General features: G+C 44.4%; 2 protein-coding genes across 2 annotated transcripts in view; both read left to right on the top strand.

Moving 5' to 3' along the window:
- TNFAIP6 (TNF alpha induced protein 6) overlaps nucleotides 1-29,251 on the top strand; it is a 66,480-nt gene extending 37,229 nt beyond the window's left edge. The window contains exons 3-6 of the mRNA XM_082262237.1: nucleotides 6,408-6,569; nucleotides 9,564-9,792; nucleotides 24,842-24,882; nucleotides 28,607-29,251. Of these exons, the coding sequence (XP_082118363.1) occupies nucleotides 6,408-6,569; nucleotides 9,564-9,792; nucleotides 24,842-24,882; nucleotides 28,607-28,752 (578 nt within the window). The 3' untranslated portion in view covers nucleotides 28,753-29,251. The remainder of the gene's footprint in view (nucleotides 1-6,407; nucleotides 6,570-9,563; nucleotides 9,793-24,841; nucleotides 24,883-28,606) is intronic.
- Nucleotides 29,252-60,736: 31,485 nt separating this feature from the next.
- On the top strand, nucleotides 60,737-129,484 carry RIF1 (replication timing regulatory factor 1). The gene is made up of 36 exons (XM_082262409.1): nucleotides 60,737-60,831; nucleotides 65,141-65,259; nucleotides 71,422-71,500; nucleotides 73,805-73,901; nucleotides 75,511-75,641; nucleotides 81,606-81,697; nucleotides 82,909-83,098; nucleotides 85,309-85,401; nucleotides 85,501-85,639; nucleotides 86,022-86,173; nucleotides 86,883-86,988; nucleotides 89,711-89,893; nucleotides 89,979-90,089; nucleotides 90,220-90,282; nucleotides 91,026-91,126; nucleotides 91,215-91,301; nucleotides 99,069-99,142; nucleotides 99,276-99,456; nucleotides 102,646-102,753; nucleotides 102,849-102,995; nucleotides 103,152-103,251; nucleotides 103,335-103,611; nucleotides 104,255-104,294; nucleotides 104,401-104,603; nucleotides 106,128-106,227; nucleotides 106,375-106,506; nucleotides 107,736-107,875; nucleotides 116,914-117,003; nucleotides 117,108-117,159; nucleotides 120,142-123,261; nucleotides 124,974-125,117; nucleotides 125,201-125,278; nucleotides 125,418-125,533; nucleotides 125,614-125,767; nucleotides 125,851-125,956; nucleotides 129,060-129,484. Exons 2-36 carry the CDS (start codon nucleotides 65,153-65,155, stop codon nucleotides 129,281-129,283), a joined length of 7,317 nt encoding a protein of 2,438 aa, XP_082118535.1. The 5' UTR covers nucleotides 60,737-60,831; nucleotides 65,141-65,152; the 3' UTR covers nucleotides 129,284-129,484.
- The last annotated feature ends 14,695 nt before the right edge of the window (nucleotides 129,485-144,179 follow it).

The following is a 144,179-nucleotide window of genomic DNA, read 5'->3' as shown; positions in this document are numbered from 1 at the left end:
TATATATATATATATATATATATATATATATATATATATATGTATATATAGTCTTGCAGATACAACTAGTCCTTTTGGGTCAACCATATTGCTGATGCGGCCCTTGATTAAATGAAGTTCGACACCCCTGATATAGACAGAAGGAGAGTAAATACTTCAAAATGTAGTTTGCTTTTAACGTTCAATTTTGTAATGATTCCAATTTCCTGAGACCCGGTTCACACTGATGCGAGTGCCGGGTTCGCATGTAATGTCGGAGCGCACTGCTCCGACATTACATGCGATCAGCTGTACGGTGCGAGTTTAGCCATACAGTTTGTATGGCTAAATTCGCATCGCACCCGGTGCAAACACGCACAGGAGGCATTTTTGCAGCCGCATCAGGATCGGATCGCACAGCGGTTCACACTTGTGCGATCCCATCCTGTGCGAACTGCACGATCGCACTGCGATATGCGATCAAACTGGGGGTGTCGTTAAGATTACATTGACACCCCCAGCGGATCGCATATGGCAGTGTGAACTGCCGGGGGTGCGTGTGCGATGCGGGAACAGGCTGCGAATTCGCAGCCTTCCCGCATCGCAATAGTGTGACCCGAGCCTGAATGAAAATCACATTCACTGTTAGCAAATCATTGCTTTGAGAAGAATTGTCCATCCTACCCCTTCAAATTTTCTCATCACTGTGGCCGAAAAATGAACATCTAGTAGTAGTAGAAAATTGATCGGATGTTCTTAAAATGCAAAATGTTGAACAAAGTTCTACTAGTGTATAGACATCTTTAAACAGTGGACATAATTCCCGCTTGGTTTTCTACTAGTGGCAGAACTCCCTGGTTTACACTGGTCAATAACTCTGTCATTGGTGATATCGTGTCAGGGGCAAGATTACTAAACAACTTACATTATCCTATAGAGTCACTCACTGACTGCCTAAACCAGCAATATGTTCAATTTCTCCCTCAGAAAGGATCGAATTCAATAGTGCTTTGCGCAGAGCTGGAGCAATTACAACTATGATCACAGCGGCAAGAGTTCATTTGACATGGCTCTTGGCCAATTATACAGAGGCTGCCAAAAAGCCTTCAGGCAGTACCATGATTTCCAATTGCTTTACAATCTAAGCATTAAGAGCCGGTTCACACTACTCCGACTTGTCAGGCGACTTGTTCACCTGACAAGTAGCGCTCCATGCTGTGCAATGGAACCTTTCTAATCAGAACGTCTCAAGTCGCTCCGACTTAGAAAAAGGTTCCTGCGCTACTTTTGGGCGAAGTCGGAGCGACTTGCATTGACTTCTATTATGAGAAGTCGTTTGCAAGCTGTGCTGCATGGGCGACTTCAAAGTCGGGGCGACTTTGAGTTGCCGCAGTGTGAACCGACTCTAAGGGTGTACTGTTTGTAAACATTTTACAGAAAATAATGATTTCACACATGTATTTAAATATACTGTGTGTGTGTGTGTGTGTGTATATATATATATATATATATATATATATATATATAACATCAACTTACAAAAAAAATAAGTACATTTTTATGTGTCCATTAAGCCTCAACTAGCACAAAGAGGTAAAGAAGGGTTGCCATCTGTGTCCTTTCACTTTAGGTGAAGTGGTCCTTTAGGTAACCAGACCCCCTTTTGTTTGGGGAAATTACATTAATTATTACACCTAAAAACGGAAATATTTTAAATTGCAGATTACCAATTCTTAGATGTGATGGCTGCATTTGTTTCCCTTTTTTTGAACTTTTTTCCTTTAATTTCACCTGGTAATCTGGTCAGTAACTCTGTGATTTTCCACCTTCCTATAACAGAACAAGCTGTCCAGCAAAAGTGGCATTTATAGAGATGAGACAAACCATTTACCACTGACAGCGGTGCTTACTATGATCCGCTTGTATTTATTTATGTAAAAACTGTTGCTGTAACTGATTTTAAAGTGCTAGCCGGAGTTCTGGTTTAATTTGTTAGTTAAGTACATCTAAAGGCCCGTACACACGTACCGATCGTCGGCATACAAACGTCGGTGGACGAAGGATCTGCCGATTGTACGCGTGTTAGTATGGTGCCTCCGACAGATGTCTGCGCACAATCCGCGGACAAAAGTCTTTCGTGCAAACATGAAAATATTTGTATGCCGACACCAGAACGGACGATTGTTCGCCTGTCAGTACACAATTCGGCCGACAGACCGCAGATTTGCAAGACTGGGCATGCTCAGAAAATAGAAAACACAGGGAAAGTTAACCATTACATGACATCACTTCTGCAGTCGGCGGACAAAATTCTTGTGCTGTCCTTGTGCTGTCTTTGCACTTTTCAGCAGACACCGACATCCCGGGGAGAAAAGAGGAACATTTGTAAGCCGACCATCGGTACGTGTGTACGGGGCTTAAATCTGCAAGTCTATCTTACACTACACTCTCCCCAGACTGACAATGCTGTCGTTTAAAGGCTTCACTACTTCATCAGAATGTAGACACCCTAATGCCTCGTACACACGCAACGATTGTTGGCCGTGAATTTTCGGCCAACGCCCGATTGTCCGATTGTCGGCTCGTTAGTATGATGCTTCCGACAACCGACTCCGACTTTTCGTCCGAACAAAATCTGGTGTGCATGCTATAAAAAATGTTTTGGCCGTCAACAGAACTGCCGATTTTTCGTCAGTCAGTACAGATTTCGGCAGACAAAAATCTGATGAGTAAGACTGGGCATGCTCAGAGAAGAAAAAACACACGGAAAGTTAACCATTACATGACATCACTTCTGAAGTTGGTTTTTGTTGGCCGAAAAAATTCTTGTGCAGTCTAGAGCACATTTCAACCAACACAACAACACTGGACAAAAGACGGCCGATCGGTCGGCCGATAATCGTTGCGTGTGTACGAGGCATAAGACAGGAGGTGTGATACTGGCAGGATCACCAGGTGATATAAAGGTAAAAAAGCCTAGAAAAAAAGAAACCAATGCAGCCACCACATCTAATGCCTAGTAAGCTGCAATGTATTACATTATTGTTTTTGAGTTCTATACCACTTTAAAAAATATTAAGTAATCACAGCAAAAGCTTTTTTTTCTTTTGGAATAAAAGTTTACACCATTTAAATAAAAGTTGTCAATTTTAAGCAACCCCTGCAGCATTGTATGGTTTGTCCCAAACTGTGTAATTGCCAATCTTTCCTCGGCAGTTTGGCCTGCATTTAAGTATGGAGAAAAATATAAAGAACGTCATCCAAAATAAAAAATAAAAAAACTCACGCAGAATACTATTGTTACATGTACTATCTAAACAATACAGTTACCAGAATATAATACCTTTAATTATAGTGGTCTCTTAAATTCATGCTGCCATATCCAAGTAATTAGCAATTGTTTCTAAATATCCAAATCGAAGAAACCCTAATTGTAAAAAAAAAGATATGTTCATAATTTCCCATCACTATATCATCTACTAGCAACAGGTTCTCTTTAAGCTACTGACTTGTAATTTTGTCCTGTAACAGAAGAAACTACTTATTTATACCATAAGACTTCCTGCTATTAATTTCATGCTGTTTGAGAATAAAAGACCTTCTGATTTCTGTTTTATTTAGATAACAGTCATTGGGCTAAATGAAGCGAATACTAGCACCAGGCATGTTGTTTGATCCTAGAAATATTATGCAACATCACAGCTAATTGCAAACTATTAAGGATAAAGAAGGTCATTATTTCTTCTTTCCAATCCCCATGAACAAAGCATAAAGGCATAGTGGGCCTCATGTATAAAATAGTGCTGATGCTGGTTTAAATTTTGAACTAGACTAGTAAACTGGTTGGTTGCTAGGGGTAACATATACAGTGTACTCTTTTTCTTCATTTCCTGTCCCTGTGACACCATTGACATTCATGTCGCTTCCCGTCCTTGTCACCCTATTGACATTCATTGTAGAGATTGACCGATTATCGGCAAGGTCAATATATCGAGGGCCGATATTGACTTTTGCCGATATATCTGTATTGGCCCCGGAACTGACCGATATTGTCGATATTCCAAATATTGCTCATGTAAGGGTAAAATGATGTCACATAGCATAATTCCGTTTACAAATGTTATTGAATATGCCACTCACATATGTACAAATGAAAGATATAAGCAATTCCACATTTGCAGATCTGCTGGCAGATGGGTATCTCTCATCCACTTGCCGTAAGTGACACCCGAGTGACACCGCTCCATCCGGCATACAATCTCAGGGGTCACGTAATCACGCCGGGTGTGACCACGTGCGTGATCTCCGAGATCGTATGCCGGATGGAGCAGTATCACTCGGGTGTCACTTATGGCAAGTGGGTGAGAGACGGATCAGTATCTGGTGGGTCGGAGATGGAGTGGGTGAGAGACAGAGCAGTATTGAGTGGATGCCGAATGGAGCGGTATCACCCGGCTATCACTTACGGCAAGTGGGTGAGATATACCGATCTGTTAATGTGGAATTGCTTATGTCTTTAATTTGTACCTATGTGAGTGGCATATTCAATAACATTTGTAAACTGAATAATGCTATGTGACATCATTTCACTCTTACATGAGCATCACCACCTAATGGTTGGAGGAGAAGACTAGTCTCGGACCCTGACATATGATGTACAAAATATTGGCCCATAACGGCCGATACCGATATGCAATGGCCAAAATATCGGTATCGGCAAGGAAAAAAATGATATTGGTTGATCCCTAATTCATTGTCTAAAATGCAAGGCATTCTCGTGCCCGATGGCATGAGCCCCATGTAGTTACTATGCAGTAGGGCAGCTGCACGGCACCAGGTCCGGCTACTACAGGGATTTTCTACTTCCGCCAGAATCAGTCAGGTATAGAATATGGTTTGTGCACTAAGCTGGACCAATGTAACTTTGCAATTCAGTTTTAACTCCCTGGTTCTGTGGTTCTTAGACAACAATAAAGCAGTTTGAATAAAGAGACCATGTCCTTGCTTTTTTCTAGTGTTTTCATTGGTAATATGTCATAATAATGCAGTACCTTAACTGCTTGCCGACTGTGCACAGTATATTTACTGCGGCAGTCAGCCCCGGCCAGGCAGAGTGACGTAGATCTACGTCGCTAGCCTGTCACCGGGTTTTGAGCCAATAGCGGGCGAGCTGAGGCGCGCGCCCGCTGAGGCTCGTTCACAGAGGAGTCCGGGCGTGTGACCGGCGGACCCGATGTCCGCCGGTCACACTACGATCGTCGGTAGAGCGGGAGAAAGGCGGGCGGCTTATGTAAACAAGCCGCCTGTCATTCTCCCCTGTGTAAAAATGGAGATCAGACGGTTCTACTATGTAGAACCGTTGATCTCTGTTTTTACAATAGGAGACCTGTCCCACTACAGTTAGAAACACGCCCCTAGGACACACTTAACCCCTCCCTCTCCAATACAGTTAACCCCTTCCCTGCCAGTGTCATTTTTACAGTAACAGTGCATATGTATAGCACTGATTACTGCAGTAATGTCACTGGTACCCCCAAAAGTGTCAAAAATGTCAGTTAAGGGTCCAATCTGTCCGCCGCAATGTCGCAGTACCGCAGAAAAAAATCGCAGATCGCCGCCATTAGTCGTTAAAAAAAAAACACCAAAAATGACAAAAATCTTTCCCTTTGTTAGTAAACGCGATAACTTTTGCGCAAACGAATCAAAATACGCTTTTTGCAATTTTGATTTTTACATTTTTTTTGGGGGGGAATTTCATATAAAAAATTGTGAAAAATATTGTTATTTTTGCAAAATTTACGCTTTTTTTTTTTTGTTTATAGCGCATGATCAAAAAATCGCACAGGTGATCAAATACCACCAAAAGAAAGCTCTGTTTGTGGGGAAAAAAGGACATGAAATTCGTTTAGGTACAGCATCGCACAACCTTGCAATTGTCCGTTAAATTCACGCAGTAAAAAAATCGCAAAAAAAACTCTGGTCAGGAAGGGGGTAAAATCTTCCGGGGCTTAAGTGGTTAATAGGAACATGGCTTTTGCCCCCAAAGATCTTCATGCTCAAAAGTGGACAGTGACCTTTGACTCTTCTGATGCAGTTTTAGAATCCCACACACGTGCTCCTGTAGGGTGTCCCAGACCTACCAACTAAGAGGCCACGCCGGGGGCCATCACAGAAGATGGCAGTGAGGTTGTGGGAACTAGGGCTAAGGAAGGGAAGAGCTAGGGAATTAACAAAAAGGAAAGTTTAATGAATAAAAGGGAGTCTGTGAATGTTTAAACGAATGTAATACCTTGAACTCAAAACTTTCTACTTTTTGACAGAGTCTCTTTAAACGCCAGTTTTACACATTTACTACCTTTACTTTTAAAAAGTAGCTTTTACTTACTCAAACCTTTTTTCTGATTTTTCTCATTGTTCATGGTCTACAGGGTTCCATGTATGTGCTGCTGGGTGGCTTCACAAAGGAAGAGTTGGTTATCCGATAGTTAAACCTACTTTTAACTGTGGATTTGGAAAGAAAGGCATTATAGATTATGGTTTCCGGTTAAATAAAAGTGAAAGATGGGATGCCTACTGCTACAATCCACATGGTAAGTATATATCTTACAGAACATCTGTTCAGGCTGTCTGCGTAACAACTGATGTTTGTAGGGCTTGTTAGAAGGAGGAACATTATGACTGATAGCTATAGGCAGTACAGTTTGTATTTCAAATACTTACACATAGGATTCCCATTCGCCAAAAAGGGATAAAATTATTTTCTCTGACTCTGAGCCTTGGCTGACTGTACATTTTAGTGTCCTTTCAATATCATTTGCCTTCCTTCTAATCTCCCTCATAGCCCGCTCCTACCCCACCTCTGCCTAACATTAAGTAAAGTAAAAATAAATAGCAAATAATAAAAAAATATTATAGCATATACAATTACGACATAAGTAATATTGTAACTGAATATTATTAAAAATGACCTTTTCTTTTCAATCTGCAGTGCATGTAATTTTCTGTAAAATGCAATGTAGAAGTCTGGAAACGTTCTGTACAGAGAAATGTAATTTCCTGCTTGTGTGATTGGCTTACTGATTTTCCCAGAAGTCTGCACTAAGATACAAGTCAGATTTTGGACTTCCCCTGCAGTAAAAATTTAATTTTTGGTGAGATACTCCCAAAGGGAAATCACATCTAAAGGGATGCAGATCTTGCCACTTTCCTTATTACAACACTGAAAGTGCAGCAGTTGATTGACAATTAAAAATCACTCCTCTTCGCATCCATTTTGTACATGGACACAGACACACAAACATCTATTTCTTCATAATAACAAAAGGTAGGAATCTCTATGTATATTGTTGGAGATAAATGAAAGGATATTCTTTTAAAAATGAATACACATCTTATATAACTCAATTTCTTAATGTTATTCTTTTATAATATACACTGCTTAAAAAAATTAAAGCAACACTTTGAAAACACAGCAGATCTCACTGGGAAAAAATATCATGCTGGAGATCTATACTGATATGGAGTAGGTAATGTGATATGTTAGGAATGAAAGGATGCCACATCACTGGATGGAAATGAAAATTATTAACCTACAGAGGGCCGAATTCAAAGATCCCCAAAAATCAAAGTGAAAAAATGATGCAGCAGGCTAGTCCATTTTGCTGAAATTTCATTGCAGCAACTCAAAATATATGGCCCCCACATGCTTGTATGCATACCTGACAATGTTGGGGCATGCTGCTAATGAGACAACGGATGGTGTCCTGGGGTATTTTCTCCCAGATCTGGACCAGGGCATCACTGAGCTCCTGTACAGACTGAGGAGCAACCTGGCAGCGTCGGATGGACCGAAACATAATGTTCTTTTGGATTTAGGTCAGGGGAGCGTTCGGGCCATTCAATGGCATTAATTGTTTCATCCTCAAGGAACTGGCTGCATACTCTCGCCACATGAGGCTGGGCTTTGTCGTGCACCAGGAGGAACCCAGGACCCACTGCAGCAGAGTAGGGTCTGACAATGGGTACCAGGAGTACATCCTGATACCTAAAGGCAGTCAGGGTGCCATTGTCTAGCCTGTAGAGGTCTGTGCGTCCCTCCATGGATATGCCTCCCCAGACCATCACTGACCCACCACCAAACAGGCAGCATAACATTCTCAATGGCTTCTCCAGACCCTTCTGCCATGTGCTCAGGGTGAACCTGCTCTCATCTGTGAAAAGCACAAAGTGCCAGTGGCTGACCTACCAGTTCTGGTGTTCAATGGCAAATGCCAAAATGACAATCAAGCTCCACAGTACTAAGCAGTGAGCACAGGGCAACCCCCATAAAGTCTGTGTTTGATTGCTTGGTCAGAGTCATTCACACCAGTGGCCTGCTGGACGTCATTTTGTAGGGCAGTGCTCTTCCTGTTCCTCCTTGAACAAAGGAGCAGATACTGCTCCTACTGATGGGTTAAGGACCTTCTACATCCCTGTCCAGTTCTCCTAGAGTAACTGCCTGTCTCCTGGAATCTCCTCCATGCTCTTGAAACTGTGGTGGGAGACCCAGCAAACCTTCCGGTAATGGCACGTATTGATGTGCCATTTTGGAGGGGGTGGACTGCCTGTGCACCCTCTATAGGGTCCAGGTATTGCCTTATGCTACCAGTAGTGACACTAACCCTAGCCAAATGCAAAACTAGTGAAAAACAGTCAGAAAAGATGGGTAGAGAAAAAATGTCAGTGGCCTCCACCTGTAAAACAATTCCTGTTTTTGAGGTTGTCTCATTGCTTCCCATCTAGTGCACCTGTTGTTAATTTAATTAACACCAAAGCAGCTGAAACTGATTAACAACCCCCTCTGCTATTTAACTGACCAGATCAATATCCCAGGAGTTTAAATGACTTGATGCTATACTCTGATTAGAAAGTGTTCCTTTCATTTTTTTGAGCAGTGTATTTTGAATGGAATCTTTCTTGAGGGGCATACCTGTGCTTCTGTTCCCATCTTTATTCTGAAATCACTGGCTGTCATCCTGCTTTCTTGACACCAGTTTTACTCATGGACCTGAAACATGCTATGCATTAAGATCAAAAGTCTTCTGTGTGTAGCAGCCTCCCCAGCACCCCTAATACTTACCTGAGCCCCCTCTCTATCCAGCGATGTCCACAAGTCGCTCGGCCATCCGGGACTCTCCCTCTTGATTGGCTGAGACATACCTGTGGTACCATTGGCTCCCGCAGCTGTCAACCAAAGTTAGTCAGCCAATCAGGAGAGAGAAGGGGCAGGACCGAATGGCAGCTCTGTTTCTGAATGGACACACGGAGATGCAGTTCAGCTCGGGTACCCCCATAGCAAGCTGCTTGTTGTGGGGGCACTCGACAGGAGGGAGGGGCCAGGAGCAGCAACGAGGGACCCATGAAGAGGAGGATCTGGGCTGCTCTGTGCAAAACCAACTGCATAGAGGAGGGAAGTATAACATGTTTGTTATTTAGAAAAGAAAAATGAGACTTTACAATCACTTTAAGAATCAGATTGGAAATAGTAGTACAGGTTTCTTGTGAAGACCGGTTCCTTCTGCTATAATGGTTTTCCTACATTTCAGCAAAGGAGTGTGGAGGAATATTTACTGAGCCAGAGAGGATATTTAAGTCTCCAGGATATCCGAATAATTATGAGAATGAACAAATCTGCTACTGGCATATCCGTCTTCAGGTTGGTCAGCGGATTTATCTACAGTTTTTAGAAATGGACATTGAGGAGGACATGGACTGCGTGTCTGACTACTTAGAGGTCTACGACAGCTATGACGATGTTCACGGTTTAGCGGGACGGTGAGTTACAACTAATCTATGTTGGGTCAGTTTGGTTCCATGTCAGTTTTAAATATAACAGATACTTAAGACAACCATACACTAGTAGAATACCATTAGAAAGCTTTCATTTTCGGAGAGTTTGTTGGAGTTTCTAAGGGTTAGTCCGGTCAAATCAAAATAAAACTCTATCTGGGAATGTGTTTTTTGCTCAAGAAAAACATCCACAATTTTATTCTAAGTAGCCGGTAGAAGATCTGGAATAGGGTTGCCACCTCATCCCTTTAAACCAGGACACACAATAATTACACAGGTTCTGTGGCTGATTAAGGTGGTAATTAAACTCACTTGGTGCCTTATGTGCATTACCGTATATACTCGAGTATAAGCCGACCCGAGTATAAGCCGAGACCCCTACTTTTACCACAAAAAGATGGGAAAAATCATTGACTCGAGTATAAGCCTAGGGTGAGAATTCAGGGCGGCGGGCATGGTACAGGAGAATGCAGGGTACTGGCATGGTGCAGGAGAATGCAGGGCGGCGGGCATGGTACAGGAGAATGCAGGGTGACTGGCATGGTACAGGAGAATGCAGGGTACTGGCATGGTGCAGGAGAATGCAGGGTACTGGCATGGTACAGGAGAATGCAGGGTGACTGGCATGGTGCAGGAGAATGCAGGGTGACTGGCATGGTACAGGAGAATGCAGGGTACTGGCATGGTACAGGAGAATGCAGGGTACTGGCATGGTGCAGGAGAATGCAGGGTACTGGCATGGTACAGGAGAATGCAGGGTACTGGCATGGTACAGGAGAATGCAGGGTACTGGCATGGTGCAGGAGAATGCAGGGTACTGGCATGGTGCAGGAGAATGCAGGGTACTGGCATGGTGCAGGAGATTGCAGGGTACTGGCATGGTGCAGGAGAATGCAGGGTACTGGCATGGTGCAGGAGAATGCAGGGTACTGGCATGGTGCAGGAGATTGCAGGGTACTGGCATGGTACAGGAGAATGCAGGGTGACTGGTATGGTACAGGAGAATGCAGGGTGACTGGCATGGTACAGGAGATTGCAGGGTACTGGCATGGTACAAGAGGATCCGGGGTTGTGGGCATACTACAGGAGATGCAGTGCTGTGGGCATGGTACATGTGGACCATGCCCGCAGCACTGCATCCCTCGTAGTGTGCCCGCAGCCCATGGCAGGTAGTGAAGCTGTTTCACTTACCTGTTCCAGAGGCGCCTTCATTTTAAAAATGGCGCCGCCCGGCGCCGAAGCGTCATTGTGCACGCGCCGCCGCTCGTATACTTTCGGCTATTCCCGGCCTCTCCTGAGCGGCGCCGGGAATAGCCGAAATTACACGAGCGGCGGCGGCGCGTGCGCGGTGACATGTATGCAACGGGCGGCGCCATTTTTAAACCTTAAACCCGTCGGAGCGGACAGAAATTTTTTTTTTTTTTCCTTGACTCGAGTATAAGCCGAGGGGGACGTTTTCAGCACAAAAAAATGTGCTGAAAAACTCGGCTTATACTCGAGTATATACGGTGTATTAGCCTTAGAACCTGTGTAATTAATATATGTCCTGGTTTAAAGGGATGAGATGGCAACCCTAGTCTGGAACATTTCATATAAAATTAGTTGACTCGATGGCAAAAAAATAATGTTCTGAAGAAGAATTTTTAAGAATTTCCATACTAACATTCTAACAAAATTAAAATTGTGTATGGCCAGCATTTCCTAGGACATGCTCAGTGGTCAGACCATGTTGATAATGTTATGTTCTATATCTACTGTATATAGCGTGTATATAGCTCGTCAGAGGGGAAGCCGATGCACAGGTCAGGTGGCTCCGATTGCCGCCAGACACCCGCGATCGTTCCCCGCTGAGAGAGAAGGTCGGTCAGCTGACCGTTCTTCTCCCTGCAATGATCATAGAGCCCATGTGATCCTTCTATATAGGATCACATGTCTCTATGGTCATTTCAGAAGAAACCCCCCCCCCCGCCTCCACAGTTAGAATCACTCCCCTAGGCTCACATTTAACCCCTTGATCACCCATAATTTGTAACCCCTTCCCTGCCAGTGTCATTATTACAGTAACAGTGCATATATTTAGCATTGATTACTGTAGTAATGTCACTGCTCCCCCCAAAAGTGTCAAAAATGTCAGTCAGGGGTCCGAACTGTCTGCCGCAATGTCGCAGTCCCGCAAAAAAATCGCAGATTGCCCCCATTACTAGTAAAAAAAAAAAAAAACAATAAAAATGACAAATCTTTCCCATAGTTAGTAGACGCGATAACTTTTGCGCAAACCAATCAAAATACGCTTATTGCGATTTTTGTTTACCAAAAATATGTAGCAGAAAACAAATTGGCCTAAAATGTTACATTTTGATTTTCATTTTTTTTTTGGAGAATGTCATATAGCAGAATGTGAAAAATATGCTTTTTTTTTTTTTTCAAAATTGTCACTCTTTTTTTGTTTATAGCGCAAAAAATAAAAATCGCACAGGTGATCAAATACTACCAAAAGAAAGCCCTATTTGTGTGGGTACAGAGTCGCACGACCGTGCAATTGTCCGTTAAAGTAACGCAGTGCCAAATCGCAAAATAGGGCCGGGTCAGGAAAGGGGCAAATCCTTCCGGTCTTAAAGTGGTTAACTTTGCAAAGGAATGAATGCAGTGGTTTTTAAATGGCTCCTGAGGGTTGGGGAAGATCCAACTACCCTCAATCAGTTTTATGCCCCTATGCCCCTCTTTAGTTAGGAACATGATGTCAGATATTGAGAAGCAGGGAAACCCCAACCTTTCATACAAATAGAAAAAATGTAAAAAATATATATTCATTTAAATTCTTATTTTTATGGATTGCTGTCTGTTAGAGAAAACAAACCCTTTCTACACCTAGAAATAAAATATAGTGTTATCAATCAGTGACAGGACTTTGTTTATGAACAAGTCGTACTATGGGATACATTGTGCCACATTTGTACAGAGTGTACTTAAACTGTAATATAAGCGGTCAGGTCATGGTAAAATAAATGTTTAATGTTTTTTTTCTAAAATAATTGAATTATATAATGTTTATGGCCAGCAGTCTGGGCATCATTATTATGAGTATGTTGAATGTAGCAGAATTGTATTATGATCAAGTTCAGTGATCGGGTCAAATCTGTTCTATAATTATGCACATTAGTCAGGTCATTTTGGGAACTGCAGTGTGCAATGTCCACATAGTAATAGTGTTGAGCGAACACGGACTGTATTATTCGTGTTCGTACCGAATAATTGGATTTTTTGTACCCGAACACGGACACGGACACTTTACTGTATGTTCGGGTAAAAATCCGTGTTCGGTCGTTTTATTTCCGGGTTTTGCATGCTTTGGCGCTCTTTTCATGGCGGGCTTTCAACAGCCAATCAACAATCGTTTAACTGGTGTGCCTTAAGCCATCCCAGCCATGCCTGCAAATGTCTCAGTAGCTGTGATTGGCCGTCTGAAGCATGTGACCAAGTCTTTATAAGTTCGAGGCAGCCGCAGCGGCGTCATTATGCTGCTTAGATTCAGGGACAGAGCACACATCAACGTGCTGGCTGCTGATTAGGGAAAGATAGGCAGGAAAAAACCATTTGTGTCCGGATAGAATTGAGGGACAGGTCGGAGTGTTTAGGCAGGGCGAGTTGTAGGCATTTTAGGGATAGAGTCTGCTGAATTATATAGGGTCAGTGTCTTCTACAAACTACAATCGATATTGCTGTGTGGGGGGTGGGGTCTGCACTCAATCCTGATCTACGATCTCTTCTCAATCCTGTTAGGGACAGAGTCTGCTGAATTTTAGGGAAACTGTGTTCTACAAACTACAATCGATATTGCTGTGTGGTGTGGGATTGGAGATAGGCAGGTGTCAGTGATCCACATCCATTTTTCTGTGTGTGAGCTGCAGTGAACACAATCTTTTTGGGCTGCAGTGAACACAATCTTTTTGGGCTGCAGTGAACACAATCTTTTTGGGCTGCAGTGAACACAATCTTTTTGGGCTGCAGTGAACACAATCTTTTTGGGGTGCAGTGAACAAAATCTTTTTGGGGTGCAGTGAACACAATCCTTTTTGGTGTGCAGTGAACACAATCTTTGTGGGGTGCAGTGAACAAAATCCTTTGTGGGGTGCAGTGAACACAATCTTTTTGGGGTGCAGTGAACAAAATCCTTTTTGGGGTGCAGTGAACAACATCCTTTTTGGGGTGCAGTGAACACAATCTTTTTGGGGTGCAGTGAACAAAATCCTTTGTGGGGTGCAGTGAACACAATCTTTTTGGGGTGCAGTGAACACAATCTTTTTGGGGTGGAGTGAACAACATCCTTTTTGGGGTGCAGTGAACAAAATCCTTTTTGGGGTGCAGTGAACAAAATCATTTTTGGGGTGCAGTGAACACAATCTTTTTGGGGTGCAGTGAACACAATCTTTGTGGGGTGCAGTGAACACAATCTTTTTGGGGTGGAGTGAACAACATCCTTTTTGGGGTGCAGTGAACAACATCCTTTTTGGGGTGCAGTGAACACAATCTTTTTGGGGTGCAGTGAACACAATCTTTGTGGGGTACAGTGAACAGAATCTTTGTGGGGTGCAGTGAACACAATCTTTGGGGGGTACAGTGAACACAATCTTTGTGAGGTGCAGTGAACACAATCTTTGTGGGGTGCAGTGAACACAATCATTGTGGGGTGCAGTGAACTCAATCTTTGTGGGGTACAGTGAACACAATCTCATACTGAAGGTTTGAGGGTGCTGCCTGTTCCATACTCCCCCTACTCCTCATCTAGCCTTTTAGGGGTACAAACAATAGTAATTGGGGCCTAGTGTGGTTGTGTACGTGTGATATACATACACTTTTTTGGGATCATATTTTCTATTCCGCTATTTAATCAAAAACCTTTGGGGATCAGTTAAATTGGGGGATAGTCTGTGTTGGTACGTGTGAGAGAGATCCACCTTTCCAAGTTGTTGGGGTTCATCTCATACTTCTGAAGGTTTGAGGGTGCTGCCTGTTCCATACTCCCCCTACTCCTAGCCTTTTAGGGGTACAAACAATAGTAATTGGGGCCTAGTGTGGTTGTGTACGTGTGATATACATACACTTTTTTGGGATCATATTTTCTATTCCGCTATTTAATCAAAAACCTTTGGGGATCAGTTAAATTGGGGGATAGTCTGTGTTGGTACGTGTGAGAGAGATCCACCTTTCCAAGTTGTTGGGGTTCATCTCATACTTCTGAAGGTTTGAGGGTGCTGCCTGTTCCATACTCCCCCTACTCCTAGCCTTTTAGGGGTACAAACAATAGTAATTGGGGCCTAGTGTGGTTGTGTACGTGTGATATACATACACTTTTTTGGGATCATATTTTCTATTCCGCTATTTAATCAAAAACCTTTGGGGATCAGTTAAATTGGGGGATAGTCTGTGTTGGTACGTGTGAGAGAGATCCACCTTTCCAAGTTGTTGGGGTTCATCTCATACTTCTGAAGGTTTGAGGGTGCTGCCTGTTCCATACTCCCCCTACTCCTAGCCTTTTAGGGGTACAAACAATAGTAATTGGGGCCTAGTGTGGTTGTGTACGTGTGATATACATACACTTTTTTGGGATCATATTTTCTATTCCGCTATTTAATCAAAAACCTTTGGGGATCAGTTAAATTGGGGGATAGTCTGTGTTGGTACGTGTGAGAGAGATCCACCTTTCCAAGTTGTTGGGGTTCATCTCATACTTCTGAAGGTTTGAGGGTGCTGCCTGTTCCATACCCCCCCTACTCCTCATCTAGCCTTTTAGGGGTACAAACAATAGTAATTGGGGCCTAGTGTGGTTGTGTACGTGCGAGATACATACACTTTTTTTGATCATATTTCCTATTCCGCTATTCAATAAAAACCTTTGAGGATCAATTGAATTGCGGGATAGTCTGTGTCGGTACGTGTGAGAGAGATCCACCTTTCCAAGTTGTTGGGGTTCATCTCATACTTCTGAAGGTTTGAGGGTGCTGCCTGTTCCATACCCCCCCTACTCCTCATCTAGCCTTTTAGGGGTACAAACAATAGTAATTGGGGCCTAGTGTGGTTGTGTACGTGTGATATACATACACTTTTTTGGGATCATATTTTCTATTCCGCTATTTAATCAAAAACCTTTGGGGATCAGTTACATTGGGGGATAGTCTGTGTTGGTACGTGTGAGAGAGATCCACCTTTCCAAGTTGTTGGGGTTCATCTCATACTTCTGAAGGTTTGAGGGTGCTGCCTGTTCCATACTCCCCCTACTCCTAGCCTTTTAGGGGTACAAACAATAGTAATTGGGGCCTAGTGTGGTTGTGTACGTGTGATATACATACACTTTTTTGGGATCATATTTTCTATTCCGCTATTTAATCAAAAACCTTTGGGGATCAGTTAAATTGGGGGATAGTCTGTGTTGGTACGTGTGAGAGAGATCCACCTTTCCAAGTTGTTGAGGTTCATCTCATACTTCTGAAGGTTTGAGGGTGCTGCCTGTTCCATACTCCCCCTACTCCTAGCCTTTTAGGGGTACAAACAATAGTAATTGGGGCCTAGTGTGGTTGTGTACGTGTGATATACATACACTTTTTTGGGATCATATTTTCTATTCCGCTATTTAATCAAAAACCTTTGGGGATCAGTTAAATTGGGGGATAGTCTGTGTTGGTACGTGTGAGAGAGATCCACCTTTCCAAGTTGTTGGGGTTCATCTCATACTTCTGAAGGTTTGAGGGTGCTGCCTGTTCCATACTCCCCCTACTCCTAGCCTTTTAGGGGTACAAACAATAGTAATTGGGGCCTAGTGTGGTTGTGTACGTGTGATATACATACACTTTTTTGGGATCATATTTTCTATTCCGCTATTTAATCAAAAACCTTTGGGGATCAGTTAAATTGGGGGATAGTCTGTGTTGGTACGTGTGAGAGAGATCCACCTTTCCAAGTTGTTGGGGTTCATCTCATACTTCTGAAGGTTTGAGGGTGCTGCCTGTTCCATACTCCCCCTACTCCTAGCCTTTTAGGGGTACAAACAATAGTAATTGGGGCCTAGTGTGGTTGTGTACGTGTGATATACATACACTTTTTTGGGATCATATTTTCTATTCCGCTATTTAATCAAAAACCTTTGGGGATCAGTTAAATTGGGGGATAGTCTGTGTTGGTACGTGTGAGAGAGATCCACCTTTCCAAGTTGTTGGGGTTCATCTCATACTTCTGAAGGTTTGAGGGTGCTGCCTGTTCCATACCCCCCCTACTCCTCATCTAGCCTTTTAGGGGTACAAACAATAGTAATTGGGGCCTAGTGTGGTTGTGTACGTGCGAGATACATACACTTTTTTTGATCATATTTCCTATTCCGCTATTCAATAAAAACCTTTGAGGATCAATTGAATTGCGGGATAGTCTGTGTCGGTACGTGTGAGAGAGATCCACCTTTCCAAGTTGTTGGGGTTCATCTCATACTTCTGAAGGTTTGAGGGTGCTGCCTGTTCCATACCCCCCCTACTCCTCATCTAGCCTTTTAGGGGTACAAACAATAGTAATTGGGGCCTAGTGTGGTTGTGTACGTGTGATATACATACACTTTTTTGGGATCATATTTTCTATTCCGCTATTTAATCAAAAACCTTTGGGGATCAGTTACATTGGGGGATAGTCTGTGTTGGTACGTGTGAGAGAGATCCACCTTTCCAAGTTGTTGGGGTTCATCTCATACTTCTGAAGGTTTGAGGGTGCTGCCTGTTCCATACTCCCCCTACTCCTAGCCTTTTAGGGGTACAAACAATAGTAATTGGGGCCTAGTGTGGTTGTGTACGTGTGATATACATACACTTTTTTTGGATCATATTTTCTATTCCGCTATTTAATCAAAAACCTTTGGGGATCAGTTAAATTGGGGGATAGTCTGTGTTGGTACGTGTGAGAGAGATCCACCTTTCCAAGTTGTTGGGGTTCATCTCATACTTCTGAAGGTTTGAGGGTGCTGCCTGTTCCATACTCCCCCTACTCCTAGCCTTTTAGGGGTACAAACAATAGTAATTGGGGCCTAGTGTGGTTGTGTACGTGTGATATACATACACTTTTTTGGGATCATATTTTCTATTCCGCTATTTAATCAAAAACCTTTGGGGATCAGTTAAATTGGGGGATAGTCTGTGTTGGTACGTGTGAGAGAGATCCACCTTTCCAAGTTGTTGAGGTTCATCTCATACTTCTGAAGGTTTGAGGGTGCTGCCTGTTCCATACTCCCCCTACTCCTAGCCTTTTAGGGGTACAAACAATAGTAATTGGGGCCTAGTGTGGTTGTGTACGTGTGATATACATACACTTTTTTGGGATCATATTTTCTATTCCGCTATTTAATCAAAAACCTTTGGGGATCAGTTAAATTGGGGGATAGTCTGTGTTGGTACGTGTGAGAGAGATCCACCTTTCCAAGTTGTTGGGGTTCATCTCATACTTCTGAAGGTTTGAGGGTGCTGCCTGTTCCATACTCCCCCTACTCCTAGCCTTTTAGGGGTACAAACAATAGTAATTGGGGCCTAGTGTGGTTGTGTACGTGTGATATACATACACTTTTTTGGGATCATATTTTCTATTCCGCTATTTAATCAAAAACCTTTGGGGATCAGTTAAATTGGGGGATAGTCTGTGTTGGTACGTGTGAGAGAGATCCACCTTTCCAAGTTGTTGGGGTTCATCTCATACTTCTGAAGGTTTGAGGGTGCTGCCTGTTCCATACCCCCCCTACTCCTCATCTAGCCTTTTAGGGGTACAAACAATAGTAATTGGGGCCTAGTGTGGTTGTGTACGTGCGAGATACATACACTTTTTTTGATCATATTTCCTATTCCGCTATTCAATAAAAACCTTTGAGGATCAATTGAATTGCGGGATAGTCTGTGTCGGTACGTGTGAGAGAGATCCACCTTTCCAAGTTGTTGGGGTTCATCTCATACTTCTGAAGGTTTGAGGGTGCTGCCTGTTCCATACCCCCCCTACTCCTCATCTAGCCTTTTAGGGGTACAAACAATAGTAATTGGGGCCTAGTGTGGTTGTGTACGTGCGAGATACATACACTTTTTTTTATCATATTTCCTATTCCGCTATTCAATAAAAACCTTTGAGGATCAATTGAATTGCGGGATAGTCTGTGTCGGTACGTGTGAGAGAGATCCACCTTTCCAAGTTGTTGGGGTTCATCTCATACTTCTGAAGGTTTGAGGGTGCTGCCTGTTCCATACCCCCCCTACTCCTCATCTAGCCTTTTAGGGGTACAAACAATAGTAATTGGGGCCTAGTGTGGTTGTGTACGTGCGAGATACATACACTTTTTTTGATCATATTTCCTATTCCGCTATTCAATAAAAACCTTTGAGGATCAATTGAATTGCGGGATAGTCTGTGTCGGTACGTGTGAGAGAGATCCACCTTTCCAAGTTGTTGGGGTTCATCTCATACTTCTGAAGGTTTGAGGGTGCTGCCTGTTCCATACCCCCCCTACTCCTCATCTAGCCTTTTAGGGGTACAAACAATAGTAATTGGGGCCTAGTGTGGTTGTGTACGTGCGAGATACATACACTTTTTTTGATCATATTTCCTATTCCGCTATTCAATAAAAACCTTTGAGGATCAATTGAATTGCGGGATAGTCTGTGTCGGTACGTGTGAGAGAGATCCACCTTTCCAAGTTGTTGGGGTTCATCTCATACTTCTGAAGGTTTGAGGGTGCTGCCTGTTCCATACCCCCCCTACTCCTCATCTAGCCTTTTAGGGGTACAAACAATAGTAATTGGGGCCTAGTGTGGTTGTGTACGTGCGAGATACATACACTTTTTTTGATCATATTTCCTATTCCGCTATTCAATAAAAACCTTTGAGGATCAATTGAATTGCGGGATAGTCTGTGTCGGTACGTGTGAGAGAGATCCACCTTTCCAAGTTGTTGGGGTTCATCTCATACTTCTGAAGGTTTGAGGGTGCTGCCTGTTCCATACTCCCCCTACTCCTCATCTAGCCTTTTAGGGGTACAAACAATAGTAATTGGGGCCTAGTGTGGTTGTGTACGTGTGATATACATACACTTTTTTTGGATCATATTTTCTATTCCGCTATTCAATAAAAACCTTTCTAGGGCAAGATCTTAAATTACAGAAATATGAGGAGACCGTCAAATAAGGGCCGTGGCCTGGGTCGTGGTGCTGCTGGTAGAGCTCCTGTTGCAAGGAGAGGACATGGTCGATCTGTGCCAGCTACACGCACAAGTGAAACACCTTCCTCAAGTGTGAGTAGGCGACAGAACCTGCATCAGTATTTGGTAGGGCATCAAACGCCCCTAGAAGTGATGAGGCCAGAACAAGTTGAGGCGATAGTAGATTGGTTTGCTGCTGACAGTGCCTCCAGTTCCTTCACATTGTCTCCCACCCAGTCTACTGCAGAAAGGTCAGAGTTGGCACCTGCAGCCAATGTCCAACCGTCTTTCACCTCACCCCCTTGCAAATCAGGCCAGCAGTCTGAGCCCCAAGCCATACAGCAGTCTCTTATTCTTTTTGAGGACTCTGTCAGCAGGGTTTCCCAGGGCCATCCACCTAGCCCTGCCCCAGAAGTGGAAGAGATTGAGTGCAGCGATGCCCAACCACTTATTTCTCAAGATGAGTACATGCAAGGATCATCGCAGCACGTCTCCGATGATGACGAAACGCAGGTGCCAACTGCTGCGGCGTTCAGCATTGTGGAGACCGACAAGGAGGGCAGGGGTGAAGACTGGGTGGAAGATGATGTGGAGGACGATGAGGTCCTCGACCCCACATGGAATGAACGTCATGCAGGTGAACTGAGTAGTTTGGAGGAAGAGGCGGTGGTCGCACAGAGCCACCAGCACAGCAGAAGAGGGAGCAGGGTGCAGAAGCGGAGCGGCCGTGCCCTAGACACTACGCCCGCTACTGCCCAACGCAGCAAGGGAACGAGCGCACCAAAGTCAGCTCAAAGGAGTTCTCTAGCGTGGAAGTTCTTTAGAAAATGTGCTGATGACAGGACACGAGTGGTTTGCACCCTGTGCAATCAGAGCTTGAAGCGAGGCATGAACCTTCTCAACCTGAGCACAACCTGCATGATCAGGCATCTAAGTGCAAAGCACGAGCTGCAGTGGAGTACACACCTTCAAAACCAAGAAACGTCTCTGGCTCATCCTGCTTCCTCTTCTGCTGCAGTCTCGGCCGCTCCAGCCACATCTGTAGTGATACCGGCACCTGCCACCCCGCAAACAGACGATCTGTCAGCAACACCACCACCTGGGTCACCAACAACCATCTCCACAATGTCCCGTGGAAGCGTTCAGCTTTCCATCTCCCAAACACTTGAGAGGAAGAGGAAGTACCCCCCTACCCACCCGCGATCCCTGGCCCTGAATGCCAGCATTTCAAAATTATTGGCCTTTGAAATGCTGTCATTCCGTCTGGTGGAGACGCACAGTTTTAAAAACCTTATGTCGGTGGCTGTCCCACAGTACGTCGTGCCCAGCCGCCACTACTTTTCCAGGCAAGCCATCCCTTCCCTGCACAACCAAGTGGGGGAAAAAATCAGGTGTGCACTGCGCAACGCCATCTGTGCCAAGGTCCACCTAACTACGGATACGTGGACCAGTAAGCACGGTCAGGGGCGTTATATCTCCCTAACGGCACACTGGGTAAATGCAGTGGCGGATGGGCCTGAGGCGGATAGCAATTTGGCGCATGTCCTTCCACCACCGAGGATTGCAGGGCGCTTCAGTTTGCCTCCTGTTCCTAACTCCTCCTACTCCGCTTCCTCATCCTCTACCGCCTCCTCATCCGGACAGCGTAACACCTTCACCACCAACTTCAGCACGGCCAGGGGTAAACGACAGCAGGCAGTTTTACAACTTGCCTGTTTGGGGGACAAACCACACACCGCGCAGGAGTTGTGGAGGAGCATGGAACAGCAGACAAATGAGTGGTTGCTGCCAGCGAGCCTCAAGCCCGGCCTGGTGGTGTGCGATAACGGGCGAAATCTCATAGCAGCTCTGGGCCTAGCCGGTTTGACGCACATCCCTTGCCTGGCGCATGTGCTGAATTTGGTGGTGCAGAGGTTCCTTAAAAACTACCCCGATATGTCAGAGCTGCTGCAGAAAGTGCGGGCCGTTTGTGCGCACTTTCGGCGTTCTCACCCTGCTGCTGCTCGCCTGGCAGCGCTGCAGCGTAACTTCGGCCTTCCCGCTCACCGCCTCATATGTGACGTGCCCACAAGGTGGAACTCCACCTTGCACATGCTGGAAAGACTGTGCGAGCAGCAGCAGGCCATAGTGGAGTTTCAGCTGCAGCACGCACGCGTGAGTCGCTCTGCGGAACAGCACCACTTCACCACCAATAACTGGGCCTCCATGCGAGACCTGTGTGCCTTGTTGCGCTGTTTTGAGTACTCCACCAACATGGCCAGTGGCAATGACGCCGTTCTCAGCTTAACTATCCCACTTCTATGCCTCCTTGAAAAAACAATTCGGGCGATGATGGAAGAGGATGTGGCACAGGATGAGGAGGAGGAGGAGGATGAAGAGGTAACATTTCCAAGGCTTTCAGGGCAGTCATTCGCAAGGGGCTCCGAGGGTGGGTTCCTGCACACGCAAACGCCAGGGACGCAATTGTCCAGCAGGGGCACAGTTCTGGAGGATGAGGAGGATGAGGAGGAGGAGGAGCTGGAGGAGGAGATGGAACCATGTTCACAGCAGGGTGGCACCCAGGCCAGCTCATGGCCATCACTGGTGCGTGGCTGGGGGGATACAGAGGACACGGACCATACACCTCCCACAGAGGACAGCCTTTCGTTGCCTCTGGGCAGCCTGGCACACATGAGCGATTACATGCTGCAGTGTCTCCACAACGACCGCCGAGTTGCCCACATTCTAACTTGTGCTGATTACTGGGTGGCCACGCTGCTGGATCCCCGTTACAAGGACAACGTACCGTCCTTAATTCACTCACTGGAGCGCGATCGCAAGATGCGCGAGTACAAGCGCACGCTGGTAGACGCCATGCTGCTGGCATTCCCATCTGACAGCGGGGCCACAGTGGAAGCACAAGGCAGAGGAGGAGGAGGAGGAGGTCGCCAACGCAACCAGGGCACCGCCAGCACCTCAGAAGGCAGGGTTAGCATGGCCGAAATGTGGAAAAGCTTTGTCAGCACGCCACAACAAACAGCAGCACCAGCAGCTCAGATGGAACGTCTTAGCAGGAGGCAGCATTTTACCAACATGGTGGAGCAGTATGTGTGCACACGCCTACATGTAGTGAATGACGGGTCTGCCCCCTTCAACTTCTGGGTCTCCAAATTGGGCACATGGCCTGAGCTTGCCCTTTACGCCTTGGAGGTGCTGGCGTGCCCTGCAGCCAGTGTATTATCTGAACGGGTATTTAGCACGACTGGGGGCGTTATAACAGACAAGCGCAGCCGCCTGTCCAGAGACAATGTGGACAAGCTCACGTTCATTAAAATGAACCAGGCATGGATCCCACGGGACTTTTCCGTACCTTATGCAGAATAGCAATGGATACCGACCTTACCCACCCATTGTTCCATTTTTGCTCTTTCTCACTCTTTTGGGGTGTACCCTCATTTAAAATTTGTGAAAAGAAGCAGTGTTGGCTACCTCGTCCTCCTCCTCAGGGCCAGATTAATGTAGGGGCTATTGGAGCTGCAGCTCCAGGCCCCTACCTTTTATATAGGCCCCGGGTTGGCCATATTCACTGTTACCGCTCTTCTGTCACTTGTAAACACAGAAGTCTGGCTTCTATGCTCGCTTCCCCAGGCAGCACCCTCAGAACCTCCCCACACAGCGTGAAGGCCGGACAAGGAGGGACAGTTGGCGATGCATGGATGTGTTTATGGGCTTCAGAGACAGCATCCCATGTTGAATTAGGCATGCATGGCTGCACCCTTCCTCCTCTGGGTGCATGGCAAGGCACGGCCCTAAGGCCCTTCAAAATCCTCAGCACCAAGCCCATGATGCTGTTAATCCGGCCCTGGTCCTCCTCCACCGCCGCTTCCACCTACACCGCCCATAGGTGTGCGCAGCCTATTGCATTAAGGTGTGCACCCCAAAGTTGAAATACACATGCATGTGTTTGCCAGCAGGGAGAGTAATGTATCGGGGCCATGTACCTGTAGGCAAGGAGAAATAGAGCAGAGCAGGTCCCAGGGAGATCTTTCCCATCTCCTCACTGGCAATGCTATGTGCCCTAGGTGATTAGGGTGTGCCCAGGCACACCCAGCACACCCTGTGCGCACGCCTATGTCACCGCCACATCCACCACCACCTCAACCTCCCTCCTACTCCATATGGGCCTCGTCCTTCAGAGATGAAGAAGAACATTGTTTTATTTTTCTGTTTTTTTTTGTTGTTTTAAGTTATTTCCCTATCCACATTTGTTTGCAGAGCACTTGCCATGCTCTTAATTACGTTTTGCTGCCATTTGCAGCACTCTAGCCCTTTCCTTTGGTGTTTTAGAGCCATTTTAGTGCCTTAAAGTTCGGGTCCCCATTGACTTCAATGGGGTTCGGCGTCCGGGAAAAGTTCGGTAAAAGTCCGGGACACGGACCCGGACTTTTTTTTAAAGTTCGGCCGAACCCGTCGAACACGGACATCTAGGTGTTCGCTCAACCCTACATAGTAATATAAAGAAAGTATGTTACATGTTACACCCTTAATATGGGTATAACGTGGAACATGCTCCAAAAGGTGAACCTATCCTTTGGGTTAGGAAAATAAAACTTTCAATTGCTTCACAATGCCTACAATTTTGGTGGGTTCAGTTTTATTTATTCATTGTACTTTTCTCTGACTGGCTCTAGGTCAGATATTTAGGAATGCTTTACATTCCATTCCATAAATAGTAGAAAATATTACAACTATCATGACTACAAATATATTGAACTAGCTTTGTTTTTTCTTCCATTTGTGTATTTAACTGTAAATTTCATATATGAAAGCAAAGCATTCTTGTTTTCCCAGGTTTTGTGGTGACATGCTTCCAGATGACATCATCAGTACAGGTATGTATTGGAATATTTGGAATATCACATTTATTGGTTATTAAAAATGGTAAGGGCTACATAATACAACACATAATCTGCAGGGTTTATATATGACACATTTACCACCCTGAATTACAAAAAAATATTTATGTAATTAGGTAACATATTTTAGATTAAGATTTTGTTTTTTACTCTGCTCAAACCTAATGTCCTTTCATGTGTAGCCCACTGAATCCTTTTTTCAGCCAGATCCTTCATCTCTACTGCAGCAGCTGCACCGCATAGTGAAAGCACATCCCAGTCTGCTGATTGGACAGTAATTGAGCAGCAGCAGATTGATAAGGTTGTCCCTATTCTCACACTGCTCTCTCCTTTAGTCAGCATCTTCTCCTTCAGCACATGTGTATGCAGCAGAGTTTGGCTTGCCCATAGTGTTACCCCTTCATCTCCAGCCAGATTGCTACTGTGTAGGGAATTATTGAAGGTTAATACCAAGACAAATTCAAGTACTTGCATTACTTACATTTAGTACATTTATTTTATTAACTGAATTCTGTATATACTGTGTTTTATTTTTCTGCCTGGAGTTCCCCTTTAATGGCCCAGACCTCCCAAAATTGGTATTTTAGTTTTAAGCATGGTGTTTTTTTTTTTTTTATATTAATGCCTGAGATTCTGCTTTGGACCACCCAAAAATGTAAATAATTGTTTTTTTAGTATGTGCTAGAGCAGGGGTTTTCAAACTATAGCCCTCCAGTTGTTCAGGAACTACAACTCCCATCATGTCTAGATATGTCTGTGAATGTTAGAGTTTTACAATGCCTCGTGGGACGTGTAGTTCGGCAACAGCTGGAGGGCCGTAGTTTGGAGATCCCTGTGCTAGAGCGTTAATCCACCCAACAGTTGTTTATAGCTCTGAGACTCTAGATTTGAAATCTTTGGGCTTGAGTTTCCAGCTCGGTCTACATGTGGCAGCAGTTTTGACAAAGTCCTAACCTCTTTGTTGGATTCTTCATTTAGTCCATACTGTGTGGAAAACCCCTTTTACAGTAGTGTACCCGAAATCTAATTTTCAGTTTATACTAAAAAGAAGGAAAATTTTATCTGATCTGAAAACTTTAGAAGAAAATGGCAGCTATGTGAGGAGGAAGCAGGGAGATTTTATCCGCTACTTCTGGCTGCCACTGTATAAGGTAGAGCATATATATATATATATATATATATATATATATATATATATATATATATATATATATATATATATATATATAATACACACTGCTCAAAAAAATTAAAGGAACACTTTTTAATCTGAGTATAGCATCAGGTCAATTTAACTCCTGGGATATTGATCTGCTCAGTTAAGTAGCGGAGGGGGTTGTTAATCAGTTTCAGCAGCTTTGGTGTTAATGAAATTAACAACAGGGGCACTAGATGGGCAACAATGAGATGACCTCCAAAACAGGAATTGTTTTACAGGTGGAGGCCACTGAAATTTTTTTCCCTACTTATCTTTTTCAAATGTTTTTCACTGGTTTTGCATTTGGCTAGGGTCAGTGTCACTACTGGTAGCATGAGGCGATACCTGGACCCTATAGAGGTTACACAGGCATTCCAACTCCTCCAGGATAGCACATCACTACGTGCCATTGCCAAAAGGTTTGATATGTCTCCCACCACAGTCTCAAGAGCATGAAGGAGATTCCAGGAGACAGGCAGTTACTCTAGGAGAGCTTGGCAGGGCAATAGAAAGTCCTTAACTCATCAGCAGGATCAGTATCTGCTCCTTTGTGCAAGGAGGAGCAGGATGAGCACTGCCAGAGCCCTAGAAAATGACCTCCAGCAGGCCACGGGTGTGAATGTCTGTGACCAAACAATCAAAAACAGAATTCATGATGGTGGCCTGAGGGCCCAACGTCCTCTAGTGAGCCCTGTGCCCACTGACCGGCACCGTGGAGCTCAATTAGCATTTGCCATTAAACACCAGAATAGGCAGGTCCCCCACTGGTGCCCTGTGCTTTTTATAGATGAGAGCAGGTTCATCCTGAGCACATGTGGCAGACGTGAAAGGGTCTGAAGAAGCCATGGAGAACATCATGCTGCCTGTAACATTGTTCAGCATGACCGGTTTGGTGGTGGGTAAGTAATGGTCTGGGGAGGCAAATCCATGGAGGAACACACAGACCTCTACAGGCTAGACAATGGCACCCTGACTGCCATTAGGTATTGAGATGAAATCCTTGGAACCATTGTCAGACCCTATGCTGGTGCAGTTGGTCCTGGGTTCCTCCTGCTGCACACAATGCCTGGCCTCATATGGCGAGAATTTGCAGCCAGTTCCTGGAGGATGAAGGAATTGATACCATTAAATGGCCCCGATGCTCGTCTGACCTAAATCCAATAGAACACCTCTGAGACATTATTTTGGTCCATCTGACGCTACCAGGTTGCACCTCAGTCTGTTCAGGAGCTCAGTGATGCCCTGTTCATGATCTGGGAGCAAATACCCTAGGACACCATCCGTTGTCTTGAAAGAAGCATTCCCCGATGTTGTAAGGCATGCACAGAAGCAAGTGGGGGCCATACAAACTACTGAGTATCATTTTGAGTTGCTGCAATGAAATTTCAGCAAAATGGACTAGCCTGCTGCATCATTCATTTTATCACTTTGATTTTCAAGGTGTCTTTAAATTCAGCCCTTTATGGGTTGATCATTTTCATTTCCATTAAACGACGTGGCATTCCTAATGATATTGGCTGTATATTTGGGGTCTTTGTCCTGTTACAGAGTAAATTTTGGGCCAATCACATGCCTCCCTGATGGATTGGCATGATGGATAAGTATCTGCCTGTATTTCTCAGCATTGAGGACACCACTGATCCTGAATAAATCTCCAACTTGATTTGCAGAAGTGCAGCCCCAAACTTGCAAGGAACCTGTACCATGCTTCACTGTTGCCTGCAGACACTCATTATTGTACCGCTCTCCAGCCCTTCACCAACAAACTGCCTCTTGCTACAGCCAAATATTTCACATTTTGACTTATCAGTCCAGTGCAGCTTATTGCACAAAAAGACATGACCTTTTTTTTAAGCAGTGCACCAGAAAGCATGGCATGTGGGTATGTTTGCTGCTAAAACATTGTAATGTGTAGCATTCAGGTTTAATGGTATTGCACCATGGTAAGTTTGTTGTGGGAACATGTGTTACCATAATGCATCTGGGTACATGGGTTATTAGACATTATCAACCACCAGTGCAATTCTCTCTTCTTCTGAGTCTTTATAGGCTCTGGCAAAGGGAAGGGTGTCTATAATGTCAAGTATACAGATTTGAGGTATCCTATCCAATCACAAGCCAATCCACCTCTGATCCATACACCTAATTTTACAGGCACCCGCCTTTTGTTGGAGGGGATGGATTGCAGCGGCATAAAAAGCATTCTGTGAGATGAGCAGTGTCATGCTGATCTGGCATTGTTAAAGAAGACAAAGACCTTTAAAAATTGACTTTTCCTTTCCAAATAAAAAATCATAATCAGTTTATTTTTCCTAACATTAAGTAACAATTTTCCCTTTACACAGTCTGGAATTTCACATCAGTTGTGGCGGATTCCTAGAAAAAATGAGAGATAACATCTTGACTTGTTATTTTAGAAAGAGTTCAACCCAAACAGAATTGTAAAAATATTACAAGCTCTTAGTCACACGTCTCCTAAACCTGTGTTTTTCTTGGTTTCAGGGAATGTTATGACGTTAAAATTCTTGACAGACAGCTCCATCGTCGGAGGGGGATTTAAAATCAAGTACTCGGTTATGGATCCGCCTTCCGAATTAAAAATTGGACGGAGTCTCAATGCGACGTTGGAGGCTATCCCTTACATTTAAGCGTTGAATAAAAACATTAGCACATAAGTTGTTGTGAATGCAGAAATCAAGCTGAATGGTTCAGGCGGTGACTCATCCATCTTCACTCTGGTGAACGTAGACTGCACTGGGCAGAACGCCAACCCACTTGAATGGAAGATGACTGAAACACTTAATGTCCAAATGACTTTGATAAATGACTTCTTTCCATGTAATACAGTTATGATGTTGATTAATTACTGAAAAGCTGGTGCCTCCACACCATCATTACATATGCTGCTGTGTTAAAGGAAACCTGTCCTGAAAGAAACGTCTGGGTAGCCATTGGTGGCCTACGTCTGAAATGGTGGTTGGCTGGTTGTTATGATGATTCTTTGACTCCAATGATTCTGTAAACATAAGAAAAAGAACAAGCATGGCGCTAGATTTGGATTTTCTAAGGTTTGCCAGCACTCCAAAAGACAGGGGATCACCCTCAACAAAAAGGGAAGGGACCCACAGTTGAGAATCAACATACATACAAGCCGTTCTATGAGAGCGCCAAACAAATATCCAAGGTAGTTTTATAATAAAGATGTTTCATAGCCAAATAAAGGCTTCATTTTTCAATCAATTTTATCATTTATTTACCTTGGACATTTGTTTGGCACTGTCGTTATTCTGCATCATCGACTCAAAGCAAGTATACAACCAATAAGGACAGAACTGCTGACCTGTATTGATTATGTTCCAGTAATTTAAACTATTGAAGTCAGAGGATATGCATTACAGCCAGGCAACTAGCTGTTTGAGAAGGGAGTCAACTATGGCGGGCAACACATGTTCTTACTGATGGGTTTCCTTTTTAAAAGAACTTAGCTAAGCAATGTTTGTATCTGAAATTTTCATTTAACATAACCAGAGTATTGCTTAACAAAAACTACAACCTTTTTTAGTAGGAATAACACTCATCATACTCCCCATTCACCACACCATACGCACACATTTGCATCGTTGTTCATGTGTGTGGCCATTCTTCCTCCTCAGCATGCCAGATTTAGGTAAGTTCTTTCAAAGAGGCTTTGAGCCTTAGCACTTCACATAAGGAGTATTTGAAAAACTGTATCTCAAATTTTCATACTGTTAGGCCTCATACACATGGCTAATTAGAGCCATGGTGTGGCAAGTAACTGCGAAAATCAAAAACTGTCTGCATCTAGAACTGCTCATCCATCTATACTATACTATTTAACTGCACATTGAGTGAACAGCCATGCACGGATCTAAAATCTATCATTTTAGATCTTTATCCTGAGAAAATCATGGGAAGTGTGGTTGAGTGAGACCTTCTATGTGACTACTATGGACTCCCTTTGAGTAGGATTGTGTTGTTAAAGTGGAACAGAACATAAACAGAAGTAAAAGCTGGTACCTACATCCCTGTTACATTGATTAAACATCAAAAACTGATGAATCTTGCCAACCAATGGCGGTGTGAGGGCTAGGGAGAAGGGGACTTTAATGGTACCCAATAACAGGTTTAGAGCACAAACCAAAAAAAACCTACGTATAAACTTTATTTCATATTATTACATCAAACAGTTATACATAAAGCAAAAGACATGTACAAACATTGAAAGGCTAGGCTTATAAAAACAGTATTGGTTTCTCAATATAACCTCAGATGATCAGCCAATACGGCTAGTATCCACAGATAGTGCCAGACATGTTTCGCTGTCGCTTCCTCAGGGGCAAGTAACTGTAATAGGATGATCTTTAAGATTCTATATTAAAATATAGACACAATGCTACTATTTATAATACAACATTCCGCTGAGTGACTCACCAACACCACGCCGTGCATGCTCACCAAATGACCCCCACCTCCAGTGAATCGATGGAACAGACATAGACTAGAGGGCATGCAAGGAAAAGTCTCCCCGGGGACGAGTGTCGGTACTGATATGTAGTTATACATCACATAAGATATAATTCATATTCTAGAGTGCAAAAAGTTATAACCATATAAAGAAAACAGTAATCCTAATTCCCACACCACAGTGTGGTATAGTAAGAGAATATTATTGCTAAAGGGGGTTAGCGTCATACCTATTGTTTCAAAACCTATACTTGAGAACTTGTTCAAATGGGCCACAGGAAAGACAGGGTATGCGGTTGTAGCAAAAGATATGTCAATTCCACAAATCACCACTGGAATGGACTAAGGGAATATGGGAAACAAAAAATATATAACATAAATGTACGCCTTTATATAAGAACATAATAGACTTATTTGTCCTGATCAATAAGGACAAAGAGTCTGTGTACATGTTCTGGAGCCTTAATGGGATCCAATAAACTTATCATTCAAAAAGGGTTTGCATAGTATATAGTCCTACCTAATTGTCATATGATTGTTGGTTTTAGGGTTCACCTCCCCAACTGTTGCCTATATGGCAACATGTGGCATAAAGATGGAAGTTTGAGCTGACTCTCTGATTAGACAGTGGTAAGTAGTACTATGGACTCTTAGTACAGTTAACACCTACAGCGTGAACAACTGCTGATGTAACAGGATAAGCCACCTAAAGATTGTACTATAATGATAGATTTGCACTGAAAGCAGTGAAACACAATCCCTGTGCTACCCCCACTAAGCAGGAGACACAAAAATAATATACTGTATGGAGGACACATGTACATATGTAATATTACAAACTATACATACAGATAAATTCTAAAACATTAACACACATTGATAAGATATACAACATGCTGACCACATTCCCATAAACATTTAAACATACAAAAAAGTACCAAATATAAATTTCCTATAAGATTAGTACAAAATATTTCAGCTAGATCTTTATCATATGGATGTTCAGAACAGTACCCATCCTCTGGATCATGAGACAAACAAAGGATGATGTTGATGACCAGGATGACCACATAAGTAGGGTGGAGTCTTTTGCTCATCTGAATAGATAGTGTTAGGGGTTCTGTGGTTCATCATGGCCAAATAATCTGTAGATTAGATCTAAAACAACCTAACCAGCCTACGTATATGTAGGTAGCTTAAAGGAGACCCATGAAAAGAGATAATTAGGAAATACCATAAACAGTAACTCACGCTAGCTCCACCGCACTGTGGGAAGATAAAGAGCTAAGTGTCGGTGCTCAGGCTGAACGTCCAAACCAAATGTTATATGAATAAAGCCGGAACACGAAAAGTCTTCTTCCAAGTAAAATGCTTTATTCCAACATGGATAGCGGTGACAACATGACAAATGCTGACGCGTTTCGGCTTTACGCCTTCCTCATAGCATGAGGAAGGCGTAAAGCCGAAACGCGTCAGAATTTTGTCATGTTGTCACCGCTATCCATGTTGGAATAAAGCATTTTACTTGGAAGAAGACTTTTCGTGTGCCGGCTTTATTCATATAAAATTAGGAAATACCACTGTAAGCTTGCCTTTAAAGGGTAAGAAGACTTTTAAATTAAGTTTACTCCCCCTACCCACATTAGCATATCCCCTAGTTATTACATTGAAGGGCCACTGCAGTTATCTTTATCCTGATGTGCAAATGTGTGCAGCAGAACCCCTATAGATGTCAATGGACTTTATCGCAATACCAAAGACTTAAAAGGAGGGGGTTAGTGAAGGCTGCGGGGAGGGTAAGTACACCCTTGTTTTAAAATGTACTCTCCTTTTAATGCTGCAGTATCCTGGGCTGGTATTCTGATCCTCATTTTACCCCCAAGTGAGACACTGACCTTGTTTAGATATGCAGAATGTGAGTTCATTCTTCAGTCTTCCATGGCTAGCTACGTCTTCCAAGTCAAATCCTCACCAAGCTGTAAAGACAGGATCAGGTTGACAAACTCATAATTTTCCTCTTTAATTGAGTCAACAAAAGCAGCTCCTATATTTCTTCTTAAGCCTTCCATATATAATTTTTAAAGGAGATATTTGCAACATCTATATTAATGAGAGGCCCAATTTGCTTTTCTGGTTTGTCATGGTCTCTGCCCACCAGCAAAGTTATTTCTAGATTACAATGAAATGTCTCTGCACTGGCACCTTCTAAATCACATCAAGAACATAAGTAAACTATTCTGTACGCACCTCGCTATCATGTCTGTATTATCTCCAGAAGTCAGTGTTAGAAAAGGTAATTTATGTTATGAAGTTGTATAATATTTAATAAAACTATTTCAAACATTTGAATATTTTGTTAATTGGTTTTATATAACAATATTTATTAACATGGAAGAAAGCAATGAGGTGTCAATGTCAATGAGGTGTTTTTATTTGCCATGTAGTAATGACATCAGAAGTTCCCAATGATGATTTAATGCAAAAGTTCAGTCAAACATAAAAGTAAAAATGAATAGCCCATTAAAAAAGAAGTTCGGGATTTAGCAAAAAAAAATGATATTCACCTAGGTGGATACATATATCCAGTGAAGTCACCAGCATTAGGTGATACACAGAGATTAAACAAATCTTCCAACATAAGTTGTGTATCTTTAGTCATTTATTCTGTAAATCGATCTGAAAACTCAAACAGCAAAGGATTTCCTCTTTGATCTAGGAGCAAGGGGTGGGGATCTGAAGTTTTCAGATAGTCGGCAGCTCCTGGTCCTAAATGGAGGACACATAGAACACAGAGAACAGGCACGGCTGTGAATATGATTCACGGGTGGAGTGCTGCAGATCCCTCCCCCGTCACCTTTTTAACTCTTGGTGTTGGGAAAAGCTGCCAGAAGTGACTCATGCTGAGAACAAGGCAGCAGAGAGAAATGACAGCTATGGAGAGAGACAGATACACAGCATAGAGAGATGTTGCAACAGATAAACGGGGTCCAGGTGTGCGAGTGAAATGTATAGGGTAAGGGGATAAAGAAATGGGAAGGAAAGGTGATCAAGCACACCTGGGCAGCAGGGGATTTAATTGTGCCATATATTCACTCAAACGAAAAATTATTTTTTTTTTACTTAAAAGATCACAGTATTTTATTATTGCATAGAAATTCACATATAAATCTTTAAAAAAAGGAGGTACTCAGAAAATGGTACAAGATATACACATGCATTTACGCGGTATACAGTCAGGTTTACTGGTGGATCAACGCGTTTCACAGAAACAGCTCCTTCAGGACCCAACAGTAGTATCTCAAAGCAGTTGTGTACAGTATCACATTCTCTGTTGTTTAAAAGCAAACTCGAGTAAATAAAGACAATACATCATCCATCAAGTGTCGTGGCCAAGGCTATGTTACCATATATCCCGATAACACCTGAGATATAAAAAAAAGGGATGGGCCGCTAATCCAGCATGTTAATGTCTATGCCAAGTCTATCCAGGATAGCCCATAGGTGACCCCATAGGTAGACAAAAAGTCCCCCCAAAACAGGGGCAGGAAGTGAGGCAGTCAGGGAAGTAGATATCCAATATAGAACAGAGACCTCCTTCCAAACAGGAAACAGATAATAATTTCCATCCACAACTTAGCCAATGGCCACAATCACAAACTGCCTCCTATGCATGCTCCCCCAGGGTGCATATAGGAGGCAGTCTGTGATCGTGGCCATTGGCTAAGTTCTGGCAAATATGTGCTGTGATCTGTGATGAGGCCAGTATCTAGCTGGTAGTCACTGCAGCACCTGCCACTGATGAGCCTTGTTTCCAGGAAAGTGTGTGATGGGAATATAGACAAAACATAAGGAGTACTTGTCTCTACCTCATCACTATAACAGTCATCCAATAAATGTCATCCAGTAATGAAATTGAATAAAACATTTTTTTTTTTTAAATGTACCACCACACATTCGCATATCTCTCTTAATCCTCCGAAAACATGACAGGGTAATAGCTTTACCAGATATGGCCAGACATGCTTCAATACTTCAAAATTTTACATCTATCACAGATGATCAGTTGGTTTACCCAAGCCAATGTTAGCTTTGGGCTTGGTTGGAGAAGAAGTGTGCCTTGATCCCCTTATCCTGCCTTCCCTGGCTCCCTTCATGCCATTTGAACTTTCTCAAAATTTCTCAAAATATACCCGACGATCGGAGACACACTCTGGATTATTTAATTGGCTTTCCTATTACCAGGAATATCTCTGTGAACCTCAACTATGACCTTAGTACTGGGAGACCCAAAAGTCACTGCAAGCACCACCAACAAACGTCTTAGTTGCCTTAAAAAATTGGGAAAGTTTTGCTATCCTCATTTCCTAAACTCATTGAGGTGCCTGTCCCAAGTGGTAATACAAAATGTCCTTGACCCACCCATTGTTATGTGGTCTACTTACCAATTGTGTACATTTTTGAGGGATACCCTGGACCAGGTTGGACATCCCAGGCTCACCACTTCAAGGACCTGTTTAGGGTGGAATCATACACCCCTCACCTACTGTCTCAGATACATAAGCTCCTAATAGCACCTCCAACAGTTTATGTTCTTATATTAATAAATGGAAGAATGAGATAAAAAGTCATTCACCCCCAACACAAATGGAGAGGGATGCCTTGTTCACCCAGTTGTCCATAGACAACAAATTCCAAAAACAAGGCTTTAAGATTATTTTTAAATGGCAAAGGGTAAGAGTGCTTCTCCAGAAGATATACTCAAAGTCATCTAACCTTTACTGGAGATGCTTTTCTTATCTAGATGCTCTTGTATAAGTCTTTTGAATTGCTGGAAGATTCATACATTCTTTTTTTATGTACAAAAGCTGGTGTTTCAACTTACTGAGGTGGACCTAGGCCTCCACCCCATGAGTCACTTGCTTCGCATTAATCATATCCCATTAACTTGGTACAAATTATCCTCAACCGTTCTCCCCCTTAACGCACCACAGGCTTGCATACCTGCATTGTGGAAACAGATCGAGATACTCCCAGCATCACTATCGTTTGCAAAAATTAATGAAATGGAATGAATAAAGGACCTGGCAGACTCACTATATCATAGGGAGGAAAAGTTCTAGGGCACCTAGTACCTTTGGACAGTTTTTTTCTACTCCACAGCTTATCAAGATATGCAAAATCCATCCAGACCTGACAAAGAAAGGACCAATGACTTAACTTTGTAAGAGGTGCCAATGGGCCTACCTCAGTATGGCAGTAAAGGTAAGAATTCAAAATCACCAATATTACCTCTCTTCAAATAGGAGATAACTTATGGGACCAGACCTTTCCCCAATGCTTTAACAAAGTGATAACTGCGCTAAAAATGATAAAAGAAACAAAACACAGCATATGTTTATACAAAGCAGCAACTCTACTGTGTGGATATCACCACAGAGTACAAACATAAAAAAAGAAGAACAGAGTTGCGCAAAAAGTGTTGATTATACATGCCAAAATATTAAAATAAAAGCAAACAGGGTTAACATATAAACTGCAAAGGTTGCAGTATAAAGTTCTAAAAAGATTTTGAGCTCGAAGATGCTAGGTCATAACTGATTCACCATCAAAGTTTCACACATCCCATCTCCAGCACCGTGTACAGCAGACCACCAAAGATACTGCCACCTTATGTGTAAACAAATGCCTACTTACCAGCAATACTGTGACCTCTTGTCACAGGAGGCCAGTAGCACCTTTTGGCTCATTACCCCGCCAGGGCCTTGGGATGATATTCCTGCAGACTTTTTGTTAAATTGTAAAGGTCAGGTATCCAGCGCAAGTACTGTATCTGTGTATTCAAGCTCGAAAACAAAAGGATGCTCCACATAGTGTAAAATCAGGATACCATTTCTTAGATTGTAAGCTCTAACGAGCAGGGCCCTCTGATTCCTACTGTATTAAAGTGTATTGTATTTGTACTGTCTACCCTCAAGTTGTAAAGTGCTGCGTAAACTGTCGTCGCTATATAAATCCTATATAATAATAATAATTTGAAATAACGAAATTGCACTCACGTAAAAGGAGATCAAAAGCGCATTAAATCCCATGCCGGCCGGCACATAAGCAACCACCCGCACTTCCAGGACTCGTGGTCAGCGATGACGTCAGCGCGTCGTCCACTCTTTCCCCCGATGCATCCGTGTTCCCCACCTCTCTTACCCCATCTATATGCTCCCTACTGCCGTCTTCCTCCTATAGTTCATCGATCTAACCTCCGAACTCCAACTTCTTTAACCTTCACACACCCAAATCCAAAGTCACAGTGTATTTATGCCATGTGAAGATCTGATAAGATGTAAATTTGCATTTGTCATATCTCTTGTATGGCTACCATATGTATGTTGTAGTTTATTCCCAGCTGCCCCTGACAGACTGTTGCATGTAATCTTATCCTTGTACTTTTAAATTTGTCCTAAAAAAAGAATAAGCAAAATGCATAAAAATATGCACACAATTAAAATATATGAAAAATGCAGTTAGGATACATGTATGGGTTAAACTGAGAAAACGTAATGGAGCACCACAGGCTCCACCCTGCGGCCCACATTTTATGAATGGGCAACAAAAAATGGGCTACAGTATGCGTAACCTAGCAGAAAATAAGGGAGAGCAGATAGCTGTTTCCATTCTTTGTTATAAATCCCCCACAATAGTATAATGTCTACTCTACCTGTAATAGGAGAGGTCATCAAGCTTTAGTGTATTAAAAAAAAGTGAAAACAGTTCTGAATCTTCCAACAAACCCAAGAGAAAACAGTTGACTGCAGGACAGCAAAGTGGTCAGTGTCACCCTCCAAGTTAAGAGGTTTTTCATATTAGAGTGAAGACCTTTTTAAAGCAAAGCTAAAGGTAAAGTGTTACTAAACCCACAACAGTAAAATCAGTGTGTACATGCAGTAAAGCATGCTTGTTATACTCTCTGTGGAACCTAAAAGGTTAATCTTCTGCATTGTGTAAAAAGGCTGTTTGATCATGTTTTCTCTGATCCTCCCCTTCTTCCACTGTCCCCAAACCATCTCCAGGTAGTACAGCTGCTAGGGGACAAGCTGCACACGTTCAGTTTGGCGTGTATTGCCAGAGAGTTTTTGGGGTTTTTTTTCTTAGGAGAGTGCATGTGATCAGCACAGGACCAATCAGCACTATCCAGACAGAGGGTCAGGGGTCCTGCATCCTCTTAGGACAATTATGGGAGAATAAAAACTCCTCCTACAAGCTTTACCAGACACTGAAAGAAGTCACAAGACTGTTATATACTGCTGATGAGAAAAGGTATTTAGCAGTTTATATTTACTAAAATATTTACATTTCCATATTCTGTGTACGGTAAGAGACCAGATATAGTGAATGCAGGATCCTGAGTTTAGTAACACTTCAATTTTTACTACACATTTTTCTATTTATATCTGCCTTGCTGCCCACACCTAATATACAGTATATGTTATCAAAGAATAACTCCAAAATAAAAAATAATATAGAGTATACAATTGAAACACATGTCATATTGTAATTAAATGTTATTGAAAATGACATCTTTTTCAATTGGCAGCGCTGTAATTTTCTTCAAAATGCAATGCAATATGGTAACCTAGAGGTGTTCTGTACACAGATGGTGTACAGAATGCCCCACAGAAATGTAATTTCCTGCTTGTGTGATTGGTGTACTGATTTTCCCACAAATCTGTATTAAGATACAAGTAAGATTTTGGCATCCCCTGCAACAAAAATGTCATTTTTGGCAAGATACTCCCAAAGGGAAATCACATAGGGATGCAGATCCTGCCACTTTAAACCCTGCAAGTGCAACAGCTGATTGATAATTATAAAATAACTCCCATTAGATTAACTGAGCACATGGACACAAACAAACTAACAGCTATTTCTTTAGAATAACAAAAGGTAAGAATCTGCAAAAAAGTTTGTTAAAATCCCTGCAATGTACAGAGATAACCGAGAGGGGAATGTTTTTGTTTTTGTTTTTCAACAAAAGTGGAGTTACTCTTTAAGTTTTTGTATACACACATACCCTGAACTTGGCAAAGCTGATCTATCACTTGGCTCTTGTCAAAATAACAGAAAATTTCCTATCAAATACTTACCGTAATTTTCCTTTCCTGATGGACTCCATGGCAGAATACGTATGGGTTAACCCCGCCTCCACTCCTCCCCTATAGGACCCCACTCCCATAAATCTTTGCTCTAAGCCAAACCCCGCGTTCCATAGCTAGCCTACTACTGACTCTTGAAGGGAACTCTTGCTGCTATTGAGTCCATGAGGAAAGGAAAATTTTGGTAAGTATTTGATAGGAATTTTTCAGTTTTCCTGACAGACTCCATGGCAGCATACGTATGGGGAAAAACTAGCCATATACAACCGGGTGGGCAATTGCAGAACAAAAGAAAAGGATTTCGTTGAAACAGTCAGCCGACAGGATTTGCAAACCAAAATTAACAGAAGATAAAGAGGCCGGCTCTACACAATAATGAGCTATAAATGTATTGATTGGGGACTACAAGGCCATCCTACCAATTATACCGAACCACATGCCGCAAGGCCGCCCAGGATGTAGACACACTCCTGGTCGAGTGAGCGGTAACCATCCCCCAAGGAGCAAAGCCCTCGGCTCTGTGAGCCTGTCGAATGGCCCAGACAATCCATGCCCCAATTGTCCTAGATGAGGAACTTTTCCCTTGTCCTTTCCGGCAAAAAGAATGAACAGGCGTTCTGAGCCTGAAGGAAGCTGTAGCTGTAGAACCAAAAGGAAGGGACTGCTGAGAGTCAAACTCAGGATTTCCTGTTTACTAGACATGCGCTTTAACCAACTAAGCCACAGCGTGACCTCTCCCACGTCTATGGGATGCAAGTTAGTACTCCAAGGGTTGGCAGAACAATTTCTTGATTCCCATGAAAGACTGATGTACCCTTGGGAATTGAGTCAAGCATAGGTAAAAGCACCGCTCGAACTGGTAGAAAGTTAAGAAAAGTTCTCCATCACCGGTGAATCAATCTCTGAGTTTTTTAATGCCAATGTGATAGCCAGGAGAAAGGTAAACATGACAGAGATGCCTTTAATGTAGACAGCCCTAGAACACTCCGCTCCAATTTCCAAAAGGAAGTTGGGAACAAGAGGGAGACTCCATTTGGAAAACCTCCACTTACCCTGAGGTCTAAACCGAATTGCTGCCTTGAAGAATTGTTGGACAGGAAAAGATGCCTAGACCTGGAAACACCTGTGAAGGCCAAAAAAGCTGACACTTGTGCTCTGAGGAAGCTGACCGACAGAGCCAGATCAAAATCCAACTGGAGGAAGCCCAGAATTTTAGAACTTGTAGATCACTACATGATCCGTCAGCAGCAGACATGCATTGCACCCAATGATGGCTAAATCTGGAAGAAGAATGTTGATGTAGTGAACTAATGAAGGTCTTTATCATCTCATGCTGTGTATTGTCAATCTGACCTAGAAGGACTAAAAAACCTAAAAAAGAAAACAAAATAGGATAGAAAGAAAAGGGTTAATACGCCAAAAGGGGTGCCCAGGCAAGCGAGGAAAGGAAAGGAAAGGGGGTAAACCCACCCTCTCATACCTACACACCCTCTACACAAGGGCTGGCCACAATGAGGGGGGTAGTGATACATCCATAGTGTGAAAACTTCACAGACAGCCAACCTGCACAGGTGAGAACCAATGCAGGGTCACACACACAGGCAGCATACAAGGGTGTTAATGTAGAGCATATACCTGTGATGATTGCACACAGAATTTAGGGAAAATTGCTGCAAGCTGACAACAGAGAAATCCCAGTATCAATGGTGCTTACTGCTGATTGAATTTCTCCACTGTAATGACACCACCGCCACCCACAGCGCGCATGCGCTGAGTCCCTGGGCAGGAGTGACCCAGGAATGCCAGGCTGGAAGAAAGAGCAGCGGCTTGGAACACAGATGCGATCCAGCGGCCATAGGCTGGAAGACACTAGGGCCAGGGAAGAAAAACAGACAAACACACAACTACTGCCATGGAATATGCAATATAAAAGTATACATCACCGCACACAGCATCCCCCACAACCACGCCTAGATCCAGAAGACGCTGCTGTACGGACCCAGGGGGTTTATGGCCACCTGCTAATAGCTAGGCTCTTAGGTCATACTTTGCTTGCCAATGGCCAAACTTAATCTCTTAATGGCACCGCATCCATCGCCCTTCTCCAACCCGCTAATAGCTTGGAACTGCTGGGGAATCCACAGGGCACTGAATCCATCACTCTTCTCCACCTCACTAATAGCTGGGGACTGCTGGAGACTCCATATGGCACCGGATCCATCTCCCTTCTCAACCCCGGGGACTTCTTGAGACTCCAGACGTCTTCTGGGGCACAGCTACCCGAACAACCAGGCCTCAACTGTGGAAACTTTATCCAAGGTAAGACTTCAACCATTCTGGTCCTTAGGAGGAGGACAAAAAAGGAACACGGTCCCTGGCTCACAACAAAGATTTATGGGAGTGGGGTCCTATAGGGAAGGAGTGGAGGTGGGGTTAATCCATACGTATGCTGCCATGGAGTCTGTCAGGAAAATTACTTTTAGCACACTTCCTGCCTGGTGAACAGGGTCACCGACCCTCCAGCAGCTGTTCCGTTCTTTTATCAGACTTGGAGTGGTGTTGCATACTTATTAGGCCTCATTCACACGGTTGTAAAAAACAACATTTACAACTATTTTTGCTTTATAGATCAGAATGCAGGTGCATTGTTTTCAATAGAGACATTCACACAGCTGAGTAAAAATGCACTGCCTTTATATCCACGACGCAAAATACAAAAATCTGCATCTGAAGGCATGCACATGCAGATATACCTTTGAAAAAAAAAAAAAAAAAAAAACAGGACAGTTTTTACACATTATAAAAATGGATCTATATACTTTTGTTCCTTGCTTTAATGATCAGTAAAAATTGTATGGCTGTATTATGGCCATGTGAATGAGGCCTTACAGGTTATAGTAATGTAGAAAGGTAAAGTGAAAATGACTTGGGATCTGCTATAATATTTAGAAATACTTTTTAGAGATGCTTTGATGGTAAATTACCCCATCTAGTGGTCAAAACAAGTAGTACATCAGTATTAAATGTGCCAGTGAGTGTGTATGATCAGAAGTCTGTGAAGAAGTCAAGGAGCTCTTGTATCTGTTATGAAGCCCTTATGTACTTTGTGCTTGGAGACCAAATAAAAACACAAATCATTTGGATTATATCCCTGCTTGGTGCCAGGAGGACTGACACTGCTGCGCTTGGATTTTCTGTGTGACTCTCCTCAAGGCTCTTTGAAAGCGGTACTAACCCAAAATATAATATAATACAGCTTGCCTATTCTTAGATGTGATGACTTAATTCGTTTTCTCTTTTTAGGCTTTTTTCCCCTCTGTTTTCACCTTGTGGTCAATCCAGTAATACACCTCCTTTATTAGAGTTCCGCCACTCTGGATGGAGGAGCACAGGGGCACCTTTGGACGGCAGCATTGTTAATCTGGGGGGAGAGGGGTGTTAGATGGACTAGCAGAAATAAATACACTAACAAATTAAAGACAAATTCCAGATTTTTGGGCAGATACAGCAAACTGTTTTTTTTTTTTCCATTAGGGATAAAAGTTTTACTTAAATGAATAAAGGTGATCATTGTAAGCATTGCTGTCAGTGGTAAATTAATTATCTCATTCTTCTAACTGTTAAATCTGTAGGACAGCTTGTTCTGTTGAAAAACAACACAGACTTACTGGCAGGATCCCCAGATGAAAATAAAGGAAAGAAAGCCTAAAAAAGAAAACAAATGCACCCATCATATCTAAGAATTGGTAAGCTGCAATATAATAAATGCTTGCTTTTGGATTTAATACCACTGAAATTTTGAATGGCACCCCAAAACACACTGCAGTGCACCACATCGCACTATGTGTGCCCTTGTTTCCTAGGCAATACTTTACTGTTTGGAATAACAGATGTAGCACCCTCCTAGGTAGGTGCTAGTGAGAGAGTATAGTTTTTGGCTCTATTTGCTTACCAGAGGGGCGGCAGGCAAATCTATATTGCTCTTTGCTTACCAGAGAGCAGGATCTGTTAGTGAGGTCTGCTCATTGGGCTCAGTATGCAATTCATTGTGTTTAGAGAGTGTTTCTACTGGTCCAATAAGGAGGCATGTTGGAAAGTGGGAGGAAACCTGACGAATGAATGCATAGGCTTTGATACAGTCCTGGTGATTGGCAGTGGCAGGGAAAACTGTATAAAGCCAGGAACACATGTGCTGCAGGGTCTTTGGCTGGAGAGCAGAGTCCTGGAGGGAGGGGGGCGGCTGTGTCCTCCTCTGTAGCAGTGGCACGTGGTCGCAGGAGGTCTTCCTGAGGGCCGGAGGAATGGATGAGAAGAGCTGAACCCAGAGGTCCAGGAAAGCTGACTAAAGGGGAGACCCTGGAAAACAGTATCGTGAGTACAGGGACTCGTGTCAAGGGGCCTGACCTGAGGGGGGCCACCCAACATGTAGGATAGTCAGAGGACGGGTGTCAGCAGTAAAGAGAGAGAGAGGATGCTGAGGAGAGTGTCCTGAAGACAATCAATAGTTCACCAAGTTGTCTTAGGAAAGAGACTTACCCTTTAGTGGCAGGGTGAATCAACAGCCTGGCTGTAGATGAAGATAGCAGTCCTCCAACATTGTGCATTGTTAATTCAGAGTATCCCACTATTCCCTTCTCCAATCCCTAATTTATAATAAAATACAAAACAACCAAATACCCCTGGACTGGTTATTGGAGCGAGCCAAGGAGCAAAAGTGAGAAATAGAGATGGCCTTGCGGTTCGCCTGGCGGTCGGTTCGCGGCGAATTTTGCTTGTTCGCAAATTAGCGTAAAGTCAGACTTTTGCCGATGTTCGCGAAGATGTCTGCGCCGCCATTTTCTTTTTCATTCAGAAGAACTTTGACCCATGACACAGCCGTCAGGTGGAACGGGACAGCCAATTGAAACATTTCAGCACATGGACATGCCCCCTACCCTATAAATAGACCTGAGCTGTCGGCCATTTCACATTCTGCTTTTTGTCAGCGAAGGGAGAGGTTGGCTGTGCTCATGAGGGAGAGATTGCCAGACACAAATAGCTCTGTTAAGATCCACAAAAGTCCTTTTCAGGGCTGGTATTTCGGTATAGGTCTACTACAGTATCTTTTCAGGTTAGGGACAGGTATCCAGTCGGTGCTTTAGGGGCAGTTAGAGATCGGCAGAAGTGACACAAATCACTCTGTTAATGTCCACAAAAGTCCTTTTCAGGGCTGGTATTTCGGTATAGGTTCAGTCTCTTTTGAGGTTAGGGACAGGTATCCAGTCTGCGCTTTAGGGGCAGTTAGAGATCGGCAGCAGTGACAACAATCGCTCTGTTAATGTCCACAAAAGTAATTTAAAGGGCTGAAATTTGTTTGGTATTGCTGTGCAGTGCACTATATAGGGGGAGGGGGGGGGGTAATCCACGGTACAATATACTTTGTAGAAAGCATATTATAGTGGATTAGTAGTATTATTGTGCACTGTGCAGCATTGTGACAGGTGTGGTAACTGAGCGTTGCTGCAGCAATACTACAAACAGTGCCAAACTCCCTGGCCAATTTTTTGAACAACTGGTGTGATAGACCAGTGGCCCCCCAATACCACATATTGAAGTGGGGTGTTATTCTTAATGTGTACTTTTAAAAGTGTGTATTTTAGTCCTGCAAAAATTTGGCCTCTCTTGCTGTGTTAACTGTGCTAAACACACAGTGACAACAGTTACTGGCCAATTATTTGTAGAACTGGTGTAATAAACCTGTGGCCCCCCAATACCACATATTGAAGTGGGGTGTTATCTGAGTATACTTTCATAAGTGTATTTGTGTCCTGCAACAATATTGCCTCTTTTTCTGTGTTAAGTTTGATAAACACAGTGCCAAACTCACTGGCCAATTTTTTGAACAACTGGTGTGATAAACCAGTGGCCCCCCAATACCACATATTGAAGTGGGGTGTTATCTGAGTATACTTTCATAAGTGTATTTGTGTCCTGCAACAATATTGCCTCTTTTTCTGTGTTAACTTTGATAAACACAGTGCCAAACTCACTGGCAAATTTGTTGAACAACTGGTGTGATAAACCAGTGGCCCCCCAATACCACATATTGAAGTGGGGTGTTATAGGAGTATACTTTCATAGGTGTATTTGTGTCCTGCAACAATATTGCCTCTTTTGCTGTGTTAACTCTGATACACACAGTGCCAAACTCACTGGCCAATTTTTTGAACAACTGGTGTGATAAACCAGTGGCCTTCCAATACCACATATTGAAGTGGGGTGTTATCTGAGTATACTTTCATAAGTGTATTTGTGTCCTGCAACAATATTGCCTCTTTTTCTGTGTTAACTCTGATACACACAGTGCCAAACTCACTGGCCAATTTTTTGAACAACTGGTGTGATAGATAAGTGGCCCCCCAATACCACATATTGAAGTGGGGTGTTATTTAACAGTATACTTTTATAAGAGTGTATTTTAGTCCTGCAAAAATGTGGCCTCTTTTGCTGTGTTAACTGTGCTACACACAGTGACAACAGTTACTGGCCAATTATTTGTAGAACTGGTGTAATAAAACTGTGGCCCCCCAATACCACAGATTGAAGTAAGGTGTTATTTAACAGTATACTTTTCTAAGATTGTATTTTAGTCCTGCAAAAATTTGGCCTCTTTTGCTGTGTTAACTGTGCTACACACTGTCAAGTACCTGATCCGAAGCCGGAGTGTAGAGAGGGCTCCCCTTGCGGCTAGGTGCAGAGCACCCCTGTAAGTGGGATAGGGAGTGCTGTGCCCGAAGTAGCAAGGGTTGCCGGCTGGGATGGCCAGATGGAGGCAGGAACCGGTTGGTGGTAAAGTCCAAGGCAGATCTGGAACACTTGGCAAGCGAGGCAGACGTGCTGCAGGAACAGAAGTAGGCCGGGTAATGTACGGGAACACTGGGAATGCAAAGTCAGGAGCCAAGCCGGGTCAGACACTGGAGAAGGCAGGAGAGAGTCCAGGAACACGCCAAAAAGTCAGGAGCCAGGTGTTCAAGAGAGTCAAGGTCAAGCAATCCGGGTCGGCAACAGGAAGTCAAAGATCAGTAAGCAAACAAGGCACAGGGAACACAGGAGGCTAACGATCATCCAGCAGCTAGTAACTGTAGCTGCTGGCTTTAAATAGGCCGTTTGGCGCCAAGCGCCATTACGCACGGCGCACAGGGGTGCGCATTGGCACCCGCACATTCCGGACTGTGTTTGCCCTGAATTGGCCACGCATGCGCATTCGCGTCAATGCGCAAATCCGCTGATTGGCCAAACTGTTGGTAGTTCCCTGACACACACAGTGACAACAGTTACTGGCCAATTATTTGTAGAACGGGTGTGATAAACCTGTGGCCCCCCAATACCACAGATTGAAGCGGGGTGTTATATACCTTTTTCCAGATATACTGCGATTCTCTAGAGACTTTTGTCACAGGGTTATTAAAAAACATGACAGGCAGAGGAAGAGGCAGACACTTACGCAGGGGTGGTAGGGGTAGGGCAGGAGCTGTAGGTCGGAGCCAAAGTGTGAAGTTTCAAAAGCCGCATGCAATTACGTCAAAGGACGCACCAGACTTGGTTGAGTGGCTCACTCAGCCTTCCTCTTCTGCACCCTCCTCATCCTCTCTATCTGCACCCTCTTCGCTCTCTGCTGTGTGCACCCCCAAAGACACCACCACAAACACCACCACCACCACATACCCTCCGCTTGAGTCACTGGAATTATTTTCCGATCCATCACAAGACATTTACGATGCGCAGCCATTGTTGGCATCGGATCAGGAAGAGGAGGTAGCAACAGCCACCACTCAGCAGTCTGACGACAGTACCCAGATCAGCCCAAGGAGGTTGGTCCCCGCTGTTGCTGCCTACTCCGAGATCTCGAATGTTAGTGGTGGGGAAGGTGACGTGGATGATGACGTGTCTGTGGACATCACGTAGGTGGCCACAAGAGAGGAAGAGGAGGGGAGTTCAGAGGGAGAGACGGACCGGCAGATAGGGAGGAGAGGCAGGCAGAATTTGCATTGCACAAGAGATACAAAGCAGACTGCAAATGTATCAGGAGCGAGCCATCAACCATGTACAGTCACATCTGGCGCTCCCAGGACGCCGGCACATGGCTCCGCAGTGTGGGCATTTTTTAATGTGTCCGTTGCTGACAACAGTGTTGCCATCTGCAGCCTTTGCAGTCAACGCATAAGTCGCGGTAAGACCAACACTCACCTAGGGACAACCGCCTTAAGAAGGCACCTGAACTCCCATCACCGAGCCCAGTGGGAGCAACACCGTCAGAACCCATAAAGCCACACTCCAGGCTCTCACCGTCCAGCCTCTTCTCCTTCTCCTCTCTCCTCACATTTGTCCTCCACTCCACCTTCCATGATGCCGTCGTCACGTTGTTCTGGAAAAAGGCAGGCTACTGTGGCCCAAATGTTGGAGCGTAAAAAAATGAGGACGCTGGATAACCCTGTTGCCCAACGTTTGACTGCTGGCTTGTCGGAACTGATAGCCCGCCAACTACTGCCATATCAACTGGTGGACTCGGAGGCCTTTCGTAAATTTTTGGCCATTGGAACACCACAATGGAAGGTCCCAGACAGGAAATATTTCTCGCAGAAGGGCATTCCAGAGCTGTATGGCCATGTTCAGCGGCAAGTGAATATACTGTATCTCTGCCACACAGCATTGGTGCCAAGATACATCTGATCACAGACACATGGTTTAGCAAACACGGGCAGGGAAGGTATATCACTTTTACTGCCCACTGGGTGAACCTTCTGACGGCCGTCAAGCATGTAACCCATGGCACCCGTGTAGATTTAGTTGTACCGCCAAGGATTGCATGCAGGCCTGCCTTTTCTTCTCCTCCTCCTCCTCCATCCTCCCTCTCCTCCACGGCTGACTCCTACTTTTCCGCTGCTACCGTCTCTTCTGCTGCGCCGCCCAAGATCCCCAGAACCTATTCCACATTCCAGGTGAGATGTTGTCATGCTGTGCTGCGTCTGTTGTGCCTGGAAGCCAAGAGCCACACTGGTCCTGCACTCCTTTCCGCTTTGCGTTCACAGACAGATCAGTGGCTGACACCGCTGAATTTGACAGTTGGTAAAGTGGCGTGCGACAACGGTGCCAATCTGCTGAGCGTGCTGAAACAGGGCAAAATAACACACATGCCATGCATGGCACACGTCCTGAACTTGGTGGTGCAGCGATTCATTGCCAAATACCCTGGGGTCCAGAATGGTTCTGATCTGGCTCTTACTAACTGTATTTTGGGGGGTATGTAGGTCTCTAGGGGAGAGGCCATTCTGGCCCCTCCAAGACCAGCATTTAACCTCCCTTTTTTTCTGTACAAATACCGACAGTGTATTTCTTTACTTTGTTTTAAGGCACCGCAGTGTACAGGGTAATTTCAACTCTACACCCCATGGCCCTACTGGGACAAAGGGCCCTTTCATCGTATCCCTTGGGGGATTGGCACTTCCCATTTTCTCCCCATACTTTTCCTGATATGGCTATGAGATTCACAAATACTTTCTTGGAAGGAAACATGGATGAATTATTTTATCTATTTTAATGGTCAAGACAAAGAATGTGGTGGGTAATCATTTATGTGCTCTTTCATGGAGGATTCTCGTTTTTCTTTTTTTTTTTTTTTTTTCTTTCTCTTTTTTTGTTTCTTTCTTTTTTATTATAGAAAGGGGATTACAATATACACATATCCCTGAAGAAGATTTGAACTGAAAGTTCTCAAGTTATTCGAAACGCGTCAGATTTTTGATCCTCCCCCCCCAGAGGTCTCTTCCCCATGGAGGGAGTTTTGTATTCCCTTTCTCTTCTTTTGTCACTATCTGGTTTTTGATCAAGTATTCTCATTATGTTTTATTCAATTATATGATTACAAATGTTTCAACCATTGCTCTATAATATGATCAATATGGTTGATGTGGTTATATGATTTATGCACTAATATCTGCTTTTTAACTATTTTTCAATAAATATTTAAAAATTTTTATTCTAGATTTTTTTTTGTCTCTTTTTCAACTGATTGCCTTAAAAATCCCTAATAGGAGAAAAACAATGTTGATTTTAAAAGGCATTTCATGTCCATTGAATTGCAAATTTTTGGGGCCTTTCAGGGCCGACAATTATTATTTCTGTGAAAGCCTAATGTACCTCCAGCCACCAAATACTACGTTCTTAGCTGTCAGGTAAACCCATGTGGGCTAATTTTTGGGGCGTATACAGGCCGACACTTACTTCTGTATCCTGTGAATGCCTAATGTACCGCCAGCCACCAAATACTACGTTCTTAGCTGTCAGTTAAACCCATGTGGGCTCATTTTTGGGGCCTATACAGGCCGACACTTACTTCTGTATCATGTGAATGCCTAATGTACCTTCAGCCACAGAGTACTACGTTCTTAGCTGTCAGGTAAATGCATGTGGGCTAATTTTTGGGGCCTGGAATGGCCGACACTTACTTCTTTATCCTGTGAATGCCTAATTTTTCAGACTGGAATTGAAAATCAATGGATCTGTAAAGGTTCTGCCAAATTGTGGAATGGATTCTGACCCATTTTACAGATGTGTGAATGGATCCTATATGTATTAGACATGTATTTACCGGCTGCTGTCAGTTCTGACTGATTTATGAAAAAAAAAAAAAAATTTAGGACAGCTTTTCCAATTGCAATACTTCTCTTATGACATTGTCCATGTGCTGGGACAATTTGTGCACAGCTAGTACGTCTTTTGTGGCTGCAAATATGACCTAAAGGTTTTTAAAGTTCGCCTCCCATTAAAGTCAATGGGGCCCGCCGCGAACTTGCGGTTCGCGGACTTTTGAGAAAATTTGCGGCTGACGTTCGCGAACCGCCCCGGCCAATGTTCGTCCATCCCTGGTGAGAAACTGTTCATAGAGATGGCCTTGCGGTTCGCCCGGCGGTCGGTTCGCTGCGAACTTTGCTCGTTCGCTGTCCGCCGATCATGCGAACATATGGCGATGTTCGCGGCGGCCATATTCTTTTACATTGTTAAGAACTTTGACCCATGACACATCCATCAGGTGGTGCAGGACAGCCAATTGAGACATTTCAGCACATGGACATACCCCCTACCTTATAAATAGACCTGATCTGGCTGCCATTTTACATTCTGCTTTTTGTCAGTGTAGGGAGAGGTTTGCTGTGTGGAGCAGGGACAGATTGTCAGTGACATAGATCACTCGGTTATAGGTCCACAAAAGTCCTTTTAAGGACTGGTATTTGGTATAGGTGTACTATCTATATTCTGTCTTTTGTCAGTGTAGGGAGAGGTTTCTGTGGGGAGCAGGGACAGACTGTCAGTGCTAGTTCACACTGATGTGATCACAGAGATCGCATGTAAATTGGAGCGCACTGCTCCTAAAATTACATGCAATATCAGATTGTATGGCTGAATTGGCACCGCAATCGCAGTGAACACGCACAGGACCCTTCGGCGGGAGAGGTGAGAAGGGGAGCTAGCAGAGCTGCAGGGGGGGGCACCTAGGCAGCAAAAATAGAAAAGAGGAGGGGCGGACAAGGCAGCATTTACTATAACTGACTACCATTGGCTGTATTTTTCTCCTGTAGCTACTGAATCTGACTTTCAAGAGCGGCAGGAGGAAAATACAGCCGATCGGTTCTAGCAAATTCTGCTCCTACCGTCCCTCCTGTTCAGGGCTGACTTCAAAGCAGCAAGGTAGCAAGCTGAATCCCTGGGGTCCAGTTCCTGGCTCCCCAGCCTGACTAAATCTTCCAATACTCCAGCTAGTGTCAGCACTGCAAACAATTTGGTGCCCCCTCAAGTTGGCACCTGGGGCATGTGTCCTACCTGCCCCTCCCCCCCAGATTTGGCCCTGCAGTCAGGCACCTAGCACTCTCAGAACATGGCTACGGATACTGCCCCAAATGTCTGTTACGTTGGTGTTCTGTAAGCAAAAACAAAACGGATGGGCTTTCTAGTTAACATTTCCAAAGCTGCCCACTAGGGTCATTAGGAATATTAAACTGAAATGCCATTTATTGTTTTATTATTATTATATTTTTATAACACATGCTGATTTTGAGAAGGCTAAGGTGTGCTTAACCTTTAAAAGTATATAGTACCCTTACCCATTCACCAAAAAAAGTGTCCGAAAACAATAAAAACAGGAATTGAAATGTGTCAAACAGTAAATTGATAGTCCATAAAGTCCGTAAAACAAGATATTGTGAACGTGACTAGGGGATATCCGTATAGATGGAAGGCTTACCAGAATTCGGTAAAAAACGTGCCAAATGAAAACAACGATTCCAAAGATTCAGCAAGGGCTACACACGATCGATCTCACAATCCAAAACGATCCCCTCAATGGTATGGTTATATGTGAAATAAAAATAGAAAGGCCATAGCGTAAAACCAAAAAACAAATAGGAAACAAAATAGAGGAAAAATAGCACTTTATAGGGATGTGAATCACCAAAGAATCCAGTGAAAATAAAGTGTATATAAAAAATATGTGATGTGAAAGAAGTGAAACATCCACCACCAACCAGACCAATAAGGTACTCCTTACCAGATGCAAAAGAGGACAGGCTAAATAATAATAGTATATCCAGAAAAATCCACAAAGGATCCCAAACATGCTAGAGCTGTATCATCACCAATCCTAAATGACCTTACCAGATGATGGTATAAGGTAGCCAGATAACGATGGCTGGCGTGTGCAGAGGATTGAAGACCAGATCTCATATGGCAGCAAATGGAGGCTCAGTATGATGTGGACAAAATCCAGCCATAGAATAAAAGAGGGGCGCCAATAGCATAAAATCGCACAAATTTATTAAAATAAAAAGAATCACACTTACAATAAGAAGATGAACAATCGGCAAGGGAGAGGAGTAACAGCCGCCGGCCAGACGGCTTCGCTCGCCCGTACTTCCTGGAGGCTAGTGAGGGTGACGTCAGCACGCCGTGACCCGACGCGTTTCGTCAGAGATGACGTTATCAAAGGTACGGGCGGCGTGCTGACGCCACCTATTTATAACAAAAAAAGGCGCTAAATCGATAACCGGAAGCTCCCAGTCAGCCATTTCTGAAGTGGTAATAGGGACAGGAAACAGTATGGCGTAGACCAGAATTGCCCGATCTGTCATATATACCAGGGCTTGACAAATTTTCCTGAAATCTAGGAGCCAGCTAAAAAAGTTAGGAGCCAGTTTTTTTTTTTTTTTTAAACTAACAACCAAGCTTTATTTAATAAAACGGATACTAAATTTACACATAAATACAACTAGAACCCCACTCTCCTCTATAGCGCAATTGGATGGAAACAGACTGTCTGTCTCTTTCCATCCGATGCCATCTGATTCGATCCACGGGATGGATAGAAAATAGAACCACCATCCGTCTGTTTTTGGCGGACAGGATCAGATGGCGGCAGATTACTGCTCCATAGAGGAGAATGAAGGGTCCGATCAGGTCTGCCTGAAAAACTTAGAGGCGGACCTGATCAGACAGCCCGTGTGAAAGGGGCCTTCGGCTGTGGCATGGCGATGAGGGGAAAAAAAAAAAGATATATATATATATATATATATATATATATATATATATATATATATATATATATATTTTTTAATAATAATAATTGGGAAAAAAAAAGAAAAATAATTTTTTTTATTTTTTTTAATAATTAAAAAAAAAGAAAAAAATATTATTTATTTTTTTTACATTTAAAAAATAAATTAAATTAATAATAATAAACACACTCCCTGTCAAAGGTAACTAACTGGACAGGGAGATGGGAATGCATTGAGAACAAACAGGCAGTGGAAACAGTCATTACAACAGTAATTACTCCCGGCCACCACAAGAGGGCGCCAGTTCCCCATTGGAAGCCTCATCTCAAGAAGGCCGAAAAGCCGGGTCCTCAATTTTCAGAAAAAGTCCGTGCAAAAATGACAGGACACCTTCTGCAGGGCACCCCAGGCGCCAGGTCGCTAATTCTAGTCGCAAATGCGACCTGGCGCACGGGGTTTGTCGAGTCCTGATATATACTAATATAAACAAAAAAGAATCAATGGTATGTCATAGACCGGAATTGCTAAATCGGCCATCATATAATTGGAAAAGAATACATTAACTCATACGGTTCTCCCAAAAGAGAAAAACCAATGGGTCAATATAAAACCGTAATATATAATAATTAGTTAAATGTATTCAGTAAAACCAAGTACCCTTAAAAATTAAATGAATGGCTGGATATCGATAGTGGAATAGGTTGTGGATATTCTGGTGATGGATTTAAAGCCAAATAAGGATAACCACAAAACATGAATATTCATATATAATGGTGATAAATATAAATTAATTCCCAAAAGTGGCAAAATAACCATATTAATAATCTAAATATCAATATGGGACAATAAATACAATAACCCGTAAAACCTATACTAATATAGATATATCTAATTATATCCCAATATGATAGTGATAATACATAAAATTTGAATGTTGAATTAAAAACAATAGAAGGTATACCACATAAAATTATTATATAAAAATTACATGTAATAATGAATAAAATGACATATGAATAAATACATAAAAGCTAAGCATTGTCAATAAAAGCGTTTACCTCTGTATCTACATTTAACCCAAAAGGCGTATAAGTCTTCAATCTGTAGATCCAGGACATCTCTAGTCAGGAAAGACCTCTAATGAGAGGTTCACCCCTCCAATGGGGAGTAAACTTGTCTATTCCCAAGAAGAGAGTGTTCCTAGGATCCCTATTGTGAACTAAATGCATAATGCTTTGAAACAGAGTGTTTGGGGTATCCCTTTCTGATATTGGCTACGTGTTCCTTAGGTCTAACGTTCAAAGGATGTTTAGTCTTACCAATGTACTGGTAGCCACAGGAACATTGGAGTTAATAAACCACCCCCATAGTGGTACATGAGATAAAGGGTTTAATATCATGGGATTTCCCTGTGCTGTGGGAAACAAAAGCTCTGGTGTTGCGTTGTTTAGTGGAATTCAGAGAACAGATCTGACACCTACTACATTTGTAAAAGCCAGTCAATTGATTCAAAAAAGTGGGTTTGGGCTTTGGTGGTTCTAGAACATTAGGGGCCAGGCAATTCCTCAAAGACGAGGCTCCTTTAAAAACAACCCTAGGCTTATCAGGCAACGATTTACCTAGGATTGGATCGTTATTGAGAATATGCCAATGACGGCGAATCAAATTTTTAATGTTCATATGCTGACTAAAAAAGATCTTTGCCTGAGTCAAAAAATCCTGATCACTAGAGCAGTTTCTCCTAATACGGAGATATTGCCCCTTTGGTACTGCCTGTAGCCAGGGGGCATGGTGACAACTGTCAATGGGGATATAGGAATTCCTATCAGTTGATTTGAAATAGGTGGAAGTTATAAACTGGTTGTCCTTGATGGTTATGACAATATCCAGGAAATTAATAACGGACTGACTGCAGTCCCCTTGAGTTGGAATTGAGTGCTTCCATGAAAGACAGTAAATCCTGATGTTGACCATCCCAGAGGAGGAGGACATCATCTATATACCTAGCCCACAGCAACACCTGGGGTCTATGATGGGCATAGATGACGTCCTCCTCCCACTGGGCCATAAACAGGTTGGCCAGGGATGGGGCATATTTAGCCCCCAAGGGCTACACCTGTAACCTGGCAGAAAAACCTCCCATCGAACCAAAAATAGTTGTGATGGGTGGCGAATTCTAGCAGTTCCATGATAAAGGAGATCTGTCGATTTGGAATATGTGAGTCTCTATTAGGATACATCCTAACTGCATCTAAACCAATATTGTGTGGTATGATAGTGTACAACGAAGATACGTCTGGCGTTACCATCTAAAGGTTAGCGGTAGGAGTGAGATCAGATAATAAATTGAGAATGTGACTCGTGTCTTTCACACCCGCATAATGCCTCTTCCACGCTTTGAAAGTTCTTATATAGGTAAGGGTGGGGCCACCTGGCAACATCACCTTTTGGCCCCGCCCCTTGTGATGTCTCCGGTCCAGCATGCACACTTTTTTGGTGAATGGGTAGGGGTACTATGGGGTACCCCATATCCATTCACATAGGGGGGGGCTGGGATCTAGGATTCCAATAAGCCCCCTGCCCGCAGACCCCGACAACCACTGCCCAGGGTTTTCGGGCAGAGCCCCCCTGCCCCAAAGCACCCCCCTATGTTCCCATGTTGAGGCCCCCCCCCTTTCCTGACCTGTCAGGCTGCATGCCTGGAAAAGGGTCTGGCATGGATTTTGGGGAGGGGGGGGCCCATGTTATTTTTTATTTAGGCGTTGGGTTCCCTGATATTTTGGCCTGGGGTTTGGGTCTGATTTACAATGGGGGGGCACCTTGTTTAAAAAAAAAAAAAAAAAAGATTCAGCTGTCAGCAGAGAACCTATTGACACCTGATGACTCATCAGTTGTTAAGGACATCACGGCCAGGTTCCAGGCCCTGCTCCTTAACAACCAGCTTACACTGCGCCCAGGGTACAAGCCTCACACCTGCATCCGTCTGGTATTCTTGGTCCTCTGCCAACTGGTCTGAGCATCCTAACTCTGGCCAAAGAAACAATAGGAATAATGCGCCATGTCAATGCACCCGCTCCACGTGGTTTCTTTTCCACATTGACCTTTATTCTCCCTTTCCAGGACTCTTTGGCATCAACTTCTCTCTCTATTGGCAGATTCGGACTTCATGGGAAATGAACTCCTTACAGTCCACTAGAAAATGCACACCGCACTGGCTTCTATTTTCTCAGGCAAAGCTTCACGTTCACAGCAACGTATAACCACAACCCTCTCCTGCATGTGCAGACACTGGACAGTCCACCGAACACACCAGATCCATGGTCTGCTTGTCAGTCTATTTTGTGTCAACAGCATATACTGTAAGGCAATCACGGACCGAGTCTCCACATGTAGCGCTACCCCCATGGGCTGCTAGTATTAACTGCCCATCCCCACAAGAACCAGTTCATTCACACCACCTCTGGTTAACAGTCTAGGGCAGAGGTCTCCAAACTGCAGCCCATAGGCGGGATGTGGCCTTTTGCTTGCCTTTATCTGGCCCTTGGGGCACGATTCCTTCCACTGATATGAGGCACTATTCCTCCACTGACACCAACAATGTGGTATTTATCCAACCACTTACACCAGAGATGGGGAACTAATTCCCCCAATGACACCAACGATGGGGCACTTTTCCTCCTTCTGACATCAATGATGTAATTTTTTTTATTCCCATTCACCACCAAGCCTATGACATTGTTTACCCCCACCGATCCCAGGGCATTTTCTACTCTCACTGGCTACAGTCTGGTCCCCCTAAATTTCATAGGGCAGTAAACTGGCCCTTTGGTTCGAAAGTTTGGAGACTCATGGCAACCTGCAAGAGAAAGACATAATGAGCTAGTATGCATTGCATACTAGCTCATTATGAAATACTTACCTTAGAACGAGCCCCCGCCGTGCTATCCGCTTACCTGCATGACAGCGACATGTCCAGTCGCCCGTTTTCCGGGATCGCGGCATCCGGCCATCTGATTGGCCGGAGCCGCGGTGATGTCACCCCCGCGCGCGGGAGCCGACGGTCATGGCACGGAGCTCTGAAGGAACGGCACGAGCGGCCGTTCCTTCAGAGTGCATGCGCCAGTGACGTCACTGGCTGCATGTAAGGTAAATATCTCCTAAACATGTTTAGGAGATATTTACAGTACCTATAGGTAAGCCTTATCATAGGCTTACCTATAGGTACAAGTTACAGAGGAGGGTTTACTTCCTCTTTAATAATTAGAGGACAATCTTCTCTATAGGTAGTAGCAAGTATTGAACAGTCTAAGGCCCCACAGCTGAAGACCATGGGGCGAGTCTTTCGGCATCTCCCAGTGCAGTGAAGCTTCCAGTTCACTTCCCAATCATATGGATCAGCTTAAAGTGGAACTTCACTCTCTCAATCAACATTGACTATTTTTAATCTCAATGCTGCTGGCATTAGTAAATAGATAGGAAAGTAGATCATATTTACTTGTTTTAAACTGTTTTTCACATTTATTTAGTTACTGCCTAGTTTCCAGGCCTAAGCAAATTATGTCATACATCCCAGGAATCTTCAGGTGGGGAGGGGGGGGGTTTACTCAGCTAAGCACACCCTCCTGCCTGCATGCCTAAGCTAAGGGCAGATGGTTTCAATGGAGTAAATGCTACATGAATCATCTGCTTTTACTCAAGATGGTCATGGCCAGAAATACTAGGGGAGAGTTTTTCTAAGTGATTTCTCAGCAAAATAAAGCATGGACATATGGATGGATGGGTGATTTTGCTTTGAATTTTAAAAATTAATTACATAGCACTTTTGGTTTTGTGCTCAGATGCAACGTTGTTCCGCTTAAGACCCCTTTCACACTTGTGTGACTTGTCCTGCGACTTGGGACTGCAAAGTCACATGACAAGTCGTACTCCATGATTTCCACTAAGTACCCCTCATATCTGTGTGACTTCAAGTCGCAACGACTTCAAAGTAGTCCCTGCACTACTTTGGTCTGACTTTGATGCGTTTTGAGGTCCATAGACCTCAAGATTACACAGGCATTGCTTCAAGTGCAGTCAAAATTGCGGCAAAAAACAAATCGTGTAACTTTTAGGTTGCACAAATGTGGGCCTGATGGTCACTACTCACAAGTCCCCAGGAGTCCCCAAGTCCTGCCCCTTTCCAGCTTCCTCCAGACATGGTCCAGTGAGTGAAGTGGCACCTCTCAGAACCTGATCCCTTGTAGTGTAATTTTGCAATCAGCACCAAGCAAGGTCCTTCCAGACTCTCCCCCCACCCAGCACTGGCACTGCTGAGGTCCTTGGAACAGCTGTACATTCCATAGGCTGCCTGGAAGCTGCAGGAGAATAAACCCTGCCCTCCAGTGTCTCAGGCTATTTATCTCCATTCCAGTCCCCTACCTGACACTCCCCTCCAGGGACTGGCTAGAACCCGATAAATATTTAGGCTGACTGTTTTGGATCTTAGACCCTAAGTTCTGGAAAAAAGCTGCACATCAGTGCAATTTGCACTGCCAATTTCATTGCTGCTGGCAACTTAATTTATCCAGTTCCTGACCGTCCACTGCAGATATACTGTGACAGGATGGCTGCTCTGCGCCGGATCACCTAACTAGTATGAGATCTGAGGGTGCGCATGCGCGCTGCCGGCGACCTGCTCCCACTGTGATTAGACACAGCAGAAGCAGTTCTACAGTGGACTCGATGTCCGCCGGCACCTGCCGATCATTAGGCTGACAGCCAGAACGGCGGTCTGCCTATGTAAACAAGGCAGATCACCGTTCTGTCAGTAGGGGCATTTGCAGGGACATGGATCAATGCCTTTCCCTAGTAAAAACACCTCTCACACAGTGTGAAAATACTGGTTAGGCATACAGTTAACCCTTTGATCGCCCCTGATGTTTAACCCCTTCCCAGACAGTGTCATTAGTACAGTGACAGTGCATATTTTTAGCACTGATCACTGTATTACAGTCATTGGTCCCCAAAAAGTGTCCCAACTGTATTTCACAATATCGCAGTTCCGCTATAAGTCGGGTTTGCCGCCATTACTGATAAAAATAAATAAATAAAAATATCCCATTAGTAGAAACTATAACTTTTGCGCAAACCAATCAATATATGCTTATTGGGATTTTTCCCCAAAAATATGTAGCAGAACGATGAAGAAATTAGATTTTTATAAAAAAAAAAAAAAAAAAAATTTATTGGCTATGTTTTCATAGCAGAAAGTAAAATTTTTATTTTTTTTTTCTAAATTTGCTTATAGTGCAAAAAAAATAAAAACTGCAGAGTTGATCAAATGTCACCAAAAGAAAGCTCTAGTTGTGGGAAAAAAGGACATCAGTTTTTTTCGTGTAGTGTCACATGATCGCGCAATTGTCAGTTAAATTAACGCAGTGCCGAATCACAAAAAATGGCCTGGTCATGAAGGGGGGGGGGGGGAATCTTCCGGTGGGCAAGTAGTTAACCACTTTAGCACTGCTCACTGTGCTGCTACTGCGGCACAGTGGCTCGTTATCGTCTGGCGACGTAGACCTACGTCACCAGACATTCCCCTCTCTCGGCGGCACGCGCGCGCCGCCGGAGGCTCGCTACCGCTGTTTTCAGTCACAGCGGGAGTCGGGCCAGGGGAAGAGAGGCGGTGATCACCGCCGCTCTTCCCCGATCGTCGGGGATCGAGTGTGGAGATCCGCCCGCTGGTGTAAACAAAGTGGGCGGATCTCCTAAGTGACAGGCAGGGTCAGATTGCAGGATTCAGCATAGCTCAACCTGCGATCTGTGCCTGTGTCACATAGTCCCCTCCCCCCACACACGTCAGTAAGCACCAGGCATACATTAACCCCTTGATCACCAATAAAAGTTAACCCCCTTCCCTGCCAGTGTCATTTTTACAGTAACAGTGCATATTTATAGCACTGATTACTGTAGTAATGTCACTGGTACCCCCAAAAGTGTCAAAAATGTCAGTCAAGGGTCCGATCTGTCCACCGCAATGTCACAGTCCCGCAAAAAAAAAAAAAAAAAATCGCAGATCGCCGCCATTACTAGTTAAAAAAAAAAAACAATAAAAATTACATAAATTTCCCGTAGTTAGTAGCTGCGATATAACTTTTGCGCAAACCAATCAAAATACGCTTATTGCGATTTTTTTTACCATACATATGTAGCAGAAAACAAATTGGCCTAAAATGTTAAAAAATTTTGATTTTTACATTTTTTTTTGGGGGGGGGGGATTTCATATAAAAAAAATGTGAAAAATATTGTTATTTTTTCAAAATTGTCGCTCTTTTTTTGTTTATAGCGCAAAAAGTAAAAATCGCACAGGTGATCAAATACCACCAAAAGAAAGCTCTGTTTGTGGGGAAAAAAGGACGTCAATTTAATTTAGGTACAGCTTTGCACGACCGCGCAACTGTCCGTTAAAATAATGCAGTGCCGAATCGCAAAATATGGCCTGGTCAGGAATGGGGTAAAATCTTCCGGTTAAAAATACGCTCATTGAGAATTTTTTGTCAAAGACATGTAGCTAAATACATTTTGGCCTAAATATATGACAACAATTGAATATATTGGATATTTTTTAACTGTCAAAGTAGAAAAATATTGTTATTTTTCAAAATTGTCAAATTTTTTTATTAATATCGCAAAAAATAAAAATCGCAGAGATGATCAAATACCACCAAAAGAAAGCTCTGTTTGTGGGGAAAAAAAGGACGTAAATTTCGTTTGGGTACGGCGTTGCATGACCGCGCAATTTTCAGTTAAATTCGCACAGTGCCGAATCGCAAAAAGTGGCCTGGACGTAAGACAGCAAAATCCTCCGGTGGTAAAGTGGTTAACAAAGGTTTTTTTTAAGTTGCAAGGAAATTGGTAAAAAGTAGTGCAGCAACCTTTTCTATAATCGCTGTGATATGAACGGCTCCATTGCCGAGAATAGGGTATAATTTGTCACACGATATGGATCTGTCAAATTGCTTGACAAGTCGCACCGGTGTGAACAGACAAGGCAGCACAGTCATGTTACAATTCAGCACGGAATGACACAACACGCGTGTTTTCCAGCGCTCAGCGCACACATTGTAGTGTGAATGGAACCTTAACAAAGATTCACCTAATATTCTCTAATTGAATCTTATGTTAAAAAAGTGTGAGTGTTGCTATGTCTCTGGTTGCTAACTAGACACAGCTTCTTCCTCTGTGCACAGCCTGTGTATATAGCAGACAAGTCACTCTCATCGATCAGCTCGGCACTCGGCTGACGGCTTGTCACTGACCTCTCATCCATGCTTCCAATACGGGGACTATTTCCCTTGCCGTACATCGATGAGCTCGGCGCTCTATTCACCAGGCGCCCTGCTCTCGTCCAATCCGGTGCCTTTTGAGTCGGCGGTAGTGGGAAGAGGCGGGGTCGGCAGAGCGCGGGGAAATCAGGAGGTGGCGGGAGAAGGATAGCGGAGGTCCTGTGCCCGGGACGGCGGAGTGTGAGCGAAGGTGAGAGAGAGGTGTCACCGGGGCCTGCGGGCGGTGTGTGTGTGAGGGACACCCCCCCCACCTTCCATACCACTGACCCTCCCATAGTGTGCGGGCTGTGTATCCGCTGAGAGGCCTCTGACAGGAATACCAATACAGGACTACAGGCCTCAGTCCTGTCAGAGCTATCCTAAGTGACACCGCACAGGGGACACCTCAAGTACCGGGACAGGGGGGGCACTTCCAATACCAGAGGGATAGAGGGGGGGACACCTCCAATACCAGAGGGATAGAGGGGGGGACACCTCCAATACCAGAGGGATAGAGGGGGGGGGGACACCTCCCAATACCAGAGGGATAGAGGGGGGGACACCTCCAATACCAGAGGGATAGGGGGGGGACACCTCCAATACCAGAGGGATAGGGGGGGGACACCTCCAATACCAGAGGGATAGGGGGGGGACACCTCCAATACCAGAGGGATAGGGGGGGGACACCTCCAATACCAGAGGGATAGGGGGGGGACACCTCCAATACCAGAGGGATAGGGGGGGGACACCTCCAATACCAGAGGGATAGGGGGGGGACACCTCCAATACCAGAGGGATAGGGGGGGGGACACCTCCAATACCAGAGGGATAGAGGGGGGGGGGACACCTCCCAATACCAGAGGGATAGAGGGGGGGGGACACCTCCCAATACCAGAGGGATAGAGGGGGGGGGACACCTCCCAATACCAGAGGGATAGAGGGGGGGGGGGACACCTCCCAATACCAGAGGGATAGAGGGGGGGGGGGACACCTCCCAATACCAGAGGGATAGAGGGGGGGGGACACCTCCCAATACCAGAGGGATAGAGGGGGGGGGACACCTCCCAATACCAGAGGGATAGAGGGGGGGGGACACCTCCCAATACCAGAGGGATAGAGGGGGGGGGGACACCTCCCAATACCAGAGGGATAGAGGGGGGGGGGACACCTCCCAATACCAGAGGGATAGAGGGGGGGGGACACCTCCCAATACCAGAGGGATAGAGGGGGGGGGGACACCTCCCAATACCAGAATACCAGAGGGATAGAGGGGGGGGACGGAGGCATGGGGGGGTGGACACCTCTAATACCAGAGGGATGGGGGAGGGGTGGACACCTCCAATAGTGGGACGGGGGGTGGGGGACAGAAGCCTCCACTACCGGGACGGGGGGGGAAGAGAAGCCTCCACTACCGGGAGGGGGGGGAGAGACTCCTCCAATACCGGGACGGAGAGGGGGGGCAGAGACGCCTTCAATACCGGGACAGAGGAGGGGGGAGAGACACCTCCAATACTGGGATGGGGGACCAACCTAATACCAGGACAGGGGGGACACCTTACTATAGCTGCTGACTTTTAACTGACACTTTCCAGTCCAGGAGTTCAGTGCTGTCTTCACTGGTGCTGATCCCCAGTGCTGCCATCTTGGATGTAGGAGCTGACTTTGACCTTATATCTCACAGCCAGCTGCTGTTAGACTTGACTTTTAAACTGAGCCCCCCCAGCAACTGAGCTGATCCTGGGCTGCCATCTTCACTCAGTCTCTCTTCTGAGTTTCTGCTTTTTTACTGTTTGAATGGCGAGGCTGTGATGACGTCACTCCTGCATGTGCACAGGAGGCACCATCATGGTGCAATGCTCTCTGCATTCACTCTCTCACTGTGCTGTGAAAGCGGGGAGTACTGCTCATGGACCAGTGATGTCATTGGCTGGGGCCAATGTGCATATCTGCTAAACGGTGCAATTTTAGGCTGTTTCCTAGAGGCCAGCAGGTTGTTTGGCTGTAAGCCAAAGTGTAAGTAAAGGCCTTTTATTTATATATATATATATATATTTTATATTGGATAGAGCAGTGATAGGTTCTCTCTGTGGGTTGAACTGGATGGACTTGTCTTTTATTTTTCAACCAGGCTAACAATGATGTACGGTTTTTATTGCTGTATGTGTTCCTGTTATGGAGATTCACTCTAATTCTTCTGATTATCAATGTCATTGGGAAACAAGTGGGTATATTTTTTCCAGAAAAGGAATAAAGGGTAAATTTTCCAATGGGGACACTTGTTCCAGTGACATCTGTCTGGGGGAATTTCTTCACATTGGAAAGATTTCACTTCTTGTTGAGTCTGCTAGACAGAAAGTGAGGGGAAATCTCCCTAATGGGACACACATGGCAAAAAAACTGTTTGAACCCTCCCCAGTTTGAATCTAAAATACAAAATAAAAGGTTTGGCTTTAGACATAGGGTAAAGTGGAACTTAACCACTCCTAAAGTACCACTCATAATTGTCACTGTACCATGTGATTGCTGTGACCAATCACAGCAATCACATTTGTAAACAATGCAGCCTTTTAAACTTTTCATCTGACGGCAATTGGTTGTGAGAGAAAAGAGTGGTTAGTGTAAGGGAACAAAAAATGAAAGTCACTAAGGTGAGATTGCACTTCTGTGGTTAGTGATCAGTGGCCAGTTCATCAGCCAATATCTCTGATCATAAGCCACAGCAGTACAATCTCACTGTAGTAACACTGCCCTGCTCTGGTGACAGTCATTAGTAGTTCAGGGGTATTATTCCTGCCGCGGCATGTTTACATTCCTGACTACTGCCTTTCCAGCTAAAGGGGGAGAGGGTGAAGGGCTTTAAAAATGTGGCTGAAAATGCGGGGGGGTTACCTCTCTCCCACCACAAGTGTAAATGACTCCCTATGCACTGTCATGGCAGCAGTGCAGCCAGTCAGTGTCCCTGAACGTCACAGCAACAGTCCCAGTTTCACCATAAGGCCTTGTCTACACTGTTCTGTGCATCCCCATGCAGGCTGTCCCATTGATTATTTGCATGCAGCAGCTACACGGATGCAACTGCAGGTCCCAGTCTGATATCAGTGCAGGTGCGTGTCCCCAAACCCACACTGTCTGCATTTGGGGCCGTACAGCTGCATGGATGTCAACCTGGGAGCAGTGTCTGTGTAGCTGCTGCATCCCAATAGCCATGGATGGAACTGCCTACACAGGGATGCATGGAAAACCTGTGCATCCCCATGCAGCTAAACACAGTTCTCACAGAGGTATGCATTGAGTTCCACTCAAAAGTGGAAATTCCGCTTATGTCGTCGTAGCCCCCCCCCCCACCTCGCGACGGAAGTGGGGTAAGGGTACCAGTCAAAAACAGGTACCTGCACCCCCTCCCCTCCGAAAGGTGCCAAATGTGGCACCGGGGAGGGGGTGCAGGTACCTGTTTTTGACTGGTACCCTTACCCCACTTCCGTCGCGAGGTACATCAGAAATTTGGCCCCCTCTTCTGCTTCCAGGCCAGTAACCGAGCGCAGCACACTTCACACATGTGAAGTAGGGACCCTGCCATTTCACGGGCTGGTTCCCTTTATAACAATGGCAGTGGCGGCGGCATCTGACACCGATGGAAACATCGGGTGGGGTGCTGACATCGCTGGATTTCAGGACAGGTAGGTGTCCTAATGTTAAAAGTTAGCAGCTGCAGTATGTGTAGCTGCTGGCTTTCAATTTTTGAAGAGGGAGGCCGGAACACCGCTTTAACTTCTCAAAAATTCTCGGACAAAGGCAAACTTTTTTTTGTGTACCATTTATGTTTGTTGCCACCCTCTTCCATGTCATTATTTGCTTCTTATCATGTGTGTGTTTTTCTTTTTTGGTTATTTCTGTACGATTACTGTACACATCGAGAGAAAATTGGACGTTGTGTTCACAAAAGATAAATATTTCGCACCACCTAGCACTATACTAACAAACCGATCGTTCCTAAGGCTACGTTCACATGTGGGCGTAGCGGATCGCGGGCAGAATCACCACGATTCTTCCCGCGATCCGGAAATCATTGCAAATTGCGGGATGCCTGTGCGTTGCCTGTGATTTGCAATGGCACCCCCAAACGCTGTGATGTTGCCGCAATTTCCGCCTGCCGAATCGCGGTAACATCACGCAAAGTCGCGGGACGCATGACGCCCCAAAGAAGCTCTTGTATCTTTTTTGGGTGTCATGCGTCCCGCAATTTTGTTTGTGCAATGTTATGCGATTTGGCAGGCGGAAATCGCTACAACATCACAGCGTTTGGGATGCCATTGCAAATCACGGGTGATTTCCTCGATCTGCTACGCCCACATGTGAATGTAGCCTTATACAGAATGTTTCTTCTGATTTTCGTGTGTACCCAGCCTAACTTTTTTTTTTTTTTTGTTTTTGCATCGATCTTCATTACATCAAGCAAAAAATTAACTACTGTAGCATATCACTAGGCTAATTTTTTTGAATGACTTCTCATTTCTTTACAGTTTTTTGGGAATATGGCTGAAAATCCAGAAAACGCTCAACTTTTGCCTTTACTAGAAACCTTGGAGGATACATCTACCTCACATACAGAACAGACAGATGCTTATCTCTCGATTGCTAAGTGAGTCAAATTTAATTTTGGAACTAGAAACTTTCCAGATTTCTGCGGTGCAAATTATTGCATCGGATGCAGGGCTTGATATACTAAGGAATTGAGACTGTTGAGCTAACCAAATATATGTTAGTGCACAAGGAGAGCCGTTTTCACTATGAATACCCACTTAGCTAGATGGACAGCCTCTTAACCGCTTGCTGACCAGGGACGTACCCCGTGTCGCTGGAGTTCAAGCAGTTTTATTGGGATTTTGCATTCATTGCAAAATTTGCAGGCATCACCCTAGTACATTTTTTATTTATTTTTTTTATTTGCGGCCAGTGGTCTGCTTTTTTAAAAGCAATAGGTGGCTAACTAGATGTTTGATTGCTTTTACAAGCTGCCTTCCGCTGCTTGCTTGGGCTCTCCTGTCCCACCAGGAGACCCGAGCGACCAGCTGACTGAACAAAGCCAGGATCGGCTTTGATCGGCTTTCCGCTAAGGTAACCCGGAAGCGATGACCTGCAATTACTTCTGGTTTACCCAGAACCAAATCTCTTCATTCCGAGTACCAGTCACCTGCCTGTCACAAGGGTGTTTACTTTCCTTGTGACAGCATTTTCTTTTTGATGAAGACCCAGAGGCACTTTGGAAAAAAGTACCTAAGCTCGATGCAGCTTTTTCCCAAGTTTCCAGATCAACTGACCTGGCATTTGAGGACATGGAAATACTGAAAGATCCCATAGACCAAAGCATGGATCAACAACTTAAAAAACCTTGGCAATCCATCACGGGCAACCTTAAACCAGCTATGGTGACTACTTGCATATCTTGAAATCTGGAGTACTGGATAAATTGACTCAAGGCCCATATTATCGCAGATTCACCCAAGCAAGAGATCCTTGATTCTTTTTCGACTGTCAACTGCTATAGCTTACATTGCGGATGCATCAGCAGAATCCGTAAGCATGACCGCAAGATTTGCAGCCCTGGCTAACTCGACTAGAAGAGCTCTGTGGTTAGACCTGCCAAGGGATGCGCCGTCCAAAAACAAGCTTTCCATTTGAGGGGGATCTACTATTCGGTCCTGATTTAGAATAGGTTCTAGACAGAACAGCAGACAGAGATAATTTCCTGTTAAGAAAAAACAACCAGCTAGATGGCTTTTTCCACCTCGGAGGGCCCAGGAACAAGATAGCAAGCCCCAGCGGAAAAGAAGGAATTAGTCAGCGCAGAGGGCTAAAGGCAGAGGAAGCATCTTTTTCCATCCTCCTGTGTCAGCCAACAAAACGCAATGATGACTCCTTACCAGTGAGAGGAAGACTTCAAAAATTCCTCCCCCGCTGGGCAAGTGTGATAGAAAATCAATATATTCTAGCCATGCTGTCCCATTGGTCCCAAAACAGAATTTTCGAAAGAATTTCCAGAAAGAGATATTTTGTCGCAAACCTTCCAAAAGACACAACAAAAGCCCTGGCTATGAAGGACCTGTTAAAGGACCTGATGCGACGAGGTTGAGTTGGGTATTGCCACAGGAACTTCATCAGGGATTCTATTCCCATATCTTTTCGTAGTTTCATCTCATCCTCAACTTAAAGCCGCTGAACAGGCCATTCCTGTACAGAAGATTTCGTATTGACTCTTATCTTCACTGTCAGGAATCTGTTGACCAAACGATGCTTAATGGCATTGATCAACTTAAGAGATGCTTACCTACATATTCCTATAGCCCCTCAGTCCCAAAAATTCCTGAGGTTGGCGGTGGATGTGGGGAAGGAAGTCCTGCATCTACGAATTCAAAGCCCTCCCTTTAGGCATTTCGTCCGCCCCACAGATTTTTACAAAGGTAATGCCAAAAGCCCTTGCTCCTCTCCACCTTCAAGGAGTCTCAGTAATCCTGTATCTGGGTGACCTCCTCTTCTTTACACCTTCTGGGGAAAGATTGCTGGAGGATCTGGGCAAGGCCTGCAGTCTCTTGGAAACCATGAGTTGGATTGTGAACCTTTAAAAGTCAAAATTCAGTACAGTTTCTGGGTTACCAGATAAATTCAGTAGAGCAAAGACACTTCCTTCCAGGAGAGAAGAAAAACAAAGTCTAGAATATAGCTATGCTACAAACAAATCAGGAGATGTCGGTCAGAAAGGTTGTCAGCCCTGGGGACCTTAACTTCAACTACGCCAGCCATGCAATGGGCAAGGCTTTGTTTTAGGCCACTCTAGAGTTTCCTACTGAGGTATGGGATCACGATCCAGAAACCAAAGAAGCAAGTCAAGAGGACCCTTTGGTGGTAGAGGAATCACTTGATCTTGTCAAAAGGCTTACTATGGTCCTTACTGATCAAAAGGAGAGTGACAACAGATGCCAGCGTGTAGGGATGGGAGGGGCACACTGGGATCAAAATCTGGCACAAGGAGTTTGGTCCAGAGCTGAGGAAATGAAGTCTTCAAACTGGAGAGAGTAAAGGGGATCACCTTGGCACTGGCTGCCTTCTTTCCAAACCTCCAGGTGCATATTTGCAGATTTTATCAGACAGCACCACGGCTTTGGCTTGCTTGAACAAACTGGGGCACGAAAAGCAAGACCCTTCAGTTGCTGTCAAAAATCCTGGGCAGAAAGTCACTTACTTTCCTTATCAGTGGCCCTTCTCAAAGGCACGTTAAACGGTGTGGCAAATTTAGGAAGCAGAGTGAAGCTTGAATCCAGAAATCTGCATTGATCACCGATAATTGGGGGCATCCACAGGTGGACCTGTTTGCATCAAGAGAACACACAGCTCCCTCAATTATTTTCTCTTCACTGAAACGACAGTTCTCCTGAGGATAGATGCTTTAGCGCATCCTTGGAACTTTCACCTGGGATATGCTTTTCCCCCTTTTTCAGCTAATTCTGTTTGGTATTGAGGAAGATACAAAAAGTTTCAGTAATTCTGATTACTCCATTCTGGCCAAAGAGCCTGGTTCTCCACAATTCTACAAATGGCAGTCAAACTATACTGGCGGCTTCCTCTCGAACAGGATTTACTACTTTAAGGCCCAATATGTCACCCAGATGTAGCCAGGCTAAGCCTCCCTGCCTGGTATCTGAGGAGCAGCTATTAAAGAGGAAGTAAACCCTCCTCTGCAAGTTGTACCTATAGGTAAGCCTATGATGAGGCTTACCTCTAGGTACTGTAAATATCTCCTAAACATGTACCGTTTAGGAGATATTTACCTTACATGCAGCCAGTGACTTCTCTGGCGCATGCGCTCTGAAGGAACGACCGCTGTTCCTTCAGAGCCCCATGCCGTGACCGTCGGCTCCCGCGCGCGTGCATGGGAGTGATGTCTCCGTGGCTCCGGCCAATCAGATGGCCGGATGCCGCAAGAAGGGCGACTGGACATGTCGCCCATCATAGAGGTAAGCGGGTGGCACGGCGGGGGCTCGTTCTAAGGTAAGTATTTAATAATGAGCTAGTATGCGATGCATACTAGCTCATTATGTCTTTCTCTTTCAGGGTGAAAAAAAAATAAAAAAATTTTGGGTTTACGGCCTCTTTAAAGAGTACGGGATTGTCAGAACCTCTAGTAACCACTTCTAATAGGAAGAAAGTAAAGCCCCGTACACACGTACTGATCGTCGGCCGAACGATCGGCCGTCTTTTGTCCAGGGCTGTCGTGTCTGTTGAAAACTGCAAAAGACTGCACACGAATTTTGTCGGCCAACAGCCGACTGCAGAAGTGATGTCATGTGATGGTTAACTTTCCTTGTCATTTTTCTTTTCTGAGCATGCCCAGTCTTGCTAATCTGCTGTCTGTCGGCCGAAATCTGTACTGACTGGCGAACAATCGGCCGTTCTGGTGACGGACAACAAAAATTTGAAAGTCTGCACAACAGATTCTGTTCGGCCGAAAATGCGCTGTCGGCTGTCGGAAGCATCATACTAACAAGCCTACAATCGGTCGTCGGCCGAATATTTACGGCCGACAATCGGTATGTGTGTACGGGGCTTTACTGAAGCTATGTAGGCTAAGATTTGTTAAGTCTACAATGCCTGGTGTCATTTGACAGATGGAACCTTGGAAGATATTGTGTTAGTGTTGGAACCCTTACAGAATGGTACAGACAAAGGTCTGGCAGTTGGTGCAAGTGGCTGCCTTAGGAGTATTACTGGAGAGACCAATTTATTCAGAAGCCTTGGTTGCAAGATTTCCAGTCCAGCTCCTGCTAAACATTTTCCTAAGTGTTCTACAAGCCTTCACAAAGGAGACTTCACCTTTTTAGAGTCAGTTTCTTTGAGGAATCCTACCCTCAAGACGGTATTTAGTTGCGATTTACATCCGCCAGAAGAATCGGTAAACTGCATGCGCAATCAGTTAAGAAAACTTTCTTGTCCATTTACCCAGATAGGATTCTACTTAAAACGGATCCAAGGTTTTTGCCAAAGGTAGTGTCAGTTCAAATTGGGTCTCAGGATAATATACTGCCAACTTTTTGTTCTTACCCCTCAGGCAATCAGACTGTTTCACTATCTAGATGTAAGAAGAATTCTATTACGTTACCTGGAGGTAATAAGGGACTTTAGGTCTTCGGACTCTGTTTTTTTTTTTTTTTTTTTTGAGCAACAAAAAGGGCCACAAGGCATCTAGAGGGTCAATTGCTGGGGGCTTAAATCGGCTATTTAGGTGTCTTCCCCCGCTGGGTATCCGAGCATACTCTACTAGAGCTCTTGCCACAACATGGGCAAAAAAGCTGGTGCCACCCCAAATCAAATTTTTTAAGGAGGCTACGTGGTCAAGTTATTTAACGTTTGTCCGTCATTACAGACTAGTCCTTCTGTTGGGATCAGGCATTCGGTAGAAAGGTCCTTCAGGCTGTTGTCCCTCCCATGTTGGTAAGTCTCATTTATCCTCCTCTTAGGTGCTGTCCTGAAAGACGTTAGGGGAAAATCCAAGTTGGACTTACTGGTAACTTGTTTTCCAGGAGTCTTTCAGGACAGCGGCAACCCACCCTTGTGTTTGTTGTTTTTTGCTGTTATGAACCAAAAAAATGTTTGTATTCAGCCTGGGCTGGAGGTATTCTACTACAACTGATGAGCTGTGGGGAGAAGCCTCCTTTTTAAAGTTTGGTGGAAGTGGTGTTTCTTGTTGGCAAGTGGGAGGAGCCACTCTCAGGTGCTGTCCTGAAAGACTCCTGGAAAACAAGTTTACCGGTAAGTCATTTGTTTTTTTTGCCTGGTATTTTTGCAATTGTTTGGGAAAAAATATACTTGTATTAAAAAAAAAAAAAAATAATAATTGCATTTAAAAACCGCTGCAAAATACCATGTGAGACACAAAAAAAAATTGCAAAAACCCACCATTTTATTCTCTAGGGCCTCTGATTTAAAAAAGTTTGGGGGGGGGGGTTCTAACAAATTTTCTTGAAAAGAGAAAAAAAGATTTTTTAAATGTAAAAGTGATTAAGACCCCTTTCACATTTGTGTGAAAGACGCACGACTTGAAGCAAGGCCTGTGTAATCTTGAGGTATATGGACCTTTAAGTCAGACCAGAGTCATGTAGGGATTACTTTGAAGGTGCTGCGACTTGAAGTTGCACATATATGAACGGTATTCATTGGAAATCATGGGTTACGACTTGTCATGTGACTTAACATTCGCAGGGCAAGTGTGAAAGGTGCCTAAAGTGTTCCTAGGGTCTAAAAAATGTAATATAATGCAGCCTTCAAGTCCTATGGTGACTGCATTCGTTTTTTTTAACCTGTTCCCCAGTAAGTCAACTCCTGTGCCAGGATGACAATGTGCAGGTTTCCTTTTGTATCAGCAGAAACCAGACATTGCTGAACTGTCCTTTTATAGTCCATACCAGAGGAGTGGTCCTGTAATCCTTAGAGATAGCTGAGAACAAAGCAAATAACAGTCAGCAGTGTGCACAGGAAATTATCATTTAACAAAATCAACAGGTATTTTTTGCACTTATCAAGCAGAACTTTCAATGGTAATTTTAAAGACCATAGGTGCTCAAATAGAAGTTGGTAGGTTGCATGCACTTCAAGTAAATCAACCCCATGGTGTTTTAATCTTCCATATTGATCTCTAAACCTTTTTAATGGTAATGTTGCACCAAATAGAACATCATATTCCACAATAAAATATTTAGGGTGATGTATACCAGTTTTGTGTATGATAATTTGACATTTGTCCTCTTTGTAGCCGCCTTAGTGGAGAAGATGGGAAAGTTTTCAATGTCTTGGTTGGAAAGCAGTTCTCCCGCCTCTTTAAAGTTTTTAAGGTAAGAAGAAAAAAGTCTTACCCGTGTGTATGATTTAACTTGACATAAGAAAAGTTTGATTATTGGGGATGAGTGATTAAAACTGAACTCCCAATTTTGGGTACACTTTACATAGTTTGTTTGGGCCAAGATAGTTTTTGTTCTATGTCCCTCACTAACATGTGAGGCCACTGGAAATGCTGTATGAACTGTATATACCTGAGGCTGCATACAGCATATTGCACTCTGTTCTGGGTTCGAACCGAGACTTCCTGTCTCATACCCAGAACACCTTAGTCTATCTGATCGGCAATGAATACAAAGCTTCCTCTGGTTTGGCTGTGTCAGAGATGGGCTCATGTTCCAACCTTTGACTCAGCCAATCCGAGGTTGGCCCAAACAAACTATGTAAAGTGTATTTAAAGCCAATCTCCGAGTTTTAGTAAACTTTAAATAGTTAATTTGGACCAAACTATGAACAGATGCAGTGTGTGTGTAGCATTAGCTTCACGTCCCACTCCCAAAACCAAATTGAGTCCTGCTCAGCCATTCACAGGGAGCTTTGTATTCTATGATTGAATGTAGCTGAGGCTACATACAGTTTATGCAGCTCTGACAGCGGCTTCATCTGTTCGTGAATAAAACAGTTTGTTTGGACCACCCTGGTCCATATGACTTATTTAAAGTTCACTGAAACCTACAGCTTGCTTTAAATTTGCCTACAGTTGACACCCATGCATTTTGCAGAAAATGTCTCATGCAAAAACAAGGATCATGTCTGGGATTGGTAGTCATAGGTTTAATTTTTGGCTATTCATTTAAAGTACATATAAAGCAGAACTTCTGTCTCTAAAACAACATTGACTGTTTTTAATCTTCATGTACATTTTATAGAAAAGTATATCATTTACTTCTCAAGCACTTTGTTTCTTTGGTTACCTTCTGGTTTCCGGCCTAAGCAAGTAAAGTAATTTATCCCAGGAGTCTTCAGGAGGGGAGGAGGGCCTTTCTTAGCCAATTACATCCTCCTGTATATCTGAGCTAAGGGCAGGCGGATTCCAGAAAGTTAATGCTATGTGAATCATCTGTCCTTTCTCAAGATGGCCACGGCCAGAAATGCTAGGGGGTGTTTTTCAAAGTGCTTTCTCAGCAAAATAAAGCAAGGAGACATGGATGGTTGGGGAAGTTTTGCTTTGAATATTAAAAATGAATTGGTGTTTTTAACTTTTTGGTGCTCAGATGCAGTGTAGTTCCATTTTAGGTCTAGCAGTCTCAATGTAAAGCCTATTCAGCAGCAAAAACAATCATTGCAAAAAAGACTTCTACATTTCTGAACAGTTTTCTACTGCCTGAACTGAATCTAGTTCTTCAACTTACGTTATGAAAGCCCTGTAATTAAAGTGGGAAACTGTTTCCCAACACACAATGCAACATTTCTACATAGTAGACATTTCTCATGGGAGTGTCCGTGTTCATGTAAACAAACACTGTCTGAGTGTGATCTGCTCTGATGGGAAGGGAATGGAGTGCAGAGAGAGCTTAGCCGTGCAAAGAGCCTGTTGTCGGGGTGACATACATCACTGAATTCTGTTGTCAGATTTATTTATTTATTTTTTTTATTTAACTGCAGTGACTAAACTTCTGCCTCCCAAAAATAGTTTTTATTGGTAGTGACTCTTTACTGTACTTTGTCATGTAAACAGATGCTGCTATAGGCATGTAGCGTCACTGCTGCATTACAGTTTAACTTTAAAAGGTAACTCAAGTTTAAATTCAATATGGCAACCTGGAAGCATTCCCTACACGGTGTATGGCATGACCCCAGAAATGTAATTTCCATTGTGATTGGCTGACTTATTTTCCAAGAAATCTGCACTATATACAAGTCAGATTTTAGGCACCCCTGCAACAAAAAATGTAAATCTTTTTTTCTTAGCGAGATGCTCCTAAGGGGTTAATTTTAAAGGAATGCAGACCTCCCCACTTTTCTCAATGGAGCCATACAAGTGCATCAGCTTGTCAATAATGAAAAAGTCCCTCCCATTCCTTATCAAAAACACGACACAACAGCTTTTTCTTCAGAGCAGAATCGGGTAGGAATCTACAACAAAGTTGGATAAATTGTTGAATGTACATAGATCACCCAGAGGGGATTGTTTCTTTTCTCAACAAAAGTGGAGTTGCCCTTTAAATTGGAGGAGCTTCACTCCTATCGATATTGCATTTTGATATTGAATGCAGTGAATACATAACTTTTTTAGTTTTCCAGGATTCTATTCTGTTTTATTTTCACATGCCTTTTTAACATGACATTTTATTTTTCAGACGCACATTTCTCACCAGAATTCAGACCTCAGTAATGCAGCACTTCAAGCAATGGGATTTTGTGTATTTTACAGTAACATAACATCCAGCTTATCAGGTATTAGTTACTGGTAATGATCGTTTTTTCCTCTGAGGGAAGGTTTAGGAAGATTTTGTGTGTGTGTGTGTGTGTGTTGTTGTGGTTTTTTTTTTTTTTTTTTACCAAAATAAGGAAGGCTTCTCAACTCTTTGGGGTTATTACTGTCTTATGCTGGCCATACACCTGCCGAAAAATCGCTTGAAAATCTGTCATTTGGTGCGATCGACCGTTTTTCGTCCAGTTAATGGGTACAAATAGAAAATCGTGTTCAACTTTTCAGAGCCGAAAAATCGAAGGAACAGTTTTGAAAATCTGCCGGCCGAACGATAAATTGAAAGGTTAATGTGTTTCTCGGCCGACCTGTTTGCACTAGGTATATGTGACAAACTGAGTTAATTTATGTCCATTGAACGATTTATCTTTCAAAATTCGGTCATTACATGATGGCACGATCGTCTGCTCTCACAGCTGAGTTTTCATTTTTCAAAAATTAGTTTGTCCGATATTTCAGCTAGTGTATGGCCAGCATTACTCTCCAAGTGCCAACCCCTCATTTCTTGGCCAGGGATAGGAAAAGAGGTGAAATCTCCACAGGGATCAAAGTCAAGAAAAACCCAAATAAGGACACACACACACACACACACACACACACACACACACACACACACACACTAAAATCTTCCTAATGTAATGCGTGTTCCTAGAGAGAAAAAAAAATTCCCATCACTTCCTGCCCCAACAAGGGAAAATTTCCCCAAAGGAGACACGAACTGCAATAAAAACCTGACCGACTCTGTCGCCTCCTGTGCAAAACTGGTAAAAACAAGTTTTGGCTGCACTTCGTTGAAAAGGTTGCAAGTTCTCCAATATACATCTATACATACCGTACTTCCATCAGCAATAAGCAAACTAAATGGAAGAGAATTTTTCAGACTCTAGTGATTTAATCATTATAAACTTGAGTAGAATAGGTTGTGGCCCTAATTGGCCTTCATCAGATACCACCATAAGTGTACAACTCCCCAAACAGTAAAAAATGTAGCCGCCTATGTAAACATCAGACACATTACCATACAGGTATATCTGTGTTTGAAATTTAAATAGGAAGCGGTTTCATGTTTCTATTTGTTAGCAGTGTTTTACGCTCATGCTGTCAAAAACCTTTGACTCCTGGTGTACTGTGCATTTAAAAACCTGTTTACGTACAGTAAGTGTGCTTGCTTTAGTTATATTTAGATACTGAGCTTCTAAGTTGCTTATTACATGGTGTATAGTCAATGACTGCAGTTTAACTGGGAATTTCAATAACTAGAATTAGGGGACTGGAGTTGGAGTACGTTTAAGCTTCTTTCCATGCTACGCCAATGATTGAGATGACTGTAAAGGTGACGAGTATTTGCATTTATTCCAGGTCTTTTATTTGCCATTGTATATTCTTAGAAATTCCATTAGATTGATGATAAAATGTGTGGTTCTGGAGTCTGGACATCCCTGAAACCTTGGTGTGTTCAGCTGACTCATAAACATTTGTTAGTTCACACATTCCTTTTGAAAGGAGAGGCCTGTATTTTCTGTGCACACTTAAATGATACATACCTTACCCCATTTATGCATGTTTTTCTTTTAGCAACGGAGGTACAAGAGTTACTGTCGTCACTTAACAGTATTGCTGTAAAAGCAGTTGATAAAAACACATGCACAAGAGCACTTTGGGTGATTTCAAAACAGCACTTCTCTGCAGAAGATGTTGGCAAGGCGGTGAGTTCTCCAAAAAATGAATTGCTGATCTCATTGGAAAACTTATTATTTATTTATTTTTTTTCTTTTGTTGATCAACGGATATAGCGCTCCGTAAATTATAACTAGTGGGTTATATTGCCTCCTCCAGGAGTAGGACTCGGCAGAACAAAAAAAACACCTGGCTAAACCCATGAGCCAATGTCAGCTGGTATATAACCCTCCCTCTTTGCTCTAGATGATCAGTTTTGATCTGTCTAGTCAGGAGTAAGGCCTTGTCTCCCGGCTGGGATCTCTGGTTCAAACAGCTTTCTCCTTCCTTACATCTTCTTTTTTTTTTTTTATTTTTTTTCTCTGGAGATCTTCAATCAACTGCCGGGCTGGATAATCTAGATTCAGTGGTCGCCCCAGCCCAGCCAGTGAGCGCTACAGCTATGTGCTAGGACGAGTCCTGGCACTTTTTTCCTTTTTTTTTTTAAACTGGAATTTTTTTAATTTAATTTTTTTTATTTTTCTGCAATCAAGTTGTTCCTGTGAGAACTGCAATCAACTGCCGCCGGACTGAGTGATACACTGGATATCGTAGATCCTTACGGTCGTCCCAGTCTGCCCAGCAAGTGTGTGCAGGCCTTGGCTCTGCACTAGGTCGACCGCAACAGGGTCCCACGGAAGGGACTCGCCCGCGAGTGGGACACCTCGCATGGATGCACACGACCTGGTCACGGCCAAAGTCGCAGCATCCCCTGTGCTGAGATGGGGGGGGGGGGGGGTGTCCTGCTCGGAGTGAAGTTGTGCCCCCCACTTCCTCAGGATTCTGGGGTGTCTGCTGGATCTCGCTCGCTCTCTCTCTGTAGGGGTTGTTCCCCAGGATGGTGGGTGGTTGGCTTGGGGTTCCCTCTGTAGGGGTGGTTGGCTTGTGTTTTTTTTTCTGTGTTTTCACTTCAGTGATAGTGCAGGACCGAGGTGTGTGGGAACCTTGATAATCCTGTCAACCGCGGTGAGCGGCCGGATACCGGAGTGTGATGCCAGGCTGCTTCACGCGCTGCGGGCGGCGCTGACATTTTGGCAGTGGGATCGTGTGCGGCCGCTCGGCTGCCATGTTCCCGGAATCGGCGGCCATGTTCTAGGTGGCTGCTTGGACAGCAGCGGCTGCCATTTTCCTGTAGCCGCATTGAGCGACGAGGGGGCAGCAACCTCTAGTGTTGGCACGGCCGCTTTCTATTTCCTGAGATCGGCGTGCTGCAGCTGGCGCTCTTTCTCCTCCATTTCCTCTGAGATGTGGTGGTGGGGAGCCTTGGGGGTATCTCCCACCCTGTTCTTTCGCAGGGAGTAGCGCTGGGACTTGTAGTCCCACGGGTGTCAGTATTGTGGGGTGCCTACAACTTATAGATATATACTTGCATATATACATAGGTGTTTTTTTCTTCCCTGTGTTTTTTTATTTATTTTTTTTTTTTTTGGGGGGGGCACTGTGGCACCAGGGTGCATGGAGCCAGCAGAACACATCTGACCCCTGGACCCACTCTCAGAGGGGGCGGGGGGAGATTCTCTGGGTCTCACTCAGCTGTGACGATGGTCCTACAGTCATTAGTGGCTAAAGTGGACCTGGTCTTGCAAAAAAGGCCTGCGTCGGCTACTCCGGTGCAATTTGGCATCCAGGGTGACTAAGGTGTTCCTCCTTTCCCGCCTATTTTGATGAGATTATCCCTAGTCAGTGGGGATCTCCTATACGCATGGCTGAGGTACCTAGTGTTTTACCAGAAGGTATCCCTTTGAAGAGTTTCTTTTGGAGAAACTGACGGTACCACCAGTGGTGGACTCCCAGGTTTCTAGACTGAATAAAGTTACGTTACGATCTGTAGAGGACACTCCGTCCTTTAAAGATCCAGCGGCTAGAAAGGTTGAAACCTTGGTCCGCCATCTTTTCATCATGGCGGTTTCTATCCCAAGACTGTTTTTTTTGTCATAACCTTGGTCTCTCAGACCCTGACTGGGCAAAACTTCTACACCAGGATTTGAAGGAAGGTCAGCACCCTCATGAAATGGCAGTGTTGGTGGACTAGTTGATACAGGGGTTGCAATAAATTTGTGAGACATCCTTGGATGCCGTTGGCCTGCAGAGCGTCGGTGACAGTGGTGACTTTACATGGCATGATCTGGTTGAAATGTTGGTCTGCGGACCAAGCCTCCAAAAAGGTTCTGATGGATCTCCCCTTCGTAGGCGACCGTTTTTTGGAGCCTCCATGGAAGAGATAATTAAGGGGCTCACGGGAGGCAAGAGCACCTTGCTTCCGCAGGTTTTTAAGGGCAGAGAGCCTCGCCGCAAGCATGGTCCTGTTTTCTCGGCTCACATGCGACCTTTTCGTCCTGCGGGTTTGCAAGACAAAGGATCAAAATCTTCTTGTTCTTCTCAGAGGGTTCCAAGAGACCCAGGGGTGGTAAATCCAAAGCAGGTTCTTCCGATCCCGCGGACAAGCCCTCCTCCGCCTGAAGGGACGCCCTCACCCGTTTTATAGTGGTAGGGTTGGTTCTTTCCGGACCCATGGAACTTGTTTATCCAGGACAAGTGGGTGTTCGAGTTGATTCGGTCAGGCTACAAGATCGAATTTCAATCCTTCCCCTCCAATCTGAGTCTGTCTGCCGATTGACTTCACGGTCTTCTGGGAGCAGTGCAGGAATTGTTATCAAGGGGTATTAGTCCTGGTTCCACTGTCAGAATGGTTTGAGGGGTTTTATTCAAACCTCTTTACGGTACCCAGGAAGGAGGTGAAAATTTGCCCAATCCACTTTGTGCGGGTTCATAAATTCAGAATGGAATCCATCTGTACGGTTGCGGCTTCTTTTCAGCAAGGAGACTTTCTGGCCTCCATCGACGTCAAGGACGCTTGCCTTCGTGTCCCGAAATAAATCGGGCATCAGCGTTTTCTACGTTTTGCTATAGGCGAGGAGCACTGTCAATTTGTGGTGTTACCCTTCGGTCCTGCTTCTGCTCCTCGGGTATTCACGAAGGTGTTGGCTCCGGTACTAGCCTTGCTCAGACAGACGGGGATTTTGGTACTGCGGTACCTGGACGATCCGCTGTCCTGCAGGAGGTTCTGGACATCACAGTGAGCACTCAGGTTGGACTTCCTGGGGCTGACTCTGGATTCAAAACTCTTAAAATTGCAACATGCGATTCGGCTCCTGTTGTCCAACCGTCAGTTGTCTGTCAGAACGTGCATGCAAGTGCTGGGCCTGATGGATTCCACCTTCGATGCTGTTCCTTTTTGCACAGTTCCATACCAGACTCTTGAAAAGGAGATTCTAACCAAATGGGACAAGGATCCCCAGTCTCTGCATAAGTTGATCCTGTAGAGTTGGGGTGCGAGAGGATCTCTGCTGTGGTGGCTCTGCTCCCCCCCCCCCCCCCCGGCGCTTCGACAAGGGAAGTCCTTTCTCCCCCTGTTCTAGACAGTGGCTTCCACGGACACCAGCCTGTCCTGGTGGGGAGGGGTCCTGGGCACGGCAGCAGCACGCAGGTTCTGGTCCAGGGAGGAATCCAGTCTGGCGATCAACATTCAGGAAATTTGAGCAATCGGGTTATGCCTGTCCCAGTGGATGGATCCTCTGCAGGGGTGTCCGGTGAGGATTCAATCGGACAATGCTACGGTCGTGGCATATATCAATCACCTAGCGGCCAAAGAAGTGGCCAGTGTTCTAAGGTGGGCAGAACGCTTTGTTCAGCGCACTTTGCTGTGCACATTCCAGGGGTGGAAAATTGGCAGGCGGACTACCTCAGTCATCAGCCTCTGTGCCCAGGCGACTGGTCCCTTCACCTGGAAGTGTTTCAACAACTATGTTTCCGGTGGGGGACCCCTGATGTAGACCTGTTGGCCTTTCGTCTCAACCTGGAAGGTTCTGAGATTCATTGTGAGGTCTCTGGATTCTCTGGCAGACGCTCTGGTGGCCCCCTAGGGTAGATATCTGATTTTATGCCTTTCCTCCAATACAACTTCTGCGCAGAATCGAGGTAGAAGGGATTCCAGCAATTCTGGTAGCTCCAGACTGGCCTCGTCGGTCCTGTTACGGGCCTGGTAAGACTGGTAGTTGATGCCCTTTGGCGTCTCAAGGGCCGATCTTCCATCCTGCTTTACGGTCGCTGACTTTAACGGCCTTGCTATTGAAAGCCAGGGGTTGAACGGGAAAGGGGGTTGTCGGAATAGCTGAAAGCTAGGAAATGTATTTCTCGGAAGATTTACCATCGAGTTTGGAAATCTTATATTGGTGTGAGTCTCTAGGAGGGTTTCCCCCCTGTTCATTTTTAGTATCGCGTCTACTGGAGGGCCAGATTTCAGCTTTGGCATTCTTCTTCCAAAGGTCGTTGACTGCAAATTCCTTGGTTCACACTTTTGTGCAGGGGGTTTGCCATCTGGCCCCGCTGGTGCGGTCCCTGCTGCCTCCATGGGACCTTAACCTAGTGCTGTCGGTCAAAGACCGCCCTTTGAGAACATTCGTGAAATTCCTGTGCTTACCTTGTCACAGAAAGTGGCTTTTTTGGTAGCTATTACTTCTGCACACAGGGTCTCTGAACTGGCTGCGTTTGTTCTGTCGGTCACCTTACCTGGTGGTTCACAGGGACAAAGTGGTGCTACGTCACTGTCAGTCAGTCGTGCCTTCCTGAGGTCGTTTCGGGGTTACACTTAAATGAAGACATTGTGTTGCCTTCGTTATGTCCTATCCTTGCATTCTTTTGATGTGGTTTGAGCCATCAGGGTTTACTTGATGGTGACTGAGTCTATTATATTAGGAAATCAGATTTCTTGTTTATCCTCACGGATGGCCCTTGTAAGGGGCAGGCTGCATCTGCCGTCACCATTTCCAGATGGATTAGACAGTGGTGCAGGCCTATTCAATTAAGGGTCAGGTCCATTCTTTCCCTGTTAAGGCGCATTCCACAAGGGCGCTTAGTGCCTCCTGGGCCTTCTATCATGAGGCGTCAATGGTCCAGGTTTGCAAAGCGGCCACCTGGGCAACTGTACACAGGTTCAAGTTCTACAAGGTGGATATTTTTGCATCTGCTGATGCCTTTGGCCGCAATGTTTTGCAGGTCGCTGTGGCAGAGTCCTGCCTCTTGAGGGTGTTTTTTTCTGGTAAGTGAGCTCCAGTTGTTCATGGTTGAGCTCCTGGTTTAGCCTTTTCTTTTGGGAATATTTTTATAGCTGTGTTTTTTCCCACCCCTCATGCTGACACTGCTTTGATATGAAGCTGTGATTTTTGTCCTACCGTAAAATCCTTTTCTCAGTTCATCGATGGACACAGCACCCACCCCTCCTATGGAGTTCTGGTACTTCTAATACTGCTTGATACTCAACTGATTACCTAGAGCAGAGAGGGGGTTTATATACCAGCTGAGGATGGCCCATGGGCATAGCCAGGTTTTTTTGTTATGCCTAGCCCTACTCCTGGAGGAGGCAATAAAAACCCAGTAGTGATTTAGAAAGAAAAATTGGCCCGAGGGACTTTAAATGAGGTGGGTACATGTGGCTAGAAATAAAAAAAAAAAGATGAATAAATGGAAAGAGTAACCTTTATTACAAAAAGTTGCAGAAGGTATAAAAATGAATACCATTGTGTGCCTTGAAATGCTTGAAATGGCAAACTCAGTTGGAGGTCTTACAATACATATATGCATATAAATAACCTACATGTTGGTATGCATGGTAGTACAATACATCTTGGTCTCAAATGTAAAAACATGATGATATAAGAATATAACTAGTATATAATATAGTAGTGATTTATGGAGCTCTGTGTCCATTGAACTCAGAGAAATGGATGTTATGGTAAGTACCAAAATACCATTTTTTTTTTTTTTTTCAGTCCCCTCAGAGTTTCTTTAGTGATTCCTTTATAATCCTGCCTGCAAATTCATACCCCCAGAATTTGATAACTTGTTTAAACCTGCTGTGTAATTTAAATGTTGACATAGTTTTTCTTGTTTTTCAGGTACCGTCAATACTTTCTACATTAGAAAACATATTAAATAAAGATGTGCAGTCAGTTGTCATTGCTTATGAAGCACTAAACGTTGTTATAAAGTAAGAAAAAAATTGATCAAAGGGGTGTTTATAATTTTGGAAAATGTAAAGTAAAAGTTCACCTTTTAAAAAAAAAAAAAAAAAAAATTCCCTTTTATTTTTCAGTTAAACGTGCGTTTTTGATTATTATTTCCTCAGCAGGATGCAGAGCATTGCACCTGTGATTTGTGGCTCACGGGTGCAATGTCAGGCACCTGCACAGTCAGCTTTCTGCTTTCATCTCGATACAGGCTTTCGATTACAAAGCTTGAGGACGAACAAATGAACTACGAGGGTGTCATCGCCATCCTCGCAGTCCATAGAACTACAAGCCATCTGCTGTGGTGGAAGATAGGTCTTGTAGTTTTTTCATTCAGATTCCTATGAATGACGTGGCTGTGTGCGTGGAGACGCTTTTAACCACTTCTGGACCAAGCCCATTTCTGACACATGTTTACAAGTTAAAATCTGTATTTTTAGCTAGAAAATTACTTGGAACCCCCAAACATTATATACATTTTTTTTTTTTTTTTTTTTTTAGCAAAGACTCTGAAGAATAAAATGGCGGTCGTTGCAATATTTTTTGTCACGCGGTATTTGCGCAGCGGTCTTTCAAACGCCCATATTTTTTTTTGGTATATCGTGAAAAGATGTCACGCCAAGTAAATGAATACCTAACCTGTTACGGTTTAAAATTGTGCACACTGGAATGGCGACAAATCTATGGTCAATAAAATCTGATCACTTGTATTGCTGTCACAAGCAATGTAAACATCCCTTGTGACAGTAATAGGCAGTGACAGGTACTCTTTATCGAAGAATCTGGGGTCTAAAAGACCCCAGACCCCTCCACTACACTTCAATGTATTCAAAATGCTGAAATCTGCATTTTTGAATACTGAACACTTTTTTTTTTTTTTTTTTTTTTTTTTTAATTCGGTGCCTCTACCCGCTGAGTAACCTCGACGTGACGTCATCACACCAATTCCGAGTTACTACATAGGGGGACTCGATCAAAGCCTAATCCGGCTTTGATTGGGACTCCAACCAGCCAGCGGACGTGCCGGCTGGTTGCTCGGGTCTCCCGGTAGCTATTCTGAGCAAGATACTTTAGCATTGTTTTAAGATCAGTTAAGAGAATCTGAACTTTTAGGTTTTAAATTATAATTTTGCAAGTTTATCTAAGGTCTCTTTAAAAGAAAACTGAAATCTAATTTTTTTTTTTCCCCTAGACTGGTGGAGCAGACACCTGCTCAGATGACAGATGAGGCAGTCCGATGGGCGAAGATTATTATCCCATTGGTGGTTCACTCTGCACCAAAGGTTCGATTAAGAGCCGCAACCGCATTAGAACTTGGCGTGCCACTCTTGCTTCAGAAGCAGCAGGAGGTGGCAGCCTTAACAGAACAGCTCATGACCTCTGTAAGTATATCTACATAGACTGCGGTGCATGCTTGTAAGTTAGTGGTATTTAACCCTTTTACTTCTGACTCTGGGTATTACAACTTGGCAGTAACAGGATGCAAACAAACTCGCACCTTAAAAAAAAAAAATGGAATTTTCAGTTCCCGTTCTACTATGTTGGATACAATGCTATAACCCTTTCTCTGCTGAAGCAATTAATTTTTTTTTCCACCTTTTGCATATTGCGTCTTTAGTGTGATTTTGGGTTTGGGAACTCTAGCGTATTCTAGAGAACGTGTGAGGGATGTGCAGCCACCTCTAGGTGTGCCTACTCTTTCTGTAAGTCTGCATTCACACTAAAGCGTTTGAGGTGTGCAAAACTTCCAGATTTTTGCATACATTTACAAAACGCACAAAAAGTATCTCGCTTGCAGTGCATTTCATCGTTAATGGCACCCAAAACACTGCAAAAATGTGTTTTTTTTTTTTTTTTTTTTTTTTTTTTTTGTGCAAAGCTCAAAAAGGAGCATAAGCTACATCGCTCTTGTATAGAGATGCCCTATGCATGTGGCACAACAACAGGCAAAAAATGCCATTGTGATTTTTGCATGCTTTCATGAAATGTTCTTGTTCATAAATGTAGAGGTTGGAATAAATAGTTCAGTTGCACTGTGAAGGTGAGTGGGCTATAGAGCTACCTGGATCATTTTCACTTTACAGCTGGGAGTCAGCTGAGGAAAACGGTGCTACTGCAGTCATGAGATTGTGCTTAACCTTTCTCCCTTTGGACATACTATACTTGTCCAAAGAGCTAATGTAGTTAAAATGTATTCTCTTTGGTGAAAGAGGTGCTTAAGAGGGGATATGGCTGCAATTTACACATTTTCCAAAGGGTGGTTAGCATTGGGAGAAAAATATTTAAAGGCTAATCCGAACATTTTTTTTTTTTTTTTTTTCTCCCCCATGCAGTGGGGCTATGCCCACACTGCATGGGGTTAACTGCTTGCTTTCTGTTTTGGTGAACACAGCGCCTATACTTGGCCCTCTGGAAAATGGTGCTCCCTCACGTCCAGCAGTGGACTGTTCCTGACATCTTCACGTCCAGAGCTGGTCTATGGGTGTGATGACGTTGGGAACAGTCCACCGCACAATACTTTTGGACCGGGGGGGGGGGGGGGTGAGCCAAAGGGATGGGTCTTGTTCTGGGAGGATTAGGTGAGTATATCTCAGCTCTCCAAACCCCTAAACCAAAACCAGCAAGTTAACCCATGCAGTGCGGGCACAGCCCCACTGCATAGTTATAAATTGCCCAGCGTTCTGCTTTAACGTAAGGTCTCCAAAGAAGATTGATGGCCACACAATGAACTTGGAAAGAGAATTCCTTTTTAGGAACACAGGTCTCCGTATTCATCCAGTGAGCCCATCCCCCCACATAGTTAGAAAGCACCCCATAGGCACACATTTTAAACCTTTCATCACCCTTGGTGTTAACCGCTTTCCTGTTAGTCAGTTGCATATTTTTAGCACTGATTACTGTAGTAATGTCACTGGTCCCCCCAAGTGTCATAAATGTCATGTGTCTAATCTGTCCGCCTTAATGTCGCAGTCCCGCTAACGATCGCTGCCAATACTAGTAAGAGAAAAAGAGTAAAAATTTCATAAATCTTTCCCCTAGTTTTTAGGCGTGATAACTTTTGTGCAAACCAATCAATATACACTTATTGGAATTTTTTTTTTTTTTTTTTTTTTTACCAAAAATGTTTTCAGAATACATATGGGCCTAAAATGATGAAAACCTTTTTTTAATTTACTTTTTTTTTTTTTATTGGGAATGTTTTATAGCAGTCTTGGGTCCCTGGCTGGAGCTCCTGGCCCCTCCCTCCTGTTAATGCCTCCCACAGCAAGCAGCTTGCTATGGGGGGCACCCGAGCTGAGCTGCAGCTCCGTGTACCCATTGACATGGAGCTACCGGTCGCCCCCCTCTCCTGATTAGCTAAGTTTGACAGCAGCGGGAGCCAATGATGCCCCTGCTGTGTCAGCCAATCGGGTTAATGAGTCATGGATGTCTGAGGCACTCGTGGACATCGCTGGATGGGGAGGGGCTCAGTTAAGTATTTGGGGGCTGCTGCACACAGGTTTTTCATGTTAATGCATTAGGATAAACTTTCTGACTTTACAACCCCTTTAACCCCAGTAGAAATTTGAATGTATTCTTTCCTCTGCCTTAGAAAATTATTGGAGAACTCAACAAGCTATTTAGTAGCAAAAATGAGACCTACGTTTTGAAATTGTGGCCTTTGTTCGTCAAGCTGCTTGGCAAGGTAACTTTACAGTATCCATATTATTTGTTGTATTATGATTATATATGATTTTGTGGGCCCTTTCCTGTTTTCTCACAAATGGTTTGATGCCTTTTGCAGACATTGCATCGCAGCGGCAGCTTTATTAATTCCTTGCTGCAACTTGAAGAGTTAGGTTTTCGAAATGGATCCCCTGCAATCAAAAAGATTGCATTTATTGCCTGGAAGAGTCTCATTGATAACTTTGCGCTAAATCCAGGTACATTTTATTGCTTTAAATGGATATGTAATGTTGGTGTGTTTCATTTTTCTTTGCTCCTCTTCTCTTTTGTGATATTTATTCATATTACCCTGAAACTGTTAAGTCATTTACTTTAGCAAAATGGAAATCTTGCATGTAAAGTTTGTTGTAAAGTATTAGGCAGTTGCTTGGTTCTATGCCAAATACCAAGTAGGCTGCACTTAAGTGTTTTGGCCTATTTATGAATTTAAGCTAATGCCTATTTTTTTTTTTTTTCAAAGTACAGTCCTTAGTTTACAGTTTAAGTTGTGGTGTATATATTAAATACATATGCATGTATATGCAATACACACCAATAATGATATCGTCCTTAACAAGCAATGGCCTTATGTGTCCACAGACATTTTGTGCAGTTCAAAGAGACTAAAACTTCTAATGCAGCCGTTGAGTTCTATCCATGTTAGAACAGAAGCTCTGGCTCTGACTAAAGTAGAAGTGTGGTGGTATCTCTTGATGCGTCTTGGATCTCAGCTACCAATTCACTTTGAACAGGTATTACTATATTCCCTTCTATGGGTTTGTTGGCTTTATTTTAAATGTTTTTAAAAGTTGGTGTGTCAGATTTTCTGTGTGCTATTTTAAAATAAGTACCTTGAGTGCCGTTTCACATTTCTGCGATCAGAGAGCGCATGTAATTTGGAGCGCACTGCTCCTAAAATTGCATGTGATCTCTGTGCAGTGCAATTTCAGCCATACAGTTTGTAGGACCAGGGGAGCGGATGCGATGCGGGAACACGCTGTATATTCGCAGCCTTCCCGCATAGCAGAAATGTGAACCGGAACTTAAGGCCCGTACACACGTACCGATTGTCGGCCGTTTGTAGGCTTGTTAGTATGATGCTTCCGACAGCGCATTTTCGGCCGAACAGAATCTGTCGTTAAAATTTTTGTTGGCCAACACCAGAACGGCCGATTGTTCGCCAGTCAGTACAGATTTCGACCGACAGACAGCAGATTTGCAGGACTGGGCATGCTCAGAAAAGAAAAAACACACGGAAAGTTAACCATCACATGACATCACTTCTGCAGTCGGCAGTTGTTGGCCAACAAAATTCGTGTGCAGTCTTTTGCAGTTTTCAACAGACACGACAGCCCTGGACAAAAGACGGCCGATCGTTCGGCCGACGATCGGTACGTGTGTACGGGGCTTTAGTTAAAAGTATCATTGACAAATTGTAAAGGTTGTTTGTTTTGTCTGCAGGTTTGTTTACCTTTGATTCAAAGTGCTTTATGCGTGGATGCAGCTTCACCCCAGGTACATCAACTACGTTCTGCTAACCCGGTTGCCTCTACACCCATACAGAAAGGTATAGTGTGATTTCTTCATTACAATTTGATCATGGGTGTTCTAGCCATATTTGGTGTGGCCATCCTTTGCCTTCAAAACCGCATCAATTCTTCTAGGTACACTTGCACGCTGTTTTTGAAGGAACTCTGCATGTAGGTTGTTCCAAACATCTTGGAGAACGAACCACAGATCTTCTCTGGATGTAGACTGTCTTAAAATTGTTCTGTCTGTATGTAATCCCAGACAGACTATGTTGAGATCAGGGCTCTCTGGGGGCCAAACCATTTACTTCCAGGACGCCTTGTTGTTTATACTGAAGTGTAATTAATGTATGTCTTAATGACATTGGCTGTATGTTTTGGGTCATTGTCCTGCTGCAGAATAAATTGGGGCCAATCACACGCCACCCTGATGGAAGGGCATTCTGGATAAGTACATTGATAACAATTAAAATATATTTTTGAAAACATTCTTTACAGCACATTTTAATTTAATATAATGGTTTTCTGTGTCTACCAAACTAAGATTCAGGGACAATGCCATATTTTATTCTTTAAATTTTTACACACTTATAGTGCTCTTCACTCAGGTATGATGTGGTACAAAGAAGTGTTTTGATTTCCACTGAACAGGGTGCTATTTATGTAGATGTGTGTAAACAAACTTCTGCACGGGTATTAGAGCCGGTCCACACTAGCGCAACTTGTCAGGTGACTTGTCAGCCTGACAAGTCGCGGTCCATTGACCGCTACAGGACCCGTTCTAATAGGTGCGACACAAGTCGCTCCGACTTAGAAAAAGGGTCCTGTGCTACTTCGGGACGACCTGGAGGCGACTTGCATTGACTTCAATTATATGAAGTCCCTGCAAGTTGTACCGAAGTCGTGGTGCATGGTAATGCACAAGTCGCCCCCGTAGTAGTAAGGAGTCGTCGCGTCGCCTTAGTGTGAACCGACTTAGTGTATTGCAGAATTCTTATACTCTGGTCTAAGTTGGAAGGTCACAAATACCATTGAAGCATTGTTGTGAGGTGACCGTTTTAACATGGTGCATTGGCGGACCAGAGACTTGTTCAGTAAGATGAGAGGACCTGGTGATCTCGGGTTCACCCGCCTTTTATAGGAAATGGACCTGGAATTGCTCAGAACTGAGCACTACTAAGGTCATGCTCTTGTAAAGGTTACAAAACCTCAATCAGGTTCAAAATAGATTTCTTGCTGCTGGATCTGATTAAATAGGTAATTAGGGTGCATGCACGTGGATATCATAGACTGACACATTGTTCAGGTAAATGATACTACTTTTATTTCTAATGGACAGTATATTATATAGTTAGTAGGCGGTGTCATATGTTAGTACGTCATAAGCATAATATTAGCATAATACTGATTATTTGCAGCTTTCTGATTAGTCAGGTCCGTTGTAAGGTGGTCCCCTTCCAGTTCATGAATGTTATCTTCTTTTGAAGGCACTGTGCCAATGCTCCATCTTTTTCTCGCATTCCATTGTCGGTGGTGGGGAGTATCTAGTAACGGCCATTTTGAGTAAGGAAGATATGTACATGTATAGAGAAACAGACATTAGAAAAATAGACATTTTGCTTAATTCACAAGTGTTCATCACATTCCTTCACACTCTGAGCCCTGTAGCTGTGAAATTGAATCCCATTTCTGAACTTTTACTTTGACAAATGTACTTGGTTCCTAATAGTTTGGAGATGGCCCTTGTTCCGTTTCACGATGACTGTGCCACGGTACTCAAAGCCAACTTCATAAAGACATGGTTTGGTCACTAAACCATAAGTGGCCAGCACAGAGCCCTAAACCTCCATCCTACTGAATACCTTGTGGAATAAGTTTGAGCCATGTCTTAACCAGCATTAGTACCCGACTTCACAAATGCACTCTTGGCCAAATGTGCATATGTTTCCACAGACACACTCAAATCAGAGGAGGGGGCAACTCCAAATGTCCAGGGTTTTGAAATGGGATGCATAGCAAGCTCATAAAGGTGTGATGGTCAGGTGTCCATATGGCCATATATGTAGTGTGTTGGTGCATGCCTGTCTCTGCATCTTGAATTGCAAATTGTGTACTAGTCTAAGACTGTACAATAAAAGTGAGGCTGCGAGTGAGTAAAGGAATTACTGCTTAGTTTTAAAGGCGTGGGATGAAGGTTTGCATCACAATAGATTGTTCCAGATCAATGACCCTCTAGTAAAGCAATCGTATAGCAACCAAAGTCTGAAATAACTGAACTCTTGTATGGTTATTCCAGATTTTAATCCTGGTCACACTAGTTAATGATCGCTCTGGAACCTGGACCTATGGGGGGGGGGGGGGTGGTCCTCAGTAGAAGAACCCATATTTCTGTCCTAGTGGATTAACTAACTTCAAGCATAATTTACCTGGCCTATGTAGTTTTGGTTGATAGAAATGTTGGAGCTGAAGGCAGTCACAAAAAGGCTTAAGATTGCCTTTATATAGATTGACAAACTTTTCAAAATAGCTATAGCTTGATTAGTGTGTTCAATACCAGAAATGTGAAGCACTCTACAACCTGCTGGCTTGGTCACTCCTTCACATAAAGCTTGGTATAAATATGACATTGGTGTGCAGCTTTCTGACAGGCATCACTTTATTCAGCCAACAAGCTTATTCAAATGGTGCCATCCCTCTGACATGTTACACTAATGGGCTTAATCATGGAGGATTAACACATTTATACTTTTTGACTTGCAGGAAATGTGTCCTTTGGCAATCCAGTCACTCCAATGACTCCAAAAATGAACTTGAACTCAAGTCTCTTGGCATCTGTAGCATTTACATCTGTTCATCTTCTGGGTATAGAGATGATGCTTCATTTCCTCCTGGGTCCAGAAGTTGTGCAGTTTGCCAGTAAGCACAAAATTGTGCTCAGTTTAGGTAGGTTATAAATCCCTTTGTTGTACAATATACTGTATTGTGAATACATTAATAATCAGGTCAACTTGTATATACTGTTCTGTAGAGCCTCTCCAGCATCCATTGATCAGCAGCTCCTCTTTCTTCAGTAAACATGCCAGCACTTTGCTGAGTGCAGTTCAAGATGGATTTATTACCATTGGAAAGGAAGCTTCAGGTAAGCCTTGCTAATGCATTGCGGTAGGGGCTAAAAGGCTCTGCTGCACAGGCCCCTGCACCCAAGAATCATGGAAGTTTATGGCAAGTTTTAACCACCTTTTTGTACACTGACATTTTTTCTTTTCTAGGCGCTGTGCTTTATACTGTGTGGAAAGACATGATCGAGTTTGTAAAGGCAGCTATGGAGACAGGTAAATTAAATGTGCAACAATTATGGGGGGGGATTGGGAATTGTGTTTCTTCCAATTAAAATGTTTTACTGAAAGGGAAGGATCCTTCAATGTTAAAGATCTACACTGCATCTGAGCACCACAAACCAAAAACTATTTTATTTTTAATCCATCTATCTGTCTCCACGCTTTATTTTGTTGAGAAATTACTTTAAAAAAACAACCCTCCTAGCATTTCTAGCAGTGGCCATCTTGAGTAAGGGCAAATGATTCATGTAACATTTACGTCCTGCAATCCATCTGCCCTTAGCTTAACTGAGAACTCCTCCCATCCCTGAAGACTCCTGGGATGTATGAGATTTGAAGTAACAAAAAAAGGAAACCTCTACTTTCCTATTTATTTACTAATTTGCCAGCAGCATGAGGATTAAAAAGAATCAATCTCAATTGGGAGAGAAGTTCCACTTTAAGGAGTCCTTTTTCTTACATGTAAACTAGATTGCATCTTCCTGGCATTTATAAATCAAGAGTAATTGAAAGGTTGAGAAATTCTCTCCTAGAATTCTGCCAGTGCTTTACTTGGAATGGTGATTTTGTTCTACAGATTAAGAAATGCCTTCTTTTTATTTTTTTGGAGTTGGGGAAAATTGTGGTTCCTTTCAAAGTTTACTTTGGGTATCTAAATACCAATTTGCATGTGTACAGTTAACACAAGAATTTGAATCCAACCTAAAACTTGTGTTTATATTGTATATCCTTTTTAGGTAGTAAGAAAGAACGGCAAGGCTCAGAGGTGTTGACCTGCTTGCTGCAAACTTTGAAAAACATAATCCTTTCAGATTCTCTTCAGGTGGAAAAGTGCTTGGTAAGTACATGGCAATGGTTGAGTACAGCAGGGGATTTGTGTGTTTAATGGGAATGTTTGTATTTTCATGGGTATTTGCTTACTTTAGAGTCTTCTGGAGTGCACCGTGAAAGGACTACCTCAAAAAGTACTGGGATCTGCAGCATATCAGGTGGCAAATATGGATCTTCTTAATGTAAGATTTAGTATACAATGTTTGCCACTGCAGCACTAAGATGCTGGGATTAATCTTTTGCACTTCTGCTTAAAGACCTGTAAATCTAAAATTCTACGTTGTGGTTATTTTTCTAGGGTTAGGTGCTATTTTTAGTTACCCTGCTTATGGTAGTAATCTGTTAAGGTGTCAGTTGTGATAGGAGACAAGAGGTAAATATGTGTGAAATGTCTGTTTCTGTGACTGGTGGTAACCTGTTAATAGTTTGACTTTTTAAAGGAATAAGGAAGAGTATGTGTTAGTGAGTGTCAAATGACTGTTGTCAACATATTTGCGTTGATTGTGGCTCCTCAATAAAATCATTCTTTTTATGTGTGGGTGATTGTCCAGTGAGCATAAGGAGTAATTGTTTGCTGTAAATTGACCAACATCTGGGTACTTGCTGTTTTACACAATTAATGGAATATTTCTCTTTTGTTGTACTGGGTTGGGAGACTGACAGCACTGTTTCTACTTTGTGGGCTAAATCTCAGTCCATTGCTAACCATGAAGTTGTATACTTCATTATTAGTAGATATTTACTCTATAGTAGTAATACAATAGCAGTTTACAAACCCTTTGAAGGGGCAGCTGCATTAATTTCTGTTCGGGCTTTTTTTTTTTTTAATCCCTTTATATTAGATTTACACTTGTCCTAGCACTTGTGATAGTGCTTATTCTAATGTATCTGTGGAGAAACAACGTTTTCACCCAAGGACAGGATTACAAATTTCACCTCCTCTCTTCTTTACCATAGAGCAAAGGATTCTGCAGGGAAATGATTTGTGTGTGTGTGTGTATGTATGTATATGTGTATATATATGTATGTATGTGTATATATCTATATCTCACAAGAGTGAGTACATCCCTCATATTTTTGTACATATTATCTTTTCATGCGACGACACTGAAGAAACGACACTTTGCTACAATGTAAAGTAGTGAGTGTACAGCTTGTTTAACAGTGTAAATTTGCTGTCCCCTCAAAATAACTCAACACACGGCCATTAATGTCTAAACCGCTGGCACCAAATGTGAGTACACCCCTAAGTGAAAATGTCCAAATTGGGCCGAATTAGCCATTTTCCCTCTCCGGTATTATGTGACTTGTTATTGTTACAAGATCTGAGGTGTGAATGGGGAGCGGACTTGTTAAATTTGGCGTTATCGCTCTCTTTCATACTGGTCACTGGAAGTTCAACATGGCACCTCATGGCAAAGAACTCTGAGGATCTAAAAAAAAAATGTTGCTGTAATAAAGATGGCCTAGGCCATGGGTGTCCAACCTTTTTTGGCTTCTCTGGGCCACACTGAGTGTAGAGAAATTTTCTCGGGCTGCATATAAATATATTCTACAGTTAAGGTATATAAGTAATAAAACCCGCCGCACCCTTCCCTTTCATATCACTCCACCTGTGACAGCGGCTCTGTTACTGACTGCAGACATCCTAAGTCTCCCACGGCAGACGGGAGATCGCACAGCACTTGCAGCCTAGTGCGTGCCTATCAAATGCAGCCTACACAATGCCCATCCAATGCAGCTTCACCACTGCGTGCAGATCCAATGCAGCCTGATCAGTGCCCATCCAGTGCAGCCTCACCAGTGCATGCCCATCCAATGCAGCCTGATCAGTGCCCATCCAATGTAGCCTCACCAGTGCGTGCCCATCCAATGCAGTCTGCAATGAAGAGAGAGGAGAGCCTCTGGATTACACAGAGCAGGGATCTCCCGCTTACCCGGCCGCCACAGTCATACGAAGTCCTGCCTCCTGGACCAGCTCCTATGATAGACATCACCAATGTGCTGTCTATCATTGACAGAGGCTCCGAGGCAGCCTCTGCCTACAGTTGGGAGCCGCTGTGGCCATGCCCCCGACTCAACTCCCTTCCTCCCCAGCAGAAAAAAAAAATTGTCAGGGGGCAGTGGGCCGCATTGCCTGTGGTTCTGGGCCGCATGCGGCCCTCGGGCCGCAGGTTGGACATGCCTGGCCTAGGCTATAAGATTACCAAGACCCTGAAACTGAGCTGCAGCACGTTGGCCAAGAGAATACAGCAGTTTAACAGGACAGGTTTCACTCAGAACAGGCCTCACCATGGTCTACATAAGAAGTGAAGTGCACGTGCTTGGCGTCATATCCAGAGGTTGTCTTTGGGAAATAGATGTATGAGTGCTTCCAGCATTGCTGCAGAGATTGAAGGGGTGGGGGGGGGGGGGGTCATTTTGTCAGTGCTCAGACCATACGCCACACACACTGCACCAAATTGGTCTACATGGCTGTCGTCCCAATAGGAAGCCTCTTTTAAATATGATGCACAAAGCCTGCAAACAGTTGGCTGAAGACAGGCAGACTAAGGGCATGGGATTACTGGAACCAGGTCCTGTAGTCTGATGAGACCAAAACCAAGATAAACTTATTTTCTCTGTCGCTCATTGACAGACGTAGTCCTCTTTGATTCACATCAATTGGGTTATGTTGCCTCCGCAGGAGTAGGACTAGGCAGAAAGAAAAAATGTTCTGGCTCCACCCTAGGGGCAGTCCCAGAGGGTATATCCTCCCTCTCTCTGCTACAGGGAACCAGTTTTTTTCTGTCTAGTCAGGAGTAAGGACCTAAGTTCCTTGCTGGGATCTCCTGGTCCTGGCAAGATTTTTTTTTTAGAAAAAATATTTTTTTAGGTAGTTTCTCCAGTTTTTGTCCTGTGAGATCTTCAAGCAAATTACGCCGGATCTGGGCGACGGGCTGGATGTTGAGATCCAGTGGTCACCCCAGCCGGCCTACGAGCGCGCGCAGACCATTGCATTGCGCTTGGTCGGCCGCGACACATTCAAGTAAGTATGCGGGGCCGGGCGACGGGCTGGATGTTGAGATCCAGTGGTCACCCCGGTTCAGCCTACGAGTGCGTGCAGACCAGAGCTCCGCGCTGGGTCGGCCGCGACAGAGTCCCATTGGAGGGACTGACCTTGCGACTTAAAAAGGTCTCGCTTGGACGCCAGGAACCAGAGAGTCAAGGCGTCCGGAGTGGTCAACAACCCCCCACCCCGGTGGAGAGGGTATTGTGAAGAGAGGGTGCCTGTCGGTTCGGTATGGTGAGTAAATGTTTCCCTTTCCTCGTTATGAGGCATTTTGGATACGGGCCCCTCCATACATGGTCAGAGTCTTTCTGACACTAAAAGTCCCCCGTGTAATACAGAATGTGTTCGGTGGGCAAGCGGACTTGGTTTGGGAGCTAACACTCTACCCAGCAGACTGCAGTATTACAGCAGACATAGGAGGTATAATCCTACCTTGATTGTAGTGGACCTCCTGCAGGTCGATAAACCGCCATTAGCGTGGTATGCAGGTGGATGTGCTGGGAAAACGCTATTCCGGCAATCCGCCGCCATTTTGCTGTAGACCAGGTACTCGAGCGTCCGCAGGTCACGCCGGCCGCCATTTTTTTGGAGTCTATTGTCTCCCGTATGGGGGCGGCCATGTTTGAAGAGCCCAGCTAATCCTGGGGAGAGCTGGGAACGCCGGAAAGCGTACACAGGGGGCGGAGCCACTTCCTTCTACCCGGGAAAACGAGCACAGTTCTTCCCAGTCTGTTAGAGACAAACGCTGACTGCAGTTGTTAGGAAACTTCTCTGCATCGGGTGGTGAGCCTTGGGGGTCCCTCTCTCTCTGTGGGGGTCAAGAAGCAGGTACACTGAGGGGCGTTATTGCGCTAGGGGGATACAGATAAAAAAAAAAAAAGTTTTTTTCTGGCAAAGTGTCCTGGGTTAACATGGACCCTGCCACTCGTGTATCTCCACCTGATCCCCTCGAGGTGTCTGCAGGATCCTCCAGCACCCCGCTTACGATTGAATCATTGTCAGCTATTATGGAGACCTTTGTGTCCCGGGTGGAAGTGGCTTGTCAGGGACAGGGCGCAAGAAAGCGACCCCCGCCTAACCCCATTTTATCTGAAACTTCGGATTGAGAATCTGAGCCTATTTCTGCAGTTGCAGGTACCTCATCTGGGATTGGTGTCTCGGGTACTGTCTCTTCAGACAGTGAGGAGGATGTTTCGGCATCAGCCATAGCCCGAGAGGAAGCGTTGGTAAACGCACTCATTGTATCTGTTCAAGAAACCTTAAGATTACAGGGTACTCCGTCGGAAGTAGCTGAGACTGAAATTCCCTTTGGGACTAAAAAACGCATCAAAGTGGCGAAGGTTTTTCCATTGCCCAAATGTTTTGGCAATCCGATCAAAGAAGAATGGAGTCTGCCAAAACGCACTTCTGCTATTTCCAAACGCATTAACAGGTGTTATCCGTTTGAGGAAGCCCTCATTAAGAAATGGACAGAACCACCTGTGGTGGATTCACCAATTTCTAGATTAAATAAAGCCACGGTTATTCCATTAGAAGACGCTCCGTCTTTTAAGGATCCGGTGGATCGCAAGATAGAAACTATGTCTCGCACCATGTTTTCCTTGATTGGATCGGCTTTCAGACCAATAATTGCTATTGGTCTGGTTTCGCAGACTGTAACTGAATGGACCAAGTGGTTACGCCGGGACTTAGAAGAGGTCCCTCAGGCGGTATCAGATTTGTTGGAACAGATGATACAGGGGTTACAGTTTGTGTGTGATGCGGCGTTAGACGCCACTCCATTATTGGCGCGAGCATCAGTTTCAGCAGTGGTTCTCAGGCGTACACTGTGGCTAAAAGGTTGGTTAGCCGACCAAGGTTCCAAAAAAGCATTGGCTAATCTCCCCTTTTTAGGAGAGCGTTTATTTGGAGCCAACTTACATGAGATCATTAAGGATCTCACGGGAGGAAAGAGCACCTTTTTACCGCAAAGTGCTAAGGGTAAAGGACCTCGTCAAAGACGGGGGCCTTCTTTCTCCGCTCATAAAAAATTTTTTCGTCCCGCGGGTGAAAAAATTAAGTCCTCCAAAGCTCCTTCAGGAGGCTTCAGGGGACGTTGGTCGGGCAAGCAAAAGCCCGTCCCTTCCAGACCTGAAGATAAGTCTACTAAAGCCTGAAGGTGCGCCCCCACCCATAACTGGGGTGGGGGGACGTCTTCGCCGGTTCCCGGATCCATGGCTCTCCAGAATCCCGGACAAGTGGGTTTGCGAAGTCATAAGGTCAGGGTACAAGATCGAGTTTCGATCTCTCCCACCGGCGCGATTCTTCCCTTCCAATATCCGACTATCCCCGGATCGTTTAGAAGATCTGCGGAGAGCAGTCACGGATTTACTACAACAAGGAGTGGTAGTCCACGTTCCTTGGACAGAACGCTTTCAGGGGTTTTATTCAAACCTATTTACAATACCCAGGAAAGAGGGCAAAGTGCGTCCAATTCTGGACTTAAGGGCACTCAATTCCTTTGTCAACATAAGAAAATTCAAAATGGAATCCATTCGCACAGTAGCGGCCTCCCTGCATTCAGGGGATGTCCTAGCGTCCATAGACATCAAGGACGCCTATCTTCACATTCCCATTTACGCAGGACATCAGCGGTTTTTCCATAGAAGAGAACCACTATCAGTTTGCGGCGTTACCTTTCGGTCTCGCCACGGCTCCTCGGGTCTTCACGAAGGTGTTAGCCCCAATGTTGGCACTACTGCGCCAAAGAGGCATATCGATTCTAGGTTACCTAGACGATCTTCTGCTTCATGCAGAGTCTCCACAGACCCTGCTACAAAACCTAGAGATTACTATGATTTCTTTACAGGAATTCGGGTGGCTGGTGAACCAGCAAAAGTCATTTCTGGTTCCCACCCGGAGGCTCGAATATCTGGGTCTAATTCTAGACCCATTCAGGACAAGAGTTTTCCTTCCGGTAGGGAAACTCCGGAAGATTCAATCAGCAGTCCAGTTGTTACTATCCAACAGCTGGTCTTCTCTTCGGACTTGCATGAGGGTTCTGGGGTTGATGGTGGCTTCCTTCGAAGCAGTCCCATTTGCCCAGTCCCATACCCGAATTCTTCAGGAAGAGATTCTTCTCAAATGGAATCGGAATCCGGAATCCCTGGACAATCGGATCTGATTGAGCAAACAGACCAGAGAGTCTAGTTGGCACTAGATTGGATTTTGATTTCTGTCAATCCCACCCCTCATTTGTGGCACTGCTTCTGGATGTCCCAATTGATGTGAATCAAAGAGGACTACGTCTGTCAATGAGCGACAGAGAAAATTGGATTTTTGTAAAATCTTACCGTAAAATCCTTTTCTCTTAGCTCATTGACAGACGTAGTACCCGCCCCTCTATCATTGAGTTGGGTTGGGTTAAATTCTCTGTTACTGCTTTATAACAGAACTGGTTCCCTGTAGCAGAGAGAGGGAGGATATACCCTCTGGGACTGCCCCTAGGGTGGAGCCAGAACGTTTTTTCTTTCTGCCTAGTCCTACTCCTGCGGAGGCAACATAACCCAATTGATGTGAATAAAAGAGGACTACGTCTGTCAATGAGCTAAGAGAAAAGGATTTTACGGTAAGATCTTACAAAAATCCAATTTTGGTTCAGATGGTGTCATGGATGCAGGGCAGTATTCCAACACGCCTCCAAGACGACCACTACCTTGCCAAAGAAAGGTCAAGGTGATGGCCTGGCCAAGCATGTCTCCAGACCTAAACCCAATTGAGCATTTGTAGGGCACCCTCAAACGGAAGGTGGAGGAGTGCAAGGTCCACCTCCACCAGCTCCGTGATGTCATCGTGGAGGAGTGGAAGAGGACTCCAGTGGCAACTTGTGAAGCTCTGGTGAACTCCATGCCCAAGAGGGTTAAGGCAGTGCTGGAAGATGATGGTGGCCACACAAAATATTGACACTTTGGGCCCAATTTGGACATTTTTCACTTACGGGTGTACTCACTTTTGTTGCCAGCGGTTTAAACATTAATGGCTGTGTGAATTATTTGGAGGGGGGGGCAGCAAATTTACACTGTTATACAAGCTGTACACTTGCTACTTTGTAGCAAAGTGTTATTTCTTCAGCCCCGGTTCACACTTGTGCGTGTGCGGGGTTCGCATGTAATGTCGGAGCGCACTGCTCCGACATTACATGCGATCAGCTGTGCGGTGCGAGTTTAGCCATACAAACTGTATGGCTAAATTTGCATTGCTCCCGCAGCAAACACGCACAGGAGGCATTTTTGCAGCCGCATCAGGATCGGATCGCACAGCGGTTCACACTTGTGCGATCCGATCCTGTGCAAAATGCACGATCGCACTGCGATATGCGATCAAACTGGGGGTGTCGTTAAGATTACATTGACACCCCCAGCGTATCGCATATGGCAGTGTGAACTGCCGGGGGTGCGTGTGCGATGCGGGAACAGGCTACGAATTCGCAGCCTTCCCGCATCGCATATATGTGAACCGAGCCTTAGTGTTGTCACATGAAAAAGATATAATGAAATATTTACAGAAATGTGAGGGGTGTACTCACTTTTTGTGTTTATTTTGATATAAAAAAAAAAAAAACAATTAGCACTTCTATTTCTAAAAGCATTCTTCATTTACTGCGGTTTCATACCTGCCTAAAACTTGTTTTGCACAGTTCTATGTGTATATAATAAAAAAAAAAAAAAATAAATAAATAGTGGTATGTATGGCTGTATGTATATGTGTGTATATTTGTAGTATTTTAGATGTATTGGTCTTTAAAAAGGGTGCTATGTGGCTCCTGTTGTGTTCAATCACTTATTTAAGCCTGTTGACCTATTGAAACGTCATGCATGACAGATCATCCATCTTATTCAGTATCTTTTTGTTTACCTAGGGAACTCCAGCTCTCTTTCTAATACAGCTTCACTTTCATGCAGGAATTCTGGAACATGGCGTTACTGAGGAAAAGTAATTATTGTATTCTCTCTAGTGCTTTACCTTTTTTATTATAGTCAACCATGTATGATTGTTGCGTGATTATTTTATTTAGTTGATCATTTCTGTTGTCCTTTTTTTTTTTTTTTCCCACTGAACAAAACAGATTCTTTGTAAACTTCGAAACACTTGTAAGTTACGTCTTCTCTGGTCCTACCTCACCTTTGGCGTTTTGCGAGTCTGTTCTTGGTGAATTGAATCAGGGTGCCAAGTTGCTAGAAAACAAAGAATTGCTTTGGCGTATTTGGAGTATTCTGATTAATCCACTGACTGAAAAAGTTAATCAGGTAAAATCTAATGGTATTCTTAGCTTCTAGTTAATGTTTGGTATTGGGTATAAAGTAAAATGCTTACAGTATTTTTTTGGTTATGCCTGTAGCTATCACTTTTACTTTTCCTGGATTAGATGGGTTTTACATACACTGCGACTAGGCTTAGAACTGGCTGAAAATACACTGCACCAAAAGTAGTGATTGCACTGCAACTGGATTGCATGTTACTATTGTACCATGCGGGCAAATGCACTGCATTTGCGACTTGCATTTGGGCAGTCATTTTTGCACTGCTATCTGCTGCAGTTCGCAAAAGCAGTGCGAGAAACTGTCAGGGATCGGTCTCCTGCTCCGCGTTCTAGTGTGAACGAGCCCTAACTTCTTGGCTTTTTTGCAGAAGAGTAGTGCTTTTTTGAAGAGATTAACAGAATGTCAATAGTCTGGCATATATGTGGGAAGTGTCAGCCAACACTTCTCATGCTCAGCTATCCTCTGAACCAATATAGAAAATGTTCTCTAAACATCCCATGTCATGGAAAGACGTGGTAAACATCAGTCCCGGTTTGCTGTGACATTCTGTTCTGTGAATGAACACAATGTGATATAGAGAGCATACCTTTTCAGTACATAGCAGTGCTGCAGGCGAGAGGAAAGCAGAGTACTCCCTGCCCTCTAAATCTAAAGTGTAATATCTGATAATGGCCAGTTGTATTTTACTTTAAAATGTATGCTTTGCATTATAACTACTAGGAATCTAGAATGTAATAAAGAGCACATTCAGTGACTTCTACAGTGACTAACAGGCTGCTACTATTACAGGTTTGTGAGCTGAGATTATTCTGCATGGAACAAAGGAGGGAGGGGGAGAAGGGAGGAGAAAAGCGGCTCTGTGTGTTGTGTGAAGTTTCGGAACAAGCACGAAAGCCACAAAGTCTGAGGACTCTCCCTGATTGCCTGAGACGGCAGCAGACTCCATTGGCTCCCACTGCTGTCAATCAGTGAGCTATTGAGAGGAGAGAGAATGGAGCGGGACCGAGCCGCGGCTCCATGTATGAATGGACACAAAGCAGTGGCTCGGGTGCCCCATAGCAAGCTGCTTGCTGTGGGGGGCACTCGGCAGGAGGGGTCAGGAGTGCTGATGAGGGACCCGAGAAGAGGAGGATCCGGGTTGCTCTGTGCAAAACCACTACACAGAGCAAGAAGGAAATGTTCATTTTTAAACAGAAAAAAAGACTTTATTATCCCTTTCCCTTTTAATGAAAATTGCTTTGTTCTTCATAATCAACACATGTGAATGTGCCCTAAGAAGGTAGTGCCATACAACGCTTTTGAATGTTTTACGGGTGTATAGGGAAAGCGCTGCCCAACTCTTCATGGGGTTGTGAAAATTGCCACTTTGTAAATATGAATATTCAAATAGATCTTCTGGGTATGAAACCTGCTTGATTTGAATCCACCAATTCTCTCATCTATTAAATCTGAGGTAAAACCTTACCCATAATTTTGAAATTAATAAGGGAAATGGAACAGTGTGAGTTGCATTTAGTGGGGTATTTTCCTGGTGTCAGTAGAAGTACCATTAAGGCCTCCCACATATTGTCAGGGATGAGCCCTTAGGCCTGGTTCACACTACCGTGGCTCTGCGAGCTTTGTTTTGTGCTGACACGGCAGCCCATTTCTTTGAATGGGCTGCCGTGATTCTGAAAAAGCAGGAAAAGGTCTCTGCATAATTTTCTGTGCGGGTGGTTGCAGCTGCAGGAAAGAGTGTGGACCTGCATAGGAACCACCTGCACAAGTGTGAACCAGGCCACAATCTTAACCACTTGCCGACCGCCGCATGACTATTTACTGCGGCAGTCAGCCCCCTATAGGCAAAACGACTTAGGGCTACGTCGCTCGCCCACGAGCCTCCAGGGGCGAGCGCCGCCGGAGGTGCGCTCCCGCTCGTTCACTAACCTCCTCGCGCGAGTGACCGGCGGCTCCGATGTCCGCCGATCACTTGCGATCTCCTGTTGGAGAGGGAGAAAGGCAGGCAGCTAATGTAAACAAAGCCAAAGCCGCCTGTCATTCTCCCTGGTGTAACAGCAGAGACTATACGATCCTGCTATGTAGGATCGTATGTCTCTGTGGTTACATCACAAGCCACGCCCCCCACAGATAGAATCACGCCCCTAGGGATACATTTAACCCACTGATCACCAATAAAGTTAACCCCTTCCCTGCCAGTGTAATTTTTACAGAACAGTGCATATTTATAGCACTGATTACTGTAGTAATGTCACTGGCAACCCCAAAAGTGTCAAATGTCAGTCAAGGGTCCGATCTGTCCGCCGCAATGTCGCAGTCCTGCAAAAAAAATCGCAGATCACCGCCATTACTAGTAAGAAAATAAAACAATAAAAATGACCTAAATCTTTCCCGTAGTTAGTAGAAGCGATAACTTTTGCGCAAACCAATCAAAATACGCTTATTGCAATTTTTTTTTTTATTGATTTTTTTTTTTTCCAAACATATGTAGCAGTAAACAAATTGGCCTAAAATGTTAAATTTAGATTTTTACATTTTTTTGGGGGGGATTTTCATATAAAAAAATGTGAAAAATATTGTTTTTTCATAATGGTTGCTCTTCTTTTGTTTATAGCGCAAAAAGTAAAAAGCGCACAGGTGATCAAATGCCACCAAAAGAAAGCTCGGTTTGTGGGGGAAAAAAGACGTCCATTTCATTTAGGTACAGCGTCGCACGACCGCGCAATTGTCCATTAAAGTCACGCAGTGCCGAATCGCAAAATTGGCCCTGGTCTTTGAGCAGCCAAATCCTCCGGGGCTTAAGTGGTTAAAGCAGAGCTGCTCCAACAAAAAGGGGAAGCTCTGCTTGTTCGCACCCTACGATTTAACCCCCCCCCCCCCCCCCCCCAATCAACTGCCACATTTGGCACTTTTTGGGGGGAAGTGAATACCTGTCAAAACCAGGTACCTTCTCCCATTTCCAGGTAAGATCTATGAAATTCCCGGCCCCTTCTCCTTCTCTCTGTCCCCCCTTAGTGTTCTCCCAAGTTTTCTCATATTTTGCTTAAAATATTTAAGCATTTTTTTGCAGGCACTGTTTTTTTTTTCATGTGGTTCTGTTTGTCCTAGCAAATCCAGTTCGAGTCCAGGTTACATTTAATAATTTTTTATTTTTTTTTTGTCAATGTCTTGTTTCAGACTAATGAAGTAAACCAAGGCGATGCCCTAGAACACAACTTTAGCGCCATGCACAGTTCTTTAATGCTACCTATAAATCACATCTTCCCAGTCTTGTCCTTTCCACAGGTAAATGGTACAATACATTTCGTATTAAGTGAATACATCAGCTAGTACACTTGCATGATACAGAATGTAAACTGGCCTGTTGATTTCTGTTGCAGCCCACTGTGAAGACTTTGATGCGTACTTGGTCTGAATTGTATAAAACATTTGCCCGCTGTGCTTCATTGGTTACTACAACGGATGAGAATGTGTGCTGTGAGGAGCTCTGCTCTCGGATACTTACAGCACTTGGGGATCAGCTAGTGGTAAGCCTGATGTATTTATCTTTTCTATTTGTATTGATGTTCAACCATATTTTAGTGTAATATAAGACAACTGCTATCTACAGAAGTGTTGTGTGATTTTAAGTTTGCTATGGTTTTAAATAATGTAAACACTGATCAGGCGTATCTCATTTTTAGAGTTTCTTCCTTCTGGAAAGGATTGTTCAAGTTGTTACAGTTATTGTGGATTCTGTCAACTTCTCCCCGTATAGCACAAAATTCCAACCCAAAACAAAAGGTGAGACCTGGCTTCATGCAGTGGCCTTCATAAAAGCTGAAGAGTACAGAAATGGTGATCTATAAAATCTTGTCTAATTTCAGCTCCTCACACTCCAACTGATTGGGCAAAAAAGAAGAAAGGGCCCCTGGGAAATCTAAATTCTTTAATAAAACTACTTGTGAGAGTAACTGAAGAATTTCACACTTTGTGCTCTGATCAGTCCCAGGTTGAGGCAAATGCTTCAATGTTGTCTTCCATGGGATCATCTATTCTGAACACCTTGTCTGTCTGCATCAGCCATGTCAGTTTACCTTCCATACTTAAGACAGTATTTTCACTACTGGCAAAGCCTATTGCTGTGTTCTACGCAAAGACAAAGTGAGTGCAAAATATATATTGTGCTTAATCTATTTTATATTGGTTTGTGTTTTTCAAAATTTAGCTGTAGGAAATTACAGAAAAATGTCCTGTGATCTGAAACGTTTGTAGTTTGCTGCTCCATACTTTTTGACTTCCAGTGATCCTAAGAAGCCTTTCATTGTAACCCAGATGACCATTTTATCCTGAGTGCCTGGTTTAGAAGAAAAGCTAGGTTTCCCCAAAACTTCCTGTTTTTGGTGAACTCAGCCAGGCATTGCTTTTCTATGTAGGTCTTCCACGGGCAATGTCCCCCCCCCCCCCCCCAGGATTTACACATGCTTGTCAGCTGTAGTGCTTTTTTTACACTAAATTATGGACTTCAGCTGGATATAGCTTCAATGTTTTATTTTATTTTTGGGTAGTCCTTTTTTTAAGGCTTTTTGTTTTGAAATAAAAACTAGAAGCTTTCCAAAGTCTGACATCTGCCCTGAAGCATCGGTCCAGTTAGCCGTCAACCTTCAATATCTGTGCATATGATCAAAATAAAAAAACAATGACTTGCAGCTCAGGATCTTTTGAAATATTTTTAAATGTTTAATTTGTCAACACATCCTTTTCTATAAATTTTATTCTCTAAATTGTATCTGTTCCTTTTTATTAGGTCCGACTCTCCAAAAGTGTACAGTTCTCTAAGCAGTAAGGTGAAGTCCTGTTTTTTTTTTCCTCTGTTGGGCTAGCATGTCTGTTGTCCATGATTATATAATAAACCCTACTATCTTGTGTACTTATTTATCTCTTCATTCATAGTTGGATAAACTTCTTGGTGAGTTGCTCTCCTGTTTGGGCTCTCGATACACTGGATCCTATGACAACGATCTGCTTGAAGCGCTATCGCCTTTGCTCTGCGCCATATTTCTGCACAAGAACAAACAGTTCCGCAATCAGGCTGCACAATTTTGGAATGGGTCCTTTGCTAAGGCAGCCACGTTGGTTTATCCAGATGAACTCAAGTAAGTATTTTAACGGACTTGTTCTTACCAGCTTCGTTTGAGCAACATTTCCTTATGCAGCCTGAACGTATAGCCAAAGTAACGTGCCTTATGTTCTATTGTGTCAGTTCACACCAAGTTTAAAAAAAAAAACAGGGTAGGTTGCATATTTGCGCATCTCCTTGTGATGAGCTTGAGTTAATTGTAATGGTCTGCCAAGCAAAAATGTTCTAAAGTGTTACTAAACCCACAACAGTAAAATCAGTCTGTATATGCAGTAAAGCATGCTTGTTATACTCTGTGGAACCTAAGGGGTTAACCCACTGCATTGTGTAGTCTGTTTGATCCTGTCTTCTCTGATCCTCCCCTTTTTACTGTCCCCAATCCATTTGCTGATCTGATCATCTGTGTACTGTGGGAGACCATATATTGTGAATGCAGGGTTTAGTAACCCTTTAAGGGCAGATATATGTAGCATTTAATTCCTGGAATCCATCTGCCCTTAGGCCAAGCCTGCGCGTAAAACTGTTTGCTTAGCTGAAAGCTCCTCCTTCTCTCCTGAAGACTTCTGGCGATGTATGACCTTATTTTGCTTAGGCTCGAAACTAGGAAGTCACTGAAAAAAATAAAAACTGTTTAAAACAAGCAACTGTACTATACCTTCCTATCCATTTACTAATCATAGCGGCATAAGGATTAAAAATGGTTGCGGATCCACAATAGATGTGGATCATAGTGCAGTGTAATGGCACTTATCCACTGCAAGTACCGGCTCGGCTCTACTCGGCCCTGCTTGGCCCGGTTTGCTTTTCCACTGCTGGTACCGCATGGTACGGTGATGGAACGGTTCGGTACGGTTTATGGTTTGCTTTTCCACTAAAGTAGTACTAAAGTTAAGTGGGTGGGATAACAATGATTCTCTGACCAATCAGTGGCTAGTAGTGACTGCATGCAAAGGATGTGGGATATGGTACTGGTATGGTACCTCTTGGAACCACAATCGAGGTGGTACTGTTTTAGAGAGCCGTACCATTTGGTTCCATGCAGTGGAAAAGTGCCACCGTACCGAACCGTTCCTACACGTTACCATGCGGTACCAGCAGTGGAAAAGCACAAAAGCGAGCCGAACCGTTCGGTTCCATGCAGTGGAAAAGCGCCTTAAGGCTCCCGGACAGTCTTCTTGTGCCTGTATCTACATATGGGCTTTTACAAAGCTAGAGGAAGAATGAATGAACTAGAAGCATGCTAAAAAGTGCTATTGTAGGCCTGTTCTCAATGAAAGTACATCTGACGTCTTGGTAGATATGATTTGTAGTTTTTTTTTTTAATTATAGTGGGCGGAGCCTCATACAGCCCCACAGTTTTTTTCAAAAAGTGACAGCGGGGATAGGTTCTCTTGCCCGCTGTCATTACCGAAGGTGAAATTATCCTTTTATAGTTGTATATCCTGCAAAGCAGCGCTGTCGTCGTAAATTCATGAATGCACTTAATAAAATTGTTGAAACAATATCTTTTTTTTTTTTTTTTTTTTTTTTTTTTTAATAGACCTGTTTTAAGTCAAGTTAAAATAAAAACTCCTCTCCTGTTACCTGGCTTCACCTTTACGACTACAGCCGAGGAGTCAAGTGGCCCCTATTCTGATAATGTAAGTATATTGTAATATCTTCTATATAGTCTGCCTATCCAAATGTTTTCCTTACGTAAGCTAGCCATGTAGTGGAATGCCTACTGTATCCGGATTTAAATTTGGTTTTCCATGCAGGAGGGTTTACTGCTTTTATTTTTGCTGCAGATGGAAAACTCTCAGCTGGGAACAAAGGTTAGCGGTATTGAGGTAAAATCCACTGGGAAAAGAGACTCCCTGCTGGCCAGAGCAGAAGAGCTTAAAAATAAAAGCACTCCAACAAAAATCCCACAAGCCAAGGTAATTTGTATAAAAATGTGTATTTTTATAGATCATGGTCTGTTTTGCTGACAGACTACAAAGAAGTTGCAAAGATAATGTCTCACCACATAGCATTTACACACAAGTAGTAAGTAAACAGTAGAATTAATTGCAGAATAGATTGACTGGTTTCAGCGTGTCTGTCCTCGGGGCGAAAAAGTGGTTAACAACTTAGTTTCTGCAAAATTAGATCACTGGGCAAAAGCCATTATTTGCTTGCCTAAAAACTTTCCACAAATGTACTTGTATACAGTATTGTATATTTTCTGCCTTTATTAAAATTTTAACCCAGGTTTATTTGCTTAGCTTGCCAAGATCCTTGTTTTGTTAGTGTCTTTTAAAGGCTGCAGTATTGCATACAAGAACACACATAGGAATACAAGTGCTTTTTCATTTAAAAAAATGCAGATTCTCATATTTGATGCATGCTCCTCAGGGCCCAATGACAATTCGTATATTTGATTGTTATACTGACTTAAAGTGGTTGTAAACCTCAGACCTGAAATATGAATATATAATCATTTCAAATCTGATCCCTCTGTGTTGTCAACTATGAGCACTAAGTGTCATTTGTTCCTCTATCAGCATGAATCACTTCTGACAAGTTTTCCTGACACCAAGAGAAAAAAGGTGACGGGAGGGACCTCCAGCTGATAGCCTCAGCTCTGTTCCACTGAGCTGTGTAGAGAAGGGGGGGGTCTGTCCCTTCCCTCCAATTTCTTTTGTTTTTTACCTGCACGCTCAGACAAGCTTTTTAAATTCTGCACTTTGAAAGCATGTAGAAAAGACTGCAGACAAGAGGTACAACTTGTGTAGGAGGATTTGTATCATCACTAAGTATCACCTGAGGCCAGTCACCTCACTGGCTACATGTAAAGGTTTACAACCACTTTAATGCAGTGTTTTGAAACCTTGACCTAGAATAAGTATGTAGATATGATTTCTAACTTTCCCGGTAGGCTTGCTTGGTTTAGAACAGTGGCTTAGTTCAGAACCAGAGGGTCAGTAAAACAGCCAGGCAACATGCATTTTCAAAAATGCCAGCAATTTTCTTTTAGAAAAGGTACTTATGACTGGGAGATCTCATTATTCCAGTAAGTGAGCCCAGCTCATCAGACTGTGCTTGTAACTGAGCTTCACTTTTAAAGAGACTGACTCTATTACTGACTGTCTTTGTTTTAAACTGATTGCAATTATGTTTTAAATAGTTAAAACTGGAGTTTTCTTCCCCGAATACCAAAAAGAAAATCTTGGAAGAGGAGCAGTCAATTGACTTTGTATTTATCCCTCCTGAAGCTAAAGAGAGAGTTCTTACAGAACATCAGAAGGAAGTCCTTCGCACTAAAAGGTTAGTTAGTGGGATATGGACATAAACGTGCGTGTGACAGTGACTAAGGGGAGGATCTCTCTCCAGCTATGTTTGCTCAAGACTTCTCAGACTGTTTTATAATCAATCAGCTGCTGGTGGATTAATGCTGGATTTCTGATAATCTTTTGCTCTCTAATCTGGCAGTAAGCCTGGTGTCTTCACAATTAAAAAATTGGGCATTTCTCTTTCATTGACAGACACAGCTTCAGATCTTCAGAACTATTGGGTTATACTGCCCCCTACAGGAGTAGGACACTAGGCAGAAAGTCTGGCTACGCCTATGAGCAGTCCCAGGGGGTAATACTCCCTCTTTCTGCTATAGCCACAATTTTTTTAAATTCGCCTGGATTTTTCCTGTGAGATCTACAATCAACTGCTAGACTGGGCGACAGGCTAGATAATTCAGATCCAGTAGTCACCCCAGTCAGCTAGGTCAGGTGCGACAGAGCCCCACTGGACATGGGCTGGCCAGTGGGATAAACACCTTGTGAAGTCGCATACGACCTGGTCACGGCCCGAGTCGCAGCGTTCCTTCTGGCCAACAGTCCCCGATTTCAATGGGTAGGGGTTCTGTCTGGAGCAGTGCCGCCCTTGTTCCTGGTATGGGGAGTAGCTCCCCCTGTAGCTTTTGGGGTGGTTGTGTGCCCTTCCTTGGGTTCGTCTGACCCCCTGGTTCCCCTTCTTTCCCATCAGCCATCCCCTCTTGTCATCTGTCCCCCATTCTACCCCCCCTCCCCCACATGTGTTGGGGCTGTTTGGATGATCTAATCCACCTCCTTGGGAGGGGGCAGGGCTCTATGCTGGCGATGGGGGCTGGTAGGGTGCGCCGCCAGCGTTTGGATGATCGACCGGGAGGGGGGGTTGTAAGTGCACCTACAGGAGTAGGAAAGTAGGCAAAAAAAGTAGTAGTCTGGCTTTGCCTATGGGCAGTCCCAGGGGGTATACTCCCTCTCGCTGCTATATGCACTCCCTTTAATTACAAGCAGTGTCAGAAGAATTAAAACTCCACAGAGGGGTGGGTGCTGCGTCCATCAATGAACATCAGAGAAGATTTTTAGGGAAGTCAAAAATCCCATTTTCTCTTTTGTTCATTGACAGACAGTTTCAGATCTACATAACCATTAGGACGTCCCAAAGCAGTGTTTAACATGAGGGGTGGGAACAGCAAAAAAATTCCCAAGGTTAAAACCACCAACCAGGCAAAAGGAGCTTGCCTGAAAAAATACCCCCTCGAAGAGGATCAGGTCCTCTAAACAGCAGCCTGCAAATCCTTGGTGAAGATCTGAAGCTAGATGAGAATCACAATTTTTTTGCTTAGAATAAAGATCACGATTCTCGGCGTAACATCTTTCACATTATACAAAAAAATTTGGGCTTTTTTTTTTTTTTCATTAAAGTGTATTTCTCTTACGTCCTCCGACAGTCGCCGCCTCTTCATATTCGTCACAATGGGGTATTAGACTTTGCTCCGAAGGAGTAGCTAGGCAACAGAATATGTTAACATTAAAGCTTTTAACATATCCCACCCACAGGGGGTGGTCCCCTCAGTCAATACCCTCCTACTTCCTGCAACCATATCTCAGTTTCAATGTCTAGCTTGTCAGGAGTAGCTGGATCTCTCTATGCTGGGGCATTTTGCCTCAGCCTTTCTCTTCTTTTTTGATTTTTTGTTTGAGTTTTTTTCTCTCTTTACTTAGCTGTTCTTTTTGTCAGCATTAGTTCTTCTGATGAAGAGGATTCGTGCGGGCTGGGTCTCGGGCTGATCCCCCTGGTCGCGGGTCAGTGGCTTCCCAGCCTGCCATCGAGCGTTCAGCCAGGTAACGCTCCTGGCACGGTGAACGACCCATCCCTGTTCGGTGTAGGGAAGATTGGTTAGGTGGCTACCGCACTGGACGCTGTGCGGTTTCTTAACCCCGATTTTGTGCGTCCTGGATGCGACTCTCCCTGCCTCGTGTGCAGCGGCTTGTTCGCCTGTGCGGGTTCCCCACGCCATTAAGAGGTAAGTGTATCTATGTGGGGACCTGTCTGTCAGGGGGGGTGTCAGCCTGGGACTGTGTAACCTGCCTCTGTTCACACTGTTTGACTCCCTATCGCTCTGGCTGCACGCTGGGGGCTGCAGGGGGGGGGGGGGCTGTGTGGCACGGTCTGTGTCAGCCTGTGTAAGGTGTGAAGGGCTGTGTGCTGTGGGGCATGTTTTTGTCATGTTTGGGGCACAATACAGCGATCGCTGCGGCGATCCGCCATGTTTTTTTTACATGGGTGGTGTTATACTGCATCACAGTAGTGGGGGAGCGGCGGTTTCGGCGCCAAACGGCGCCATTTTGCCTGCGCTCGCTCCAGCCGCATGTTTCACTGCGGGCGGCCATTTTCTTGTAGCCTTCCATAGGCTTTAATAGAGCGCCCTGATTTCATCACTTCCTCTTTCCTGGGTGCACCGATCGAGGCGGCAGTAGGCAGCAGGGGTCTCCTCAGGTTTTATCCTTCTGTTCTTCCTATATCCATTGCCTGTGTTCAGTTTTATCCCTGTGGGGGTCTCATTGTGCTTGTGTGTGTGTGCGGTGGGCTGCGCTCGCCGCACTTGTTAAAGGGGCAGTTACCCTTTATTCTCCGGCATATTTTTTTGGGGCAATGGATTCTCAGGAGGGCAAATTTCCTGCCACCTTGGTGGGAAGCCAGGGGACTGCTGTTTCCCCCCCAGGGGGGGATTTAGCCGAAGTGGTGGCTAACCTTGCTGCTCAGGTGCAGATGCTGGTGGCTGCTCAATCCACTAAAAGACCCAGAGTTTCTATTTCCTCTGATTCTGAGGGTGAGGGTGATGGGGCGGCTATGGCTGGGGTCTCCTTATCAGGGTCCCGTTCCTCCCTGGATCTCGTGGGGTCCGAGGTGGAGGCTGAGGTTGAAGGGGTTGATAATTCTCCCCCTGGCTCGCCTGAAGAGCTTGCAATCATGGATGAATTGGTTGCTTCTATAAAACAAACACTGCGTTTGCAGGATGAACTGTGTCCTCCCGCTGCCCTGGCGGCTTATGGGACGCAGAAAAGACGCAAGACATCGCAGGTCTTTCCCTGCACTGATGATTTTCAGCTCGCTGTTAAGGAACAATGGCGCAATTTACACAAACCTTTTGCTGTGCCAAGTAGGTTCAGGCTGTGTTATCCTTTCACGCCTGCCACTGATGAACGGTGGTGTGTGCCACCCCCGGTGGATCACGCAATTGCGGTTTTGAACAAATCCACTGCGATTCCTGCAGAGGATACCCCGGTGTTCCGAGATGCCACGGATAGGAGAATGGAGTCTCTTGCCCGTCATACTTCTGTTACGGGTTCGATGCTTAAAGCTCTGTTTGCCTCTCTTATGGCAGCCCAGGCTGTCGCAAGTTGGACGCAGGTGCTTAGGCGCGTCCTAGTGGCTGATTCGGCCTCGCCGGCGACATTGGATATGGTGGATCAAATACATCAGGGTGTCATGTACCTGTGTGATGCGGACTTGGACTTAGTGCCGTTGGCTGCACGTGTACAAAGCGTGACGGTGTTGTCTCGCCGCCTGGTTTGGTTGAAGTGTTGGTCGGTGGACCAATCTTCGCGCAAGACCTTAGCCAATCTGCCTTATGATGGATCTCGCCTTTTTGGGGAGTCCTTGGACGTTGATAAAGGGGATCACTGGCAGTAAGAGCACTCTCTTGCCCCACTTCCCCAAGGCTAAGGGGGCTCCTGGTAAGAAGCATACTCATTTTCGGCCTCCTCAGGGGTCCTTTCGTGCCTTTCGGTCGCACTACAAGGGCAAACCGTTCAAGGGTCAATGCTCCCAAAAGAAGCCGTGGTCTGGTAAAAAGAGGTCCGGACCCGCTGCCCATAACAGTGCGCCCTGAAGGGGTGCCCTCACCCAGTTCTGGGGTGGGGGGACGCTTGCTCGGTTTTCTTCAACCCTGGCTGGCCCGCGTGCGGGACCGGTGGGTTCAGGAAATCGTTCGATCTGGCTACAAGATCGAGTTTCTCTCTTGGCCGGAGAGCAGATTCTTTCCCTCAAATCTTCAACTGTCTCCGGAGCGTTTGCGGGATCTGCACTTGGCGGTGCGGGACCTGAGGGCTCAGGGAGTGGTGGTTCCGGTGCCTCATCGGGACAGATTTCGGGGGTTTTATTCCAATCTGTTCACCGTGCCCAGAAAGGAGGGCAAGGTTCGTCCAATTCTGGACTTGAAGGCTTTGAACCGCTTTGTGCGGGTTCGCAAGTTCCGCATGGAATCCCTGCGGTCGGTGGTGGCTGCCCTGGTTCCGGGGGAATTCATGGCCTCCATCGATCTGAAGGATGCGTACCTTCACATCCCGATTTTCGAGGGTCACCAGAGGTACCTTCGATTTGCCGGTGCGGAGGATCATTACCAATTTGTGGCGTTGCCTTTTGGTCTCGCCTCAGCTCCACGGGTTTTCACCAAGGTGCTTGCACCCGTTCTGGCTTTGTTGAGAGCTCAGGGCATCTCTGTCCTGGGGTATCTGGACGACATTCTGGTTCGGTCTGCGTCCAGCCAGGGTCTGGAGAAGGACCTGTCCGTCACGATGCAAACTCTACAGGAGTTTGGTTGGACGATAAATTTTCCAAAGTCGACGCTGAGTCCGTCGGTTCGTCTTCCCTACCTGGGAATGATCCTGGACTTGGTCCAGGCGAAGGTCTTCCTGCCGGAAGACAAGCTCAGGACTCTTCAGGAGGAAGTCAGGTCCCTCAGGGACTCATGCGATGTCTGGGATTGATGGTCTCGGCTTTCGAGGCGATTCCCTTCGCCCAGTTTCACACACGGGGTCTCCAAGCGGAGATCCTGTCCAGGTGGGACGGGCGACCCCAATCTCTGGATCTTCTAATTTCGTTGAGCCTTTGCACCAGAAGGGATCTTCTGTGGTGGCTCCAGTCCCCGATGGTGTCGGGGGGCAAGTCCTTTCGTCCTATCTCATGGACAGTGATAACCACAGATGCCAGCCTGTCGGGCTGGGGTGGTGTTCTGGGCGTTCTGTCCGCCCAGGGAACTTGGTCGGAGGGGGGAGTCCTCCCTTCCGATCAACATTCTGGAATTGCGTGCGATAAATCTTTGCCTTCGCCGCTGGACGGACCGGCTGCAGGGCTGTCTGGTTCGGGTGCAGACGGACAATGCCACGGCGGTGGCCTACATCAACCACCAAGGGGGCACCAGGAGTGCCCGAGCGGCTCGGGAAGTAGCCGACATTCTGTCTTGGGCCGAGACTCATGTCCCGGCGATAACGGCAGTTCACATTCTGGGGGTGGAGAACTGGCAGGCGGACTATCTGAGTCGCCAGACCCTGGATCAGGGGGAATGGTCTCTCCACCCGGCTGTCTTCCGGATGTTGTGCGCGAAGTGGGGTCTGCCAGATGTGGACCTGTTCGCGTCTCGTCTGAACAACAAGGTGAGAAGGTTCGTGGCAAGGACGCGCGGCCCTCGGGCAGACGCGTCGGACGCGTTAGTGGTCCCGTAGCATCAGTACAAGCTGATGTATGAGTTTCCGCCGATTCAATTGCTGTCCAGGTTCCTTCACAGGTTGCACTCGGAACGCAGCACGGTGATTCTTGTGGCACCGGACTGGCCTCGCCGGTCCTGGTACGCAGACCTTGTGAATCTGGCGGTCGACGCCCCATGGCTTCTACCTCTTCGAGACGATCTCCTGTCTCAAGGGCCGATATTCCATCCTGCTTTACAGTCGCTGGCTTTGACGGCCTGGCTGTTGAGACCGAGGTCCTGAAGGATAGGGGTCTCTCCCCTGAGGTCATTCACACGTTGATCAACGCGAGGAAACCTTCCTCAGGGAAGGTCTATTACTGTACTTGGAAGGCCTATTTTGCCTGGTGTGAGTCCAGGGGGTTTTCACCTCGCACGTACTCTGTTTCTCTGGTGTTGTCCTTCCTTCAAACGGGTGTCGACCAGCGTTTGGCGCTGGCTACGATCAAGGGTCAGGTGTCTGCGCTGGCCGTTCTTTTTCAACGTCCTGTGGCTGCTAACTCCTTGGTTGGCACTTTTGTTCAAGGAGTGCGGCATCTGGTCCCTCCTAGGAGGGAACCTCTGCCTCCTTGGGACTTGAATCTCGTTCGATCTGTGTTACAACGTGCTCCTTTTGAACAGATCAGGGAGATCTCGTCTGTTGTCCAAAAAGGTCGCCTTTTTGGTGGCGATCACTTCGGCTCGCAGAGTGTCGGAGCTGGCGGCTTTGTCCTGCAAGTCTCCGTATCTGGTCATTCACTTGGATAAGGTGGTCTTGCGACCTAATCCTTCTTTTCTTCCGAAGCGAGTTTCGGAATTCCATCTCAATGAGGATATTGTCTTACCTTCGCTGTGCGCAAAGCCTAAACATCCGAAGGAGGTGATGTTGCACTCTTTGGATGTTGTTCGGGCAATAAGGGTTTACCTTAAATCGACTGAGTCTTTTCGCAAGACGGATTCTTTGTTTGTTCTTCCGGAAGGTCCTCGGAAGGGCATGGCGGCGTTGGCTTCTACCATCGCCAAATGGATCAGACAGACCATTGAACAGGCATATGCTTTGCAGGGAAAAGTTCCTCCTGTGCCTGTGAAGGCGCACTCTACTAGATCTCTGTGTACATCTTGGGCCTGTCGTCATGGGGCTTCTGTGGCCCAGGTGTGTAAGGCGGCGACCTGGTCGACCGTACACACTTTCACAAAATTCTACAAAGTAGATGTTCAGGCATCGGCAGATGCTTCCTTTGGCCGCAAGGTTCTTAGTGCGGCAGTTCCTTAGGGTCCCTTATTTTGGACCCCTGGCTGTTTGGGATACGTTTTTATCCCTGGGTTATTTGTTTTTCCTGGGTTGTTGCTCCTGTTGAGCAAGTTTTTTTTCATGTTGCCCAGCTGGTGTCCTTTCTTTGGTAAGGTTCCTTTCTTTGATGTGGAGACTGCGTTGCCTTACGGCACGGCTGCGTTTCCCACCCCTCATGTTTGCACTGCTTTGGGACGTCCCCATTGTGACGAATATGAAGAGGCGGCGACTGTCGGAGGACGTAAGAGAAAACGGAATTTTTGTAAAATCTTACCTGTAAAATTCCTTTCTCGGAGTCCTCCGACAGTCGCCGCCCCTCTTTTGGGGTTTGGTTGTATACTCTACTGCTATTCCACTGAAACTGAGATATGGTTGCAGGAAGTAGGAGGGTATTTACTGAGGGGACCACCCCCTGTGGGTGGGATATGTTAAAAGCTTTAATGTTAACATATTCTGTTGCCTAGCTACTCCTTCGGAGCAAAGTCTAATACCCCATTGTGACGAATATGAAGAGGCGACGACTGTCGGACTCAGAGAAAGGAATTTTACAGGTAAGATTTTACAAAAATTCAGTTTTTTCCCAAAAAACTGCGTTTGAAAGACTTCTGCGCAAATACAGTAAATACTGATTTTAACTTGTAAGCAACAAGTGTCAGAAAAAGGCTTTATTTGTGGTTAAACTGCCCTCATTTACAGACGGAAGTTCATTCCTTTGATCTAAAGGAACAAAATTATACTTTGTTTATAGTTATCACACCGCCTTGGCAATGTTGAGAAATGTATATGCTGCAGGCTTTTTTTTTTTTTTTTGGACAGCTGTGAGCAGAGCATGACTCTTCACTGTATGAATAGGGGAAATGCAGTTTTAAAATTGTAAAGGGGGGGGTGAATTGCAATTTCTCAAGGATTAATCGTGCAGCTCAACCAAAGAATGAACAAAAAGTGCAATGAAAAGAATGGTCACTTAAAAGCAATTCTCCAGAGCCAACCTGGGAAAACAGCGGTTTAGGTGCACTGACAGAGTCTAGTCTGGCATGACACACGGGCTGATTTACTAAAACTAAAAGTGCAAAATCTGGTGCAGCTGTGCATGGTAGCCAATTGGCTTCTAACTTTAACTTGTTCAATTAGGCTTTGGCAAAAAAAAAAAACTTAAAGCTGAAGAGTTTCTGTGCAGAACGGAACCAGATTTTGCATTCTCCCAGTTTTAGTAAATAAACCCTTATTGCAAAAAGATCTCTTGCAGAGCAATTTATGACTAATGCCCCGTACACACGTGCAGATTATCTGCAGACTTTTGTCTGCAGACTTACCTTTTCTATGTAGTGCAAGGGCCTGCCGGATTGCATACAAATTGAAAGTGTTTAGATTTGACCTCATATTATATGGTTTTGGTAAGTCTGCAGACAATCTGCACGTGTGTATGGGGCATAAGGTATGCCTCTGTAGTGACTCGGCCATATGCAGCAGGGCTTACACTGCAATAATGGGATTTTTGACTTCCTGTAAAATCCATATATACTGCTCAAGAAAATTGAAAGGAACACTTAAAAAAAAAAAAAAAAATCAGATCTTAATGGGGAAATATATCATGGTGGATATCTATATTTGTATAGAAAGAAAAAAAAAAAATATATATATATATATATATATATATATATATATATATATATATATATATATATATATATATATATATATATTTTTTTTTTTTCCTGAGACCCTAGAGAATAAAATGGCAGTTGTTGCAATATTTTATGCCGCGCTGTGGTCTTTCAAATGCAATTTAAAAATGTTTACGTATATATAAAAAAAAAAAAAAAAAAAAAAAAAGCCCAATCTTTGGTATAATGTGAAAGCTGTTAAACTGACAATCGTGGTCTTTATTCTAAGCAAAAGTTGTGATTCCCATTTTATCCAGAATCGTGCAGCTCTATTCTGTGGTCATGTAAAGAAATGTTAGTCTAAAGTGGGACATTTATCTAGATTTTAGTATAGGTTGTTTTAGATACCATTTCCAACAAATATTTTACAGTTATTTACTATTGCGATGATTTTGCCTATTGCAACCATTTTCTTGCCCTTTTTTGAAAAAGCTGGCATAGCAGGCTAGTTGATGTCCTAGAAATATGGCATTCAGAAGATATATCTATAAAGGTGTTTTTTTTTTTTTTTTTTTGTGTTTTTTTATTTTTATATGTGAACTTGTTGAACAATGTTGCCTGAACCTCTCTTCAATTTTGCCAGGGTGGACATACCGACCATGTATAACAATTTAGATGCATCACAGGACACCACTTTGTTCACGCAATATACTCAGAGCCAGGAAAATTCATTGTAAGTACAGTTAGTTTACTAATACTATATTAACTACGTAGACTTAAAATTGTCATCTCCCAGTATTGTCATTCATTATTTATTTTTTATTTTTTTAATACTAGGGATAAGCCAGAAGCAAAGGTGGATGCTACAGAAAATGCTGCTCAATCCAACGTAAGCATATTATCATGCTTTCATTAAGTCTTGCACACCTTATATTTTGAAAATTGTTTATAATGTCACACACACACCATTATGCTGCTTATTGTTTGAAACTATTTTCTATTTAGCATGAGTAATGCTTGTATAACCAAAGAACAATTGAAGTGTTTGTGAAGGCTGAAAGTTTTAATGCGTGCAGGTAAAAAAAACACCTGTGTGCAGCAGCCACCCTGCCCTTCCCCCGATGTCGCACTGTATTTATGCAGAAGTCTTTCAAACGTAGTTTTCTGGGCAAAATGCACTTTAATGAATAAAAAAAAAAAAAATTAAACCGTAAAGTTAGCCCAATTTTTTTGTATAATGTGAAAGATGTTACGCTGTGAGATCTTTATTCTGAGCAAAAAAAATATTCTCATTTTATCCAGAATCGTGCAGCTCTAATTAAAATTATAGTGTGTGTGTGTATATGTAAAGGACCACTTTGAAAACACATCAGATCTCAGTAGGGAAAAATATCAGGCTGGATATCTATACTGATATGGACTGGGTAAAGTGGCATCCTTTCCTTCCGAACACATCGTTTGATGGCAATCAAAGTTATCAACCTACATTGAGGAGGAATACATTGACACCCCCAAGGTGAAAAAATGCAGCAGGCTGGTCCATTTTGCTGAAATTTCATTGCAGCAACTCAAAATGGCCCCCACGTGTTTGTATGCATGCCTGAAAATGTTGGGGCATGCTCCTAATGAGATGACAGATAAGAGTCCTGGGGTATTTCCTCCCAGATCTGGAACAGGGCTTCACTGAGCTCCTGAACAGACTGAGGTGCAACCTGGTGGTGTCAAATGGACCGAAACTTAATGTCCCAGAGATGTTCTTTTGGATTTAGGTCAGACGAGCTTGGGGGCCATTCATTGGTATCAATTCCTTCATCCTCCAGGAACTGGCTACATACTTTCACTACATGAGGCCGGGCATTGTCGTGCACCAGGAGGAACACAGGACCCACTGCACTAGCGGTCCAAGGAGTTGATCCTGATACCTAATGGCAGTCAGGGTGCTATTGTCTAGCCTGTAGAGGTCTGTGCGTCCCTCCATGGATATGCCTCCCCAGACCATCACTGACCCACCACCAAAACCGAAGGATGTTACAGGCAGCATAACATTCTCCACGGCTTCTCTGGTCCTTTTTTACGTCTGTCACATTTGCTCAGGGTGGACCTGCTCTCCTCTATGAAAAGCAAAGGGCGCCAATGGCAGACCTGCCAGTTTGTGTTCAATGGCAAATATCAATCGAGCTCCACAGTGCCAGGCAGTGAGCACAGGGTCCACTAAAGCAGGGCTCAACAAACCCCGGGCGCCAGATCGCATTGGCGCCTAGAATTAGAGACCTGGCGCCTGGGGTGAACTGCAAAAGGTGTCCTGTCCGTTTTGCGCCCCCCCCCCCCCCCCAACCACTCACCGAGTGCACGGACTACCGCGCCGTCCAAAAATTGAGGCCGCGGCTTTCCGGCCTTCTTCAGGGAGAGAAGGGGGAACTGGCGCCCTCTTGTGGTGGCCGGGAGTTTGACAAGCAGTAAACTAATGGCTGTTTCCCCTGCCTGTCCTCAATGCCTGTCCATCTCCTTCCCCAAGAGGAGATGAGAGGGAAGTTTTTGCAGGCTTCATCTCCCTGTCCACTTACCTTTGCTTAAAAGGTAAGTGGACAGGGAGTGGGGTTTATTATTATTATTATTATTATTATTATTATTTTATTTTTTTAATTATTAAAAAAATAATCATTTTTCTTTTTTCAATTATAAAAAAAATTATATAATTTTTTTTTTTTTTTCCCCTCATCGCCATGCCACAGCCGAAGGCCCCTTTCACACGGGCTGTCTGATCAGGTCCGCCTGTCAGTTTTTCAGGCAGAACTGATTGGACCCTTCAGTCTCCTCTATGGAGCAGTAATCTGCCACCATCTGATCCTGTCTGCCAAAAACAGATGGATGGTGGTTCTATTTTCTATCCATCCCGTGGATCGGATCAGATGGCATCGGATGGAAACAGTCAGTTTCCATCTGATTGCGCTATAGAGGAGAGTGGGGTTCTAGTCGTCTTTGTGTAAATTTAGTATGTTATTTTTTTGGAAATAAAGCTTGGTTGTTTAAAAAAAAAAAACTGGCTCCTAGATTTCAGGAAAACTTGTCAAGCCCTGCACTAAAGGACATTAGGCCACCCTCATGAAGTCTGTTCCTGATTGTTTGGTCAGAGACATTTACACCAGTGGCCTGCTGGAGGTAATTTTGTAGGGCTCTGGCAGGGTCATCCTGTTCTCCTCCTTGCACAAAGGAGCAGATCCTGGTCCTTCTGATAGGTTAAGGACCTTCTACAGCCCTGTCCATCTCTCCTAGGTTAGCTGACTGTCTCCTGGAATCCCTTCCATGCTCTTGAGACTGTGCTGAGACACACAGCAAACCTTCTGGCAATGGCACATATTGATGTGCCATTCTGGAGGAGGTGGACTGCCTGTGGTAACCTCCTATAGGGTCCAGGTATTGCCTCAAGCCGCCAGCAGTGACACTGACCACAGCCAAATGCAAAACTAGTGAAAAAGTCAGAAAAGATGAGTAGGTAAAAAAAAAAATTCAGTGGCCTTCACTTGTAAAACCATTCCTATTTTTTAGGGCATATTGTTGCCCACCTAGTGCACCTGCTAATTTTAATAGCAAGTAGCTGAAACTGATTAACAGCCCCCTCTGCTACTGAACTGACTACATCAATATCCCAGGAGTTTAATTGACTTGATGCCACACTCCGATTAGAAAGTGTTCCTTTAATTTTGAGGTGTGTGTGTAGATAAATATAAAAGAGCCTTTAATGTCACTTAAGGTCTTTACACAGCGCTTGCTCTTGCATGTCATGCATGGCCTTTTTCATAAGGCTTAATTCTGTTTTTACATATTTAAATGAAAAGTATATATCCATTTTCTTTTTTTTTGGGTTTTCCAGGAAGAACAAACGCCTCAAAAGGGAAGAGACGTAAAGGAAGATAAACCCAAAGAAGTTGCAGATATTGAAATGCTAGAGGATAAAGTTGAAGAGTCAAAATCTTTGAATGATTCCGCTTTGTTGAACACTTCAAAAGAAGTGCAAAACTCCTCAAACGTCAGCAATAGTTCTACATCTTCGGACATGGTGTTGGGCACTCCACCACAACCCGCCAGCAGGAGACAGTCTTTTATCACCTTGGAAAAGTTTGACAGCTCTGAGAATCGCTCTTTTAGCCCTTTGTCAGAAGCAAAATTTCCAAAAGCAAAAGAAGTTATTTTAGTGCCAGATAGTCAAGAAGTAAAGGCTACAAACCAAAAACGCAAGGAAAAAGAAACAAAGAAAAATAAATTGCAGGCAGAGACTGAATCACTGAATGATAAATCAAAACCTGTGTCCAGAAGACGATCAAGGTCTTTACGCCAGGCTGAAGACACAGAGAAGAAACTTGAAGCACCTGAACAACCTAGTCTGAAATGTGGAAGTGCAGCTGGTGTGGTTCCTGCAGAGGAAATGGAAGACATTGAGTGTGTGCCAGAATCTCAGCCGCCTCAGCAGGAAGAAAACAGTGTGGACCATGATAAGGAAAATTCAGCACCAGAGAATATTACAGATTTCAAAGAAAACACTCCACCAGAGACTAGCACAGCAGTAAAGGAAGATGCTCAACTGCCTCAGAAAGCACTTCGTAATCCAGTTGTGTTGAGGCGCTCTTCCAGGAGGCAATCGGAAATAATGGAAACTGTTAAAAAAGAGGCTGCAACAGAAAAACAATCCCAAGTGAAAGAAGAGCAAAAAATAGATTTGAAAAAGATCCCTCCATCTAAAGAAACTCCTACTATGCAACAAAGTGAAAATCTTGTGAAAACGATAAAAAAAGAAGATGCTGAGTTTTCCAAAAATCTTGAAGAAAGTTCACAAGGTAATAAAACACAGAACAACACTGATAACGATGACGAACTTCCAGACTCCAGCGAGAAGATGACAAGAGGCCGATCTAGATATCAGACACGAAGGTCTTTGCAGGCTGTTCAGGCTGCCAATGAAAATTCAGAGTCTGATAATTCAGAACCTCTAGAACCAACAGGCAAGCGAAAACGAGGTAGACCTAAGAAAGTGGATGAATCTGAAAAGAAGGAAAAAGAGGAAAGCTCTCAGGAGTCGCAGATGAATGATACCGATAATTTTGACATGGAACCAACTAAAAGTGAGTGTGCTTCAGATGTGCCCTCTGAGATGGACTCCCAAACAGAAATAGATGGAGAAACCTACATGATTTCTACAGATAACTCTGCATCGCGGGCAAAGATTCCAAGGTTGGAGGATGGCAGGAGTACAGAGTTGGGCTCTACTCTGGAAATCAACAAAACATATGAACTTACCAAACTTGGCAGCACAATGCAAAGCTTAATGACTGAACCTTCTGCTGGTGACTTTTCCACTGCAGTTTCTGATGTTTTTAGGAATTCTGAAAGCACTTCAACGTCGCTTGACTGTCCCCATAAAAGAAGTCGGAGAGTCAGAAGGTCCAAGGCTTGTGACTGTTGCGAGGCCTCAGGAAAGCAAGAAAAGTCTTTTACGGAATTAAAATCTGAAGAAGCGGAAAGTAAAAACAAGACCATCAACTCATCTTCTGACATACAGTTTAACTGTACTTTCTCAGGGCCGTGCGCTGTTAGCACACCACTTGTTCCAGCAAAACAGCAAGCATTTTTCAAAGTTTCTGCCATAGAGATGAAATCAGACACTGAGTCAGAGCTTGAACAAACAGTTCAGTTTAGTAAGAGTGAGACAGAGGAAGTAACAGAAATTTATGTTCAAACAAAAACAATAGAAGCTTTGGAATCCCTAACTGAACCTGCAGAAGTGAAAGAGCTTCAAAAAATTGACAATGACAGTTTGAGCGTTGAGAGGCAATGTGTTAAAGAACCATGTGCAAAAGATAAACAAAATATTGAGGCAGAAAAAGAAAACGACTGTAAGACTTTTGATGTAGAGACCATTGAAGCATCCACAAGGGACGAGACCTGTGCAAAACCAGAGGTGGTGCTGGAAGATGCTCAGGTTATAGTAGATGGGGGTAATGATGTGGCTGAAGGTGAAGAAAAAGACCACTCTGCCACATCAAGCCAGGATTTTGCTGAAGAGAATAAAGCAGGGGTGGACACAGCCCCTGCTAAAGTTACTGAAATAGTAGGCAATTCACCTGCAAAGATTGAGTTGGCTACTGTTAAGGAAACTGAAGCAGAGGCGGGCAGAGCTTCTGCTGAGGACACTGAAGCAAATGTGAGTAAAGTTTCTGCTGAGCGGACTGAGCCCAAAGAGGCTGTTGCTGGGGTGACTGAAGCAGAGATGGGCAAAGCTCCTTTTGAAGTAACTGAAGGACAGGTGGAAAATGATTTTGCAGGGGAGAATGATGCAGAGGTAACCACAACTCCTGGGAAGCCTAAAGCTGAGGCGGACAAAGTTTCTGCTGAGGAGACTGAAGTAGAGGTAGGCAAAGTTTCTGCTGAGGAAACTGATGCAAGGGTGGGTACAGCTTATCCTGAGGAGATCCAAACTGAGATGGACACAGCTCCTTCCAATAAACCTGAAGCAGACGTTGATACAGCCCCTCTTGGGGAGAGGGAAGAAAGCAAAATCTGTCAGGAATCAAGGGTAGATTTGGTTGCTGAAGAGAAAACTTTGAACATAGATGAAGAGAAAATTTACCATGAGATGGAAAATGCTCAGAGGACTTGTGAAGAGAATGCAGAAACTTGTATATTTCCATCAGCTGACATATTGCCATACAAGGTCACCTTGACTGAAGGAGCAAAAGTGGATGAAGATCTAACGACTGCTGCAGAGAAGTGTGCCGCTCCAAGAGGATCTGAAAATATGCAAATAAGTCTGCGAGAAGGACAGTCCAGCACAGATTCACCACCTAAACTAAAAGGCTTGACATCTATGGCCCTAGCCAATGACAGCCCCAGTGGAAGCTTCAACTGGTCCCCTTCTGCTTCGCCTTCAACAAGCATTCTAAAGAAAGGGTTAAAGAGACAACAGCAGGAAATAGACTCCCCTTCTCCACTTAACAAGGTGACTTTAGCATACTTTCATATCAAGCAGTTTATCAACATCTTAATCATTGAATTTGTAACATGTTTAACCACTTCCCATCGGCCGTACACATATGTGGCCTGGCCTTTAACTACAAGTAGCCACATATATGCTTCCCCGTGTAAACTATCTCGCTGAGATCACGCTCCCAGCACAGTAACCAGGGAGTACTGAAAATATCCTAATGCATACTTGTGATTGGAAGCTTTCTAAACATGTGACAGCCAATCACAGCGGTCACATGATCTGAATCTCCGCCTCCCGGCATTTAGAACTTCTGAAAAGGCCAAGAAGGGGTTAAATACATTTTAACCACTTGCCGACCGTGCCACGCAAATTTACTGCGGCAGGGTGGCTCGGCTGTGCATGATCGCGTAGATCTACGTGATAATGTGCATGTGAATAGACAGCGGGAGCCAGACTGCGTCAGAGTGGGAACGATCGCCCCTGGCCTCCCGCAATCTTCGGGAAAACTGATAGAGCCGTCTGCCTATGTAAACAAAGCAGGTGGCTCTCCTGTCAGACAGGCACAATGAGATTGTGTTTCAGCTAAGCTGAAACACCAATCTCGGTGTGCCTTTCACAGAGCCCCCACCCCACAGTTAGCAAGCACTTTAGGCATATTTTTAACCCATCGATCACCCCCAGTAATTAACCCCTTCCCTGTCAGTGTCATTTATACAGTAACAGTCATATTTAGCACTGATTACTGTATTGGTGTCACTGGTCCCCAAAAATGGGTCCGGGTTTTTTTTTTCAAAATTGTAGCTTTTTTTGTTTATAGTGCAAAATCTAAAAACCACAGAGGTTTTAAAAAAAAAAAAAAAAGAAAATTGTGTTTGGGTATAGCATCGCACGACTGCGCAATTGTTAAAGTAACGCAGTGCCGAATTGCAAAAAATGGCCTGGTCATTAAGGGGCTAAAACCTTCCGGAGCTGAAGTGGTTAGAGTCCAGTTTTTAGCAATTTCGTGTTTTGCACCATCACGGTCATTGGTTTACTTTGGTGCTATATTTTTATGTATCTTAGAATCAGGTTTCTCAACTCCAGTCCTCAAGTACCCCCATGTCATGTTTTCAGGCTTTCTATTTTGCACAGGTGATTTGATCAGTTTCACTGCCTTAGTAATTACCACAGTCGGTTTATCTGAGGGAAATCCCGAGCACATGACCTGTTGGGGGTACTTGAGAATTGGAGTTGAGAAAAATTGTCTTAGATTGTTGCTTGAGTTGAAGGGGGTCAGTACCTTGAAAATGCTACTTGGTTGTCAGAATTTGCATCTGAGCACCACAAATGAAAAACCCTAACTTATTTTTAATATTTAAAGCAAACTGCCCTATCCACCCATGTCTCAATGCTTTATTTTTGTGAGAAATCTTTGAAAAACTACCCCTAGCTTTGCTGGCTGTGGCCATTTTGTGTAAGGGCAAATGATTAGTGTAGCGTTTTAACTTCCTGCCCTTAGCTCAAGTATACATGCAGGAGAGTGTGCTTAGCTGAGAGAACCCCTCCTATTCCCTCCCCTCTTGGATACTTCTGGGATATGACATTTGCCTAGGCAGAAAACCAGGAAGTAACTAAAAGTAAATATGATATGCTCTCCTATTTACGAATGTTGGAAGGCACGAGGATTAAAAATGTTTATTTGGAGAGTAAAGTTCCACTTTAAAAGGCTTGTTTTATGTGAGCAGATAAGGAGAGTATCGTTTGCTGATCCAATATATCAGGAAGGATTGGCAGATGACATTGATCGCCGTAGCCCTGTGATTAGAAGCAATTCAAGTAACTCCCCATCTTCAAGAAGTCTTAAAATGCTAACGAGTACTCAGCCAAAGGTAATGTTACAATGCTTTTGACGTGTGTTTAGTGTGGTTGCATTTTAGTAGCCGGTCGCTTGACTGTACCTTCAATTTGCTAGATTATCACCACTCCAACCAAAGGATTTGTCTCTCCTGGGTCTCGTGTTCTTGGATTTAAGAGTTCAAAGAAGAGTTTGGTAAGCCCAGATCATCATTTGTGTCATAACAGACCAGAATAGGGTCCTTTTACAAGCCCCTCCCTAGAAGTTTGACTGATATTAGGATTTCACTTTTTAGGGTTTGCTAAATGATTAAAATTGCTAACTTTTTGTTTAGATTTCAGAAATGACCAAAGAGTCTATGCCATCTCCGAAAGAGAGCGTCTACCCTGCCCTAATGAACTGTGCAGCGTCCATTGATGTCATTCTTCCACAGATTACTTCCAATATGTGGTGAGAGATCTGCTTAGTGCATTCTGAAGAGCTTGTCGTCTTGTACCAAATGCATATATATTTATAGATATATTTTATAGGGCCAGAGGACTTGTACAGTTCATCCGTGCTAAAAATATAAAAACAATTGGTGACCTCAGTACGCTTACACCTTGTGAAATTAAGACATTACCAATCCGGTCTCCAAAGATTTCTACTGTGAAAAAAGCTCTGAGAACCTACCATGAGCAGCAGGTAAGTTAGGAGTAAGTTTGGGAAGTTGTATGCCATAACCTCTCTGCATTGCTTACACAAGTCATTTTTCCTATTGGCTTTAGACAAAGGCAAAAGGATTTGATGAATTTGCTGCCCTTGATGAAGTTGAAAAGCCAATGAATGGTCTTGATGAGAAACCGATATCTGCTGAAGAAAAACTTGAAACAGGTATTGTCTTGTTCTCTGGGAAGTCTGTTTTTTATTTTTCTCTAAACATGGGTAAACCTTGAAAATTTTCCATGGTAGAACTGAAATTGCCTAAAATGATGAAAGCTGGAGCCTCCATTTTGTACTCTTGAATTGTTCAGCAGGGGACCCAAGAAAAATATCTGACAGTTGTCCAGGGCACTTCAGGTTTTGTCTGATCTTTTGCAAGGTATTAGTGTGTTTTTTACTCCGCTACAAAGAAATCACACATTTTTAACCACTCCATGATTGTAAGTAATTGAAGTTTAGATGCTCAAAACCAAAATTGGCATCTGCAAGATGTATCCGTTAACTAATAACAAAATAAAAAAATCAGTTTTGTTAAAGTGAACTTAAATCTAACAGCTAGGACAGTTCACCTCGCAAAAAGGATTTTGATCGAGGATGTAGCTGTATGCTAGAAGAATGTTGACACTTGTTGTTTACAAGTTAAAATAAGTATTTATTGCTAGAAAAATACTTGGAACCCCCAAACATTATATTATATATTTTTTTAGCAAAGACTCTGGAGAATAAAATTTTCGGTGCAATATTCTTTTCTCACACGGTATTTGCGCAGCGGTCTTTCAAATGCAAATTTTGTGGAAAAATACATTTCACTGCATTTAAAAAAAAAAAAAAAAACGTAAAGTTAACTCCAATTTTTTTTCTGTAATGTGAAAGATAATGTTACACTACGTAAATGGATACCCAACATGTCATACTTCAAAATTGTGCACGCTCTTGGAATTGCGATAAACATTAGTACTTGAAAATCTCCATAGGCGATGCTTTAAAAATGTCTACAGATTACCAACCCAGAGTTAGAGGCGGTCTACAGCTAGAATTATTACTCTTGCACGAACGATCGTGGCGATACCGCACGTGTGGTTTGAACACTGTTTGCATAGGTGGGCTCAACTTGCATATGCGTTCGCTTCCGGCGCTTAAAACCTTTTTTTTTTTTTCTTATTTTACCTTTTATTTTTACACCGTCTCTTTGAAAAAAAAAAATTCATCACTTTTATTCCTATTACACGGAATGTAAACATCCCTTGTAATAGAAATAAGCAGGACAGGTCCTCTTTAATGTGAGATCTGGGATCTAAAAGACCTCACATCTCACATCTACACTTGAAAAAAAAATGGGCCCCTTAAGGCGTCGCTCCGTTCCTCCAAGGCTATATTTGAGTGGGAGCCAGCTTGCCCACTGCTCTGGTAAGCGCGAAAAACGACCGGGAATCGGCCGGGGGGGGGGTGTCACCTCTCCCGCATCCCATAAGTGATCCTGGGGTGAATCCAGACCGTCCGCCCAGTAAAAAAAATACTGGGGTCATGGCAGCTATCTGCTGCCCCATAACCTAGGTATTGAATGTCAAAGTAGCAACGTAAAACTGCGGCGGGCGATCTGGAAGTGATTACAATTCTGTGAACTACAAACTGAACAGTTGCAACATAGATTCCGAACACATGGAACTGTCTGTGATACTTTAATCTTCAGATTGCAGACGTCACGCACTTAAAGAATCGCTGCTATATATCCTGCTCTCTTGGACTGGGTTCACATCTGCATGTGTAGGAATGTGTTTTCCACAGCCGCACAAAAACCGTGCTACTTTTAAGAAAATGCACAGGAGTGCCATTGGCTTTTATGGAATAGAAAACAGTGTGGTTTCCCACACCTGTACACATGCTGTCAAAGCACAATGTGGTTTCTGTGCAGTCACTTTATTAAAAAGTTTCAGAGACCGGTTTCCTGCTGGAAACGCAGTTCCTGCGCAAACACGGCACACAGAAAAAAAAATTGATAAATTACAACTTCAGAAAACTCGCCATGCCTTCTTACTAAATGGCTCTGACTGTCTACTTTCCAAAAAGGATCATTTGGGGGCTATTTGTACTGTTCTGGCATTTTAGATAGTCCGTCGGTGCATCAGAATGGATCAATTTTCAAATCTATACCATAGTTTGTAGACACTAAGGCTGGCCATACACTATATACAATTTTTTTATTCAATTTCCTTTAGATTTACCTTAAACTATGTAATGCAAGGGCCTGCCTGACTGCATACAAATTGAAAGTGTTTAGGTTTGACCCTATATTACATGGTTTTGGTAAATCTAAAGGAAAGTTGAACAAGAAAATTGTATAGTGTATGGCCAGCCTTAGTTTCACACAACGTGTAGCAAAATACATTTTGGCCTAAATTTATGAAAAGATTTTATTGAATAGGTTTTTTTTTGACCAAGAAGAAAATATCGTTTTTATAGGGTGTTTGTTTTTTTTTTTTTTTTTTTTTTTTAATCACAAAAAATAACCCAGTAGTGGTCAAATACCATCAAAAGAAAGCTCTATTTGTGTGAAAAATTATAAATTTCATTAGGGTGTAGGGTTACTTGACCACACAATTGCCAGTTAAAGCAGCGCAGCGCTAAATGGCTATAAATTTCCTGTTCATGAAGGGTGGTAAATATCTTGCGGAATGCAAGTAGTTAATGTGGTAATTTTTACTTGGTGCATTTTGCTTGTTCTAAAATTTGCATTTAACCACTTGCCTACTGGGCACTCTTACCTGCTTCCTGCCCAGGCCAATTTTCAGCTGTTGGGCGCAGATGGGGCTGCACGTTTGGGCGCATATGACGGTGCTGTGCAGGTATCACTGATACTGTATTACAGCTGAGACTTATTTTCACAAAAATGGCGGATGATAGTTGTAAAGCTCGTCCCACACCTTGCAATATTATACTATCATCTTTGGATCTACCAACTATGTTGTGCAAGGGCCTGCTTGATTGAGTAAAAACTGACTGGAAAGTTTAGGTAGGTCCTCCTATTGCTTAGTTTTGATTTAAATTCGATTGTACGGTAAACTCTAGAGCAGGGGTCTTCGAACTATGGCCCTCCAGTTGTTCAGGAACTACATTTCCCATCATGCCTAGTCATGTCTGTGAATGTCAGTTTTACAGTGCCTCATGGGATGTGTAGTTCCGCAACAGCTGGAGGGCCGTAGTTTGAGGATCCCTGCCCTAGAGTACTGGCTTATTTCATGAGTTTCACCATACCTAATTCTGGCTTTCTTTTCAGACCTGCCTGAGGCATCTGCTACAGCACCTGTAGAAACTGCAGCCACCCCAGACCTTCCAGCACAGATTAATACACTTTCTATGCTGGTGACTACAGAGGAGCTTGGGAAATATTCAGGAAGCCAGCTTTTTGAAATGCAAGACAAACTTGGGACAATATCAAACAGCATTCTTCGGCATCTGCAGTCACGATGGAGTTCGCCACCTCACGACAGCTCTGTTTAGTTCAGCTCCATGTGTCTTGCGCAATTCCCATTTACAGGCCACTTTTACTTCTATCCTGATGAACATTTTTTATTACAAAGACTGCCTACATTTTTTTAGAGATCCATCATGTGGTGTTTGTCCATACTTTGAATTGTACTTCTCTATTCACAGCTTCAATTAGATGTTTAAACATAATATTCATTATTATAGGTTTCAGACAAAGAATGAATGCGTTTTTTTAAGTACCTGCCTTGTCGTATAGGGAACAGGTTTGATGGGCAGAATGCTGATTATTTCTATAGCACTGGTAGCTCTGTGATAGTCACGCTCTGGGAGAGTATTATCTAGAAGTGGAAGTAATGAGATGCATTTTCATGCCCAGAGTGACCAGACAGATGTCTCTTGGCGTTTTCAAGGTGAAAATTACGTGCTATGGGCAAAATGGTAATTTGTTTCTTCCCTTCAGTTTTATGAAATTGTAGTATACACTGCTATTTTTAAATGTCCACTTTTGACCTTGTGGGGTTTTTTTTTGCATATGTACTTAATATTGTAAATTCCTTTTGACGTTTTCTTATCGACTGGAAAAAGTATTTTTGGTAGCTTTTGCCTCTGAAAGCTTTACTTAAAAACAAGTCTCAGAGGATACCACAGTGTACTATTTCATGTTGCCTTTGTTGTAATGATACACTTTGTCATTTTTTTTTTTTTTGTGTAAATTCTGTAAATAGCCTCACTGCAGGTTACTAGTTTTGATAGTAATCCACTCTGTACATATAATTTAAACAGTTGGTTCCAGCAGAATTCTTAATCACTTTGCTGCATGTGCTCCTTTTTAGATCTAAAATGTAAAATTAAAACTATTAAAGTACTTTTTCAAGTTTGCAGTAATAGTTTTTTACCTTAGGAACTGTTCCTATGTCTGTAAATGGGTGGCTTTTAAACTGCACTTATTTTAACTGAAAAATGCTGCATACAAATTCCATGTAAATAGGACTTGGACACCTTTCACAGGTGCGGACTGTTTATTTCATCAGTTCAGTCATGTTTTTTCAAAGCAAAAACAGATGAAGTTTACATCTGCCAGCTAGAGTCCTGGAGCCATTTTTTCATGCAAATTACATCCGTGTTTTTTTTTTTTTTTTGTCTGATGTTTGTTTTTCTTTCGTTCATTGACGGGCACAGCTCCTTATCTTCTTGACCATTGGTTATACTGCCCCCTACTATCTTTATTTTGTTCCTGTGAGAACCTACTATTGACTGCCTGACTGGGCGACTGAATAATATAGATCCAGAGGGTCCCCCCAGTCTGGTCAGCGGGCAAGCACAGGTCTCAGCTCCGCTATGGTCGGCCGCAAATTGACGGGGGGGCTGGCCTGGCCTGTAAGTTAAATGTCTTGCGAGGGCGCATGCGACCTGGCCTCAGCCTGGGTCGCAGCGTTCCTCCTGAGCGACAGCCACCCACAGTGACACACAGTCCCTACCCTCCGTTTGGGCATCCGCCCTCCCCTCCGCTGCCCCTGGGTGGTTGGCTCCGCTGGGGCTTGCGCCAAAGTGGCTGGGCATCCAGAAAAATTTAGGCAGCGGATTTCGGCCTACTAGGCCCTGCGGCCAAGTCTGGCGCCTCTGGGGGGGGGGGGGGGGGGTGTCAGTTCTGGAAAGTGGGTTTAGTCCAGCGAGGTTAGCTGAAGCCCCTGCTCTTCTTTTGGGCACCTGCCTGGCTGGAATCTATACACCTCTACAAAAAAAATTTAGGCCACGGCTTGCAGCCTACTAGGCCATGCAGCTAGCTTGGCACCTCCTTTGGAAGGGGTGGTGCTGTAGGGGGGGGCGGTGTGTATTTTTTTTTTTTGGATGGCATCCATGCCGCCATTGTGTAGGGCACCTGCCCCTTTTTAGTGGGGTATCCTGCCTGCGCGTCTGTGTCGTGGCGGGCAGTCCCCTTTTTTAAGAGGATTATTTCCTTTTATGGAGGGTGCAGAGGGTGACCCCCCCCCCCCCCCCCTTTGTTTTTTTTTGTTTTTTTTTTTTTTCAGGGTCCAGTAAGTAAGTGGTCAATTTGTGTGCCCTTGGTTGGCGTCCCCTTTGCGGGATCAGTCGGCAGCCCTCCCTTGATTGTTTTCTTTGTGAGCTTAGTATATAGCGCCCCCTGCCTCATCAGATCCTGAATCTGTTTCGGCCGCCGTGGAGGTGAGTCGCCCTACTGGTCTGTGTCCATGCACCCTGAGTGCTCAGATAGTGGGTATGATTCCTCTGCTCCTCTAGGGCTGCATGAAAAGGAGCTGGTGGATGCAATGATTGTCAGTGTGTGAAATTTTTAAAAAGAGGATGCGGCTGTTGCTGCTTCAGGGGCACCGGTCCCTTTTGGCACCACAGGCCCTCCAAAGCGGTGAGGGTGTTTCCCTTTCCTGCTTACTTTAAAGAGGAAGTAAACTCATAAAAAATTTAAAAATCAATCTTTTAGAATGTTTTAAAAGGACTTACAATATAATACATTACACATAAAATATTTAAATCAGAACCTTCTTAAAATACCTTTTTTTTTTTTTTTTTTAAAAGTTCAATTTTTTCCTTCTTCCTGCTCTGGGCTGCGCCATGTCATCTCCTCCCCCTGCAGATGTCATTTCTGCCCTTATCTTTGGCTGAAATCTCTGTGTAATGCAGACTCTGTGTCCTGTTTTCCCTCCCCTTGTGTGACCTCTTGTTCACTCCCCCTGTGAGATAAGGAAGCTTCTTAGCCGTGCCGTTTTTTCACACATACAGGGAGAGCAGGCATTGTTATGTTAATAAACAGCACACAAACCGTGCCGTGAATTGAATGACAAACTGGGCATGCGCCGATGACGTCATCAACTTTTACAGGAAGATTATACAAGTAATCTTTTACAGGCACCAATCTATTGCTTTCTCTAGGCAGATTAGAATGAGCTAAAGTGTAAATGGGGAGTTTACAACCTCTTTAACAACATTGTCACCAAAACAGTGGGGTTGTCCAAAATGCATTCTTGTGGTCCCTAAGCATTTTGCTATGTGGTATCCTTATGAAGATTCCCTGCTTAAAAAAAATGGACGGTCCCACCTGTAGTGGACTTTCCCGGTTTTCAGGTTAAATAAAGCTTAATTCCGGTTGAGAAGCCCCCATCATTTTTAAGGATCTGGCTGAGAGGAGGGCGAGGCTCTGGCCTGCCATATATTCACTGTGCCCTGGTGTCGCAAACTCTGACCGAGTGGTCTAAACTTTTACGCCAGGACCTGGAGGGGAAACTGCTTCCCCCCCCGTCGGTGGATCAGTTGGTCCAGGGGCTACAGCTTTATCTGTGATGCCTTGCTTGATGCGGCTCCATTGCTTTTTTAGGCTGTGTATTGTCAGTGGTCCTTCAGCGTATTATCTGGCTGAAATGCTGGTCTGTGGACCAGACGTCTAAGAAGGCCTTATCTGATCTCCTGTTTTGTAGGAGAATCGCCTGTTTGGATCTTCCTTGGATGACATCATTAAGAGGCTTCTCCTTTGTGCTCTCTAAGTTCTTCTGGACCAGTCAGCTGGGATTCAGAATGTGCTGGGTGATCCTTCAATCTGAATACAGCTGACCCCCTTTGTTTTTCTACATGCTCCATATTAATAGAGGTCTGATAAGCAGCCTCTGTTGGACACTATGGTGGTATGTGCTATTACTTCAAACAGAGTCTGGTGATGGGATGTCATCAGTCTTTATGGACTATGGGCATTCATTTCTAGCGATGCATTTGGGCTTTTACAGTTCCATACAAGCTCTGCAAATAGAGATTCTGGTGAAATGGGACAGAATCCAGTCTCTAGAGGTGGCTTTGTTCTCCCTCACGTTGGACAAGGCAGATCCTTTCTCCCCCTGTACTGGATTGGTTGTCACCATGGATGCCAGCCTGTGAGGAGGACCCTTTGTTCATCTTGTCATATGCAGTTCTTTTTTGTGCTTTTCAGTTCTTCTCCCAGCATGAGCCTATCCCCACAGCCAAAACCACCACAACATCTAGTAAGGGTTGCAACAAGATACAGGGAAAAAGAGTTCGTTATGCCCTGACAAGCATGCCTCCTTGAGCAAGAGTGGCCAAGGGTGAAAAAAGATAGAGATCCAGAGGTTCTCTGGATGATCAGGACTTGCCCAGGGTTGGAAAGTGACAACTCCAGTCCTGACAGAGCATAGTATAAAGGGAACAAGTGTACGCTCAAGCGAAAGTTTGTAGCTTCTCCTCAGAGGGCTTTGCGCCCAAAAGGCAAATGTTCGTCATGTGGAGCTGACCCTAATGCTGTGAAAATTAGTTTGCGGTGACTGCTTCAGGCAGCTTGCCAGAGAAAAGGAGTATGAGAAAAATTTCCGGTCATCTCAGACAGAATGGAGCAGAGGTGGATGAACAGAATGTGGGCCATTCACCAGCTTGATGCCAGACTATTCAACCCTCTCTAACCAGAGAGGTACCAGGCACTTCAGCAGGAGATGTAGGCAAATTCCCCAGGCCCAGTAATACAGCCAACCTTCCTTGAAGGGGAAGAAGGTAGTGCATCCTCTTTGGCAGAGGATCTTGAAGGCCCAGGCTTAAATGTACTATGATGCAACCCCTTAATAAAGCTGTGCTGAAATGGGAGGACCCTGAACCTCCTCCAAAAATATTTTCCTCCCCTTAAAAAGCAGGTAGTTACTTTTCTTATGTCCAAAATAAGATGTCTGTTTTAGGAGGAATGGCAGAAGTTGGATAGAAAACTGTCTTTATTACGTTAAGAAAAAAAAAAAATGTATCCACTGACGGAGGAGGATGCAACAGTTTTGTACAACTTGCCAATGGTGGATGCTGCAGTCACTAGACTGGCAAAGGCCATGACACTTCCACTTATATTCGCAATATCCTGGGCAGGTGCATAGACATGGACTTACAAAAAGTTGTTCCTCGTGGCAGCTGGTGCTTGTAAGCCCACTGTTGCTCTAACATCCAAATCAAGCGCTATGCGAGTGTGGATGCAGAACTTGGAATATGTGATGAAAAGACAGCTGCCTAAAGAAAAAAATAATCAATGCACTTGATGGGCTAAAACTCCCAGCTGACTCTTTGGGGGGGAGGCAGCTATAGATATCATTCGATGGGCCTCAAGAGCAAAACCTCAAGAGAGCTCTGTGGCTAAAGCCCTGGACAACTGACCCATCTTCAAAGCAAAACTGCTGTAAATTACCTTTTGGCAAAGCGTTTTTTTTTTTTGCCAAAAACTGGAGCCAGCCATCTTCAGGGTCACAGGTGAAAGATCAGGACTTCTGCCCGAAGATCAGAGATACAGACTTTGGTGTGGGGGGGGGGGACCAAACAGATTCCAAGTACTCCAGAAGCAGTTGGAGGGGTACACAGTCAACCTTTCTGAGGTCGCAAAGGGCCCTGTGGCTCCCTTAGGTGGGGGGCGGTTGTAGCCAGGTTGTTTAGATTTGCTCAGTTCTGGAAAGTGGATTTAGTCTTCAGTGACGCAAGGCCATTATTGTCTTTTCAAACAGCAGCCCCCAGAATACTCCTTTACCCCCACCAAGACAACCCAGTCAGCTCTAAAGTTAGCTGCTCTTCAGGAGCACTTCAACATCTTTTTGCATCAGGAGGTGATCATTCCAGTTTCAACCCGTCAGAGGTCTACAGGCTTCTACTCGCCACTTTTTCTGGTCCAGAGCAAGACAGGTTGTTTCAGACCAGTGATCGACCTCAAGAAATTGATATGATTTTTTTGGATAGAGAGATTCAATATGGTGTTTCTCCAGACAATAATCAAGATAATTCAACCTGGGGATTAGATGATTTCTGTGAACCTGCAGGATGCTTTCCTGTACATCCCGACCCTATTAATATCGGAGATTCCTCAGATTCGCCGTGGGGGATAGATATTACCGGTATTTGTCTGCCTCCCCTTCGGCCTATCCACCTCTCCTCAACCCTTCACCAGGGTTCTGATTGCAATTATGGCCCACTAAGGGAAGAAGGGTTTAGAGTCCATCATTATTAGGACAATATCATCCTCATGGCTCAGAACCAAGACCTATTGCAGAGACAGCGAGAGCTACTGCTGTCCACCTTAGTCTTTCAGTTGTAAATAGATAGTAAATTATTAAAAGAGCCAGATGGAACCTAAACAGAATATGGTATAGCTAGGGGCTCAGTTCAATACTCAGTCACGGTTTCCTTACCTCTTTAGAAACTCCCCAAAATCAGGGAAAAATTCCAACAAGCGTTGGCTGTGCCATTGATGTCAGCATCCCACTGCATGAGTCTCCAAGGGACTAGAGCTTCTTGTATCCTGATGATCCTCTGAGCTCACTGGAAACTTTAGTTTTTTGCTTTCGTTCACTGACGGACACAGCCTAAATTCTTCAGACAATTGGGTATGATACATTATACATTCTTCAGGAGTAGGACTAAACGGAAACCTTGTTGGTCACATCCTTCTAGCAGTCCCAGAGAATATACCATCTCTTCCTACTTTAGGACTTCCATTTTTTTCTGCCTAGTCAGGAGTAAGGACCTGGCTCTCTGCTGGGATCTGCAGTCCTGGCATTTTTTACCTATGTAAATGGAATTTTTTTACTTTTTCTTGATTGTAGCTCACACAGGAACAAAAAATAATAAACAGCCGGACTGAGCGACGCACGGGATATTCTAGATCCTCACTGTCTTTTCAGTCTGACCTGCGAGCGCGACCCAACTATTAGTTCCACACTAGGTTGGCCGCGACACAGCCCCACTGGACGGGGGATGACCGGCGAGTGAAACACCTTGCGAGGTCGCATAGCCCTGTTTGGGGGCATAGGTGCAATTAGGGAAGGGGGCTACAAGGTGCTGGGCTGGAGGAGTGGTGGGTGATGCCGCTGTCAGCCCCTGTAGGGGGTGTCTATACCTGGGTGCTGCGGGGGTCCCTTCCTGAGGTTAAGGGTCGTGCGCAGCATCGCGTGGTGCCACCATTTTTCTGTGGTCTCAGTTCCTGGTTTGGTGGCCATGTTTTTGTAGTTCAGCGACCATGTTTTTTGGTTTTCCCATAGACTGGCATTGGCAGCCATTTTCCTGTAGTCTGAGACAGTGCTCAGGCTGTGGGGGCCTCTAGTGTCAGGTCAGCGTTGCCTCTTCCTCTTTCCAGCAGTGTGGCAGACCGTTATGGCGCTTTCCAGCTCGAGTGGTGAGTCTCTGGGGGTACACTATCCTTCCTCTGCTATAAACAGCGCTGCGAGTGTGCTGATTCTTGTGGTGCTACAGCGATGCACGGGGGGAGGGGCCTCCTCTGTTTTTTTTTTTTTTGCTGAGCAGCGCGGTTCCGCTTAACCCATTATGGTCATGGAGCCTGTGGAGCGCTTTTCACCACCCAATCTATTCCTGGAAGCTGGGGACCCTCTGGGTCTCAGTCTGCCCTGGCAGCCATGATGGCAGCCCTCCAGTCACTAGTAGCCAAAGTAGGTATGGCCCTGCAAAGGAGTGCCCCCCGCCTTCACCTGTATCCGCTTTTTTCTTCAGATTCTGAGGTGGATTTGGCCGCTGCAGACGAGAGACAGCCCACTCGTTCTGCGTCCATCACGCTGAGTGCTCTAATAGTGAGGAGGAGTCGTCCTCTGCAGCCGCGCATGAAAAAGCGCTGGTGGAGGCCCTGATTGTGTCAATGCGGGAAACTTTGAAGTTGGTGCTGCTGAGACGCCGACGCCGGTGCAATTTGGCACCTGCAAATCTTCCAAGGTGTATAGGATTTTTCCCTTTCCTGCCTATTTTGACGAGATTGTCACTAGTCAGTGGGGTTCCCCGAAACGCATGGTTGGAATACCTAAGCGTTTTGCTAGAAGATATCCCTAGCCTCTTCTGAAGAAACTGACGGTTCCGCCGTGAGTGGACTCTCAGGTTTCCAGGCTAAATAAGACCACACTTTTGCCAGTGGAAGATTCCCCGCCTTTTAAGGACCCCGTGGACAAAAGAGCTGAGGCTCTGGTCCGATACCTCTTCACTGTGGCTGGTTCAATTTTAAGACCGGTGTTTGCTATCATCTTGGTATCCCAGACCTTAACAGAATGGGCTAGGGTTTTGCGCCAGGATCTGGAGGGGAGTCAACATCCTTCTGAGCTGGTGGATCAGTTGATCCAAGGGTTACAGTATATTTGTGATGCATCGCTGGATCCTTCGCCGCATGATCTGGTTGAAGTACTGGTCAGCTGACCAGGCTTCTGAAAAGGTACTGATTTATCTTCCTTTTGTAGGTGACCGTCTGTTTCCGTGCCTCTATGGAAGAGATCATTAATGGCCTTATGGGAGGCAAGAGTACATTGCTTCCACAGGTGGCTAAGCGGGCTCCCTTCTTTTCGGCTCACAAGCAGCCCTTTCGTCCGGCTGTCTCGCAGGAAAAGGGCTTGAGATCCACCCTAAACTTTGCAAGAGACTTTAAGAGACCCTGGATGGTAAGTCCAAAGCGGGCGCTTCTCCCCGCTCCTTTTCTGTGTCTTGCCTGCTGGAGTTTCTACAATTGGGTGTAGGTTAACGTTTAGCTCTGGGTACCATTAGGGGCCAGATTTCCGCCTTGGTTTTTTTTTTTTTTTTTTCCCAAAGGTCGTTGGCTGCAAAGTCTTTGGTTCATACTTTTGTGTAGGGAGTTCACCATCTGACTTCTCCGGTATGATCCTTGGTACCTCCGTGGGATCTCAATTTGATTCTGTTGGCTGTGTTCTCCTGTCGGTCACCTTAATTGGTGATTCATAGGGACAAAGTGGTGTTACAACCCTGTCAGGCTTTCCTTCCTAAGGTTGTCTCGGGGTTTCATTTGAATGAAGACATTGTGCTATCGTCTCTATGTCCTAAGCCTAAACATCCTAAAGAATTGCCTTACATTCCTTAGATGTGTTACGGCCGATTCAGGTTTACCTGACAGTGAATGAACCAATTAGGAAATCCGATTCTTTAGTTGTTCTTATGGTTGGACCTCGAAAGGGGCAGGCCGCATCTGCTGTGACCATTTTTAAGTGGATCAGGCAGATGGTGGTGCAGGCCTACTCCATTAAGGGTCAGGCTCCTACTTTCCCTGTTACAGCGCATTCTACGAGGGCGCTTAGTGCCTCCTGGTCCTTCCGTTATCAGGCGTCAGTGGTTCCGGTGTGCAAGGTAGCTACTTAGTCGTCTGTACACACATTCACAACATTTTATAAGGTGGATGTACTTGTATCTTCGAATGCGGCGTTTGCCCATAAAGTTTGCAGGCTACAATTGCGGAAGGCTTCTGCCTCTTGAGGGTGAAAATTTTTTCTGGTGGTGAGCTCCAGTTGTTCCTAGTTGAGCGCCTCTTGTTACCTGGTTGGCTATGTTTAGCCTTGTTGGGAATTCTGCGTTTGCTGTGTTTTTTTCCCACCCCTCATGTTGACACTGCTTTGGGCCATCCCAATGGTCTGAAGAATTGAAGCTGTGTCTGTCAGTGAACGAAAGAGAAAACTGTTTTTTTGTCTTACCGTAAAAACCTTTTCTCTGAGGTTCACTGATAGACATAGCACCCGCCCCTCTTTTGGGGTTGAGTTATTTTTTCTTCTGACACTGCTTGTTACAAACTAAGTCCTTCAGCAGGAAGTGATGGTATACCCTTTGGGGACTGCCAAGGGGCTTAACCAAAAAGGTTTCTGCCTAGTCCTACTCCTGAAGAGTGACAGTATAATACCCAATGGTCTTTAGAATTTAAGCTGTGCCTGTCAGTGAACCTCAGAGAAAACGGAAAATTTATATCAAATACTTACCGTAATTTTCCTTTCCTGATGGACTCCATGGCAGCATACGTTTGGGTAGCCCCGCCTCCACTCCTACCCTATAGGACCCCACTCCCATAAATCCTTGCTCCCTTTCAGCATCCGTGTTCTGTAACTAGCCTACTCAGGAACTGGGAGGGGACTCCTGCTGCCATGGAGTCCATCAGGAAAGGAAAATTACGGTAAGTATTTGATATAAATTTTCCGTTTTCCTGACAGACTCCATGGCAGCATACGTTTGGGAAATAACTCGCCAAAACACAATTGGGTGGGCAGATGCTGATAAATTTTAATTAACACCTGCAACAGATAACACTTGAGTACCAAAACCAACAGAAGAAAGAGCCGCCGGCTCAACACAATAATGTGACATAAATGTATGAATGGACGACCAAGACGCTGCTCTGCAGACCACATCCGGAGCGACATGTCTTGAAGCTGCCCATGAAGTAGCGACACCACGAGTAGAATGCGCAGTCACCGCTTTAGGAGGAACCAAGCCCTTCTCTCTATAAGCCCACTGAATCGCCTCTACTATCCAGGAGGCAACTGATCTTGAAGAAGCACGCATACCTTTGTTCTTCCCAGACAATAGGACAAAGAGATAATCTGTCTTCCGGAAAGAGGCTGTAGCTTCCAAGTACTGTCTGAGCGTGTTGCCCACATCCAGAGGATGGACTTCCGGAGGTTCGGCCGATGAATTGAAAGTAGGGAGAACAATTTCTTGGTTCTCATGAAAGACCGACGTGACTTTAGGCCTTGCTCCTAGCATTGGAATAAGTACAACTCTATCCGGGAAGAAAGTCAGAAAGGGTTCCTTACTTCCCAGACTTTGAATCTCTGACACCCTTTTTGCAGATGTGATAGCCACCAAAAAGACTGTCTTGAGGGTGAGATGCTTCACAGACATAGGATCTTCAAGACTTGAGCCAACTGAGGATAAGAAATCAAGGACCAAAGGCATGTCCCACTTGGGGAATCTCAGCTTCTTTTGTGGCCTTAGCCTTACTGCCCCTTTGAAGAATTGCCTGATCAAAGGATGTGCAGCCCAGGAAATGCCTGTGAAAGCAGAGATGGCTGAAACCTGCACTCGCAGGGCGCTCACTGAAAGAGGCAACTCCAATCCCAATTGAAGAAAAGACAGAATATCTTGCACGGAAGGAGATGACCAGGACTTTCCCATAGATTCCAGAAAGGAAGTAAACCTAGCCCAAATTCTTTCATAGGTTTTATTTGTGCTTTGTCTTCTAGCACTCAAAAGAGTTGGTATGGCTACTTCAGGACATCCTAACGCTTCCAGCCTTCCCCTCTCAAAAACCAGACCCGAAGGTGCAGGCGGGCTGGGCATGGGTGAAGGATGGAGCCCTGGGACAGCAGATCTGCCCTGAGAGGAAGAGGGACTGGATCGCGGTAGCTCAGCTGGAATAATAGGGGAAACCACGGTCTGTTGGGCCAGAACGGGATTACTGCAACCACTTTTACTGACTCCATCTGGACTCTCCGCAGAAATTGAAAGATGACTGGTACTGGGGGAAAGGCATAAGCCTTGTGAAACTTCCAACAATCTGTCAGGGCATCCACCCCGAATGCTCTGGGATCTCTGTTCCTCGAGTAAAACTTCTGCAACTTCCTGTTGTTGAAGGAGGCAAATAGATCTACTTCTGGGATGAACCCCAAGGACAGGATCCAGTTGAACACATCCTCGTGGAGAGACCACTCGTTGTTGTTGAGTTGTGTTCTCGAGAGGAAATCCGCCTGTGTGTTCTGAGCCCCTGGTATGTAAACTGCCGACAGATTGACCAGGTTTTCCTGGGCCCAGGTCATTATTGGCTCTACTTCCCGAAGCAGGGATGCACTGCGAGTTCCGCCTTGTCTCCTCACATAGGCTACTGCAGTCGTGTTGTCTAACCTCAGCATGACTGAGGTGCCCTGAATGAGGTGGCCGAAGGCTAGTAACACTTGAAAGACCGCTCGTAGTTCTAAGATGTTGGACACAGTCTGGCGAGACCAAAAGTCCCATTTCCCTTGGGCCATCTCTGTTCCGCAATGACCGCCCCAGCCGGTGCTGCTGGCGTCTGATGTCACTATCACCCAAGATATGGGGGCTATGGAGTGACAATTGTGCAAATTCTTCAGCTGTAGCTACCAAGGAAGCCAGCTCTTCATGGTTGCGGTTATTACTATTCGCTGAGAATTGCTGACTCCATTCCACTGCTGAAGAAAACCCCTCTGAAAAGGCCTCATCTTCCAGAGAGCCCACTTCACCATAGGGGCTGTTGACACCATGGTGCCAATTACTCTTAGGCATTGTTTGGCTGTGAGACGGGATGCCGACAAAGCCAGAGACACTCTGTCCCTGATTACCGGAATCTTTTCTTCTGGCAGCGAGATGGTACTGTTCTTGGTGTTGAACAGAGCGCCCAAAAAGACCAGAGACTGGGTAGGAATCAGATGACTTTTTTCCCTGTTCAGGATCCAACCGAACCTCTCTAGAGACGAGATGACCAGAGCTAGATGCTCCAGGATGACAGACTTGTCTTGAGCCAGAAGAAGGAGGTCGTCCAGGTAGTGATAAAGACGGACCTCTTTCAGTCTCACCAACGCTACCACCGCTAACAAGACCTTCGAAAAGGTACGAGGCGACGTGGAAAGCCCGAAGGGGAGACATACAAATTGCAGATGACGCTGGCCGACCGAGAATCTTAGAAATTGCTGAAACTCTCTTGCCACTGGTACGTGGAAATATGCATCCTTCAGGTCTACTGAGACCATCCAATCTCCCGGTTGAACAGCTTGCTGAATGGAGAACAAGGTTTCCATCTTGAATTTCTCTCCTTTGATGAAGCGATTCAAGTGAGTCAGATCTATCACTGGCCTCCAGGCGCCGCTCTTCTTGCGCACCATGAACAGAGGGGAGTACACTCCGAGTCTTCTTTCTGATTCTGGCACTGGAACCACTGCTCCTTGAGTGACTAGCGAGTCTACGTAGGATAAGAGAATCTCTCTCTTGTCTCCTGACCGCGGAAGGGAGGTAGGAACAAATCTGTCTCCGGGAATACTGGTGAAGGTCCAAGAATGACCTGCAGAGACCGTGTTGACGACCAAGGCATCCCGGATTGAGGCCGCCCAGACCTGCCGAAAGTGAAAGAGACGACCTCCCACCTGACTGGCCTGAGCGGGCCCAATCTCAAAAGGACTTTGTGGTGTCTCTATCCCCAGACGGATTGCTCTTGGGGCCTTTCCGAAAGGAAGACTGCCTGGACTTCCAATTTCTTCCAAACTCCCTTCCTGGCCTATAACTACGTGCCTCCCTGGCACGGTCAGTACTTTGTTTTCTAGGAGGAAGTCTTTTCTGACCAAGAAGGCGCCTATCCTGGGGAAGGAAGCCCGACTTACCACCAGTAGCCTTCGAGATGGCGCTATCCAACTTATTCCCAAAGAGGGAAGAACCCTCAAAGGGAATGCGGCACCATACCTGCTTAGAAGCAGGATCAGCTAACCAAGGGCGTAGCCAAAGTGCACGCTTTGCCGTAACTGATGATAGCATCCCTCGAGCCAACAGGTGGATCATATCGATAGACGCCTCCCCCAGGAAGGCTGATGCCAGTTTCAACTCCTGGATAGGAGAACTCTTGGCTGCATCTTCAGAGAAACTTCTGAGGGAGTCATCGACATTGTCCACCCATACTTCCATGGCTTTGGACAGGGATGCCAAGGCTAGGGCCGGCTTGCAAGCAGCACCCACTGAAAGATAGACACGCTTCAGATCCGTGTCAATTTTTCTGTCAAGGGGATCCTTAAAGGAAACAGTATCCTCAAGAGGCAAAGTGACATGCTTTACTAGCCTCATAACAGCCGCGTCCACGAGCGGAGGAGATTCCAGGTGTTTGACTTCCTCTTCTTTGAACGGATAGAGTTTAGCCAATTTTGAGACCATGGAGTTCTTTCTCTCCACCTTGCTCCATTCTTCCGTTATAATTTCCCCCAATTCGGGAATAAATGGAAAATTCAGCCGCTCCTTGCTCAGCTGCTTAAAATACTTTCTCTGCTTTGGGGCGGAAACCGCTGGGTCTTCCCAATTTAAGGTTTCTCTGACGGCCTTCACTAATGGCGGAACCAGATTGAACGAAAATCCCAAGCTAGGCTCGTCTTGGTCCGAATCGCTGTCAGACTCAAATACAGAGGGATGGCTAGGCTCAGACGATTCCAGGGCCCGTCCGCCAGTGGACTCCCTGATAGGAGAGGCGGGTGGGTCTGATGTTGGAGACTGTCGCTTATTAAGATCAGCCAGGGAGTCTTTGACTATGCGTTTGACCATAGATTCAAGATGCTGGTCAGAACTTCCTCTTTCACCCGCTGCCCGGGAATAACAGGAGTCGCATAGCGATTTTCCGTCCAGTAACCGGATACCACAGCCCCAGCACTTTGTCTCGCTGGATTGGCGTGAAGACCTAGGAGGTGACCGGTCTTTACTACGGTATCTGGACTTGGATGAGCCATGTCTGGAGGAAGAGCGATGATGCGATTTAGCATGGCGATCTTCCCGCGTGCCCTGAGGTTGTTCGGACCTAGAGGAGGAGCTGCAAAGAAAAACATATAGGGAATACAGCATACACTAACAAATGTCCTGCTCCCCCCCATTCCAGCCCTGTGCTTACCTAAGAGAGGGCTGGTCGCAGGGGAGCGGTGCAGTGTCCATTGACAAACAGCATAAACACTGGAAGAGAGCGAGCAAAGACATGCTAATAGCCAGCACAATACACTGTATACGTATAAGGCAAGCCCCCCTATTGTGCAGACTCACATACCTGTGTAAACAGTCAGTCAGACGTGGGAACGCCGATTCTACAGTCAGTCCCACCGATTGTGGGACTGACAGCTCTTTAAATTTGGCGCCGGTCGTGACGTCACGGCCGCGTCAACTGCGCATGCGCGAATCGCGGCAATTGCCACTACTGCGCATGCGCGAACCAAGCCTCGTTCCCGTCCGGTCGGCGCGCATGCGCAGAGCGGCCGAGAATCACCGAGGATGGAACGCATAGCGTTCCACAGCGACCAGTGAGCCTCCCGGACCACCAGGAAGTCCGTGGAAAGAGCAGCCGCACACTAGACCACTAGGGAGACTTCCCCACTAAGAGGTAAGACACAGGGGAATAATA

Source organism: Pelophylax lessonae, assembly GCF_965119305.1.
Source record: "Pelophylax lessonae genome assembly, chromosome: 6".
Taxonomy (NCBI): Eukaryota; Metazoa; Chordata; class Amphibia; order Anura; family Ranidae; genus Pelophylax; species Pelophylax lessonae.
This window is presented reverse-complemented; position numbering and strand designations above follow the sequence as displayed.

What these genes read in the sequence shown, in the direction of transcription:
- RIF1 (XM_082262409.1), top strand. Translation starts at nt 65,153, where the DNA reads ATGGCTGAAAATCCAGAAAACGCTCAACTTTTGCCTTTACTAGAAACC. An exon ending in CTCTACACCCATACAGAAAG is followed by an intron (nt 86,989 to 89,710) that starts GTATAGTGTGAT and finishes TTTGACTTGCAG; the next exon opens with GAAATGTGTCCTTTGGCAAT. An exon ending in CACTTGGGGATCAGCTAGTG is followed by an intron (nt 102,996 to 103,151) that starts GTAAGCCTGATG and finishes TCTCATTTTTAG; the next exon opens with AGTTTCTTCCTTCTGGAAAG.